The sequence below is a fragment of the Lepidochelys kempii genome, chromosome 1 (assembly GCF_965140285.1).
Source record: "Lepidochelys kempii isolate rLepKem1 chromosome 1, rLepKem1.hap1, whole genome shotgun sequence".
Lineage (NCBI taxonomy): Eukaryota > Metazoa > Chordata > Testudines > Cheloniidae > Lepidochelys > Lepidochelys kempii.
Genome location: NC_136380.1, coordinates 251,309,691 through 251,431,579, shown reverse-complemented (window position 1 = coordinate 251,431,579; position 121,889 = coordinate 251,309,691). Strand labels below are relative to the sequence as shown.

Genomic DNA, 121,889 nt, shown 5'->3' with positions numbered 1-121,889 from the left:
CAGGGTTCATTCTAGATTGCTCTCAGCATGGAAGCTCATTTTGCAATAATATTCTAGAATGGCTATTGCCATTTTGGGGTTCTCTGGAACATCTGTTGTCTGCTCTCTAACAGAGACATTGTTATGGTCATTCACATGTGTGCGTTTTAACTATTGTAATTTGTTCCAAATGGGGCTTCTCTAGAAACTGATTAATATGATACAACAGTTGCATAATGTGGCTGCCATTTTCTCCTTGGTATAGGAACAATGGAATCTGTGAATATCTGCCATCTACACTGGTTTCCAATAAGGAAACAGATCTAATTGAAGGTTTCGCTGACTTGTATGTAAAGCCTTTGATAATCTAGGTTTCAGGTGTTTGAGTGCTTGCCCCTCCTTCTATGCTTCTCGAAAGCATTTGGGATAGGCTGGATTTTTGCCCTATAGACTTCTTGCTGAATGAACTCTCAGTGAAACTCCATCCCTGAAGGTGTCTGCTGGAGTCATAGAATCACAGAAGATTAGGGTTGCAACGGACCTCAGGAGGTCATCTAGTCCAACCCCCTGCTCAAAGCAGGATCAACCCCAACTAAATCATCCCAGCCAGGGCTTTGTCAAGCCAGGCCTTAAAAACCTCTAAGGATGGAGATACCACCACCTCCGTAGGTAACCTATTCCAGTGCTTCACCACCCTCGTAGGGAAATAGTTTTTCCTAATATCCAACCTAGACCTCCCCCACTGCAACCTGAGACCATTGCTCCTTGTTCTGTCATCTGCCACCATTGAGAACAGCAGAGATCCATCCTCTTTGGAACGCCCCTTCAGGTAGTTGAAGGCTGCTATCAAATCCCCCCCTCAGTCTTCTGCACACTAAATAAGCCTAGTTTCCTCAACCTCTCCTCATAAGTCATGTGCCCCAACCCCCTAATCATTTTTCCACTGGACTCTCTCCAATTTGTCCATACCTTTCTATAGTAGGGGCCCCAAAACTGGATGCAATACTCCAGATGTGGCCTCACCAGTGCAGAATAGAGGGGAATAATCACTTCTGGGTAGGGATTTTCTTTGAAAATTTGCTTTCAGTATTGAATGCTCAAGCTGACTTGGTGTTCAGGCCTCCTCTGGATGCTCCACAAGTGAGATTTTCAAATCTTTATTGCTATGATCTTATGGTTTCCAGTCACAACTTTTGTTTGTTTCTAAATGCCACTGTCTTCTCCCTCTCATTTAGAGCCACAGAACACTTTTCAGCAATCCTCTGTGGCTTACTGTGTCCTCTCCAGCACCTGAATTGATACAAAAATCTCAAAAATAGGGAGAGGGAAGAATTGGTTACTGTTTATGTTATATTGAAGTAGCTTTTCTCATTCTGTGCTTAGATATTGGAGCACTGGGATATTAATCAGATAAGGTTAGTTTCTATGCACTATTACCAACATTTTCAAAACCATGAGAAGGCATAAATATCTATTAAATACCCATCTAGGGACTCAAGAGTTTTTAAAAGTTATTTAAATTTAAATTAGATTTAAAAGTTAGCGTTTGACAGCACCTAAGGGCCCAACAGGATTTTCAAAAGCACCCATGCAATTTTCCTCCATGCTCAGCTTGATTTGAAATTCCCCACTAGCTTCACATTAGCATATGTACATTAACAATTTATATTCACAGGAGACTGTAAATACCACTTGTGGATTTATAGGTACTTCATTACACCGAATATCTCTGCAGTCCAGTACCATCTAGCATAAAACTGCCATTATTTCTTTTTATTTAAGAGATAAGGTCAGTGGAATTGTTTTATCAAAAGCTAAGGTCTCAATAAATCATGAAGCAAAGATGAGTATGTATTTTCAAAGCAGGGAATGCTGGTCTTGTAACAGCGGCTTTAAATCTGCTCTATACCAAATAACTAATGTAGACTTAATTATTATATCTGATAGATTATGGTGCTATCAAATGACAAATCACTGTGTTACTACTGAATCTGACATGGTTTTGGGCCCAAGCGTACAAAGTGCTAGGTACTTCCTGTGAGAGGCTGAAGACTCCCACTGGTTTCTGAGAGCTATTAGCACCCTCCTCGCTCAGGAGACACCCAACACGTCATAGTATGAAACCCTTAGGAGCAAATCTTGAGGAGTTGACCCACTATTAATAGAACTGTTTTCATTTTTTCTTAAATGTTACTGAAAATAGGTTATTTGTATTTAATCATGACCCTGCACTGTCTACAGCTCAAATTTTGCCACATTGTGCTAATGCATGAGAACCAGAAAATGACACATTAAAAACAAAAATGAAAACTACTAATTTATTTTCAACTGAGTAAATTTAGGGTTCATCCTGCAAACCTTTATTCACATAAGTAGCTCTTACAGTAGACTCCTTATATAGCTGTATGAATAAGGATTTTCAGGATCTTAGTTTGTGAGGTATTAAACAGTCAAGGAAATGCATGATCTCATAGGATTGGAGCTATTATCAGTCCTGAAAAAAAATCAATGTAAAAACTAAATATCACTAATGATTAAGTTTAGCTTTTTGAATTTTCCATTTGAACAATCAAAGGTGCTGTTAGTAGCACAAATAATTTAAGTAGTTTAAAAGCTTAATTTCTATAATTAAAAAATGTAATATTTACCTAATTGCCTAAAACATTTGGGCCAGATCTGTAGGACTAGTCCTTCTGCCCTTTGCTCAGCTCAGGAGAGGGCATAGGTAGTTTTAAAGCCACTCTAAAACTTCCCCAGGCCTGTGGTACAAATTATAGCTGCCTTAGAACTGCTATAAATTGTGCCAGATGCTGATGGCTTCCAAGGGCCATTATGACAGCCAGCAATTAGCTGGATTTGATGGCTCCCTGGCCATGTGAGGAGAAAATGTTTTTAAAGAGTCTAATAATCAGTTTCTTCTAATCTGGGACCCTGACCATGCATTCATCCATTCATAATTGTATGGCTATTGCATGGTGTCAATACAGGGAAGAGTTAAGGCTATCTGGATGCCTTAATTGTGCACTTCTTACCTTAATATGTTTGGATTTCTTTTAAGTGCAACCTCCACTCTGGATTTATGGGATAATACTTGACCAGATACTTAGCACAATTAATATTAAACAATGGGGAAGAAACACAAGACAAAACAAGGAAAGAACAGGTTAAAGACTATTTAGATAAATTAGATGTGCAGTATTCAAGTCCATAGGGCCTGATGAAATTCCTCCTAGGGTATTTGGTTCAGCTACTTCCTTGATCTTGAAACTGTTAGCCATTTTCTTTGAGAATTTATAGAGGACAAATGAGGTCTTAGGGTGCTGGAGAAAGGTACTATGTTTTCCAATATTTTAAAAGGGGAATAAAGAGGAATTACAGGCTAGGAGAGGGCAACATGAGTTAAGGGGGGAGGAGGAGGGATAGTAAAGAGGGCACCACTTTCTCCCCATAACAATGAGTGATGAAATGTCACTACTATGGTTCTTTTAGTAGATGCACGGGTGAGATCTATGTTACATAATTTATCTCTCAGACACTGAAGTATATGAGGAAAGTGCTGTCATCACAATACTGCAGACACAGTGAGCTCAAGGTGTCTTTCCTGGCATTGTATTTTACTGTGCCCATAACCAGGCTGCTTGCCTCAGGATCTACTTTTTGTTTGACTACAGTGACACCCCCCCCCCGCCCCTGTCACAGGGGCTGGAACTAGGGGTGCTGTGGCCCCCCCCTCCCGGCTTGAAGTGGTTTCCATTATATCCAGGGTTTACAGTTAGGTTCAATGACTCTCAGCACCCCCACTATACAAATTGTTCCAGCGTCCCTGCTTCCTGTGGCAAAGGTGCTATCGGTATCACCGGGACTGACTCAATATTGACAACCCTCTGCCTTTGAAAATCACAAATCACCCCCCCCCAAAAAAAAAAACAAAACAAAACAAAAAACAACAACCATCCACCCAGGATAATTTTACAAATGACACGGGGGGTGTCCTTTTTATTGGCCTTGGAGCGGGGGGAGAGAAGAGGCGCGGGGGAGACAGGCAGGACACTCACAAGGCCGAAGAACGTCGCTGGAAGGGAAGCGGAGTCTCGTGACTCCCGGAGCTGGGGCTCGAGGAGACAACGGGCTGGGGGGGGGGGTGGGATTGCAGGACACGCGAGCGCTGTGTCTGTGGGGGCCCTGGCCCGTCGCCCGTGGGACCCCGCCTCAGTGGGAGAGGGCGGGGGTGGCCCCCGGGTGGCGGCGCCGTAGCCGGGGGCTGCCAAGCCCGGAGCCAGGCCCGGCCAGGCCGCGTGGCTGCGCGCCGGCTCCCCTAGGTGGCGCCGCCGAGTCTCGCATCGCCGCCGCGCCCTGCCCCCGCGCCCGGAAGCGGCGGCGGGGATGAGCCGGGCTGGAGGCGGAGGCAGTGGGCGGCGGCGGTGGCGGCGGCCAGTTGCTGGGACCCGGCCCCCCTCCCCGCCCCGGCGCATGGCAGCGCGGTGAGCGGGCGGCGCAGGGTGATGGTGGTCGGCGGGTCATGCTGCTGAAGCTCCTGCAGAGACAGACCTACACCTGCCTGTCCCACAGGTATGGGCCCTGCCTCTGCCTCGGGGGCCTGGTCCTCGTCCTCGTCTCCGCCCTGCAGTTCGGAGAGGTCAGTAACGGCCGGGCCGGGCCGCTCCCCCTCCCCCACTCCGCGCGCGCGCGCGCGCTTCCTGCTCGCCTCCCCGCGCAGCGCCCACCCGGCGCGCGCGCCCTGATCCCCCCCATCGCCCACTCTGCCCGCGTGCCATGGTCCCCCCCGCCCTGCTCCCCCCTCTCCCCGCAGCACCCAGTCCGCGCCCGCGGGCCCGTCTCCCCCGTCTCCCCGCAGCACCCAGTCCGCGAATGTGCCATGCTCCCCTGGTCCCCCCCCTCTGCTCCACAGCACCCCCCCACGCATCTTATCCCTTCCCGGCCCTCCCTCCTCCTGCAGCACCCACTCCACACGTGTGCCATGCTCCCCCTTCCCCCGCAGCACCCACTCCGTGTGCGTGCCATGTTCCCACTCCCCGCACAGCACCCACTCCGTGTGCCATGCTCCCCTGGCCCCTTCCCCTCCACAGCAACTCCCCCGCACATCTTAGCTGTTCACCCCGCCCCCTTGCTTCCCCTCCCCCGCCCCGTACGCATTTGCCCAGCCAGCCCCATCTGCGGTGCTCCTGCCTGATGCACCCACCTTGTGCATGTGGCTTGGAGCACAGCTCCCCTGAGTCCCTGCCTCCTTCCCCCTGCAGCACCATGTGCCCCTGTAGCAGCCCCCACTTCCCTTCTGAGCACCCTTGCAGCACCCACCCTGTGCATATGCCCTGAAGCACAACTGTGCCCCTCGCCTCCCCAACCTTCCCTCCTTCTTCTGCCTTTAAACACTTGCCTTAAGTATGTGAATTACTTCCCCCCACAGTACCCTCTTTCCCCCTTACTATCAAGCTCTGATGCTCCTGCAGAGCTCCCAACCCCCACCTTCTGACATTTACCATAACACAATGCCCTGTCTCCACTGTCATGCCCTGTGGTTCCTCAGCACCTACCCCAGTATGCTGGCTTCCCCATTCAGGACCCTGTGCCTACGCAGAAGCACCCACACATCCCCTCCTGTAACTTGTGTTTCCAAAATACCCATCTCCAGTGCTTCCCCTGCCCTCTGAGTACTACCACCCCATGCTCTTGCCTTTCCTCCCTATATTCCCCCATGCCCAGTGCACTGGCTACTCCACGGTATGCAGCACTTGCTCCAATGTCTCTGTGGCACCATCACAGAACCCTGTTCAGTATCCCCATGCAGTACCCATCTACAGCACTTGACCCACGGTGCTACTGCCTCCATACAACCTTGCCTTCTGCAGAAGTTTACAGCACACCAGTTCAGTGCCCCTAAGTGCCCTTGCTCCTAGGCCTTTCCTTAGCCCATCATCAACCACTACTTCTCCTGTGCCACTCCTATCCAGTGTCCCTGCTTCACACCTTGTAGCACTTCCACCCATGGATGCTCTGTTTTGATGTCTTGAATTTATCACTCTCCCAAGTGCTGTTCTTCCCTTAAGCAACTCCCACTCTCTTCTCGTGCAACATTCTTGCCTTCCTATTGCTCTCCACTGAGACAGCTGTATTTGCTGTGGGGAACTGAATGTGGAATTTTGATGTATTTGGTATATTCAGAATACAGGGATTTGTGTATAATACAAATTGGATCCTCTTCAGCTAATCACAATGCAGGGTTTTGTGGAATTGCCAATTAAACATTCAGTTCTGGGGCACTACTCAATATGGTCATATTTACCCTTATTTTTAATATCTTACTGAGCTCTTTATCAGGCCAAATTATGTTACATCTGTGCAACTTATTAAGATCACTTCACTGAAAGTGTAAGTTAAGGCCAAATTTCGTCATATATATAAAACCCCTCAAGTCAGTTAGCTGACTTCTGTTTTGGAAAGTGGATTTAGGCAACTTGATTTAAATTCTTTACTCAGCTACTAGTTTGTATGTAAGGCTATATGTTTTTAATATGCTAAGCAGAAAACTTATATCCAAGCATAACCACAGTAATTTTTGTTGTGTGTATATCAGTACTGCCTACTGGTAGCTGAGATCCTTGCACTGTTGTTGTACTAAGCACTCTACAAACACATACACCTTGTGTTCACTAGAGAGTTTTTTTTTAATGTTAGTTAACACGTGTGTAGGAGCCTAGTGTAAATAAGTCTCAGGTAAGGTTCACCTTGATCAGGTAATGTGTTAAAACTACAATATTCTAGTCTATACACAGATCTTAACGCATCTCAAAACAGCTAATATGTAAAAATACACCTCTTTTCCAGTATAGCCAGGGACATCCTTGCTCTAAGAGTTTATTTACAGTGTAAGTAGACAAGAAAGAGGAAGGGAGGGAAAGGTGACAGAGGTATAAAGGAATGAAGTATCTTGACCAAGGTGAAACAGCAGGTCAGTGAAAGGTTAGGGAATAGAACCCTGGTCTCAGAACCTTGTTAGACACTGCCTGTTTTGTAAGTAGTTTTACTTTGCTCTGAAATTACTGTTCTGATGCCAAGATAACACAAAGGAAAAGATGTATGATGATACTTTGATATTGCTGACAGTATGAAATGAATCCTCTATCTGGGTGGGGTGTGATTCTTGTTGACTCTTGAGCTTGTGAAAGGATCACAGTTTAAAAAACCCAACCCAACACATGCCAGGATTTAGATTTTCAATGTGATCAGCATTTGTTGACTCTAGCCCCAATTTGATTAGCACTCCTACATCATGAAAGCAGTTTGTATTGCAATTTAATATTTTAAGATAAAATACTCGAGATTTTTGAAAATTGAAGCAGTTTTACAATCAAGTAGCATGTACAATTTTGTTTTCAGGAGAACACAGGGAACTAATATACTATATGTCTTTACTGAAATATGCCATTCTTCTTTTGGTCCATTTCAGAAATATTGTATGAATTTTAAATGTCAAGAAAAGGGCCTTTCAATCTTGAATGGTCTCAGCAGGCCTGGGCAGTGAGAGACTGGGTACAATCTTCACTTTCTCAGAGGCCTTGGTTTCTTTGTTTGTATAACCTCCATCCCTCCCTCTTCAGATGATTTATCGTTATCACTTTTTTTTATCAGGGCAGGCTGATTGGAGTTCTCTTTAGAGCTATGTTAATGCCACTTGTGAATGGCCGGTTGTTACCACAGTAGGGGAACTGAGTTCTTCTTCTCCCCTGCAGCCTGGAGAGCTGAACTTGGTATTTCCAACCTCCTGCTGCTCAGCAATATCATCAGTATTTTGACTGGCCTGCTTTTATTGTTTTTAATATTTTTGTTCTGTAAATAATATGCAACTTAATTTTTTCCTAATAAATGGGCTGAACTGCCTGGAATGATTTGCATATGCACAGATACAGTAAACACTCTTAACTATATATCAGGTCAACACAATCAGAAAAGAAATAAACACAAGCTTTTGAAAATGACAACTGCAAATTTGGGGGATTGTCAAAATCAAATAGAATCAGAGGGAACACTGGCCTGCAAATGCAACATAAAAATACCCTTCAGATCTTAAAGATCCCAGTCCTCTAGCTGTTTCTCTATTTCTACCTAGATATCTATTGGGAGGATTTCTTAGGGAATTTATCCAGATTTTATCAAACAGAGAATGTTTGTGGAGGGTAAGTATGCCTTTTTGTAAAATGGATGCTAAGAGGCTGGAAGCCCATGTTTGGGGCACTGTTATTTCATTGTGCATTTAGAGCAGTATCTTACCACTAATTTTCCTGTGTTTTGAAACTGACTGGTGATTGTGCAATGTATATGTTACATTGTCCTTTGCAACTCCTGGTGATAAAATCATATCTAAAAATAAACTAAAACATATACTTGTTTGCATTGATGTGCAGATAGAAACCCCAAATCCAATGTGCACATCTGATAACGGATGAGAAATCTCCCACAAATGGTGGTCACATACCAGAGTTTTATAAGCTTGCATATGTCAATAATTATCAGTTTATAAGATGAACAGAATTAATTCTTCTGTTTAATGGAGGAATTCATCTTAGATAAAATTCCATTAGAATAAACTACATTTAGGAATGTTAAAGTTGAACAGCAATGAAAATCAGGAAATGCCAAAGACCTGGTTGGACAGGCAACTTTAACTCCACCCCCTTTGATTATGCTAAACACCGTGGGAATGAATTCACTGTGCAATGCATTTAGCCACCTATTTATGCATGACTAAGAATTTGTCTACACTGCCCCTGTGTTTGGACTATAGAGGTGTGGATAGTGGTGGGCACTGAAGTGTTGAGCTGTAATTCCCTTGCGTGGATACTGCAGGCATGAACTAAAAGGTTCCTAGTTTGCATTAATGTAATCCTGTTTGAAGAGGATTATGTTAATACGAACTAGGTACCTTTTAAATGTAGTCCTCTTCAAACAGGAGTACATCAATGTGAACTAGGAATCGCTTAGTTTGCGGCTGCAATATTCACACAGGGGAACACTTTGGTGTCCCCGCTGTTCAGATCCCCATAGTCCAGAAGGCGGGGCTCTGTAGAGAGGTCCTGAGTTTTCTTTCATTTAGAACTAGAGCCAGGGCCAGTGCAAGGATGTTTTGCGCCCTAGGCGAAACTTTCACCTTGTGCTCCCCCTTCCCTCCCCCCCGGACTCTCACACAGTTGACACAAAGTATTAGTGAAATGATGCAGCAGCAATTGCCAGAGTCTTAGATCTGAAACAACTTAAGAAAAATAGTTAGCTTCAGTCGACAACCTCCGAAAACTAGTAAACTTAGCATGATAAACAGTCTGTCAGAATGGGTAATGGCTGTGTGCGATATCATTGCCACTTTGTACCATAGTGAAGCAGTACGCTTGTCCCACCCACCCCCGACACTGTCCCTGGAACACAGCCCTCCCCAGCGCCCCTCGGCACACAACCCCTCTGCCTCCCCTCGGAGCCTGGCAAGGCATACAGTGTCGTCCCCCGGTCCCTCCCCAAACCCTGACCAGCGCACTCTGCCTCGCTCCACAGCCCCCTCCCTGGCCGGCTTGGCCCGCTGGTCCCCCACAAAGCCTAGCCCAGCACACAAAGAGTCCCCCCTTTACAGCGCCCAGCCAGACACACAGCCCCCTTCGACCTCCCTCCACCTTCTCCCCCAGCACATAGCACCTCCCCTCCGCCTTCTTCCCCCCCCAGGCCTGCTCGGCACACAGCACCCTCCCCCCGCTTTCTCTCCCTCCCCCCCCCGGCACACAGCATGCCCCCTCCCCCCCAGCCCTGCCCAGCACACGACTGAGTCCTGCTCCTGTCTCCAGAGTGTGGCACGCAGCCCCCTCCGGCCCAGCTTGCCCGTACCTCAGCCTGGCCGGCCCACGGAACCCTGCCCCCGGCTCCAGAGCTTGGCATACAGCCTCCTCCCACCCCCTCCTCCCCAGCCAGCCACGCCACGCCGTCCCTCCCCCCAGAACCTGGCACACAAGGTCCCCGGCACCAGCAAGCCCCTGCCTCCCCCCCACGGAGCAGAGCCCCCCGGGCAGCACATGGAGCCCCCTCCCCGGCAGCTCTAGCCTTCCCCCTCGCTCCGCCCCCACAGCCCGGGCGTCCAGTGCTCCCTCCCTGCCGCCTGCCTCACCTCCTGGGGTCCAGGGGAGCAGGGGTGGGGCACGGGGTTGGCACCTGCAGGGGGAAAGGCGGGGGGAGAACGATCAGTGCGGGGGGGGGCAACCCCAAGTCCGCCCCCCCTTCTGCCCGGCCGCCTCCCATCTGCGAGCCCATCGCCGCTCATACCGCCAGAGCCCTTTTTGGTGCCCCCAAATCTTGGTGCCTTAGGCGGCCACCTAGTTTGCCTAGTGGGTATACCAGCCCTGACTAGAGCTGATTGAAAAACAGAGACAAAGTGGGGGAAGTTTGAGTAAACTTTTTGCGTTTTTCATTGATATTTCGATTTGATGGCTATTGTTGGATTCTATTTAGAATACTGGTAAAACTGGCTAAATATTAGTGCAAAATATACTTCACCTGCCTGAAATGTACTTTTCACTCACTATTTGTTCAAGTCACAACAGATCTTCACAAAATCACTCAAAGGTACTGCTTATCAGTGAGGGCTGTCTCCTTGCACATTTCAGCTTGCTACCCTTCAGCCATTTAAGCACAAGAGCTGTTCAGAAACAGTCACATATATTTTAATGGTAAGAGTGTATTTTTGTCACTCTTCTCATGCTTAAAAATGACTGAATTGTGTTTGAATAAAGTTTCTAGAATAATTTGCCCATGGGCAGACACCAAGCATAAGAAGATGTTGAAAATTATGAGCTATCAGAACTGGGGTGATAGTGCTTTAGTTATAGTTATTGCTTGTGATCCAATTATAAAACAGAGAGAGACTGCTATCCTGTTGCAGAACTTAATACTGATGCCAGAGTGGCACTTGCAATTAAGCAAAATTGGGTTTGCCTGCTGTAAATCCACCGCAGTAGGCATTAGTGCTGCCAGTAAAATGGGTAGATAAGGCAAATCGTTCAAAACTGATAACATACTGGTAGCTCAATATGTGAAAGTTGGCTTGTTGGCATCAAGCCCCATCTATGAATTGAAGCTCAGTGCTATTTAAGTACAGTTCGAACTTTTTTGTATCCAGTAAGTGTTATAACCAGATTTAAATATTGCATCCCACAGTTAGGTTGGAACATGGTTGTTGAACTTCATTATGGCAGAGTTTGGTTATAGACAATTTTTGACTGAGCTTCTCTTGGTGGTTCAGCTTTGTTCAAAGCCCTGTGTAGATGGAACATGAGTGAAACGCATATTTGGATTACTAATACAATAGTTTCAGGGTAGAGACTTAGTACAGTGGGGCCCTAATCTTAGATTCCTTAGGCATTACTGTAATACAAATAACAGAATGTGGCTGCCTTCTTCATAGAAAAAGGGGTACGTCAGGAGTGACAAACATGACATTTATCTTAAAATGTGGTATTGCTGCAGTCGTTTAGTACTGTGACTAGTTCTTTAATTATAGAATATAATCCAGAATGCACAGGATGTGATTTAATGCATCTTAAATTACTGCATATATAGGCTTGGAGTGGTGATGCTCCTATTTAGCTGGTTGAATAATACATTTTGTCATTCTCTTTTATTGAGGCACGTATTATACTTATTCGTACCACCATTATGCAAGGAAACAGAAAAGAAAAAGTCCCCAAAACTTGTCCCAGTGCCTAGTCTTGCATCTTCATTGCTTTTAGCAGGTCAAAGCAGCTAGTGAAGTGGGATTCATAAATCTTTGTTTTTGTAAGGTGACACTTACGTAGGTCCTTATGGTTTAACTGATATACGTGACAAGGTATTTGCACAGTTAACCCTCTTCTTTCTCAAAAATTGTATTCATAATATGAATTGAGATTTTATTATCTCAGAATTCTAAAGTGTAGATTATGCTTGGATTCATCATTTTTAGTAATAACATCTACATTAAAAAGTACTGTTTGCCAGCTTAGTTCTGTGTTAAACTAGTTTCTGAGACTGTGAGGAGACCAGCATATCTGCTAGAGAGAGGGGGAAGAGACTTAGATGAAAAACAGATTTTTTGCATTGTATTATTTTGAGATAAGCATTTATTTACCTTCACATTGAAATAGCAATGAGCAAGTTATGCTTATTTTGTAAATTCTGTCTCCGTGTGTGAGAAGGACGAGAATTGACAGGCATGGTTTTGGTTTCAAAGAGCCTTTTTTTGGAGACTTGGAAGGAGGTTTATATGTGCTTGTGGTAGCTCCAAATAAGTTGACACTAGACCTGATCCTGTACCCATGTAAGTCAATGTAGGAGGCTTGTTGTTGACTTCGGTGATGAATGATTCAGCTCATTGTGGAGGTGGCTTTAGAAATGTTGTATTCTGTGAATGCTAGCTTGGAGAAATGACTTATCTTGTCGTTTGATGTTCTTTTTTAATGCAAGGAAGAAGCAACCATATAAATGGCACCCAGCCTGGTGAATAATTGGTATGAAGTATTAAGAATTATTTTTAAAAAGTAGTATCATGTTGAGGGGGAGAGGAAATAATTTCCTTTTGTGGTAATTATTTAGTAAACTCTGAGAACTGGTAGGTAAAGTCCCATAGGAAGAAAATCTAAGGGAAAAAAGAGCTCAGGAGAGCTTGCAGTTTCTCAGAGAAACTATATTAAAGGCTCAACAGCAAACTGGCCTGATACGAAGGAAAGATAGGAAGACTAGAAAGAGACCAATATGGTTCTATCAGGAACTCTTGAGTGTCCTGAAAATAAAAAAAGAAACCTACAAAAAGTGGAGACATGGACAGATTGCTAAGGAGAAATACAAAAGACTATCCCAAGCCATCAGGGACAATATCAGAAAAGTGAAGGCACAAAATGAATTATACCTAGCAAGGGACAGAAAAATCAGTTAGGAGCAAAAGAAAGACAAAGTCCTCTGCTTAGTGGGTAAGGAGAGTTAATAACTGATGATAACAATAAGGCCGCTGTATTTAATGCCCATTTTGCTTCAGTCTTCCCTAAAAAGGTAAGTTGTCGCCAGATACTCAACACAGTTAATATTAACAACAAAGACGGAAGGAACACAAGCCAGACTAGCGGAAAGAATACGTTAAGGAATATTTAGATAAGTTAGGTGTATTCAGGTCGGCAGGGCCTGATGAAATTCACACTGGAGTATTTAAGGAACTAGCTGAAGCAATCTCAAAACCGTTAGCGATTGTTTTCAAGAATTCATGAAGGATGTGTTGTACCAATAAAATAAAAAACAGCAGGATCTTATTAAAAGGGAAAAAGGCAAAATACCACATTTATTGTGAATACAGGAAGAATCATAGTAAGCAGTTAGTTATAGCTATAACATTCTATTCAATCTCATATTTATTCACACATTCAGTCACATACACACACATGAGGAGGGAGCAGGGTCTTGTCAGAGGCTCATCGATATGGTCCTGGAAGTTGGTCTGCAGAATCACACCCCAAAGGTCTCACTTTCTAGAGTCTATTTTTATAGGAATTTCTTCCTATGCCAGTCTATGGGAATTGCTTCATCATGCTGTTGCTGAATCAATCAGCAGATAGCACATTCCTGACGGCTCTGTGCTGCTAGATGTTATCTTGTTCTTTGGTTCTCCCATTCTTGAGGCTGTTGGGTGGATTCCAGCCTGCCCTCCACGGGTCCTCTGGTTATTTCCACTTGATGCCTTCTTCAGCCGATGGACACTGGATTCTTAGGCTGGCACCTCCCTGATCATTCAGTTATTATCCACACCAAGCATCCATCCACATACTTCCTCTATCTCTATTTTAATCACGATTGTTAATACAACAAAGGGGCAGGGAGTCTCTGGGTGCTGTTTCTGTTGTTACAGAGTATTGCTTTGAGTCTCTCTCTCTGTGAATTGCTTTGAGAACAGACTCTGTCTCAGAATGTACTAACGCAATTAGCAGCTTGCAAGTTTCGCACATAGAGGGAGAGAAACAGTACCAAAAACCAAGAGACCTCTTAATTAGTAATACCCTGGAATTTAAACTATGGGGAATCAAACTCATTTGTGATTTTAATACAGAACTTCTTTAATATGATCCAACAATGGGTGAAGTCCCAGAGGGCTGGAGAAGGCCAAACATAGTACCTGTCCCTCTAAAGGGGAACAAAGAGGACCTGGGGAATTATAAACTAGTCAGCCTAACTTGGATACTTCAGAATACTATTAAACAATAAATTTGTAAGCACCAAGAGCAGGGGTGGGCAAACTTTTTGGCCCGAGGGCCACATCTGGGTGTGGAAATTGTATGGCGGGCCATGAACACTCATGAAATTGGGGGTTGGGGTGCGGGAGGGGGTGAGGGCTCTGGCTGGGGGTGTGGACTCTGGGGTGGGGATGGGGATGAGGGGATGCAGAAGGGTGCTCCAGGCTGGGATGGAGTGGTTCGGAGGGTGGGAGGGGGTTCAGGGGTGGGGCAGGGGGTTGGGGCGCTGGAGGCAGTCCAGGGTGCAGGGTCCAGACGGTGCTTACCTCAAGCAGCTCCCAGAAGCCATGGCATGTCCCGCCTCCGTCTCCTACACGGAGGCGTGGCCATGCAGCTCTACGCATTGTTCCATCTGCAGGCACCGCCCCTGTAGCTCCCATTCGTCGCGGTTCCTGGCCAATGGGATTTGCGGGGACGGCACCCTGGGAGGGGGCAGTGTGCAGAGCCCCCTGGCTGCCCCTACGTGTAGGAGCCGGAAGGGGGACATGCCGCTGCTTCCAGGAGCCATGCAGAGCGGGGCAAGCTCTGGACCCCGCTTCCGGGTGGGAGCTCAAGGGCTGGATTAAAACATCTGGAGGGCTGGATGCGGCCCCTGGGCAGTAGTTTGCCCACCCCTGACCGAGAGGATAATAAGGTTGTAAGTAATAGCCAGTGTGGATTTGTCAAGAACAAATCATGCCAAATCAACCTAATTTCCTTCTTTGACAGGGTAGTAGGTTAGTGGATGGGGGAAGCTGTAGATGTGATATATCTTGATTTTAGTAAGGCTTTTGGCACAGTCTCGCAAGACGTTCTCATAAGCAAACTAGGAAAATGTGGTGTATATGAAATTACTATAAGGTGGGTGCACAACTGGTCAAAAGACTGTGCTCAGAGGAATTGTTGATGATTCACTGTCAAACTGGGAGCACATGTCTAGTGGAGTACTATTCTATATTGTCATTAATGACTTGGATAATGGAGTGGAGAGTATGCTTATAAAATTTGCAGATGACAAACTGGGAAGGATTGAAAACACTTTGGAGGATAGGATTAGAATTCAAAACTACCTTGATAAACTGGAGAATTGGCCTGAAATCAGCAAGATGAAATTCAATAAAAGACAAGTGCTGAGTACTATACTTAGTAAGCCAGAATCAAACGCACAATTACAAAATGGGGGATAACTGGTTAGGTGGTGGTAGTGCAGAAAAGGATCTGAGGGTTATACTGGATCACAAATTGAATACAAGTCAACAATGTGATGCAGTTGTGAAAAAGGCTCATACCATTCTGGAGTGTATCAACAGGAGTGTCATATGTAAGACATGGGAGGTAATCGTCCCACTCTAGTTGGCACTGGTGAGGCCTTGTCTGGAGTACTGTGTCCAGTTCTGGGTGCCACACTTCAGGAATGATGTGGGCAAACTGGAGAGTAACAAAAATAACACTCTCAGAGCTAGGATAATGGACTAGATGGACCATTGGTCTGATCTGTTATGGCAATCCTTATGTCTCCCAGCTGAACTACAGTCTATGGGCATTCTCTTTGTGTCATTACTTAGTGTGTCCTGGGTTTCAGGTTTGATCTGTGCTTGGAGATTAAATGTGACATTTTTTCTTTGGTTAATTTCCAGTTTGTGTGTACTAACGTGCACATCAGACCTGAATTTTATTTTTATATTTATATAAAAATAAAATAGTAAAGGTTTTGAAGAGAAAGAAGTAAATTATCATTAATTCTAATTTAAAAAGAATGTGACTCCAAGTTTTCTTTCTTTATAGGTTGTCCTGGAGTGGAGTCGAGACCAGTATCATGTTTTGTTTGATTCTTATAGAGACAACATTGCTGGCAAATCATTTCAGAATCGGTAAGCTCTGGTGTAACTCTTGGGGTTGTAGTGTTGCATATTTAGCTATTTGGTGTGTTTGCCAGATGTTTAAGATGCAGTAACATACTGTATAAGTGGATGTTTTTCCTCCTACAAATTTTAAGTCTGTACTAAAGTTGTATTTGATTTTACACTTTATGTATTAAATCAGAAAATGTAAATTGGAACCAATAGTGATATGAGAACTCAGATTTTAAACTTGTTTAATAGCAATTTTTACACTACATTAGCACTTCAGTCTGGACTGAACAAAATGGTTCTTTTTAGCACTGCAGAAGGGAAAAGTGACTAATTTCGCATATTAAAGTGTGTACATTATAAATACACAAGTAAAGTTCCAACTTGGTTTATTTTTACGTATCAGGAAGCGTTGTTTTCCATATGTTGTAAGTTTTCCTTCATCTTGTATGGAGGTTGTTATTAAGTGGAAAATGTCACAAGGCATGGAGAAAGAGGCCCTTTTAAACAGAATAATTTTAAATCAGAGAAACTGGTCACATCAGAGTGAAGCCTGAGTCATATGAATAGTTATTCTTCAGTTGTGACAACTCTTGGGAGGCTTCTTAGAATCTTTTAGTTCACGTTTTGAATAATCATGGGGTCTACTGTTCAGGAAGTCAGTATGCCTGTGGGCTATAATGTGGGAGAAGCTACTTAGGGTAAGTCGTTTGGTTTCTTTTAGCCTCAGTAAACTCAGCTGGAAACTTGTCTAAAAAAGAGAACCTCACTGAAAACCAGATGCTGAATCAGAGTTAAAATGTTTTGGGTCATAGGACCATATAAATTAATTGGGTGGGGGTAAGTGGTTAGATCATGTAGTCCATCCCCCTGCTAGTACAGGATTGCTCTCTACTGTACATTTTGTTGTTGTGCGTTAGACCTCCCACTGCTTCCGCTCACCTCCCCACCCCCAAAAAGATCAGTAGATAAAGGAAAGTGGGCACTTTTGGAGCTCTTTTAGATGATAATCATTAGTTTAGAGCTGAAATGTTTCTGCAGAACTATGCAGTGGAGCTTTTTGGTCTGTCTGTCCCTATCCATATCCTTTTCTAAAATGCCTGTCACTATGGTAAACTGGGTACAGGGATTTAGATAAAACAGTGGGGTTTGTCCAAAAAGGGCATGAAAATCTCAGCACTGTTATATGGATATAGTCAGTTTTCCGTTTTGCAATGTGCAGTCTAATTCTTTTCTGCTTTGGTTCTTCAGGGAATGCTTCCTTTTAGAGGAGACTTTTGCCACTCTTGAGCTGAAGGATCAGTGAATGAGTGTAACTGGTGACTGGGCAAGTCCTAAAGTTTTCACAGTAGGCACCAGAGCTGCTGAATATTTGGAGTTCATTAGCTTGTCTTTACACTTGCTCTGTCAGGTGTGATAGGAAGGGGTCCGCAGTATTGGGAGGTTTGTCAGGAGATTTGTATACAATTAGCTATTCCATATTGCAGTTTTCCTGGAATTGGCATACCAAAAATGACTTTGGTTTAGGGGTGTATTTTTCTTGCATCTGTCAGCTACAGTAGTACAAGTCTTCCTTGTTACCTAATCCTGGGAATATGATTAACTGGATATCCTTAGCACATGAGCTGAATCAGTGTGGGGCTGGTGGAATCTTTTGGTGAGGTTTTACAGACGTGATGTTACTTTTGCTTTTTGTATAACCTGTAGATAGAGGACTTCTGATTTTGATACTTTCTGTCCTGTCTGTGTTTATGCTCTGAAATGAAACTGAATGAAAAGGAGGGACCCACAACAAATTGGGCTTCAGAGAATTGTTCCCATGAAAGTAAACAAATATTTAAATGGACGGAAAGTAAAACACACCTCTTTCAGATATCAAGTGATCAAGCAGTTTACAGCAGAGAGCAGTACAGTTTTTGGGAAAATGCTAGTACAGTTTCTACTTTGTTTAGATCTCTGGTGTAGTGCCTTTTAAAAACAATAAAAGAACATCTCTGAGGGAGAGGAATTATTTACTCTCAGGACCAATGTGGACACAAGAACAAATAGATATAAACTGGTCATTGGGAAGTTTAGACTTGAAATTAAATGAAGGTTTCTAACCATCAGAGGAGTGAACTTTTGGAATAGCCTTCCAAGGGAAGCAGCGGGGGCAAAAGACCTGTCTGGCTTTAAGATTAAACTCGATAAGTTTATGGAGGAGATAGTATGATGGAATAACATGATTTTGGTAATTAATTGATCTTTAACTATTCATGGTAAATAGGCCCAATGGCCTGTGATGGGCTGTTAGATGGGGTGGGATCTGAGTTACTACAGAGACTTCTTTCCTGGGTATCTGGCTGGTGAATCTTGCCCATATGCTCAGGGTTTAGCTGATCGCCATATTTGGAGTCGGGAAGGAATTTTCCTCCAGGGCAGATTGGAAGAGGCCCTGGAGGTTTTTCGCCTTCCTCTGTAGCATGGGGCACGGGTCATTTGCTGGAGGATTCTCTGCTCTGTAAAGTCTTTAAACCACGATTTGAGGACTTCAATAGCTCAGACATAGGGGAGAGGTTTTTCGCAGGAGTGGGTGGGTGAGATTCAGTGGCCTGCATTGTGCAGGAGGTCAGACTAGATGATCATAATGGTCCCTTCTGACCTTAGTATCTATAAATTCCTCGACAAACTATTATACATTATGATGTGACTTTCTTCAATAACATCATAAAGTTAAAATTTGACTTATGTACATAGGAACACATACTTACGCTTAAAAAAAAGTACAAATTTTTATTTTGTGAGTGATTTAAAAAAACTGGTGATTTTATTATTAATAATTATAAGAAATTGTACTAAGTAGTTGTAAGGACAAGGAAAATTTCTTGTTCTTGCCTTTAAGGCTCAACATTGCAGCTTTTCTTTCATCTCCAGCCTGGTCTTTTTCAGCATTCCCATGAGACACATTAGCCTCAATACCTCCTCCTTGCCTTCTCTTTGTTTTCCTTTCATGCTGTCTGTGGTATGTATATTGCTTACCCCAAAACTGTTCACCAGATCACTTTCCTCCTCTTATTAATAATCTTAAAAACTTGCTGATTCAGTCTTGCATGTGAGAATCTACATGTTAACTGTATGATTGTATGATTTTCAGCTCTGTCCTTCCTCCCCCATCTATTAACAACCCTTGCTTGTTGTGGCGTGTTGAATTTATATGTATGCCGTTCTGGGACATGACCAAATAATATTTGAGTGTTCCAAAAAGCGCTAGATACCAAACAAAGCAAGTGACGAGATAGTCCCTGCCCAGTACCATAGAGCAAACAATTAAAATCGAATGTGACACAACAAGTGAAGGCCACAAATAGGTGGGAAGGAGGGGAAGAAGATGAGTGAGGCTGGGGAGGGAAAAAGATGCAGGGGATATGGAGCCAAGAAGGAACAGAGTGGGGCTCCAGGCATCGGGAATGGAGTAGCAGAGTTGTAATCTGGGCCAAGGGAGATGGGAAGAAATTGGAAAGCTGAGGTGGGGAGGGGAAAGAGCTAGGGCTTGTAGTAGGACTGTGCCAGCAGGTGAAGGTGGTTAAGAGAGTTCTTATCTACTCTGAGCCTTACCACACAAATATAGAACCAGCTGTAGGAGGTGAGCCTGGCAGGCTCTGGATCTCCAATGGTAGAAGCAACAAATTCCTATAGCTGCAACTAAATGCCCTCTTCAGAGCTATGCGCTCCCAATTCCTGGTCAAACAAGATCTGACACCCCCAACTTCCTTGGCTGGCAACTGGGAAGTGGGGCCTTGTGAGGGAGTAGAGGAAGTATGGTAAACGTAACACTTTTTAAAAATATAAGAGAATTGTTTTATTGACTGGAAACCTCCCAAATTTCAAAGTTTCATTTAATAGTAAATTCCACGTCAGATATGTAAAGGGATCCGCTTTATGCAGAACACCTCGTGTAGAGACTTTATACTGAGCAATTGAGGAGGAAGATGCTGAAGTAGCCTTTTTTATTCCCTTTTAAATTTAAAGCACAATAATACGATAACATGCCTTTTGAGATTTAAAAGTCTGTAAGGTTTCAGAGTAACAGCCGTGTTAGTCTGTATTCGCAAAAAGAAAAGGAGTACTTGTGGCACCTTAGAGACTAACCAATTTATTAGAGCATAAGCTTTCGTGAGCTACAGCTCACTTCCTCAGATGCATATCGTGGAAACTGCAGCAGGCTTTATATATACACAGAGTCTGTAAGTTATTTTTTGAAGAGGCAATGCAAAATTTACTAAAAACTTGAAAAAAGATTCACTAAAGAACTACAATTTTCTCCCTTAATGCTACTGAATAATCCTAGTGATAGTTAATCACTGTACTCTATTAGGTGTAACCTTTGTAAAATACTTATTTTTTATTAGTGTTTATTAGTAACCATTAATCCCACAACAATGTTAGGTTTATATGGAATCATTTTAAGAAAAAAAATATGTATAGATGAGAGTTTGGAAACAGTTTTAAAAGCAGCCTTCAGATTATGCACATACAAACAGTTAAGTGAAATTATGATGATATTTTTTCTAATCTTGTAGACACTGGTTGTTTTATATTCCCTGCTAATGGAGAACAGACTTGTCAAACCAGTATTATAACTGAGACATAATATTTTTATAACCAAATACATATAACCATAAAATGTTTCTTTCCTTAATTTTATTTACAAATTATGTGGCTGAATAGGGCAGTACTGTAATAGGCACATTTTAAATATAGTGGCTTATATTGTACTTCTAATTGATATGATATATCCATATTTAGTGTTAGTGACAGTTTAAAAATAATACATTTTAACAGTCAAAACTAGCACTAAAAATCTCCCATTATTTAAGAAAGAATTGGAATTGAGATTATTTTTCAATTCAGCTCCTCAAAATTAGAGTGAGTTAATAGGCCTTGCACTATACCCAGAAAGTCAACATACTTAGGCTTTGTTGGACTAAGGAGGGAAGCAAATTCCAGAGTCAATGCTCTTCCACTTAAAACTCGCAGGATCTAGACATACAAATCTAGAGATTGTCTGCCTGAATAATCCATCCAGTCACAACCCATAAAAAGAGCTCTTGTTACTCAGATTCTAAGCCATGATGGGTCTGATGGGTGAAAAACACCTTAAATTACACCTATTAATATATCAGAAGCCAGTGCAATCCCGTGAAGCAGAGGTGAAATAAACTCCATGTGACACACTGCAGAGTGACAGGTTTCAGAGTGGCAGCCGTGTTAATCTGTATCAGCAGAAAGAACGAGGAGGACTTGTGGCACTTTAGAGACTAACCAATGTATTTGAGCATAAGCTTTCGTGGGCTAAAGCCCACTTCATCAGTTGCATGTAGTGGAAAATACAGTAGGAAGATAGATATACAGAGAACATGAAAAAAATGGGGGTTGCCATACCAGCTCTAACGAGACCAATCGATTAAGGTGGGGTATTATCAGCAGGAGGAAAAAAAACTTTTGAAGTGATAATCAGAATGGCCCAGTTCAAACAGTTGACAAGAAGGTGTGAGTAGCAGTAGAGGGAAAATTAGCATGGGGAAATAGTTTTTAGTTAGTGTAATGACTCATCCACTCCCAGTCTTTATTCAAGCATAATTTAATGGTGTCCAGTTTGCAAATTAATTCCAGTTCTGCTGTTTCTTGTTGGAGTCTGTTTTTGAAGTTTTTTTTTGTTGAATAATTGTGACTTTTAGGTATGTAATTGAGTGTCCAGGGAGGCTGAAGTGTTCTCCAACTGGTTTTTGAATGTTCTAATTCTTGACATCTGATTTGTGTCCATTTTTTCTTTTGCGTAGAGACTGTCCGGTTTGGCCAGTGTACATGGCAGAGGGGCATTGCTGGCACATGATGGCATATATCACATTGGTAGATGTGCAGGTGAATGAGCCTCTGATAGTGTGGCTGATGTTATTAGGTCCTATGATGGTGTCCCTTGAATACATATGTGGACAGAGTTGGCAATGAGCTTTGTTGCAAGGATAGGTTCCTGGGTTAGTGTTTTTGTTGTGTGGTGTGGTTTGGTTGCTGGTGAGTGTTTGCTTCAGGTTGCAATTATTCAACAAAAAAACTTCAAAAACAGACTCCAACAAGAAACAGCAGAACTGGAATTAATCTGCAAAGGGGACACCATTAAATTAGGCTTGAATAAAGACTGGGAGTGGATGAGTTATTACAATAACTCAGAACTATTTCCCCATGCTAATTTTCCCCCTACTGTTACTCACACCTTCTTGTCAACTGTTTGAAATGGGCCATCCTGATTATCACTTCAAAAGTTTTTTTTCTCTTGCTGATAATAGCCTACCTTAATTGATTGGTCTCTTTAGAGCTGGTATGATAACCCTCATTATTTCATGTTCTCTGCGTATCTATCTACCTGTGTATCTATCTATCTCTTCCTACTGTATTTTCCACTGTATGCATCTGATGAAGTGGGCTTTAGCCACGAAAGCTTAAATTTGTTAGTCTCTAAGGTGCCTCCTTAGAACAAGTACTCCTCGTTCTTTCTACTGCAGAATGAATATCTGTAGTCCCCAGAAATAGAGCTTTCTGTGTGTTTCAGGAGTCGTCTCATGCAGAATGCATTATAGTAATCCATTCCAGAGGTGACAAAAGCACAGATAGCTGTGGTGGAATAGGAATAAAAAAGGAAACATTGCAACTTCCAAGCCAAGTGAAGATAGAAAACATTGTTGACCATCACTGCTATATTGAACACCCAGAAGTAGCTGATGATCCAAAAGGCACCTTTAGGTTGTGAACAATTGCAGAAACAGTTATTTTCTGTGATCGATTTTTTCCAGCATAACCTTTGTCTTATCTGAGTTTCAGCTAACTGAGTTTCACACCTGACCAGACGCTAGGAAAACCAATTAACTAAACTTTTATCTCCAGGTCTGGTAAAGCTGAGCTGTAGACCTGAGTTTTTCTCACATACTGCTGGGACTGCAATCCAGACAGTTTCTCAGTCTCTTCTAGCAACCTCACGTGCACGTTAAACAGGAATGACAGACTAAGGCTCTGCAGTACTGCTATGTGAGAGAGCTCTTGAGACAATGGAGCAATTATCTGCTACTGTCTGTCCTGTTGAGCAGTTCTGTTCTTTCCCCTTCAAATACCATCTATCCTTGCCAACACCACCTTGTGGTCAACAATATTAAAAGCAGTTGATAGATCAAGAGGAAATTGCGTTTGTTTTCTCAGGGCATGAGTGTCGTGTCATTCATGTGAGAACACAAATCTACCAATCTCACTAAGAAATTTATTCAAGCCTTACTGATTAAAAGTAATACAATGCTCTGAGATCATAAATAGCCTAACATTGAGTGTCAGCATTTCAAGACTTTGAATAGACATAATAAATTTGCTTAGCTAAAACTAAATTTTGTAGAGGCACTGAACCTAACACAAACTAGTCAAACCTGTTGAATCCAGATCAGTATTTGAAGTTCATTTTTATTTGGCTGGAACAAACCCTATATTTATTTAGCTAGTACTTTTTGGTGTTTGAATGTTTAACAAAAGTCTGTTATAAATTCAGACCTTGCTGACTTCTTTTTTGGCTGAAAGACTATTATGCAGGGGGGTGTTAATTTTTAAAAAAAGTTCAATCAAATTCTGAATTTTTGTACGTTCAAAAAACTCAAGTTTAGATGGAGATAGTGAAAGATAAGGACTAAATTCTGCTTCAGTGGAGTTGATTTCTGATTTCAGGGGGAATTCCATTGGGTTGTAAGTACAGGTTTTGGCTCAAGTGTATGCATATTATTAAATTATTTTATGCAGTTGACTTGGATAGAACAGGATGACTGAAAACCATTATTCTGAATCAGGTAGTTTTTTGATTAAGCCAAAGTTAAAAGCTATCATGGTGAAGACTATGGACAGTAGAAGTGTGGGGCATTTGTTTTCTCTCACAATGATGTGTGTTAGGAGAAAATTTGTGATGTTAATTGGTCATACAGTAACTCCTCACTTAATGTCCTCCTGCTTAACGTTGTTTCAAAGTTACATTGCTACTCAGTTAGGGAACATGCTCATTTAAAGTTGTGCAGTGCTCCCTTAGAATGTCGTCTGGCTGCCTGCTCTGTACACTGCATGTAAGATTTTGTGGAAGAGCAGCGACTTTACAAGGGAGCATTGCACAAGTTCCTCCTCCCGCTCCCTCCCAGCGCTTAGGACTTTCTGGGGGTGGGGAAAGAGCGGCAATGCGGGGTGCTCCGGAGAGGAGGTGGGAAAAGGTGGGCCTGGAGCGAAGCAGGGACGGGAAGAGGCGTGCCTGGAGCATCCCCCAGCAAAGTTGGCGCTTGTTCTTCTCCGGGTAAGCTGCCACTGCTGCTGCGAAGTTGCTTCCTAGCGTCCTTGCCTGCAGCGGGCTGTGCCTGTGTGGGGTAAGCCAGGGGCACTTCCCAACCACAGTACAGTACTGTACAGTATATAATGCCTTTTGTCTGCCCCCCAAAATTTCCTTGGAACCTAACCCCCCCCGCATTTACGTTAAATCTTATGGGAAAATTGGATTCGTTTAACATCGTTTCACTTAAAGTTGCATTTTTCAGGAACATAACTACAACGTTAAGTGAGGAGTTACTGTACTATAACAGGGCTGTCCAATCTTAGGGTTACAGTCTGTCACCCTGAATGTGTTTAGTAGCCTATCCATAGGACAACTACTCCACATGAGTAATGGTAACAGAATGTAGTCCTTAAAATGCAAAACCCCAAAAGGATAGTTTAAAATACTTGTTCTTCATACTAAAGTACACAGATCAACTACAGTGGGTACATCAGCCTGTTGGTAGCTTGGGGGCAGAATCAGCCCTGCCAGTCACTGACAGCAGGGGAAAGTCTTGCCTCCTGAAATTCCGTCCAGTTTGCTCTTCCCCCATGGTGACAGGCAGCTCTGCCATACCCTCATGCTGCATAGATTTTTGGAGTGAAATTCCAAAATTTATTTCAAATTTGTTGCTAAAATTCATCTTAAATAATTTTTCTGGCTAATTTCCAGCCATGTCCCAGAGCTGCATTTTTGGGAGATTTGTCCCCTCAGCTCCAACTCCTCGTCTGAGGTGTTTGCAGTGGCTGGCACCCTTGCAGATTTCAAGGGGAGAAAGCTCAGAAAACCAGAGGCTACAGTTAAGGGGTTGTCTCTCGCTCCCCCCTTTAATACTTGTCTCACTGGGGAGCTCTGCTGACTATGTGGGGATGCAGTTTCCCTCTCAGCAGGTTAGGCAGGGTTACCTCCCTGGGTGGGAAAGGAGTTCTGATGGACAAGATGCATCCCAGGCTGGATGTGGTCACCACAGCTCCCTCCCCTGGCAGGAAGGGAAGCATGCAAGACCAGAAAAGAACTGGTTCTGGGGCAGGCAGCCCCGCCTCTCCCATCTTAACTCAGAGGAGTGAAGCCAGAAGGGGGGCACGCCAGATGGAAGATCTTGCCTATGTCCCCATAATCTACACCAGCAACCTCATCTCTGATTGTGGACCTCAGACACCTTCTTCACCTCCACTTCCCTGCAGGCCATGGGTGGAGGGCATCACACACAGCACAGACACTGCCAACACCAGAGTGTACAGTAAAGGGTCTCTGGGTTCAGCTTCATCCCCCTCCTGCCATCCCTATAGCAGCCTGGTCAAGTCTTTATCGTATAATGTTCTCAGCGTGTTCAAAAAAAGGAAGTTTTGGACAAATCCCAACATTAAATGCTTACGGCATCAACCTTATTCCCACCCTGCATAGCCATAGAGCACAACCTTGGAATTATTCTGCTCCTTACAGCACTACCCAAATCGAACCCCTGTAAGAGGTGCCATTATATTTCCTAGCCAATAGAATAGGCCTTCTGATGGCTGTTATCTTTAATCAGGTGAGCTTTTATTTGAAGTTGGGAGTTTCTTTAATAAGACCCACTGTTGTACTTTTATATCAGAATGGTAGTCCTCACAACTGTAATTTGTTCCCTAAGTAAATTCAAGAAACATTCCTTCTTTGGTTAAGTATCAGAGTCCAGTCATTAGAAGCACTGATAATCTCAGGGCATGTCTTTTGTACTGAGATCTGCTAGATGGGCATTAGCAGGAATGCTGGACAATTGGTTCAATGGCTCTAAGCACCCCCACTATACAAAACTGTAAACCCTGGATATAATGGAAACTACTTCAAGCAGCACCCCTAGTTCTAGCACCTATGATATTAGTTCACTAAATTCTACATATTGGGCATCTAGTTTTAGCTAATACCATTTCTTTTCTTTTGGCAGAGGTCTTCTCCATGCCTTAGTACCCAGGGGAAGATGGAGGTCTTATATATATATATATATATAGTCTACCTCATTTTGGATGTCCATATTTAAAGCATGACCCTGCTTCCCACCCTAAAGGCACACTGCTATAAAAATCCCAGTGTAAAAGATCTGTGGACTTTGGCATGAAGAAAAATAGGGAAGTTTATCTGTGCTCATCTGAAAAATTCCTTTCTTCAAGTAATAAGCTTCACAGACCCAGTCAACCCTGGAAACAAATGGATCATCCAGAATAGAAATGAAAATTGACATCCAAGAGTTTGGATTTGTTATTAGGTTGAATTTATTATGCTCTGCAGCAGCAAAAATAATTGTAATTTTCCTGAAAGTATGTTTAGCGCAAGATGTAATTTAAGAAAGTAGATTTGAATTATCCTGGCTGTGGAAGTTATATCAATTGGAGGGCACTTCAATAGGTGGGGCATTTCCCTGTTGCCAGTATCTGTCAGTTCTGGTTCTTCCCCCAAGCTACAAGTAGGCTGAAGTACCCATTGTAACAGGTCTGAGGACCTTATTACTTGAAGAAAGGAAATTTTCAGGTAAATTTTCTTACTAATTTATTCTAAACTGCTATTGCTGCTTCTGAACCAAGTTTGCTAGAAGACCTGTAATCTCTCCAGATGCCTTATGGGAGTGCAACTCAAGATACTTGAGTTGGATCAGGGATGAATTTGTCCGCTGTTGTCTAGAGTCTATATTATAGACCCTGCTTTAGCTGTTGGTTAATTAAACTCAATGCTATTACCCAAGAGAGACTCCTGGAGTGAAATTCTGGTCTCGTTTAAGTCAATGGGACCAGAATTTCATCCCTTGTCTTGTCTTTTTTCTCTTGTTCTGTATAATTTACCAACAATAAAGGTGTGATTCAAAATAGTCTCTGTACTTCAGACTGTTTTGTCCTCATCTGAGTAGTCCATGTACTAAGAGTGTGCCTGGATCTTTACGTGGAGGATTTGAAAGACGATTATTTTAATAGGAGGTTATTCAAAGTCATTGGATAAAAAATTGGAGTGAAAGAGGAACGTGTTAAAGCATTCTCTCATTGAGTATAACTAACATTTTGACCACTAGTTAAGTTTGATGCAGATGATCACTTTGTCTATCACCTTCTCTTAGTTTTACTTCTGCAGAGTTGTGTTAAAAGCTTTTGTATAATTGGGAGGATAATACACAGACAGAGAGCAGTGTTTTACTTTGTTCAGTTTTTAACACAGAGTCCATGAGTTTCAACTGTCTTTTGTATTACAATGTAATCCATGCTACTGTCATACACTTGTAAATAGGTTATACTGCTCTTTCTTGTGGTTTATGTAGACTCTGTTTGCCCATGCCAATTGATGTGGTGTACACCTGGGTGAATGGCACAGATGTTGAGCTGATCAAAGAATTGCAACAGGTTAGAGAACAGATGGAGGAAGAACAGAAAACAATGAGGTAAGAATCTGTTCAATGGAGACATAATACAGTTGTTTCTAGCTGGCTGCAGTAATGCTTAAGGGATACTCTCCATTTTCTTTTTGCCATGTTACTCTGCATGTACAGCCAAACTAAGACTTGTCAGTTTTATTTCCTTGTTCTTATACACTTGGCCTTCATCAAAATGAACTTCTTTCAAAACTCCTTCCAGCAAGGAAGAGCTGACTATTCGGGCAACCTTTCAAATACAAAGAAAATATTAATTTATTGTGACCTTGTCATTATCTCAGCATGGATTCACCAAGGGAAGGTCATCCCTGACTAATCTAATCGCCTTCTATGATGAGATTACTGGTTCTGTGGATGAAGGGAAAGCAGTGGATGTATTGTTTCTTGACTTTAGCAAAGCTTTTGACATGGTCTCCCACAGTATTCTTGTCAGCAAGTTAAAGAAGTATGGGCTGGATGAATGCACTATAAGTGAGTAGAAAGTTGGCTAGATTGTTGGGCTCAACGGGTAGTGATCAGTGGCTCCTTGTCTAGTTGGCAGCCGGTGTCAAGTGGAGTGCTCCAGGGGTCGGTCCTGGGGCCGGTTTTGTTCAATATCTTCATAAATGATCTGGAGGATGGTGTGGCTTGCACTCTCAGCAAATTTGTGGATGATACTAAACTGGGAGGAGTGGTAGATACGCTGGAGGGCAGGGATAGGATACAGAGGGACCTAGACAAATTGGAGGATTGGGCCAAAAGAAATCTGATGAGGTTCAATAAGGATAAGTGCAGGGTCCTGCACTTAGGACGGAAGAACCCAATGCACAGCTACAGACTAGGGACCGAATGGCTAGGCAGCAGTTCTGCGGAAAAGGACCTAGGGGTGACAGTGGACGAGAAGCTGGATATGAGTCAGCAGTGTGCCCTTGTTGCCAAGAAGGCCAATGGCCTTTTGGGATGTATAAGTAGGGGCATAGCGAGCAGATCGAGGGACGTGATCGTTCCCCTCTATTCGATGTTGGTGAGGCCTCATCTGGAGTACTATGTCCAGTTTTGGGCCCCATACTACAAGAAGGATGTGGATAAATTGGAGAAAGTCCAGCGAAGGGCAACAAAAATGATTAGGGGTCTGGAACACATGACTTATGAGGAGAGGCTGAGGGAACTGGGATTGTTTAGTCTGCAGAAGAGAAGAATGAGGGGGGATTTGATAGCTGCTTTCAACTACCTGAGAGGTGGTTCCAAAGAGGATGGTTCTAGACTATTCTCAGTGGTAGAAGAGGACAGGGCAAGGAGTAATGGTCTCAAGTTGCAGTGGGGGAAGTTTAGGTTGGATATTAGGAAAACCTTCTTCACTAGGAGGGTGGTGAAACACTGAAATGCATTATCTAGGGAGGTGGTAGAATCTCCTTCCTTAGAAGTTTTTAAGGTCTGGCTTGACAAAGCCCTGGCTGGGATGATTTAATTGGGGATTGGTCCTGCTTTGAGCAGGGGGTTGGACTAGATGACCTCCTGAGGTCCCTTCCAACCCTGATATTCTATGATTCTTGTTTTTTAAGTGCCGTGCACAAAAGTGGCTCTTTGCAAATAATAACTAAATTTGGTTTGGTTTCAGAACTCTGCAAGAGAGAGTTTTTTTTTAAATAGGAGAAAAACCTTATTTATGCCAACTTTTTGAAAGCACAATGAAACATTTCTTTGTATTTGGGCTTTGTTAAAAACTTCTATTAAAACCTGTGCTCGAGTGCTCCTTTTAAAGTTCAATTTTGAGTATCATAAAAACTAAGACTGTGCAGAGAAGGATATACATCATTTGAAGATATAAAACAGATTAGTTAGCTCTACAGGGCAAGGGAACTGCGAAAATCATGCATTGCAACATTCAAGGCTTCAGTTTTTTAGGTATTAACTTGTTCTGGACACACCTATTTAAACTTGGTTGTATTATAAAATTATCCACCAAAAACTTCAAACCCTAGGCAGCCCACTATTCAGAAAACAAATGCTGCTGCTGCTGCTGCTGCTGCTGCAGGTTATGTTGTCCAGGAACACTTGATTCAGTTCTTGGTCAGCAACTCTTCAGGCTTTTTACCTAATCTATTCACCACCTAGAAAATCATCTCATTCTGTTACTCAAGCTGTTATAGTGTTCAGTTGTAATTAAAAACAACAACAACAAAAGTAAATAAAAGGTAATACATTCATCCATTTTTCATATGTTACGGTCTGTAGCTAGGTTGTTAACATTAATTGTCTAACTGAAAAGTGAAATTCAGTGTTCATGTGGCATTTTATTAATATTTTATTATTATTGTTTACATAGCAATACCTGTCAGAATGTGCTAGCTGCTTTCCAATATGGGCATAATCCTGGCTCTGATAACCTTACAATTTTTGCATCTCTAATCTAATCTAATCTAATCTAATCTAATCTAATCTAATCTTTCCTCGTGTTTTACAAATATTAATAAATTTAGCCTCATAATACCAATGTGAGGTAAGGAAATATTATCATCTCCATTTTATAGATGGAGAAACTGAGACACATAAATTGAATGCCTTACCAAAGCTCTCACAGGAAGGCTGGAGCAGAGTCAGATAGGTCACCTGAGTCCCTGTCGTATGCCTTATTCACAAGATCATGTGTTTCCTTCCTCTGCAAATACATTTTCCTTCATGTCCTCTGGAGTAATTATAGAAGAGTGTTCTGTTATGGAAATCATTCAGTTTCACAAGACATTCTATGCCCAGGTGTCTGAATATTCAGCCCAAATTCTTTATAATTGACTCTGTGTAATTTAATGTAACTTCATTTTTTGTTTAGGGAAATGCTTGGGAAAAATACAACAGAACCACCTAAGAAAAGGTAAACTTTTTTAGCCCTAAATAATGAAGTCAAAGAAAGCAAGAGATGGCTTACGTTTTTGTTTGAAATTAATTTCAGTTTATATGGTATGTTTGCTCTCTGGTGACCAGTGCATTCTTATCTTTTGTATCATTTCAAACAATTTAAAATCACAAATATTTGCACTGAACAAAGATAATGGGTAAATTGTGAAAATGGGTGTGCTTCTCCACAAGTGAAAGTTTGTAATGTTTAGAAATTGTGGACTTGTTGTCTCTGTTCTCACATAATTTACACTTTAAAGGTTGGCCCAATGTATATTAAACAGAGTCCTGTATAACCCAAAAGCATTAAAGATTCTCTCCTTTATACTGTGTTCACCTTTCCTTCCACCTGCATAGTGTTACAAGTAACTGCATATAATATAGAGGTGCCATGTCAGTATGTATTGCATTCTAGATATTACATTACAGCTTTTCTGTTCTAGTTGATCATAGGTCTCAGGAGCTATGTAAAGATTTCCACAATATTTCCCTGAAATGGACAAAGGGAATAAAATCTGAAATTTAATTGTACGAGCTGTTTAGAGCTTTATTCCAAATGCTTCATAATATGCTTGTGTGAAGATTTTTAGTCACTGTCTGGGCTTTCCCCAACAAGAATGGCCTTTCTGATATGAACTTGACTCAATGTTTTAAAAATATATTTAAAAATATGGGGATGGAAAGTTGTGGTACACTCTGAACAAATGATGCTTACGAAGGTCACCACTCTGGCACTCCTTCTTTCAGGATGGCAAATCTGGTTATTATAGTCCATACTGTGGGCCAGATTTCTCATAGGCTGTTTGGAAAACTGCCTTTTTACGGTTAGCTGGTGGATGAAGGGCTATTAATGGCGCAGGGATAGTATAGATCCCCACCCCCCATTCTGCACGGCACTTTGCTTGGTTTGCTGTAGTTTGAAGATCATTTGGGTTAAACCACAGTTTTTACAAATGTTAACACAGTAAACAGGAACTTTTAAAAAATTGTTTCTGGTTTTCTTTGGAGTGGTGAGGAGATAAAGTCAGCGATAATGTGGATGAGTTAAGGTTATAGCAATAGGATTTTTTTTTTAGCAAAACAACCCTCTTTCCTTCTTCCAGAATAGTAAGCCACTTACAAATATAACAGGGGTCAGATTTTACAGAACAATGGTCAGAAGTATTCAAAGAAATGCTGCTAGCAGACTTCTGTATATTGTGTCTCCCAAATGTTAACGATATGTTAATTTTCTGTTGGCATTAAATATACTTTTGATATTTTGTTCTAGTGAGAAGCACCTGGAGTGTTTACTGACACACTGCATTAAAGTGCCAATGCTTGTCCTAGACCCTGCCGTGCCTGCCAACATCACTCTGAAGGACCTGCAATCTGTTCATCCTTCTTTACAAGCTGCTAACAATATATTCTTTATAGCAAAACCAAAAAATCCTTCTACCAATGTGACAGTAGTTGTTTTTGACAGTCCTAAGGAAGGTAAGAACTGGTTTGTTGTGTTTTCAATCATCAGAGGGAAAACCAATATTTTTCTTGGTACTAGCGTTGCAAGGTGAACTTGGCCTTTATCCAAACAACTTCCTACCCCAGACCAGTCTCTAGCTTTTTTCACAGGGCCTTTCCTACACAGCCATGCCTGGGGTCCTTGTCCAGCTCTTTTGGTGAATACCCCGACGCCTGATTTTGCTTCATTACCTGCTCTTTTTAGACTGACCAAGAAGCTTGCATGGTTTGGCAGTATTCCTTCCTATCCCAGCCGCCATTCTTAGCTGAAATCAACAGCAGGCTGTGCTTGGGTCTTTGGCCTTCTTTAAAGGGTCAGCCCTTTGTTTCGTAGCATCATCTGTCTGTCCTGGTGGACTGTTCCTTTTTGTCTCTCTGGAAACCACTTACCATGTAGCGGGTGCTACAGTAAACAAATAATAGACTGCATTTAATAAAGCTAAAGAAAAAAAGGCCATGCTGACAAAGCTGACGTAACTGTATGTTTGTTGTTAACTGAGTATTTTCCTGTTGAAGTGCACATGGAATTCTTAAAAACATGCACTTTAAGGCTACTGTGACAGAAGGAGTGTACTCTCATCAATCTGTACTTCAAGGTGCTGATTTTTTTGAGTCCTGTAAGCTTTTAAGTGGAATCTTGAAGTTTTGCCCACCTGTATGTTGTGAACGTCCATTATGCTTCCTTTGTAGGTACTCCAGTTTTCCATACCTCTTCAGACATTTATACAAATAGTTGGTTATTAAGTACACCAGTGGTTCTCAACCAGGGGTACGCATAACCCTGGGGATATGCAGAGGTCTTCCAAGGGGTACATCAATTCATATACATATTTGCTTAATTTTACAACAGGCTACATAAAAAGGACTAACAAAGTCACTACAAACTAAAATTTCATACGGACAATGACTTGTTTATACTGTTCTTTGTACTATACACTGAAATGTAAGTACAATATATATATTCCAGTTGATTTATTGTGTATGGTAAAAATGAGAAAGTAAACAATTTTTCAGTAATAGTGTGTTATGACACTTTTTTTCTATTTTTAATGTCTGATTTTGTAAGCAACTGGTTTTTAAGTGAAGTGAAACTTGGGGGTACGCAAGACCAATCAGACTCCTAAAAGGGGTACAGTATTCTGGAAAGGTAGAGAGCCACTGGTGTACACCACGCTGACCCTTACTCTGAGAAAATAAACTGTCTCCTGTAAAATATAGTCCTCTTCCTACTCCAGACGCTTGTGGATGCTTAGGAGCAGGGAAAGTTGGACCACTACATTAGAAGCATCTCCTTTATTGGCCTGCCTACCGAATACAAGGCACTAACATGGTAGAACATTATGTTAAACCTTAAATTCAAATTTATTTTTTTTAAAATAATTGTCAGACTCCAACCATTTGTTCAGGTGATGTTGTCTTGTACAGTACTGTGAATGCAGTCTCCTGTGCTCTATTTCTGTCTCTGCCATTGAATTGCTGCTTGACCTTGGCAAATCATTTTAACTCCTTTTCCTCAGTCTATCTGTCTGTAAAATGGTATTACCTCCCAGAGTTAGTTATAAAGCTTTTTGGGATTTTTTGCTGAAAAGGATTATATCACTGCTAAGATTAGTTATTATATGAATTTGACATCACAGGTAAATTGCTGTATTCGATAACATTTTCAGTATTGTACTGATAATCTTAGAAAGTTGATCTTTTAGACAGAGGAGAATAAACCCTAGAAAACCTTTTTGAATGTATTGTACTAAATACTAGATCTAATACTGTACAACAGGAAATTATATACTTGCCAAAAATTAATATTCTTTACCTTAGAACAAACAGCAGTGTCTAGGTATTTAGCATTTGTATAAAAGATTCTCAAAGCAGGTACAACTTCTTCATTTATCTTAATGTATAGCGTCAAGCAAGTTGTCACCACCTAACCAATAATTCATAAGTAATGCAAACAACTTGTGGCTCTGTAACCCATTCACATTCTTTTTTGTAAAATTTTAAGCTTTAATTTGCAAGAGATGAATTTAATTAATAGAATGTACTAAAATGGTGACCTCTGGAACCATTTATTTATTTCAGCTGAAGATGCCCATTCTGGAATGTTAAAAGAAAGCAGCAGACAGACAGTATGGAGAGGTTATTTGGTATGTTTATTTAAGAGTTAAGTTAATTACTTAAATTTTTTAACTAAACTGTCAGATGTTGTATAAATTTAATTTTCTTTTCCTACATTTTTAAAAAGTATTTCTTTCACTGTTTGCCTAAACCTGTGTGTAATAGTGTGAGAGTGTTTTTAAAATAAAATAAAATATTCTAGTTTTGAGGTTTGGGTTAGGTGTCAAAATTAGCGCTCTTATCTGGAGAAAGGTTTGAGAGATGTGAGAGTGAATCACTGTGGGTTTTAAAAAAACAAAACAAGAACTAACTAGAAATTCTATTTTTCTTGTAGACCACAGACAAAGAAGTACCGGGTTTAGTGTTAATGCAAGATTTGGCTTTCCTTCATGGATTTTCAGCTACATTCAAAGAGACAAATCAGCTAAGAGCAAAACTACCAGAGAACTTGGCCTCTAAAATAAAACTGGTAAGAACTTGCAGGGGAGAGTAGTTTGATTACATTGTTTTGGAATTCTTTTTACAGAGAGATCCTGGCCAGTCAGATGCCAAAACTTCAGTGCATGACCTTCAAGCTTATACTATGGCTTTTGCTGATAGTCATCATCTTTCTCTCCCGTGCCCTTAAGTTTATTTTCGTCCATCTATGTTCTTGCGTCATGAAGTACATCAGGATAGTGCCTCAAGTAATTGCTTTCAAAATTGCTTCCACAATTGTGTATCTAATGGCTGTCCAAGCTGTGGAGGTTAGGTTGCTACCTTTCAGTTGTTCAAAAACTGAAGTACTGGCTGTGTCAATTTTTCCAAGACACATTCACAGCAGTCTCATCTCTGGCAGAACAGTCCCTTGGTACCTGCCTATTTAAATTTGATTGGAAGACTTGTATTGTTCATGTAAGGTCCTGGCTAGACTTCTTTTCTCTTTGCATTTGGAAGAGTTTGTACTGGTTAGAACACTAAAGTAGGAGTCAGGACTATGGTTCTGTTACTGACTCTGCCACTTACTCTTTATATGACCATCGGCAAGTTGCACAGTCTGTGCCTCAGTTTATCCATCTGTAAAATAGGGCCATGTTTTTTGGACATAGCAAAAATGAGAGGAATCATGGCAAGAGATGGCACAGACTGCCGGGGGACTACTGGTCATGAGGACCCTTTCTTCTTCCCTTCCCAGGAGTCCTGCCCCCACATTTTGAACTGTGACTAAAATGCAGTCTTCTGATTAGCTCTACCCCCCCCCCCTTTTTTTTTTTTGCCTTTCTCACACTCAATCCTAAAAATCCTAAATCTCTGGTGTGGGGTGGACAGCATGGAAGGAGGAATTACAGTATGGAGTAGGGAGTAGCAAGGGGTGGGAGTGGACAGGTTGGGCCTCCAGGGCTCCTGATAAGAGGAACAGGGACAAGGGGGATGGTTGACATATAATGGAGCTAACAGGATACATACCTAATGTCACACAGTTTTCTTATATATCTAACCACCTCCTATCACCGCTCCCCTGGAGAGCTGGGTGGCTGGATCCCAATCCCAGCTGGGAGCTAGGGCGAGGAGCCCCGGGTGGCTTGAGGCCCAATGCCAGCTGGGAGCTGGGGCAAAAAGCCTGGGGCAGCTTTGGATCCTGATCCCATTTGGGAGCTGGGGCAAGAAGTCTGGGCAGCTTTGGACCTTGATCCCAGCTTGGGAGCCGACACGAGAAGGCTGGGTGGCTTTGGACCCTGATCTCTGGTGGGAGCCGGGGCAAAAAGCCAAGGAGCCCCCTGCCTGCTCCCTGCCAGGAGTGGGGCAGTCTTGTCAATTTCACAGCTCAGTGAGCCATGAAATTGACAAGCCTGCCCAGCTTCCCCCTTCACCCTGCAAATGGGGGGCCAAGAAGCCCCAGGTGACTTCCCCCCACGCCTGGTGGCGAAATGGGGGAGGAGGAGAAGCCCTGCGTGGCTTCCTCTTTCTCTTGGTAGTGAATGGGTTCAGGAGAAGCTCAGAGAGGCTTCTTCCACACCTTGCGGGGCAGGGAAGGGGGTGGGGGGGAAGCCTGCCAGGAACTCAGGAGCCTCCTGGCAGGAGCCCAGTCTTCCCCTCTTAGGTCGGTGGAAGCGCTCCTGGTGAGGACACACACCACTCACCCAAGGAGGGTAGTGTAGACATGCGGTGGCTGTAAGTCGACCTAATATAGGCCGGCTTAGTTTTGTAGTGTAGACACACCCTTCTTTGTATTGTGGAAGTGCCTAGTCAAGAGCTGGGCCTCATTGCACTAGGCACTGCGCGCGCACACACACACACACACACACACTCTAATATATAAAAACAAAAGGATGGTCTCTGACTCAAAGACCTTATGAGAGATGAGAGATGACAGGTTCATACTACAGACAGTGAAGGAGGACCTTTTACAGTGTGTATTTAAATTTGAAACAATTCTGCTATATTAACTTTTATTTTTTTATTTATATCATTTGTAAAATGCTTGGAGATATTCTGATGGAAGAAGTTAAAAGTATGTTAATAGTCACAGAATTATCGTTCCCTGGCCCTTCTGACTCTCATGCAGTTTCCCAGTCACACCCTTGCGGTGGTTATTTTACAGTGCAGTGCTGCAAGTAAGGGACTGTAAACAAATTTTGAAATCACTTCCATTAGCAAAGGTGGCTATGTATGAGGGGGGAAGGAAAGAGGGGAAGGGCATTAGAAACCAAAAAGTGAAGCTGGTGATACATTTACATACAGTGCTAATGACTCTAGTCTAATAGAATCTGTTCTTTTCTTGAGTCAACACATTTCTGCATCCGGAGACCTATAAAAATAGTTCTACCATCTGGACTGTAAAAGTCTTTTCTTGAGAGCTGTCACAAGTTTTCTGTATAGCTCGTAATAGGTGAGCTCAAACTGGAGTTGAGAAAAAGTGATGTTTACAAAGCAGTGATTGAGTAAGGGACATCTTGAAATTAAAAAGTAAATAAATAAAAAACACTGCAGAAATATGTTTGATCATTCTGTCTATAATCAGATCAGCTTGAGGGACAATGTAGGCTAGAGGACTGAGCATGATTAGGAGCCAGGAGCTTCATGAGTTCTGACCTCGCTCTGCTATCGACGCACTGTGTGGCATCAGGCAGCTTGCTTAAATTCCTTGTCGGCTTCCCTCTCTGTAAAATGGGGATAATGGTCATTTACATATCTCACAGCAACATTGTGAGGATTAATGTTCATAAAATGCTGTGAAGTTTTAAAGAGTGTTAATACAAGATGTGAATTTGCAGGGTGAAAGCACATAGATAATTACCTATGAATTTATGTATTAGTAATGTAATGAGCTTGAAGTTTATTGGTCCGCTGTTAGCTGTTAATGTGCTTACTAATCATATTTGTTTTGTGGGCTGAACACGTTCGGGTAGGTGTGCTTTAATATTTAGTCCACTGTTTGAACTCTTATTTCCACTTACAATTGAAACTGCCGTATTTAACACGAGATGGCGCTCCTGCTCTTTATCATTCAGTCTGCAGCTTTTACTCAATAACAGGGTTTCTTAATGGTGACTTGCAAAGGAAATATATTGGGCTTGGTGTTGTCTAGCCTAGAACAGACTATGGTGACGTAGGAACTAATCAAATGGACAGGAGAGTAGAGAGACTGAATTGAGTGATGGCGAGTGGGAGGGATTTTTGGTCAGACTTTAAAACTCTGGGGGGTGTTTTGCTTTGTTAGAAAACCTATCTCTGCTACCTTGTTTGCAAGAGATTGTTTTGCCATATATACTATGTAGGTATATAAATACACACTACTGTTTTTCAGCAGTGTTTTGTCTTTTCTTCAAAAGCTTTTCAGAATCTCTACATTTAAGAGAAAAATCTTAAGCTAACCTAGGTGGGCACGTACCCAAACTGAACTGCTGCCTTATCATATAGCTGTATTCCTCATCCCTTCCAACCCTGTTTGTCATCCTCATTTGGATTGTCACATGTGGAGCAGCTAGAGCGCACAAAATAATAGTGATGAAGAAAGGAAAACTATTGGTAGCAAATCCAGTCAGGAAGCCATTCCTAATACCTGACCCTGTTTTGTCGAGGTGGTAAGGTCAAGTCAAATAGAAATTAAATATTTTTAAAAACCGTTTTGGGGTGGGTGGAATGGGAATCTCAGCCGTTCATGTCATATGCAAGATATCTGATTCTCCGGGGCTGCATGACGTTGTTGTATTCCTAAAAAAAGCGCATGTCTACTAATGGCAGCTTTGCAATCTGTAGCATTTCCATATCAGTATTTTTGGAGATTGCTTGCTGAGCAGACCGTAACTATTCCTCAGCCATACAACTACAGAAGCCATCCTTTCATCAGTATGTTCAAATGATTCCCTGGAAGGTCTGCAATTTATTAGATTTTTCTAATGGCAAACCTCATAAGTCAGATTGAAAGTGATCAAATAGCATATGAGTCAAACCATTGACAGCTTTAAAATGTCACAGGCATGACAGCTGTGCTTGTTTGATTGCTAAGGGATGGGGTGCTAACACTGTGACAAGTGCTGTCTTTAAAGGGGCGGAAAAGGTCAGATTTAATCGAAAATAAAAATTAGTCCTAGGGAGTTAATAGTTACATAAAAATCTGGTGGGATGGTTCAATTGTTTTTTAACTTGATACAGTATTACTGTAAAGTACTAAATTAGTTTTACAAATCTCAGCCAACTAAAAATATATGCATTAATCGACAACTGTTTTTATTAGCGCTAACATTTTTTTTGCATAGCACCAAGGAACTGATGACATATTTGCCACTGTTAAATTTTCAGTCCAGCTTTTAAATATATACACTGTGCTTCTAGAGAACTGGAACACAATTGTGCATTTTAAACTTGTTTGAATCTTGCACACTACAATGTACAAATAAATCCTTATAACATTTAACTTGGGTGGTTTTACTTTTAGCAAAACATACCAGTCTCCTGCCCTTTGCAAGCCACATTTGCTGTCAGATATAGCATCCAGTGTAAGCCCCTTCTCATCCTGCACATTATGAAATCTGATAGCCAGAATAACTAGTGGCAAGAGATAAAAACAGCTAACAGATCAAACAGTTCCCCAGTAACGAATGACCTTAGCAGCAGATTGGCAATCATGTTTGAGGACTCCGAGAACCACCAATGGATTAGTTCTGAAGCCTTTTGTGTATCAAATTTCGAGATCATAAGTTGATCCTTCAGCCGTTCTAAAAATTTGATGTTACAGGCATAACTGAATTGCCTTTCTGTCCCCAGAAAGGTGTTACTTTAGAAAAAGGTATAGTTCCTTTAATGAAAAACTAAACTGAGGTTTCAGAAAAATATGAATTTCATTGTGGGGAGACTAAAATGCATGATTTAATGTAATAATGAAGCATTTCTAACACAAGCACAGATTTATGGCTGCTGGATTGCAGTGTAATAAGAGAAACTTGGTTGGAAACAGTAATATCAGGCACACAATGAAGTTTTATGAGTATTGTTCTATTAAAAAAAAAGAGAAAATTTCAGTTTCCCAGCATTAGGTTCTTCTTCCTGAAACATGCCATGCATTTGAGGATGTCAGTTTTCATTTACCATGTTGGTGCTCTTCATTGTTAGGTTGCTTTACAATATAGTTGATATTTTATAAGTTTTCATCATTCAGTCTTTTCTTAGTACGATCACGAGAGAAATACAACAAAAAAATGAATGAGCTTGCAAGGGAAAGATCTCTCTTGTGTGGATACATGCCAGAAATGAAAGATTGTTTCTCTGCTTGTATAGTTACAGCTTTATTCAGAAGCCAGCGTTGCCCTCTTGCAACTGAATAACCCCAAGGGTTTCCAAGAACTGAGCAAGCAAGCTAAGAAGAACATGACTATAGATGGAAAAGAATTGACACTTAATCCTGCTTATTTACTGTGGGATCTCAGTGCCATCAGTCAGGTAGGTAAATTTCACCAAGGAATGTATAGTGTCATAAGTTTCAAGGAGTATGATTAAATAAATACAGTTAAGGAACAAGTATTTCTTCCAAAATTATAGGATTGTTAGGAATCGGCTATTCCTGCCATATAAAAATAACTCTCTGATCTTGAAACCTGGAAAGAAGAGTTTGGAGGGAGAGGAGCTTAATCAAATGGTCTTTTAGGACCACTGAGTCAAAAATATTTGGCCTTCCATACACACTTTGGTAAAATTGTCTGCAAACTTGTCAGATTATTTTAATTTGACAAAAGTGTCATGTCTCAGTAGATACTTAATTTCACATATGCATTTTATTTTTCATGATGGGAAAAAGACTTAGTTAAAATAGCACATTTTGTTTGCTCCTGATGGCATTTCTTTTCCTCCCACCCCCTTTTTTTATAATAATATACATACTGTTAGTAGTGCCAAAATATTAATGGTGTCTCATCTAAAAGCTTTCAAAACAACTTTTTTGGCTCTTTTTATTTAACTAGAAGACTTCAGTAAAAGAGAACTGTCTTCTTCTGTGGAACAAATGACAAAGCCCATTTTTATCAAAAATATATTAAATGAAGTGAGGAACTTCTATTTTCAAAGAGAGATTTTTTTTTAAAAAAAAATCTTGTCAATTGCTTTCTTTCAAGGCCTTTTTATATTCTAGTAAATCACATATGTATAGACAGACAAAGCAAATGCATATATTTTATTATAAAGTCTTGTCATATGCTGTAACCAATCAACAACTTAATCCTATAATTAAAATTGAATACTTCTGTGAACTTTTGCTTGGCTTATGGGAACTGTTCATATTTTCTCACTATAATGCAGAACCTTAACTCAGACTTCACTTCCTCACGGAAAAATAATGCATTATTCCATTCGCTGATGTGCGGATGTCTCAGAGGCATGTATATCTGTGTTCCTGAGGTGGGAGTTAAGATTTTGAGCTATAGTATGATTAAGGAGTATGAGGTATATATTGTGTTATTGGAGATGTATAGGACTTATTTATGTGGTTAGAGTCTGCCTTGAAAGTGGTACTCATTCAAATTAAGATCCATTAAAGAGGGGTACCTTAACTGGACATTCCTTATAAGGGTGACGTAGATGCGGATTTCCCTTAGGGAGTGTTATCTGTCTTCTAACAAAGGATTTTTTGTTTGTTTTTTAGGGGGATTAAATGTGTTGCGATAGTGACTTCACAATGTGACTTACCTAACAAATTTTAAAATGAAGTTTCAGTCTGAGAATAGTCTTTTTAACAAGAAAATACTGAAATATTTGAGTTTATTTGATAGTTGATGAGACCTGTGTGCCTCTTCTGTTCAATAAACTATTTTTGTTGGGAGTTTTTAACATAGAAGAACCCAGGATTTTTAAAGAGTAGGTTTTTATAAAATGTGTATTGCACAAGGCAATTCCAGCAAATCATTAGGATGACAAATATTTATAAATAGTATATAATACAACAGAACCAAGAGGCACAACTATTAAAAATGCCTTTTATACATTAATGTCGTGAAACATAAAATAATTGAAATATAATGTGGCTTTGAGTCAGTCCACCACATGAGGGAGTGTGAGATCAGGAAAATTATATCTAATCATAAGCCAGGAAGATAGGGTAATATCTCTCTGGGACCTTGAAGAAAGAGGAGCCAGATTACTCAAATAACTGCCTGCCCCCATTATGATCCATGGACATACTGGTGATACGTAGTAGTCAACAGTGTAAAGACAGCTGATGTCAATGTATTTTAGTGAAACCAGACAGTTTGTAAAGGAATAATGGTATTTTTTCATTATACTTACCCTTTAAGAGCCACAGCCCTCGTCCTGCATAACACTGACGTATGCATGTGCTTACTGTAAGTTATCCCATTGACTTCACTGAGACTACGTGCACTGCCTCATTTAAGCATGTATATAAACCTTTGTAGGAATGGGACCGTAACTCTCTAATTAAGTGTAAATATAGGTCTAATTCTTTTCATAGTCTAAACAGGATGAAGATATTTCAGCCAGCCGTTTTGAAGATAATGAAGAGCTGAGATATTCCCTCCGATCAATAGAGAGGCACGCCCCTTGGGTTCGACACATTTTCATCATCACTAATGGGCAGATTCCATCCTGGCTTAATCTGGATAACCCTCGGATAACTATAGTAACACATCAGGTAAAACTCTCTAAAGGATTCTATAGTGATTTTAAGATGCACCTTTTTTTCTCAGTAAACCTTGAATTTTATTGCAAAGGTAGAAGGAACCATGTTAATTTCACCTCGTTTTATTAAAACATATTGCATTTTATATTTCACTTTGTTGCTTCACAAGACAACTGAAGGTATATCAAACTTTCAACTTACTCTTTGTTTTCAAAGAGCCAGAGGCTTCAGCTAAATTGTCTGTCTCTAATACCCTTATGAAGTCTGTTTATAAAAAAAAAAGTGAGGGAAAGTAAATGCTGTTTGAATCTCAATCCGTAAAGAATTTCTTAGGGCCAGTGGAAAGCCAATAAACTTGTATTAAGACAGGATAGACTAGCATTATTGTTACTGGAAATAAGAAATACCTGAAAAGCTATATTAGTTGTCTTTTAAAACTGGCTTTAAAAAATTCCTTCAAATCTACTAAACAAATAAACAGCAACAGAAAAAATCACTGGCTTTTGGTTAAATAATTCTGGAGTTTTGGGTATCTTGGCATGCTCAAACTCTGAGCAGCATGGGAGTCTTTCCATGGGCATCAGTTGGCTTTGGATCAGGTACAAATAATGCTGGTCTGCCAGTTATGACAGAGCGAAAAGAAAACAGTTTAAGCTTGAAATTTGTATTTTTGTTAGCTATATGGAGAGACGATGGTAAAACTTACTTCTTCTCTACCATCTCCCTATTTATTTTCTCTATCCTTGTGTCTCTTTCTCCATCTCTTTGCTATTCTTGTCTAAATTCATTTTTACATTGAATAGATAAAAAGCATTGTCTGATGTACCTGATAGTTTACACGTGTGTTGAAAAAACACCTACATGATTTGTTTTTGTTTTTGTTTTTGTTTTTTTGGATAGGACATATTTCAGAATTTGAGTCACTTGCCTACCTTTAGTTCCCCAGCCATTGAAAGTCACATTCATCGTATTGCTGGCCTTTCCCAGAAGTTCATTTACCTGAATGATGATGTTATGTTTGGGAAGGATGTATGGCCTGATGATTTTTACAGTCACTCTAAGGGTCAGAAGGTAAGTCACCATGAAACAAGATTAATCAGAAATAGTGCAGAAACTTTTTCTGCACTAATGTGATATAAATTGAAGACATTCTAATATGAAAGAAAAGGCGGACTAAAAATATTTATTCTTAAAAATTAAACATTTGGTAGCAGAGATATGAAAAAAAGTGTTTTCCATACCTTAGAATGCTTGTATAATGTAGATGTCATGCTAACAGTGCTAGCGGCACCCCTGTCCCCTTTTGGGTCTCTGAGTGCACTCCCTCAGCTATCGGATGTCATATCTTTACCTCTCCTGGGCTGGAATTCTGTAAACTCCCACTCTTAGACAGGGACCTGGGTAAAGTACCCTGTATATCAGTCGTGCTTACCCAGCAGGTCTGTCTGGGAGTCTGATACTAGTGGCATTCAGTGACATAACAGCTTCCCTAAAACCAAAGTAGTGTTTTAACAGTAGGAACAAAACATTTACAGAAAAAGGATTAAAACATCCAATGACTGCCATCCTCTGCTGATAATCAAGGCAGGACTAACTTCTTCAGACACCTCCAGCAGGTGCTTCTATCACAATCTTGTTTCCCCCAGACAACTCTCCCTCTTACTCCCCTCTAAGAGAATTCCTTTTAAAAAGCCCTGGTGTACCCTTAGAACGTCTGTGTTTAGGGGTTATCATCAAAGCTAATAATTCTGGTATTTTCCTTTAATAATTCTGCAGTGTTTGCTGAAGGTTGGCTTATCCAGAGCCATTTTTTCCCTTTCTGCTTGTCTTTCTTTTCAGCCCTCTATTAAACTAAACCAATATATTCATGCAGTAAGCATCCCAATAACCAGGTCAACATATAGTATTAAAATGCTGCAGAGCAGCTCCATTTCCATCACAGTAGGTACTTCTAGTATGGATTGTGAGAGGGTATCATGAATGAATTGATTCACTTCGTTAGTCCTGCTTATCCAAATAGCTGCAACCTATTTTATTTCTCTGGAATAACATGTGAGGTTGTAAAGACACCCGTCTCCCTTGTGGAAATAACGGATCACAAACAAAAGCTTTGTAACAAAGCTGATGTCAGCTACATAGGTTATTAAAGCTCAAAACTTGGAGAGGAATCTTCTGCAGTAATCATGTCACTGGGTGAAGGTGCACTGTGTGTACCTCAAGTATGGCAGTAAGGGATAATTTTTTTTCTATTGCCACTGCCATTTAACTTGCTTCCATGTTGTTTTGCCCTCTTTCACAGAAGTAAACTTTGAAAGGGGTTTTGCGGCTAACATTTTTTGCTTATTAATTCCTTATGTTTCCTGGGGAACAGTCTATTTAAGAGACAGTAGATTTAGTGGTCCCCCGATAACACTGACGCAGATGACTCCTGAATCTCCATGTTTAGGTTTGCTGCTAACCAGTTCCTCTCCAAACACCCATAACACTCTCAGTGCCTCTATGTCCAGTTACTACCCACATCATATACTACTGCTCATGAATTTATCATATTTATAGCCTGACGACATCTTAGCAACATCCATGTTTAAACATAATAGTAGCTAGAATGATTTCATCCATGGGGTACGCCTACAGTAAACTTCTTGTGGGGGGAAAACTTAGTGACATTTGTTATTTATGTTTTATAGTGTTACAGTAGCATCTCGAGACCCCAACTGTGATTGGGGGTCCCATAGTGCTAGATGCTGTACAAAAACATTACAAGAGACAGCCCTGCATTGAGGACTTTGCAGTCCAAATAAGACAAAGGGTGAGCGGGGAACAGAGAAAGGTGAAATGTCTTGCCTTCACTGACACAGTAATTTAGTGGCAAAACATGATTAGAACTTGGGTCTTCTGACTTCCATCCCAGTGCTCTAGCGGTTAGACTATGATATTGCTTAGGGCTTGTCCACATGGAGGCATAGTGCATGGCAAGCCAGGGGGTGACTGTACAGCTCACTAGCTTGCTGCGCACTAACTGTCTGTCTGGATCCTGCTACCATGCACTAAAAGTTCCGTGGTGCACTTTGATCTACTGCTTGAAACAGCAATAGGTCAGAGTGCTCTATGGAACTTTTAGTGCGTGGTTACAGGCAGTGGTGAGCTGGAGCCGGTTTGCTAGAACCGGTTGTTAAATTTAGAAGCCCTTTTAGAACTGGTTCTAAAAGGGCTTCTGAATTTAACAGGCCAAAAGTGGCGCCTTAGGTGCCAACTCCATGGGTGCTCCAGCCCTGGAGCACCCAAGGGGAAAATTCGGTGGGTGCAGAGCACCCACCGGCAGCTCCCCTCCCCGCCCCACCCCTGGCCCCAGCTCACGTCCACTCTGCCTCTGCCTCCTCCCCTGAATGCGCTGTCCGGACCTGCTTCTCCGCCCCCCCCCAGGCTTCTCGCGAATCAGCTGTTTGCGCGGGAAGCTGGGGCAGGCTGAGAAGCAGGCCGCGGCTTCCCGCTCAGGCCCAGGGAGGCGGAGGTGAGCTGGGGCGGGGGGTGTGAGGAGGGCCATCCACACCGCAGCAGGCAACCCGGGGAGGGGCCGCAGGGGAACTGCTCCCCGCCCCAGCTCACCTCCGCCACCCTCAGTCTGAGCAGGAAGCCCCCGTGTGCTTCTCAGTCCTCCCAGGCTTCCTGCCTAACAGCTAATTCGCGGGAAGCTGGGACAGGGGGCGGAGAAGCAGAGCGGGGCAGCGCGTTCAGCAGAGGAGGCGGAGCGGAGGTGAGGTGATCTGGGGCCGGGCGCGGGGTGGGGAGCTGCCGGTGGGTGCTCTGCACCCATCAAATTTTCCTCGTGGGTGCTCCAGCCCCAGAGCACCCAGGGAGTCGGTGCCTAAGGCGCCATCTTCGATGTGATCGGGGGGGAGCAGTCGCTCCCCCTGCTCCCCCCCAGCTATGCTCCCCCGCCCCTAGGAGCGAGCGGGACCTTCCGGATGCTTCCTGGGAGCTGCCCCAGGTAAGCACCTCCGGGACTCCCCACCTCACCCCCCAGCAGGTGCCTCTGGCTCTTAGGGTTGGGCACCCACTATGGTAGCCCATGAGACCCTCCTGCCCAGTTCTGGGGGCAGTCAGCGGACAGGGGAGGAGGGTAGATGGGGCAGGGGTTCTGGGGGGGGTCATCAAGGAACGCGGGGGGGTTGGATGGGGCAGGAGTCCCCGGGGGGCAGGGGTGGGCAATGACCCCCTCGTGGGGTGAGGAGGGAACCCGTTAAGATTTTGGCAGCTCATCACTGGTTGCAGGGTATCTGTGGTAGGCTAGTGAGCTGTATATTCACACCATGGCTTGTCGTGCACTAAGTGTCCGTGTGGTCAAGCCCTTACACTATCATTGATGCAGCTGATAGCAATAGTAGAAGTGTTACTGTAAAGAGGGCACATGAGATATTTTTCCATTGTATATCTAATCCTGGTCAGAGCAGGTCTTTGTGAGATTGTGGTTAAAAAACACTGATGACTATTTAAATCCTGCCTTTGCTAGTGTTCCCACCATTGTACCACTGGTAGTGCTGCACCAGTAGGAGTGCTTTCTCAAAGTCTAGTGTGGATGGGCCTTACACCACCATAAAATCATAAACCTGGGCATATTTTGTGGTTAGTAAACTGGCATCAAGATATAGTGGGAATTACAGGAATTTGGGGTGATTAAAAACTGTTGCTGTTGACTAGCAGAAAATTTCAACTGCTTCAGTAGGCTTTAATAAAGGTAAATAGTCACATATTCAGCTAAGTCCTCTAATGAGAGCTGTCATCCAATTCTTCATTTTATTACTGTTTTGTCAGGTCTCATGATAACCTGGAGTCAAGTGAAGTTTTCTATCATGAAATCTGATCAGTAGTTACAACTGGGTTTAAATAGGGGGTGGGAAGGTCTGAAGAAAAAGTGCTTCATTTTTAATGCTTGTAAACTAAGCATATTTTGTTCTACATTGTGTTATGTCAGAAATTCTTGGAAACACTTAACTCATAGATTATCAGATGCTTAATGATTAGTATGTTAGTTCTACATCTGTTTGTCACATGCATGACTAATAGGCAGCCCCAGGAAACTTTTGGGTCAGCTGACAAATGAACTGAAGTCAGTTATTTTAGACTTTTTTTAATCTTTTAAACACTGTTTAACCTTTATATAAATATTGTCTGTGGGCATGAATCCAGGGCCGAGAGTCAGGCGGTCCTGTGTTCTTCTCTTGGCTCTTTAATCGATTTACTGTGTGGACCTCTGAGCCTTAATTTTGCAGACCTGTAAAAGGGGATAATACTTACCAACCTCACAGGTGTTAAGAATTAATTATTGTTCATAAAGGTCTTTGAACATGTAAAGCACTATGCATAGATAACTGCTAAGTCTGCTTATTTGACTGAAAAACTGAGATTGTAATATTATTCCTTCTAGGTTTACTTGACTTGGCCTGTGCCAAACTGTGCTGAAGGATGTCCTGGCTCATGGATTAAAGATGGTTACTGTGATAAGGCCTGTAATAATTCAGCATGTGATTGGGATGGAGGGGATTGCATTGGTAAGAGAATTCAGAAACTAATTAATTAATCTACTTTCTTACAAAAATTCTGTAACTGGTAAATTATCCTGTATATATGAACAATTCCCCTTTTAATAGAAAAAAATAAATTGGTCTTTCTTACAGATATAAAGATACATTTCATTATGTGGGAAATAACATGCTTCAAATTACAGTATTTGAGCAGTACACAGGGAAATCTTGCTCTGTGTATCGGATCTAACTAGATGAGATGGAGGGTTCTTTGAGCCTTAATGTCTATTAGCTCTGCAGCTCTGATGGTAGTAAAATGTTGGTTTTACTCATGAACAAAGCACACATCACTCAGAAGATATATAGGGAGAAGAAGTATAGCAGTAATAAGATATCAATTTCAGAATCATTCTTCTGACCAGAATCCCTCTTTAAGGGGAGATTGAGGATTAATAATGGCATTTTACATACTTTTGACAGCTGTGTATATCAGCTGTGACAGCTCTCTCATATCACGGATTCAGTATTATATAGTTTTAAATTAAAATTGGACTTTAGGTATGAATGTTTTGCCAGAGTATTTAATACAAAGTTTACTTTGTGAGATTAGTAAATTTTTAAATTTTACATGCTCTGTCATTCATTCCTTTTGCTAAGGAGATTATCCACACTCATTTCTCTGTCAGATTTTTCCTGATGTTTTAAAAACCTGTTACAGAGCATGCTCTGGCTAGAGTCTAGACCACCTCCTCAAGCCTGGTCCTTATGAATATTTGTGTTCAACACACATCCATATTTTGGGTACTTACTGTCCAGTGTGAAGCTAGCAGATGGTCATGTCTTTGACATGGTGCACCTGAGGGTCTAACTAGAACATGCTCTGTCTTGACATCCATTTCTCCACCTTTAAACACCCTAACTTTCTCCAGATGTGAACACACTGAAGAACATTATTTCCCCTTCCATTTCTCTTCCTGTCAGATACTTAGTTTTATGAGGGTGACTTTTTGTTTTTCATAGATTTATATAAGGCTAGAAAGGACCACTGTGCTCATCTAGTCTGACTTCCTGAATAAAATATAGGGTACAGAATATCACTTGTAAGTCTTGCTATGGAGGGAATTGTTCTTCTCTGCTATATAAGTGAGTACTATTAAGCACAAGAGCTTTTGGTGCATTTTCTTAAAAGGGAAATCTTGTTTTTAAGCTTTGGGATGTAAATGTATGCACAGGATTAGAATGCAGATGAATGTTTTCCCCTCTGTATTTTGAAATAATTCTAGATGCTCTTGTTGCAGAGTTTCTCAAAAGTCCTGTCAGTGTTTTTGTCTTTTAAAGTTAAATATTATTCTAAAAAATTATTCTATAAAATGGCATCTTTTCATTCTACTGACTATTTCCTGTGAATGTTCAGAGTTCTTCTTTGAGTGCTGGTCCCTATGTATATTTCCCATGTGGGTATGTGCGAGCGCCATGCTCCTGAGTCTGAAGATTCTTAATAAGCATTGTCTGTTGACTCACACATGCACAATAGCCTTCCTTGTGCTCCAGAGTGAGGATGTAAAAGGCAGTGCAGGCCCATGCCTTTCTTGATCCTTCTTACCACTACATGGCCTGAGTCGGAACCCTCTGTGTGCAGATTTCTCCAGCTTCTTTCTTATAAGCCTGTAAATAGATATTGTAGATAGTTTTTATGTTTAATAGAGTTAGAGTTTTATATAGTATAGTTAGAATAGCTTTAGGGGAATCCCTTCCCTCAGTCTGGAACTATGCCCAGAGTACCAGTGTTTAAAAATTGTCTCTCTTGCTCTCGCTCCTTCTCTGTGAGCAACAACCACCAACACTGCCTCTGCTTTTTGGGTGAGATGCATCTCTGCAAAGTGCAGCATTTGCCGCTTGTTTCCCCTGTGAACTTGTGAAGCTCATGAGCTTATGGAGAAGGTCATGAGACCTCATGCTGATCTGGGCTAGGGAGACTGACTCTCTCTCTCCTCCCCCAGAACATTGGCCCCGACTGACAAGCAGCCCAGTGAGTGTGAACTTGGGAGTGGAGCCTGGAGCTGCCAAGCGCAAGGAAACATCAGTCAGGGCTTTGCATGAGAGTAAAGGGCACTCATGGATACAAGGACAGATCCCCATGCATGTCTCTGTCTGGGTCGTGTGAGCCTCTGCACACAGATTCTAACGCTCAGGATCACTTAAGATTCCCAGGCAGGAGGGTATAGCACAGAAGAAAAAGGATTAGTCAGTCCCATTGTTGGCTCCAACTCCTAAACATAAAGACTGGCATTCTCCAGCTCCATCTCAGAATGTTGAACCTGACCCTTTGGCAGTACCTGCCCACCGTCGGGAGGACAATCCACCCTCAACATTTCGGGACATATCGGAACTGTTGTTCCCGACTGCAGGAGTGCCCTGAACATTGGGATGTGGGGACCCTTAAGTCTTTCTAGAGGATATCTTCTTCTCTTATCCTTAGCCCCCTCTCCTCTCAGGCCTGATTCTGTGAGAGACATTGCCACAGCAGAGGATGAAACTACTTTAGTAACACAGGAACCCTCTCTGCTCCAACCCTCAGGCAAGCGTGTTCATCCTCCGGTACCGACAGCCCTACCAGTAGAACAAGAACAGGTCTCTGACTTGGATGAGTCAGATGCTCTGGCCTGTTCTTCATCTCCTTGCAAAGAGATGAGTGCTGAGAGGGAGTGGAGAACATCCAAATGCCCTACTCCCAGATATGACTTTCCCAGGGACTACTGGTACCTGATGCTGTGGGGTCCTCTCAAACTGTTGATCCCTCATATTGGCCCTACTGGGGCCTGCATGGTAAATGTCCCAGGAACTGTCCATGGGCCCTACAGCACCTCTCCCACATGGCATCTGCCGGATCTGTTAGAGTAGTAGTATAGGAAACTGAGCCAGATTTACGCTACCAACAGGGATCTCATTCTCGTCTCTGGACTAAGTGATCACTCCATTTTCACTGGACAACCCTAAGGAATACCAGGAGCTACTGCAGAGGATAGCAGATGACTTTTAGATCCCACTGGAGGAGGTCCAAGTTTCCAACACTGTCTCCTTGACGTTCTGTAACCAACAGGTCCAAGCAAAGTGGCGCTCCTGGTAAATGAGGTTATCATGGAGCCAGCCACCGTGGTCTGGGATACCCTAGTCTCCTGCGCCTCCACACATAAAAGAGCTGAGAGGCACTATTTTTTCCCAGCCAAAGGAGCTGAATTTCTTTTCATGCAACCGGTGCCCAACTTGCTGGTGGTTCAGGCAGCCATGTAAAGAGCAAAGTTGCAACACCCTTTGGCTGACAAGGGCTCAAAGAGGTTGGACCTTTTGGGAAGTAAGGTATTCTCTTCTATGAGCCAGCAATTCCATATCGCTAACTATCAGTCTTTGTTAACAAAATACGATTTTAACAACTGATCTAGGCTGGTAGACTTTAAGGACAGAATTCCCCTCAAGGACAGAGCCCAGTTTCAATCCTTCATCAGAGAAGTCAAGCTAGTAGCAAAAACATCCTTATAAGCTGCAGTGGATGTGGTGGATGCAGCATTTACAGGGCTTGCTACTGGTATAGTTATGAGGTGTGAGTCTTGGCTTCACTTTTCGGGGTTCTCCAGAGAGGATTTACTGTTTGCGTCAAACTTGTTCAGCAAGAAAACTGATGAGTCTCTGCACTCACTGAAAGACTCTAGATTGACCTTCCACTTCCTGAGAATTTATACCCTGGTGCCAAAAAGAAAAAACTACAGCCAGGTGTATAGGCAGAGACCATCCTCTCAATAAACATTCTACCACAGGTGCCCAGCTGAGCCTCTCTGCAAGCAACAGGGTTCAGAGACCTCAATTTTCAGGACCCTCTACTACCACGACCTCCACCCAGTCCCACTCACCTGCTAAAGGAGGTACTTTTGATGCCTCGGTCAATAATTGCCTACTTTTATTGACGCCAACCACTTCTATTTCCCCTCCTCCCCACAAATCTTTGGGGGAAGTCTTTCACTTTTTGCCCACAATTGGGGCTCTGTCTTGACAGATAGGTGGGTTCTAGAAATTACTAACATGGTTACTCCATCGAATTTCTCTCTCTCACATGCTGTCCCCACCACCACCACAAACACCTTCCCAATCCCTCATGAAGAGATTCTTCGCCAGGACGCAGACACTTTTCCATCGCAGGGCAATAGAACGAGAACCACCTCAGTGTCAAGCGAGAGAGTTCTATTCCCCATACTTCATAGTTTACAAAAGATGTTACTAGTGATGTGTGAGAAGGAAAGAGTCTAGCTTGACTCTCAGTTCCCAGGCTGTTTGTGCAGTACTGATACTTACAAGAATTAAAAAAGTGATTACTTGTGAATTGAAGAAACTGTATCTGGAAATCCGTAATACAAAAAACATGGAACACCATAATAGCAAGCCACTTTGCAGCACAGAACTGTACTTTACTTTAAGAATATTTAGTAAATAAATTTGCTCCTGTAGAATGTACAGTGAAAACTGATCTCAAGCAACCAGCAAGGGAGTAGCAAAAATCAGTTGCCTACCACAAATTTGTCTTTAATTAAAATTTGGACAAATATATATTGGTAACCTTAGCAATATTTAAATTGGTCTTCTTAAGACCAGGGGTTTCCTATTCAAGATAGGGTTAACATAGGGTAGATTTCACAGTAGTTTATAGGGGAAGAGTTAGCAATCCGCTAATGTTAAGATTTGATGTTAGTATGTAAGAGTCTTCTTTTTTTTTTTTTTTCAAACTAATTTTAACAAATGAGGTTTAAAATAGTAGCGGAGAGTAACCGTGTCAGAAGGAAGGGTTTTAATGGATGTTTCCCCCCCACATCTCTACCCTCCTTTAGGGAACAGTGGAGGTAGTCGTTACATTGCTGGTGGTGCTGGAGGTGGTGGAGCAGGGAATGGCCCACCCTGGCAGTTTGCTGCTGGAATCAGTGGAGTTTCTTATTGTAACCAGGGCTGTGCCAATTCCTGGCTGGCAGATAAATTCTGTGACCAGGCATGCAATGTCCTCTCTTGTGGATTTGATGCTGGTGACTGTGGGCAAGGTATGTAAAATACATAATTGACAGTCTTCATGTGAGAATTCTTCAGAACTGTATGCTACTGTTTTGTAGTTATTGCTTGTGGAGTCCTGCGTTAGGACACATTGCAGAGTTGAGGGAAAAGAGCTGTGAGTGTATTGCCAGCTTGGGAAAATGCGTATGGGTGGTTGTTTCATGAACAAATTCACTCAAAAGAGTGTTTGGTGCTGATTTCATTTTTTCTTGAGCAGTTATTTATTAAGTATGGACAGTGAGTTTGGTGCTGTACAGAACACAGAGAGAGTATCAAGGTCCTTGCCTCAAGAAACTTAAGTTTTAAATTAGAAAATTCAACACAGACACACAAGCACCTAATCTCAGTGACACATTTATAGATACTTACCTCTGAACTAGTATTGAAAGGCTTCACATGATATTTCAAGGAATCATTTGAAGGAAGAGAAAATGTCAGGGATGCTAGGAGAGGGAGGGAGTTACAAATATAAGGGATGGCATGGAAAAGAATATGAAGATGAGAATGGGAGCAAGATACAAAAAGGCTTGGGAGGAGTGCAGGCAGTATAAAGAAATGAGAGCACAGAGATGTCGGTAGTGTGAAGTTACGCAGAGTCTTAAACGTTCATGTAAGAAATTAGAATTTGATATTGAAGACCAGAGGAAGTTAATGGACCAGTTCAAAGAGGCGAGTGACGTGGTCATAGTAGTTAAGTGGAAGATGTTAGCAGCTTTTTATGTAGGTGGGAGGGGCTGAGCTGAGATGCAAGAAGGCCAAAAAGGTTTTTGTTGTAGGAATAGAGTGGAAAGGACAAAAGCATGAGAGGTTGATGAGAGCTTGAATGTGGGGCGTGGAGAAAGTGAGAGGAGTACAGTAAGACGCCAACATAGCGTCCTAGGAGGATGACGAACTTGTCAGCAGTGGTGGAGATGATTAGGGCGGAAGGAAAAAGTTCATTTTGGCCATGTTGATTTTTGAGGTCTCTAGCCAAGATATGCTGATGTAGTATAGTTCATCTAAAGAAACATAAAAGTATCTATTAGAATGTGGTGAAAGCAAAATTTGGGGGTTTCAGTTATGATCTGTAGTTTAAAATAAATGAGGGACAGTGGTAACATGCCATAAAAATGCTGAAGCTGGAAATTGAAAGTCTGATGATCACAGCTTTAGAATCACCACTGGAATGAATGGCAAGTTTATAAATCTTAATATGTTATAAAATGGTGATCCATTATTTGGATAAATGAATGAGAAAAATTGGCAGTTACTGTAGTTACCATTTTTGAGCTCACACTCTGTTGATATTTTGATTACTGCTTAAAACGGGATTGAAGAAAAGTGACAGGGTGATAAATTATTAATTCTTTGTTTTTCCAGATCACTTTGATGAGTTGTACAAGGTGACTCTCCAGCAGAATCAAACCCAGTACATTATTCCAAAAGGTGAATATCTGCCCTATTTCAGCTTTGCTGAAATAGCCAAGAAAGGAATTGAGGGTGCCTATAGCGATAATCCAATTATACGTCATGCTTCTGTTGCCAACAAGTGGAAGACTATCCACCTGGTAATGCACAGTGGAATGAACGCAACTGTGATCTATTTTAATCTTACATTTCAAGATAAAAATGATGAGGAGTTTAAAATGCAGATAGCTGTTGAGGTTGATACCAGAGAGGAACCAAAATTGAACACATCTTCCACCCAGAAATCGGACACTTTCATTAAAATTACACCTTCAGTATCAGAAGCTGAAATGATTTTTGAGGATATTCCTGAAGAAGAACGTTTTCCAAGAGTCAGGAAACGTCCAAATAACACAAAGGAGAGTTTTCTTGAAGATGTGGTAATGCCAGCAGTAAATGTGTCTTTCCTCCCTGAAGATGTTCGGTTGGCTCTGTGGAACCTGGATTTAAAGCTAGAAAATGGTGATATCACTCATAAAGGTTATAATCTATCAAAGGCTGCTCTTCTGAGATCTTTCCAAATGTTACCTACAATGACAAAAACAAAGGAGATGCCAGGCATGGAAAGGAAAGGTATCTATGATGATGTAAAAGAACAAAAGAACCTTACCAGTTGGCACAAGCCTGATAAAGATTTAATCAGTGGCAAAAGAGAAGCTGTAACAAAAAAACATGAAGCAGTTCCTTCAAAGTCAGTAGCTACAAAGAATACTGTTGTGACAATGAAGGTAAACAGGCAGTTTCCTCTAAAATCAATTTCTGAATCCATGCCTGTAATCCAGAACATGGGAAATAAAAATGGATCTCGAGAGAAAATACTGAATGCACTCATACCAAAAGAAACCCATAAGTCGAAAGATATTGGAAATGTGGAGACTGTGGAAGAGAAAAAAAAGGAAATGGAAATAAACAAGCCGCATGCCAACGTAGATACAGCAGGCAGCAAAGTGTTGCCAGGAAGGAAACTTCAATATTACACTGGAAGTGATCAAGGCTTTTTGCCATGGGAAAAAAATAAGTATTTCCAAGATCTTCTTGATGTGAGTATCCTAATGCATAACACAAAATATATCACTTCAGAAAATTTGTCATCTTTGCTTTATGCATAATTTAGTGGAATACAGTTAAGGTGAAAATCACAGTGAAACATTCTTTGCTTATGTGGCAAATTCTGAAATTCTGAAAACCCCAGAGATATTTTTAAAATCTGTTTTACTTTTAGTTATTTTCACTGTTCATTTACTTTCTGCGCTTCTCCATGGGTGATGAAAGAACTGTCCAAGTTCACTTTTTCTCTCTAGTTGGGTTTTAGTCAATTTTGCAGTCTAGTTTTCATGCACTGGCACAATGCAGTTGTTAAGGTTTACAGCACTGCAAAGGAAGGTTTAAATTAGTTCTCATGTAGATTTGTATATACATACAAAATTTTATTTTTTTGTATAAATCCAGTCTTTAGAAAATTCCATCTATATTTTTGGGTCTAAAAGGTAAGTTAAGTGTCTGTTTTATTATGCCAACAAAAACTTATAGGAACCGATCAAGTGAATACAGGAGGAAATCCTTCCCAGATGTCTAGCCCAAAAAATTTGTTCTGGGAATCTCTAGAATGGAAGAAGGTAGAACACACAGAGTCATTTGACAGAGGTTGCTCCTAATTGCTTTCAACTACTAGAGGTGCTCCATTTAAAATGTAAGATATTTTAACTCCTTTAAATTTAATCTTTGATTGAAGGTTCCTTCTACATAGAATCCATACTCCAGAGACATGATTTTGTTAATTGTAGGTGCGTAGCCATCAAAGGGAATGCAATATTACATACATGTCCTGCAACAAATAGTGGCTTTTCTATTAAAATTTAATAAATTAAATGAGGTTCCATATGTCATTTCCTGTCGGTGCATGAGAGTTTTAAGGAAGGTCACATTTCAGGCCTAAACTGTCACTGTAAAAAAAAAAGAGAACTCAACTGTTTGAGCAAAAACATTTGACACGTCTTACAGTTTTACAAATATAGAAAAGCGCTTAGTACTTCATTGGAATTATCAACATACGTGTGCGTTAGGATCTCTAATAATGTAACCCTGGGTTATGCCTATCATTTTATTAGGAAGAAGAGGCATTAATTAAGGAAATGTCTTACTTTACTGATGGTAAACGAATTGGCAGGCAGTTGAAAGATACATTTGCTGATTCCCTCCGATATGTAAATAAACTTCTAAACAGCAAATTTGGATTTACATCTCGGAAAGTCCCTGCTCACATGCCTCATATGATTGACCGCATTGTTATGCAAGAACTACAAGATATGTGAGTATGCCTTTGTTTGAAATAAGGTGAAACTCCAGAGCTGTTGTAATTCTATCTTCTGTGTCTGCTCCCTTGAATTTATAGCTTTGTGTTGATGATTGACTGTCTATGGGTTAAAAGAAAAGGAGTACTTGTGGCACCTTAGAGACTAACAAATTTATTTGAGCATAAGCTTTCGTGAACTGTAATAATGCTCAAATAAATTGGTTAGTCTCTAAGGTGCCACAAGTACTCCTTTTCTTTTTGCGAATACAGACTAACACGGCTGCTACTCTGAAACCTGTCTGTGGGTTGAGCCTGACTGCTCCTTAAACTTGTATTTTGGGGGGGGGAGAGAGAATTATTCCCTCATTAGGACAACAGTGTTAAAATAAGTAGTCTTTGGAGAACTTTTTGAACTTCAGATGAGGTACTTTTCTTCAGTAAGGAATGTTTCACTTTAAGGTGGCAAAGTAGTGAATTGATTTGTATTGTATCTGGGCAGGTTTCCTGAGGAATTTGACAAGACCTCATTTCACAAAGTGAGACACTCGGAAGATATGCAGTTTGCTTTTTCATATTTCTATTACCTCATGAGTGCAGTTCAGCCACTGAATATTTCCCAGGTTTTTGATGAAGTTGATACAGATCAGTCAGGCATTTTGTCTGACAGAGAGATTCGCACATTGGCTACAAGAATTCATGAACTGCCCTTAAGTTTGCAGGTACATTTTCTTCAGAAACCATTTTTGTTGTTACTTCAGCTGTAAAATTCAATATGATCATTATCGCAAGAGAAAACAAACACACACAGCAACATAAGGCAATTCTTAAATCTTAAACATACAATGGAAGTTTTAATATGTGCTACTTTTTTTTTTTTTAAATAACATTCAGGCAAACTATCACTAATGTTTTAGCTGTAGTAGAAGAGCAATCTGTTTTCTTCTGAGTTCAGTAAGGCATTTGGTTTGAACATAATATAAAATAAAATGTTAAATGACTTAGTATTTGTTTATATTATGGTAGTGCCTAAAGGTCCTAACCAGGATTGTGGCCCCATTGTCCTAGGCTCAGTGCATATGCATAGTAGGAGCGAGTCCCTGCCCTGAAGAACTTACAACTAAATAGACAAGGCAGGTGGAGTGGTGAGAGAAAGGAAGTAGTGTAATAGTATATATTTATAAGAAGATAGCACCCTAAGACCCCATTGTGCTGGCCACTGTACAAACAAAAAAAGACAGTCTCTGCCCTGAAGGGCTTGCATTCTAAAGACACAAACAGACAAGGTGTATTATCTCCACTGTACAGATAGGGAGCTGAGGCTCAACGCAGATAAGTGACTTGCCCCAAAGATCATGCAGGAAGTCAGTGACAGAGCTAGAGCTAGAGCCAGATCTCCTGTGTTCCAGGCCAGTGCTTTAATGAGAAGACCTTTTTCCCCTCTCTCCAATTCTTTCCTCCTCTCCTCCCCATTGTTAAATAACTTAATAAGTTATTTCAAATTTTGAAATTTACATGAAATCATCAATAGTGCAATTTTATTGATGTTCAAATGGAAAGGGCAATTCCTTTGCTTTGGTTGTGCCTCTGTGGCCCTGATTCAGCCAAGTATTTAAGTATATGCCTGACCTTACATAGGTGAGCAGCTCCATTGACTTTAATGAGACTCGTACTTAATACCTTGCTGAATAATAGCCTATATGGGGTATATATTTGGGGTATAGCCTGTATTTGATTTTGTGCAAAAATAGTCCAATACATTTTGTAGCTAATATTTTAAAGGTACTTTTAGACATTCTGATTACAGAAGGAATATAGTATAATTATAGAACCATGTTAGTGAGAAAATATGTAATGGATTTATTTCTTTCCTCCTTCTGGCAGGATTTGACAAGTCTGGAGCAAATGCTGATAAATTGCTCTAAAGCACTTCCTTCCAACATCACTCAGATTAATGTCATTCCTCCAACTCAGGAATCTTATTATGATCCCAATCTGGTAAGAAAATATTTAGCCTAAAAGATGTACATTTTGTCTCATTTCCTGAGCTTGTATCTACTGAATTCATTGTTTTCCCTGCGCAATTTTAAGAATAATTCACAAAAAATATAGCATGTATGCAGATTTCTTATGTTAGGTATAAAACTGTTATAAACCACACTTCTAGTTGTTAAGGTCAAGAAATATTCTCCACAAAAGTAAAGAATGCAAATTTTCACATACGTGACATTTATAAGGTTGTCCTTTTTTCAAAACGTGAAATGTAGTTCAGCATGTTGAACCAGAGAGGCAATATGCACTGTCCTCATTTATCTGAGGGTTTTGATGGCACTAGGCAAGTGTTGATCTGGAATTTCTCCAATTTGGTGAAGAGATTAGCTCTGTGTGTACCTAGTCTTGAGATGCTTTCCTCATAATTCTGATACTTTTGAGTAACTCCAATTGACTTTTAATGTGGTTTAGGCTTCCAGTGCCTAAATCACTTTTGAAAATGGGACTTGGGCCATGTCTACTTGCTTTGCTGGTTAGGTGTACTAGTGTACTATAATGGCAAAGTGCTTCTAGTGTGAATTCATCTTTTGCTGGTGTTTATTCCATACCCCTTTGTTAAATGACGTATGCCAATAAAATTGTAGTTTGCCCATATAAGCTGATCTATACTAGAGGCTTTTTTTGGCACAGCTATGTAGGACAGTGATCACACCTCTTCACACCCTTGACTGACATAATGATGCTGGCAGAAGTTTTGTAGTGTAGATATGCCATTAGGTTATGAAGTCATTAGGTTGCTTTTGAAAAATGTACTCTAGTGCTTTGCTAAATTGGGCTTTATAGGTTCAAACCAATACTTTGTGGTACATTGTACTCAGAAATGAACTTGTTAGGCAGAGAAAATCATGGAGCACAGAATAATTACTTCCAATGACAGTCCTTTAAAATACATGAATTTATGTACCAAGGGGACCAGGCTGTCCTAAAGGAGCTGGTTCTTGGCAGTTGTTTCTTCAGCAAGAATCGGAATACTGATCAACCGCATCAACCTGGTCTGATGAAATGTAAATGTGTATTTGGGAAAACTCCAGATATTCAACACGTTGCAGTCCAGATTACCTCATTGTCTTTTGTGGTATTCACACCTTTGTGATCATCTGAGTGAAGTTTGCAAAACTATGCAATGGTTCAGTCTAGGTTTGTCAGTAAAGTGAAACTTTGAGGAGAGGCAATAAACTTTACTTGGGATAGAGTTAAAAGTAAGTCTGAATAGTTAGGAACAATTTTAAATTATTTTAATCTCTTTGGAGTGCTAATAAACTGTCACTAATCTAAGCACTAATCATGAGTACTAACATTATCATTTCTAAGTCCACTTCAAATAGTGACATAACAGTGTTTGTTTTTAGCACAGAGGCAGAATTTATTTTTACTTTTCTGGGTTGCAAGGGCTAAATTTGTAGGAATCAATGTAGCACTGTAGAAAACTTCCCTTGGGAATAGAGATTTGGTTCCCAGAATTGTTGTTTCCACATAGTTCAGACTAGGAATAATAAGCTTAATACCCATCAGCTGTTCTTTAGCGCTTGCCTGACCAATTTTACTAGTTGGCATTGACTGGCTTGCATCAGGAATGCCAAAATCAGCTGTCCAACCTGCTTCAACTAGTGAATATTGTATTAGAGATGGAATGCAGAAGCTAAATAGAAAGTTTTCAGAGTAGCAGCCGTGTTAGTCTGTATTCGCAAAAAGAAAAGGAGTACTTGTGGCACCTTAGAGACTAACCAATTTATTTGAGCATAAGCTTTCGTGAGCTACAGCTCACTTCATCGGATGCAACCGATGAAGCGAGCTGTAGCTCATGAAACCTTATGCTCAGATAAATTGGTTAGTCTCTAAGGTGCCACAAGTACTCCTTTTCTTTTTGTAAAAAGAAAGTATAACAAATACTAATATTAGAATGCACCAATGTCCCTTCTTTTTCTAACCAAACTGATTGTTTCTCATTTTCATCCTAGGAGCAAAGTTTTGTATAGTTCTCTGGAGATTGTAGAACTCTGTTCTTTTTATAATGCATTTCTTTCCAGGAGACTTTTAATAATATAGTTTATAGAGCAGTTATGCAAGGATGTTGTTTACCCCAGTTGTATTTTCTTACAGCCTCCAGTGACTAAAAATCTGGTAACTAACTGTAAACCTGTGACTGACAGAATTCGTAAGGCATACAAGGACAAAAACAAATATAGGTATGTTATATTATTTTTATTTTTTATAATTGTTTGTATAATATTTGTAAACACATAGTAATAAGATGAGAGGTGAAAATGCATAATTGATCATAGACTGCACTGTACATGTTAAAATAAATTTAATCCAAAGCTTCCTATTAGTGGTACTTGAACAGAAATAAAAACAGAATTAATAACTACTTATTTTTTTTCTGTTAGCTTTTTATTAAATTTTATTTCTTTATTTTTATACATACACAAATGAAACATAACAAATTATACATAAACTTCTAATAATGTGTTAACCATTTGCTACCTAACCTTTACCATACTGGAGACATTTAATTATATGTAAAAGGAATGTTTAAAATAACTAATTTATATTTGTATTACACAGTTTACAAACAGACAAAAATTGTTTATACAAATCCAAATAGTTTTAAATCTTATTTGGCCTTATCCTTATTTTATGTACAGAGAAATTGAAGAAGAAAATTTATTAGAATAAGATAAAGAACTGAAGCAAACTTCAGAGGAGGGGGAAAGAAAAGAAGAGGGAAGGAAGTGGGCAGAGGGGGAGATGACTGGAGGGGGAGTCCGATGCATTTAATAGTATCATTTAGATACTTCCAGGAAAGCATCTGAGAATCTCTGAGAATTTTTCTTGGGTATTTCTGTTACAGCATTCAACTCTTTTCCTGGTGGCCAAGGCTCCAATCTTCAAATGTTGGTTGCTTTTTAGATTTCAGTTTTTGTGGCACTAGGCTTTTAGGAATTATTAATGCGATGCTGAGATAACTACTTATGTTTTATGTTTCACCACCAAAAAGGATATGTTATTTTTTAATTTCAGTGATAATATACTTTTGGTAGCCTAAACGTTTTTCATATTGCATGTATTTCAGAGAATGATCACTATTATTTCGCCTCAATTCCTTTCCTTGGGCCAAATCCTGACCCTAGTTTATGTAACTGTAAGGAGTACAATAGCTCCAGATGGCTATGTAAATTAACTGCATGCAGCACAGACTGATACTAAGGACTGCTGGCATAAAAAGGTGCAGAAGGAATCTTCCTCTGCTTTGCCTGTGGTATATGTTAATCTGCTTGAGAGGGGATCCCAGTCTCATATTTCCTCATTCTGCTGGGGAAAGGAAAGCTACTGTAGCCCTAGCTGCCTTGTGCATTTCTTGCAAGGAAATAGGTGTGTTGAGAATGGGATTCTTCTGTTGGTTTAGGGAGGGGTCATTGTTGTCCTGCCCTGTGTGTGCTGGGAATCTGTCTAAGCTCTTGAGCTCAGAGCTCTGTCAGATCTAATAGCCAGGGAAAATGACTAGCCGCACAGCCTGTTTAGTTTCTTTGGTGGCCCTTCAGCCGAGATGGAACTCATGATCTCATTTCCACAATGCCACATATGCCAGATGGGCTCGACAATCAGACTCCTCTTCCAAGGTGGGAGAGCTGTTTGGGAGGCCACTGAAACTTGTCTCCCATTGCCTAAGTGGCTACAGAATCTAGCAGTACTGTAGAATCTAAAAGTTATGAACTGACCAGTCAACCACACACCTCATTTGGAATTGGAGGTATGCAATCAGGCAGCAGCTGAGCCACACAAAAAACAAATACAATACAGTACTGTGTTAAATTTAAACTACTAAAAAATAAAGGGAAAGTTTAAAAAGAAAATTTGACAAGGTAAGGAAACTGTTTCTGTGCTTGTTTCATTTAAATTAAGATGCTTAAAAGCAGCATTTTTCTTAGCATAGTACAGCTGTATTAAGTCAATTTTCAGTTGTAAACTTTTGAAAGAACAACCATAACGTTTTGTTCAGAGGTGTGAACATTTCAGAGTTAAGAACAACCTCCGTTCCCGAGGTGTTCATAATGCTGAGGTTCTACTGTATTATAGAACTGCTGAAGGCTTTGGGTCACAGATGCTGCTTGATCCAGGACTTGGCCATTTATTTATTTAATGACATCTCAAAGTGCCCTAAATGCTTGGCAGAGATCATAAACAGGCCACTGCCCCAAAGAGCTTACAGTCTGATTTTAGACACGGCACAACAGATGAGGTGACAAACACAATAGGGAGGGAATGAGGCAAGGAAAGATGAGGCACAATATAATTAATTATAGGTTTCAGAGTAGCAGCCGTGTTAGTCTGTATTCGCAAAAAGAAAAGGAGTACTTGTGGCACCTTAGAGACTAACAAATTTATTTGAGCATAAGCTTTTGTGAGCTACAGCTCACTTCATCGGATGCATTCAGGGGATAATACAGTGGAGAGATTTCACTTAAATTATGTTACTCAGTTTAAGGCTCATCTTGGTGGTTTTATTAATTTTTAATATAAGATACAGTGATTGTAATTGGCTTACTTGGTGTTGTGGACATTGTTAAAAGGAGGGATTTAAATGAGGAGGTGGTAGTGGCCAGGCCTGACAAAATAAGAAAAATGTTCCATACATATGGGGCAGCTTGAAAAAAGGAATGGCAACTTTTGTGGGACAGTTAAACATGGCATCAAAGGTACTTTTAGCCTATAGATTTCTTTCCGAGACTTTACACTTCATACATCTACTGCTTTGTCAATATTTGTAATTTATTGCATTTAATTGTAAGGCCCACATCTCGCAAAGACTTATGCACCTTTGTCAAGTTAAACAGATGTGTGAATCTTTTCAGGAATTGGTCGTAAGATTAGAGTTTTATCCTAATCCTAATTATAGTCCTCTCTAATTAAAATACTTCTTTTTTTTCCTCTTCAGACTTTCAGAGTGGGGAGTGAAGGGGCAGGGGAGGGACTGAGAGAGATTGGTTTTAAGAATATGTGATACAAACATAATGAAGCATACTTTGTAAATAGTAGAGGCTTACATAGTTTACAGGAAGTCTCATTAACATTCTTCCTTTGAGATCACTAGTTAACCAATGTGAGTATGAGAATTCAGGTCTTAATTTTCCAACAGGTTAATAACAATTTTTTTTTAAAATGTACAGAAAAGAGATTTTGTGTAAGAGCACCAGTTGTAGTGAGTTAGCTTCGTTGAGTAAATATATTGAGAGATGAACCAAATTTTAAACAACTCTGGGCGGGGGGAAAGGATAATCAGATGTAGAGCAGTGCAGTGATAAGACATTTAATTTGTAGAATGTCATGTTCATAATGCCTGACTCATGCTGTTATGCTAATCTAAAAATTGTTTTAATAATACTAAGGTTTGAAATCATGGGAGAAGAAGAAATTGCTTTCAAAATGATCCGCACCAACGTTTCTCATGTAGTTGGCCAGCTAGATGATATAAGAAAAAATCCCAGGTACACATTAATTGTTTTCTATGTTTTGAGATTGCTTTATTTTCCCTTGAGACAGCTTCAAACATCTCATTTTATAGGGTGCTTTTACTAATATTTATTAGGTGTAAGGCAATTGTGAGTAAAAATTACTTTTTAAACATCAGGTTGCAGTCTTAATCATAAATAAACACTATTCTGTCACTAGCACTGCAACTTATTTTCACTCCCTACTTTTTCTGCCACATAATTTTCATATTTGTAATGAACTAGAAGTGTTGAATATTCTAAAAAACATGATGAAAATTGTGAAGAACTTTCATGCGGTCATGCAGAATAACTTGTGTATCTGACTTTTTCATTAACCACTGCTAAATTTTTATATTTATAAAACCAATGGAAATTTGCAGAAAACTTCAGCAGCTGCTGCTGAGAGTTTAATCTTGAATAGGATTCTACAGATCACAAACATCATATCACAGGCTTTAAAGAATTGGCCACTTTGTGATCTGTTTTGTACATATAATATTTAAATGATATATGAAACATTTGAACATTGAACATTACAGTATGTAGGCATTTGTCTAAACATTTTTGAAAGATCCTTTGTTACCAAATCAGCGTGCTGATTTACTTTGTATACAGTGTCAAATGTTCTGCCCCACCTACCTACCGTCTCAGGATATTTCTACACAGCCTGTGGCAGCGAGTCTCTGAGCCCTGGTTGACAGACTCAGGCTTGCACTATGGCGATACAAATAGCTATGTAGATGCTCCAGCTCTGGCTGGAGCTTGGACTCTGAAGCCTAGAGAGGAAGATGGGCTTCAAAGCCCAAACTCCAGCCGGAGCCGCAACGTCTACTCAGCTATTTGTAGCACCATAGCATGAGTCTTGTGAGCCAGCGCTCTGAGAGTCCCTGTTACGGGTTGCTGCTCGCTGTGTAGACGTACCTTCAATTATAGTTAACTCTGCAAGGAGTGGAAAGAAAATAGAAATGCTGAATCTTAACCTAGAGTTCCCCCTTTGCTCTTACAGTTCTGGAGTATCTTGCAGACGGCATTCTATATTAGAGTAGGATATGCAGAGTCAAAAGAATTGAGTTGTAGTCGCAGCTTGTCCACTGATTCAGTGTGGGAGCTTGGGCAACTCACTTAACTTCTCCTTGTCCTTCTTTCCTCAGGTGTAAAATGTGATAATGCTTTCCCAACTTTGTAAAGCCTTATCCAGTGCTTTTCATCTGATGACTTCAGAGTATTATTTTTTGCTTATTTACTGATCCATGTAAAAGGTTTTTACTAAGTGCTCCAAGCAAGGGAGAGCTTTGTGGTCTTGGCATCAGTTTTGGAATACCCAGAACTATTGGACCTGCCCTTTCAAATCCTGAAAGAATTGAACTAGTCTTTCCATCTTGTGAAGAAAATGAATAAAATTCCATTGTTTCCTGTCCGACAGTCTGTTGGACAAAACCTTGAAAACTGAGGTGCTTTCTGTTCTTTTTGGATATTAAAAATCCATTTGATTTACTTAATTCTACTAAGACAAAATATCTCTTCTGCACACTGTTGTGTAGAGCAATGTGTGCCAGTTGTCCTGGTTGCCACACAGATTCTAAGGTAATGGGCAGAATATAAAGATCTAGGTAGACTGTGTCCGTCACCCCAGAGAGAGTAGCATGGTGACAGTTAAGCTTTACATAGGTAGCTGGTGAACCATTTTTAGATCTTTTGGAAGGCCAGGTGCTAAATACATGCAAAATATTATTTTCTCCGCTATTTGAAAGGACACATTATACTGTACAGCAGCTGACTGAGCCCATTTCTTCACAAAGGTTAGCAGTTACCAGGCATATGTTACCAGATATGATTTCTTTCTCTGGGGAAAAAGTAAGGCTCTCTTGTCTTGCAATATAAATAGGGCACAAAACCTTGCCCATATGTAGGAAAGGACATTTTGCTGCCAAACACCACCTCAGAGTGGCCAAGGATACACAGCTGTCAGGCAGACTATATGCTGCTTCAGTTACAACAAATAGCACTACCTAGATCTCAATGTCTTTCTATTTGGACTCTATACAAGAGGCATTGTGGGGATCCTGGTTTATTGGTGATTTTCATATACATTCTAGAGACAAGGTGTGTGAGGTAATATCTTTTACTGGACCAACTTCTGTTGGTGAGAGAGATGAGATTTTGAGCTACACAGTTTACCAGTAAAAGTGTGGGAGTTTTTTCTGACTACCAAACCTTTAAGCTCAGCCTGGGGTCTGTAAGTCAAGTTATGTTCTGTCTGGCTTATGTGTCGTCATTACCAGTAAAGGTTATTCGGGCCAAATTTTGCCCTCAGTAAAACTATTACCTTCCATTGCTTCACATGAGAGCCTCTGAAAAATGCAATATAAATGGTTTAACTATTAGTATTGTGCTGCAGCACCTAATACAATGCAAATCAATCTATCATTTATAATATTGAGAAAATAACATGAATTATAAGTGACCCATGAAACTATCTTGCTAGTGTTGTAATTTGGGGCTTCTGTTCTCTGTGATCTTTATAATCAACAGAGGGCTGTGAGATGACTCACTCTTAAACATCTGCTATTAATTCCATTAGAGGGCAGTGGTGCACACAGACACATGGTACAGGACAGATGCAAATGTAATATGTGTTAGGTACAACAGATATTGGGACTTCTTGCCACCCTACGTGCTCAGTGGATGAGGAAGGCCTTGACTCCTAACACCTGGAAAATTAATCAGATAAATGCAAAGATAAGGAGTGCTGTTACCTGTATTCGAGTATATCTATGTCCACCAAAAATACAGTTTGCAAATAGCTTTGTTATCATACTAAAAGAAATATCCTAATATTGACTCTTCGTTTTTCTAGAAAATTTGTTTGCCTAAATGACAACATTGATCACAATCATAAGGATGCTCAGACAGTGAAGGCAGTGCTTCGGGATTTTTATGAATCAATGTTTCCCATACCGTCTCAGTTTGAGCTGCCAAGAGAATATCGGAACCGCTTCCTTCATATGCATGAGCTTCAGGAATGGTAAATTTTACAGATTCTCTTCCACATTCTGTGTGAGCTATTGTGTTGTATCAGCATCTAACTCAATGTATAGAGCAGCTGCTGAGGGGTGAGTGCTGGACAGGCTCTGCAGCTGCCTCCCCAGGGCCTTCCACATTGCTTCTCTCTCCCGAATTTCCCCCTCCGCAGGCCTCACATGTGACCCTTTAGCACATTCTGAGAACCCAGTGTTGAAAAACACTTGGTTTAGAGCATGATGAAATGCTGTTAGAAATCCAGTTTTAGCTACAATTGAGTTTAAACCATGTTTAAACACAGTGGCCTTACATTTGAAACTATATACTGTGGAGTGGGCCCAAGAGCTGTTCCAGCATGCTACTAAAACAGTTCACTGGAACTGAAAAGATTTGTTATGATAAATATGTGCAGACCTTATGATGTACCTTACAAATAACCATTTTGCTTTTTAAACCAAGTTATATAGGGGTAAATTGTTACACAATAGTGCATATTTTTTTCTCTTTATCTGGATATTTTTACTCAATGGAATGTTAGGAACTTTATGATATGTCAGTGCAAAGGTACAAACATTAATATATAAAACTCTGTTTCCATTTTTGTACAGGAGAGCATACAGAGACAAGCTAAAATTTTGGACTCATTGTGTGTTAGTGACATTGATTGTGTTTACAGTCATCTCATTTTTTGCTGAACAGGTAAAAGTTACAATTTCATCCAAATACACAACTTTAGTAGTATACAGTGTCGTCTCTATAAAATGAATTAATTTTTTTAGGGGTTTTGAGCAATAGCTGAAGTACTGTTTCGTGGCATATAAAACACATGTAGTAAAGAAGTTTTGGAACAATAAAGGAAGGAAGACACCTTGACCAAAATTTTCAGAAGTGATTCGTGATTATGGGGTGTCTCATTTTTCAGGTGACTTACTTGCGAGTCCTTAAAGGATCCTGACTTTCAAAGGGTGGGTGCTGAGCACCTTTTGAAAATCAGGTCCATTTAGGGTGTGTCAGTTTGGGTCCTCAAAATCACCAGTCACTTTTGAAAATCCTAGCCTGTAAATATTTCTATCAATCAAAAGCAAAGTAAGATAACACTAGGAAAAATTGATTAAATACTGATCAGCTGGTTCAGACAGTATCCAACTTAGGGCAGAAAGCATCTGATCCAAAGCCCACTGAAGAAGTCATTAGAAAGACTCCTGTTGACTTCAATGGACTTTGGACTAGGTCCCAAAAGAAAATGTCTCCAGTTCGCCAAACCCTTAGGCATGAGAATTATTTTATGCACATGGGTAGTCCCTTTGAACTCAAACATAGTCAGTGGAACTAATCACATATTTTTGTTTGCAGGATCAGGGCCTTAGATAACAAACTTATCACTGAAAATTATGTTTGCCTGTTATGTTTCCTGTTGATAAACCTTATTTCTATTGTAGTGTTTGTATTTGATGGAAAAAAATAAATGAACCATGCTGTTGTCCAATTTCTTTTCCTGTGTATCTGTTCTATGCTGCTATGTTAATCTTGTTCACTCTTTCCATGATCTGATGAGGAAAGTGTGATTTTTGAAAACTTGCCCATTATATTTTTATTTAGTCCTATTAAAAAAAAGTCACCTACAGCTCTTGTGTGTGCTGCCCCTCCCCAACTCTCCCAGTTTGCAGCTTTTTTAGCTACTGGAAACTCCTGCTGTATAAAAACTTGGCTTCGAAGGTATAATTAATTTAGTGAAAGGACTAAAGCTCTAAATTTTATATTTAAGTACAGACAGATTTGTGGTAATCCTCTTGTAATTAATTGTGCCCAGTTATTTTATTAAGCTAGTTAAAATATGCACTTTCAGATTTAGTATATTAGAAGTCTTGGAAATAATCACTCACTATTGTTCGAGTGTTCTTGACCCAGACATTGACAAATCTAATAGAGACACCTAAGCCTAATAGAAGAGAGTTTGAGTAATTGCTCCCTTCCTCTTGTGTAGTGAAAAAATTGAGGGTATAGTCTTTTATACTTGATTGCTATGAAATGGTCAAGGTTTTATGGGGTTTGTGGGAAGAAAATTTGATGACCTGTTCCCCTTTGATGTTTGGGAAAACTAAATATTAATTATTTTTTTAACCTTTCAGCTAATTGCACTTAAACGAAAGCTTTTTCCGAGGAGGAGGGTCCAAAAGGAAGTCGGTCATGAGCGAATCAAGGTGTAGAAGAGCTTTGCTTCGAAATCAGTCTACCTCAAGCTGTAATAAGCATTTAAAATTGTTACTGGAGAAGTGTCTTTATGATGTAACATTTAGCTAGTTTGACATGAAGAAAAAAAGTCAAATATCCATAATTTACAGCCTTCATGGCGCTGCATGTAACACCCAAGCTCCTGAAGTTATGAGATGGGGGGAAGTTAGAAGGAGTGGGCATTGGCAGTTCTCAACTGGTTTTACTCTATAAGCATTAGCTCACGGATATGTTATCCTTTTTATAAAAAGGGTTACTGAAACAAACCTAACTGCATTTAAAGCAGTGGACTTTGCCAACTAAGTAAAATGTTGGAAAGTTTAACTGTTCAGGATTAACTAGAAAGATATCCTTGACCTTGCATTCCAAAGCATTTTGCAAATTGCTGAATTAATCAATACATTGTGTTGATGCTGCTTTTCCAGTTTTAGAAGTAAAACAGAGGATAATTGCTTAATTTCCCAATTAGATATAGTCTACATTAGATGACATTTACATTGTTTAAATATAGCAACAATGCAACCTCAAATTGGTGGTCTCTAATGAGGAATTGGATGATACATATCCTAATGATATCATCAAGAATCAAACTACTATTATTTTAAAGATTTTATTTATCACCTAATTCATCAAACTGCCAGGAATACTGTGGTATTGTTTGTAGGCCTAATTACAAAGAGAGAGCTACAGTCAAGTAAAAGTGACTAGGATGTTATTATTTTACAAGCGTTGTAAATATACGAGCAAAAGTGCCTCACCATATGAATGAGTAATATATTGTTTTAATGTTGCATTGTATTAGAGCAATGTTTCATTTCTGAATTTGGTAATTATATTCTCATATGAAGCATTAATGTTTTAAAATTTGGACAAGCACGGGCAATCCTGTCATACTTTCAGACCAGTGTCAGGATAGCAAGATTTTTAAGGGGGAGACAATACTGAGACACTTTTTTCAAGCAGATATTTTTGACAGAGTACTTGCAATCATAGTTATTAACAGTAGTCTTCTAAAATCACTTCACTAATTATTTTATAATTGGAGCATGAAGTATACAATACATTGTGTGCTGTAAGATATTCAGTTTGTTTTAAAAGTAACTAAAGTCTTGTGATAAACAATGAAGTTATTTTGGTTTATTCTGTTTTTGCTCTAGAGGAAAAGAAAATACATCCAATTTAGTAAATTACTCGCACCTATTATTCCGGTAGACTTTGCTTGTCATTAGAAATATTCAAAGGTAACTCTAATTTGTTTTCATATTATCCAGGGCATATGCCGATTGTTAAACCAAATAGAATCTAATTTTTAAACATTTTAAAATATGAGCATTTATATTTTTCTTTTTAGAATTTCATACTAGAAGATCTCAGATGTATTTAATATGCTGTGACATACTAAAGTAAACACACAGCATATAAAATGAGCAGTTTGTATCTGCCCTACTTTCAGTTGTCAAAGTCTTCTATTTTGGCAGAAGTGTCAAGGATGGTAGAATACTTCCACAAATGAAATTACAGGAAAGCCAGGATGAAATAAAGTTTTATATTTTTAAAACTTTTTATTTCAAAAAGACACTCACTAAAAAGTAGATTAAGTCCAAAATTTGATCTACCTTAAAATTGTTTTAGTATTCTGCACTGTATTTTTTTTTTAAAGTACTTGAGTACAAGAAATGATTAAAGAAAAATAACTACAGGGCCAGTTTTTCAAAACTTTTGGCTAAGTTACATGTGCAAATCATGAATTTCCATATACAGATGGCATGTCAGTGCACGGATGTCCATTCATTTCTGCAGTTTAAGCAAACACTTTTGAAAACTAGGTTCATATTATTTTGTTTTATTGCTCCAATAGCCAGCCAGCAGACAGAGCATAAATTAACTGACAAAATTTATTTCCAGATCTGTGTCAATGTCTGTGACAGTGATATCAAAAAGAAGGAAAGGAAGCAGAGCTGAAAAAAACTGGGTGTAGGAGGAAAATATTACCCCAATATTTCATAAATTGGAAAGGACAAAACTAGTGAAGTCAAATATTTCTAATCTTCTATGAGGTTAAAGAGCAGAGAGTAGAAATCAAATGATAAATAAGTTCTTGACAATATATTTTATCTTTTTGCTCACTTTTCAGAATTTTTACGTAACTGTAATATACTTAGATAAAATAATTGGGAGAGGGGAAAACTTCATTGAGATCATATTCAGATGATGAAGCATATAGATTCATTACATGATTTGAGAGAAATAAAATCTTAAATTACTTTCTGGAATTTTCTGTTCAATATGGTTGTTACAAGCAATACGATTGTTCTGAGCCATATGATGATCGCCACTTCATAAATTAGGATATCAGAAATATGCTACCACTATAATATCTGCCAGCAGCTGATAGCTTACTCATATCATTTTTGCCCCAAAGGTCATATCTTGTCATCTTATTTAAAAAACATTTACTTTTGAAGTGACCTGTTTCAAATACAATAGATCTTAAAATCAAAGGAAAATTTTATGCTGAAATTAGCATGTGAAACAATATTAAAGTCCAGAGAGAAAGGACTTTCAAAACTTTGCTACATTTAAAGCTTTCGATCCTCTTAATTGCATCACTTTCTTCAGCAGTAAAATTAGTGAATATCACCTGTTGAGGATTACTTTTACTGTAACAAAAAAGATGGTCTCTAGCATTTGGTCCATAAGTAGTAAAATGCATGTCATAACCTTCTAGCTGAGGGGTTTTTTGGCTGTCGTCCATAACTTTGTCAGCAAGGAGTCACTTGAGGCAAAAAATAAATCTTCAGATATGAGACGTCAAACAATTTGACCATGAATATTAATGTAACATTTGCTAGTATAAAGCTAAAAAATGACTGTATAATAGGCTATTAAGGCCTCAGTCCAGCAAGGAGCTCTGTGTGGGTGAACCCTTGCATCTGTACAAATGTCCTCACAGACCTAGGATAGATACTATTTCAATATACTGAGATAGACCGTCTTTGTGAGTGCCTTTGGAACAGAGCAAGTAAATTATTAGTAAAATTGAAAAATTATCTATAAATAAATCACATTTTAAAAATATTGTTTACATTTAAAATATTTTGATGTCAGCTTTTTTCCTTATTCACCCTTAGCAAAGTATTAATACATTTAACGTTTTATTACCTAGTGTCTCAAGGGGCCCTTTTTTAGGGCCTGTTTCAAAGCCCAGTAAGTTACTGGAAGTCTTTGAATTGTCTTGTGAGCTTTGGATCAGGCTCTAAGGCCCTGATTCAGCAAGACATTTGAGCACAGGAATAATCATATTGAAGTCAAAGCGAGGGCTCATATGGTAGGCAGGTGTTTAAGTACCTTCCTAAATTGGGTCCTGTGTGTTTCCTTTAGAAACCACATTTAAGGAAGTGAGATGTTAAATAAAGTATTAAATAAGGAAGAAATATTAAATAGGTTCAGGTAGATTTTCAAATACCTTTGTAAAATCATTGTTAAATTGATTATTCTGGTTTTGAATCAGTTTGAAAACTATAGAAATACCGCTTTACAGATATCTTTTTTCCTAAGTGTTAATCCAAAAATGTGTTTTTTGCAAAGAATGCTGCTGACACTTGAGCTCTAGAAACAAGATAATCTCATTTTCTTCTTTCTTTCATGGGTTTTTAGATATTTAACATAGTCATTGTTTTAGAACCGTTAACTTGAAGATCCTGTCAGGCTTTCTAAAATATAACGTCCTTATTAGCTGTAACACCTAGTAGGACCCTAAAAGGAACTAAATTTGTGCAAGAGTACTCTCTTATTTGATGTCACCAGTAAAAAGAGTGACACTGGAACCAGGAAAATTCTTATTATTTAGTACAGGGGGTGGCCAACCTGAGCCGGAGAAGGAGCCAGAATTTACCAATGTACATTGCCAGAGAGCCACAGTAATACGTCAGCAGCCTCCCATCATCCCCCGCCCCCAGCTCCCAGTGCCTCCTGCCCACCGGCAGGCCCCCTGATCAGCGCCTCCCCACACCTCCTGATCAGCTGTTTTGTGGCATGCAGGAGGCTGGGGTGAGTGGGTGAGGGCATGGCAGGCTCAGGGGAGGGGGTGGGAAGGGGTGGAGTGGGGGCAGGGCCTGTGGCAGAGCCAGGGGTTGAGCAGTGAGCACCCCCCAGCACATTGGAAAGTTGGTGCTTGTAGCTCTAGCCCTGGAGTTGGTGCCTATACAAGGAGCCGCATGTGGTTTTGGAGCCACAGGTTGGCCACCCGATTTAGTAAATTGCAGAGCGTGTTAGAGGATGTGAACCTGTCTTGAAGAATGCATGGACTGCTGAAAGGACTGAATCTTCAGGATTTTATACACTGTGAACTTGATGGGCATAGCTATTGCACAGAATACTCTGCAGTAGCTATTCCAAAATAACTCCCAGTGTAGACAAGGTCTTAATCTTCCAAAGAATATGCATCTGTAAAAGAAAAAAATGTGAGCAGCGTTTTTGGACTTAGAGAAACTTGTGCCATGCAGCGTCCTCCACAAATGTCTGTTTTTGACAGTTCCCTTTGTAAAAATTACATCATCCTTCTTCCTGTTATTTTTACTGTGATTTCCGACTTCTCAGTTGTCTGAATAACTAAAATCCCATTTTTGCACTTGGTTGATCTTCAACTACTTACATCACATACTTATTTTTATTCATTTCTAATTCAAGCTATTACAAAATCAATTATGCATGGTTGCATTGTACAATAAAACATTTCTGGATGTTGATTAGTGTCTACTAGTGTATCGTCTTGTTCTGTATTTGCTTGGTGTGTCTTTTCTAGACCTTCAAGGAAAGGAGTCTATCTTTTCTATTAATTTACATTTACCGTTTACATTATATTTACCACTTCTGAAATTCAGGCACCTCTTAGATTGATGGTGGCAAACATCTATTGCCCAGCACAATGTACAGCAGTGGCAGAAGGCAAGTATTGGTCAGAACTTTGTTGAACACAGAAAGCAGAAACACGCCATGGAGGATAATGAAGGTGGGTTTGGTCCCCGTGTGTGAAATGTATGTGGATACATGAGAGGGTGGGTGAATACGTATGAGAGGAGAAGTGGATGAATAGGTGCCTGGAGATGAGAGCTTGTGGTGAGTGAAAGGGTCTGTGGTGTTGGGGTGGGTGGATGTAGATACCCCTGGGGAGACACACGTATTGACCAGGAGCTGGTGTACATGAATCAGACAGGATTTGGGGGCTATTCAGTCCCTTTACCCAGGTTCTTTGAGTGAGTCAATGTGCTGGAGCACACAGGGCACAGGTGGGGGGAAAAGGCCTTTTGGGGGAAGAGGGAGGAGTGACTGGCTACGGGAGACAAAACTATATTGTGCCCAGTGGGGGCTGAGGGAGACCAGGTTTCTGTGCTAGGGCAGGGAAGGCACTTACTGTTGTTTTTGTCCTGCTCCAACTGGTTTAGAGCTGAGGACTGTAGAGATGTGTGGTAAAAGAGGGAGGGGTTCAGTACTGCTTATCTGGGTGGTGGTGGGGGGAGAGGAGAAGCTGGGTTTTGAGGGGACCTGGGTGTGTGGTGGGGATTGAGAAACTGGACTGTGGGGGGATGGACAGGCTGGGCTCTGAAGGGGTCGGTGGATGGGGATGGAGAGGTTGGGCTCTGAGGGGATTAAGGTGGATGTGGGGGCGATGGAGAGACTGGGCTGTGGGGATCATGGGGGCTGGACAGGCTGGGCTCTTGAGTGGATCAGGGTGGATGTGGAGGGAGGGTGGAGAGGCTGGGCTGTGGGGGATCTGAGCGTGGGGCAGATGATGAGACTGGGCTGTGATGGGATCGGGGTGGATGTGGGTGGAGGAATCGGGGGGTTGAACAGTGTGGATGTGGAGAGGCTGGGCTGTGGGAGGAGCAGGGTGGATGTGGGTGGAGAGGCTGGGCTGTGAAGGGCTCTGGCGGGGGGCTTTTCTCGCAGGGGCTCCTCCCCCTGGCGGCGGCGGCGGCGGGGGGCGGGGCTCGCTCGGGCGCAGCCGCGCGGGGCCTCGGGCTGGCTCTGTGCAGCCCGGGCGCGTTGGGGCGGGAGGCGGCGACGGCGGCGGCTGCTTTGGGTCCGTGCGGTGAAGGGCGCCGGGGAGACGCGGTCTCCGAGGCGGAGACCCCCGGGCGAAGCCGCTGAGCGGGCTGGCGAGGAGCAGGTGCCCCCACCGGAACCATTTCTGTCTTCCGGCTTCCTCCTTTGCCCCTCAGGAGCCGCCCCCCCCCCCACCCGCCGACCGCCCCTGGCTGGGGCTGCTGCGGGCGGGGCCCCGCCAGGCGCTGGGTGCGGCGCTGAGGTGGAAGTGGGCGACTCCCTCGGGGGGTGGGGATCCCACACGCGGGCTTGCAAGTCTGATCTGGGCGGGGAGAGAAATATTCGCAAGAAATAAAGACCCAACTTCCCCCCCACACACACACCTTTTGGGGGGAACGTGAGACACAGGTGCCTGGATCAGTGACTGTGTGACAGGGGAGGCGGGAGGGCTGTATAAGGGGAGCGGGGTCGCTTTAGCTCAGGGATAGTCGATTATTTTTTGTCAAGGTCCAGATTTCTCATCAAGGCAAAGTCAAGATCCGCACGCCTGAGAAAATAAAATAATAATGATAATAAGTAGACAAAAAGATTTTGAGGTCTGTTCAAAAGCATATGGTGGTCCGTATTCGGCCTGCTGTCTGGCTGTGAACTACCACTGCTTTAGCTGGAGGGAGTGAGACGTTCCTGCCCCACAGAGGGGCCTTGAGCACAAAGCATTACATATCAGGGGTATGAAGCAGTTAAAAAAAATGTATGGTGATTAATGGCATGGTTAAAAGAATTAATCGCACTGTTAAACAATAATAGAATACCATTTAATTAAATATTTTGGATGTTTTCTACATTTTCAAATATATTAGTTTCAAATACAACAGGGAATACAAAGTGTACAGTGCTCACTTTATATTTATTTTTGATTACAAAATATTTGCACTGTAAAAAACAAAAGAAACAGTATATTTCAATTCACTTATAGAAAGTACTGTAGTGCAATCCATTTATAATGACAGTTGAACGTACAAATGTAGAATTATGTACAAAATGTAACTGCATTCAAAAATAAAACCATGTAAAACTTTAGAACCTACAAGTCCATTCAGTCCTACTTCAGCCAATCATTCAGACAAACAAGTTTGGTTACAATTTGCAGGAGATAATGTTGCCCGCTTCTTGTTTACAGTGTCAACTGAAAGTGAGAACAGGCATTCGCAGGGTACTGTTGTGGCCAGCATTGCAAGATATTTGTACCAGATGTGCTAAAGATTCATATGTCCCTTCATGCTTCAACTACCATTCCAGAGGACATGCGTCCATGCTGATGACGGGTTCTGCTCGATAACAGTCCAAAGCAGAGTGGACTGACGCATGTTCATTTTCATCATCTGAGCTGGTTCCACCAGCAGAAGGTTGATTTTCTTTTTTGGTGATTTGGGTTCTGTAGTTTCCGCATCGGAGTGTTGATCTTTTAAGACACTTGAAAGTATTCTTCACACCTTGTCCCTCTCAGATTTTGGAAGGCACTTCAGATTTTTAAACCTTGGGTCAAGTGCTGTATCTATCCTTAGAAATCTCACATTAGTACCTTTTTTGTGTTTTGTCAAATCTGCTGTGAAAGTGTTCTTAAAACGAACATGTGCTGGGTCATCATCTGAGACTGCTATAACATGAAATATATAGCAGAATGTGGATAAAACAGAACAGGAGACAGACAGTTCTCCCCCAAGGAGTTCAGTCATATAAATTTAATTAATGCATTATTTTTTTTAATGAATGTCATCAGCATGGAAGCATGTCCTCTGGAATGGTGGCCGATGCATGAAGGGACGTATGAATGTTTAGCATATTTGGCACCTAAATACCTTGTAATGCCGGTATCATAAATATAAAGAGAAGGGTAAACACCTTTAAAATCTCTCCTGGCCAGAGGAAAAACCCTTTCAACTGTAAAAGGTTAAGAAGCTAGGATAACCTCGCTGGCACCTGACCAAAAGGACCAATGAGGAGACAAGATACTTTCAAAAGCTGGAGGGGGGGGGGGGACAAAGGCTCTCTCTGTGAGATGCTTTTGTTGGGGACAGAACAGGAATGGAGTCTTAGAACATAGTAAGTAATCTAGCTAGATATGTGTTAGATTATGATTCCTTTAAATGGCTGAGAAAATAAGCTGTGCTGAATGGGATGTAGATTCCTGTTTTTGTGTCTTTTTGTAACTTAAGGTTTTGCCTAGAGGGATTCTCTATGTTGTGAATCTGATTACCCTGTAAGGTATTTACCATCCTGATTTTACAGAGGTGATTGTTTTTACTTTTTCTTCTGTTAAAATTCTTCTTTTAAGAATCTGAATGCTTTTTCATTGTTCTTAAGCTCCAAAGGTTTGGGTCCATGTTCACCTATGCAAATTGGTGACGATTTTTATCAAACCTTCCCCAGGAAAGGGGGTGTAAGGTTTGGGAGGATTTTGGGGGGAAAGATGTTTCCAAACGGGTCTTTCCCAATTATGTACCTGTTAGACATTTAGTAGTGGTAGCGATAAAGTCCAAGGGCAAAAGGTAAAATAGTTTGTACCTTGGGGAAGTTTAAACCTAAGCTGGTAAAAGTAAGCTTAGGAGGTTTTCATGCAGGTCCCCACATCTGTACCCTAGAGTTCAGAGTGGGGAAGGAATCTTGACAGCCGGCTACAAAAGTGCCACACGAATGCCTGATCTCACTTACAGGTAACTTTGTAAATAAGAAGTAGTCAGCAGTATCTCCTGTAAATGTAACCAAACTTGTTTGTCTTAGCAATTGGCTGAACAAGAAGTAGACTGAGTGGACTTGTAGACTCTAAAGTTTTACATTGTTTTGTTTTTGAGTGCAGTTATGTAACAAAACAAAAATCTGCATTTGTGAGTTACACTTTCACAAGAGATTGCACTACAGTACTTGTATGAGGTGAATTGAAAAATACTATTTATCATTTTTACAGTGCAAATATTTGTAATAAAAATAATAATGTAAAGTGAGCACTGTACACTTAGTATTCTGTGTTGTAATAGAAATCAATATATTTGAAAATGTAGAAAAACATCCAAAATATTTAATAAATTTCAATTGGTATTCTATCATTTAACAGTGTAATTAAGATTAATTTTTTTAATCGCAGTTAATTTTTTGAGTTAATTGCATGAGTTAACTGCAATTAATCGACAGCCCTAGTAAATATAAATCCTGATTTAGGAACCCCCACAACATCCACTGTTGCAGTCTATAAGCTGACCAGGTTTTTGGCACCAGACCCACACATCGAGAAGCCTCATTACTTGATCTGTCTGATTTTTCTTACCCGTGTCAACTTGGGCACCTGAAAGCCAAAAGACAAGTTGAGAATTTCAGATTTGTCCCAAAGTTTTCTCTCGTGTTTTAAGATGATTTCTTGGGGTCTCTTATCATGGGATAGGGCTGCCAACCCACCAGGATTGTCCTGGAATCTCCAGGCATTAAAGATTATGTCACATTCAACCAAAACGCAACCCTATCATGGGAAGTTTTAAAAAAAAATTCATACACAATATACTTTTTAAAAAAACCCATAAAACATTTTACAATATAGAAATTGAGTCATAGCACAGAAAGTTTGATCTTCAAACTTTTAAGATTCCTATAGCAGTATAATTTGGCCATGTTGCACATAGTGTCTATTTGTTTTATTGTAAAACATATTTTCAACAGGAAGTATAACAGAAGATATAAAATTAACAGCCAAAACAGAAGTAGGAAGTTCTACATGTGTGAGATATTGCTGTGGCAACCTTAACTTTTGAATCCTCAACCTTAATGTGCATGAACATATGTTTTTGAATTTAATTTCCCTTTATTTAAAAAAAGGTAATTTTCAAGGGATTTAATATATGCATTTTATTAGTATTACACTTCTGTTTCTTGCAGAACCTGTAAGTGTTGATCTTATGGGATATGCACTTGAAGCTCAAACAAACCTCTTTTGAAATCAGTGGGCGTTTGAAGTCAGCTTGATTTTTTTTTGAAGGAATTTTTAAAAGTATAGATCACCGTAACACATTTATGTATAGAAGAACCCCAAATGGTGGCTTGAAAATAATTTCTTGTGGGCTAAAATACCTCCACAGCCAGATGCTGCTCATGTAATTTAGTACAGCCATGCACTCTAACACATTTTACTATATGTGTATGTTATTTTCTTGAACAGAAAGCATTAAAAAAGATTTTTAGTGTCATTTTAGCATACACATACTTTTAACGATATTTAATAACTTTTCTTCAAAATAAGTAATTTTAAACATTCATTTTAACTATTGTACAAAGGCGCACATAAGAACTCTAATGCTTTGAGTAACTAAATGCATGTCATATATTTACAGGGGCACTATCAATATTTTAAATATATAATTGTATTACTTTATGCAAACTACACTATAAACCAAGTCTACAAAGTGTAGCTAAAAATTAAAGTAATTCAGATTATGAATATGTATGGGCTTGAGAGGTTTTTGGGTTTTTTTGTTTTTTTTTCATATTTCCAGTAGGAATCACTGGAATTTTACTCTTTAAAAAAATCATGGGAAGAGGTGGTTAACAAATATAGTATATTTGTTACAGTAGAGAGAAAGCCTCTGATTATGGCACCATCTGGAAGAAAGCATGCAGGGAAAGCTGGTAAACCAATACAGGAAGATCAAGCCTTATGTGCCTATGACTTTCAGGAAGAGGAAAAGAAAAACTTGAGTGGATCAGAGGAAGATATTAGGGAAGGTGCAGTATGTTCCCTGAAATCATTTTCATCAAGTTTTATGAAGTGTGTGCATGTATATCTATAGATATATTGAGATATATATTTAAAATTACTGAAAGGTTAGTGATACAGTATAATGCTGTTTCTTGTTGACATTTATGATGGTGAATAAAAACAAGGTAGTTTCTATGTCAGAGTGATTACCTATTTAATAAGGTTTCATAATTTTGCTACTGATAGCTTGTCTTCTGAGTTAAAGATTGACTGACCATCACCTGGAGAGAACTTTTTAAAACAATGGAACAACTCCATGTAGTATGCAATTATATGTCTGAGGTTTATTGGTGCCTGTAATAGAGTAAGATTTTTTTAAACTCTCTCTTGTCCTTCAGTCTCCAAGATGGTGCTCTTGTTTTGTGGTTCACAATAGGCCATTGATGACATGGAAGCACTGCTCAGGCAAGAGCAGCATGCTCTTGTCCTCTGGTTAAGCATGACATTGTTCTCCATCTGCTCTGTCTGAGCCACATGGACAAAGAGGTGTAAGGAATGATGCACAGATCAGCTACCTGTTTACCAGGTGCCGATTGATGTACCTAGCTGTGCAAGGAAAGTGTTCTGATGTCAAAGGGTGGGATTTGGATTGTGGTGCTGGCAGTGGGAAGAAGGGAGGGACAGAGAGTGAAAAACAGTAAGAAAAATGGGCAGAAGTCTTGAGGAAGAAGGGTGAGAGGGCAAGAGGGGAGCCTGAAGAGAAGATAGATAACAAGGGAGGAAAGGGGAAAGAGAAGGAAGGAGAGATCAGCCAGCCAGTAAAGGAGTTCTTGCTTCTGTCTTGGGAAAGTGTAGTTTGTCATGAGGGACATACTTTGTTAGAAAAATACAGTGGTGGGACTTAATTTAGAATTGACCAACCAAATGATGGCAGCCCTTCAGAGTGAAATGAAAGGCTTTTGCACAGAATTAGTTTGCACAAACAGCAGATGATGTAGTTCTCTAGTCACTGGGTGGCATGCCACAAATGCTGCAATCCTCTCATGGTTTATATGCATAATTACCATTTAGCTATGGTCCCTCGCACATTTATATATCAAAACAATTATTTTGTGTAAATATATTTTTACAGAATTTTCATCAGATGCCAACAAAACTGATTTCAAAAGAGAAGTTTTGTACAGATACTGGAAATGCTCCTCTTACACAGTTGTGGTTCTACTTCTGTGTAATGTCATGTCAGAAAATGAATTGATGATAACTATATTGTAAGAAGTACTTACTCTCCTTCAGCTAGCTTTGTTAGCAGGTTAGTTGATGTCCAAAAGAGCTAACAGCAGAGTAATCTTTAAAGGTATCACACCAGGATTCCCATACTTTGATCTCAGCTTCCTACTGTGGGAGAGCTTGAAGCTCCATCGTTCAGTGATTTTCAACCTTTTTTAATTTGCAAACCCGTAAAATATTTGGAATGGAGTTGTGGACCCCTTTGGAAATTCAACCTGTGGTCCACGGACCCCTATCATAGAAGTCTTAGACTGACAGCTGACTTAAAGAATTCAACTGTAAATGTTGTGCGTGCTTGGCATAGCATTTGACACAGTAGGAGGAAGGGTGCTAAACAGTGGGCTTCTATGGTAATGACAGTGCTTCCAGATTTTCACCTGAGGTGGGAGTATTCACATACTTTTGATTTATCAGAAAAACAGAATGCCTTTTCTGGGATCAGAAACTTAATTTTCGTAATCACCTTTCGTGGACCCCTTAGACATAGTATAGGGTCCCCCAAGGAATCTGTGAACCACAGGTTGAAAACCATTGCCCAAGATTTTTTTATTTTATTTTTATTTTATTTGCCCTGAGCGTCACTGGCACTTAGGCATGAGTCCCTCCCCAATGTTTCATCCCCTCACCATGGCTCAGTTCCCTCCAGTATCATTCAGTTACTTTCTGAATACGGTCAACAAAGATTTTTTCTCCAGGAACTCTAAGCTGATTTTGTCACCTATTTTGGATGCAGTCTTTCAACAGGCACATTCTGTCCTTTATTGGTTTTTCCCTCTTCCATTGTGTCAATTAAATCTTTTAAAGTATTTGCCTGAGATAGTAAAATCTGAGGCTGCTGTCTCATACTCAGGATGGTGGGTTGCCTATGAAGGCTTTGTTTGGCTGATAACTCGGAAGACTTTCTCACATCACTCCATGGTGGACTAAACCTAAAGAAGGCATGATCACATCTGGTTTATTTTGAATACAGCACAGATCATGCTTTTAAAGAAGTGACCCTTTGTTGTTACACTTCTCAAACAATCAGAGTTCTTCTGCATATATGTACTTGAGGTGCTGCAGCTAGTGCTTGGTTTTGGCATCAAGAGAAGAGTCTCCTTTTTGTGTTTTGTGAGTCTGTTAGCAATATTTCTGAGAGGGATGCTCAAGCTCTCCCACTCCCTAGAGTTTGTTGTTCTTTGGAATGTGTAGTGACGCTTTGGACTTTGGCTCATGTTGTTTTTTAAGAAATGTGAAAACATTCATAAATACATTTTTGGCAATATATATTTCTGGTTCCAGTGTGAGATAGCCCTCAGGTTTCTTGCTATCCAGTAGTGGAAGTCCTGTGTGTTTGGAATCTTTTTAAAGAAGGGATAGTTACTGTGAAATTTGATAGTTGAAGTATTACCATTCACTCACCTCTTTTCCCCTCCAAATTTAGGTTTCCAATTTAAGGTGATTTGTTATTTTTAAGGTTTAGATTATTTCCATTTTTGAGATGATTGTCATGAGTTTTGGAAAATGTTCAGCTTTGTGAGCCATTGTTGCCTGAGCATTCAGGAACTGACTGAGGAGGTTATGGGGGAGCTAAGGCAGTGCCAGTTCAACACTGGGGTAGGATTTGTGTCCAAGATTCCAGTGCATAAGATAGCCAAAGTTCTAAGAGCTAGAGGAGTTCCAACTTGTTTCATGCTAGAGAGCTAAGACCCAAGACTGGAAATCCTATATGATGAGATCTTGTAAGAAAGTAGGATTATGCATAAGTAATTATCCCTTTAAATAAAATAATTTTCAGCAAAATATTTTGTAAGTGGTGTCTGTTTTTGTTGTTTTTAATATATAAAGGTGACACTCCAGTAATTGATAAACATGGAAAAAAAAGACCTTCAGTGACTCCTCATGCTGTAGTTGAAGAAGATGTGGGGTAATTTGCTTAAAAAACTTATTTTTATTAAGAAAAAATTTCCACATAGGTATTAATTACTGAAATTTAATATGCCTATTTTTCTCCTAGTAGATTCTAGTCAGATTTTTTTAAAGACAGTAAAATCTATTAGTAATATTTTAGTAAAGTAGACTACAGTTATGTTTAAAAAAGGGAAAACTTCTATGTTTTATATAGCAATGCCAACTTTTGAATAGCTGTAACTATCAGCTAAAAAAATTATTAATATTTGTTTTCTGGCTTCTCAAAATTCTTGCTTTCTCCCAAAGGTAGTTTGAGTTCCACCCTAGACAGTTTTATCATTTTGCTGAACCTCTTCCCCAATTCTTACTTTTCTTGAGAATGACAGTAATGCTTCAAAAATTAAATGTGTCCATTATTACCTGAAAAGATCCAATTATTTTTATAAGTAAAGTCAGCTTTTTGAGGCTTATGTTTGAAAATATACAGAGTTGGAATAAGTGTTAGTGACAGTAGATTCCAGTCTGTGAAGACTGGGGTGATTGAGATAGAGACCAGTTCTTATATGGTACAAAGAAAATTGTACCCTACAAAAAAAAAAATGCATGTAAACGAGAGATCTTCCTTTCCTGTTGCCCAGAATGTCTTGCCCTTATTTAATCTCTCTGCAATTTCCCCACTGCCACACATATCCGGTTAATCTTCTTGGTTTTTCCTTAAAAGTGCTGTGCAAATCTATCCCAGTCTACATCTTGCACCTTGTCTTGTATCATCATCCTCTGCTCTTCCAGTGATGCCAACCATGATGGCACATTTATCTCTTCTCATGTCCCTCATCATCCTTATATATAGAATTCTCCTCCCAATTTTGGTTTACCAGTTCACTCTCTTTTCCTCAAACAGATTCCCCTTACAGACTGAATTCTCCCTTGTTGTCCCCAGGAAGTTAGTTAATAGAAAACTATAACTGAAAAATCATGCAAGTCTCTCTCTGGACTTCCTGCTCCATCCTATCGTGTGCATATTTCTCTTAGCTTGTAAATTCCTCAGGACATGTACTGCTGTCATTTTCTGTCTTGTACAACAGTGACAATTTTATCAGCAGTTACAAATAATAATATAATAGATAGATGTTAAAACTAGACAGTTAAACTTTGAGGTATATACAATGGTTCTAATTCTATTGTCATTTATACAAAAATAGTCATATCAAGTTTTTGAAACACAATATTTTGTAGGGGTGAAGTACAGACTATGTTGGAACGATTTGGAGGTACGTATATTTTAAGATATTATTCATATAGTATTGAATTAAGAAATATTAATGTTTCAGTAAGAACACTGGAAGTATATAGTCTAACTCTTTTTTATAATAACAACTTTAATTAAAGTATCAAAGGTTTAATGTGAGACGCAGAGTAAAATGATCACTCTTTATAGCATTGGATACAGCCATTTTCCAGCAGAAAGTGTCAATGGACATGCATAAATGGAACAATATAAGATAAGTGCTAAAATGCAAACATAGTGAAGATGCAAGTATTCTTATAGGCTAATTATCAAAGAAGAGAGAATGGAAGGATACATGAGTAGAATTTAATACCAATCACAGTCTAAAGCAGAAAGGAAAATTTTAAAGATGAAGTATGACAAGAACTTATGTAGTTATTTGGGTGAGAGTCTTCCAGAGTGGCAGGGCAGTATGAGTGAAAAAAGCTATCCCTCTCACCTTCCCCTTTTTGTCACAGTGAAGGAGCAAACTGAAGATCAGGAATGTAGGAGGGGTGTGAGAAAACAGGGACATAAATGTATTCTATAAATTAACATATTATGTAACAAAGGGGCAAAAAGAAGTGGGAAGGAAGAGGACAGGAAAGACAGGTCATGACAATAAGATGACTCATCTACTCAACAATTGGTTGAGTAATAATTTTATTTTTATCTCATATATAAACAGATGTCTTATAGAATAAATATATTTTGTATGTGGGCCTCAAAGTAGGAGTGGATCTTATGGACCTCCCTTGTGCATTAATTAACAATTTAAAAATGCCAAAGATTTCTTGCTTTGGAGGTAAATATAAGAATGTTCTGCTAGTCAGAGCAATCTGACAGGAAGATTACTTCAGTTTTTGAATAATTAAATAATCGGAAGTTAATGCAGCCTAATGTAGGCCAAAGATAGGTAAAAGGATGAGATATGGAGTAATCAGAAAATGTGTTGAGAGAAAGAGATAATGCCATCTGCACAGAAATAATAGTTAAGAATGGAGCTAGCAATGAGACATCAGCTGAGACAAAATAGAGGGACAATAAGAGATCAGTTGATATAGTCTTGAAGTAATATATAACAGAAGGATCAAAGTGGTTGTTACAGGCATGAAATTGGGTATACCTGTAATTTGCTTAATACCCTTCCAAACAAATTTATATATGTAATAATAAAACAGCGATGTTTACTCAAACCATCCTTTTTTAGAGCTATTTAATGTGCTTGAAGAATGAGAAATTATTTACCACTTATATTCATTTAAAAGATTTTGACAGCGTTGGTGGGCCCACAGTTTTGCTACTTAAATCCAAGTAACTTTAATAAATATTTTTCCAAAACAATTTTAGTCAGTGCTTTTTGAATAAATAACATTTTAAGTGTCAGCAGCCCAAGTCATATGAGTAATTTTTCAATGATAAAACTTTGTGTGTGCTTCACTAACGCACAAGTTATATAAAAATGGTAATAGTAAAATATTTTGAAATTCCGAATAAAATGCATAGTAGGTCTGTTGTAATACATAATACAATTCCTGATTATTATTTGTCTAAATACAGCTGACATTAACAAGGCTCTCTTGGCTAAGAGGAAAAGATTAGAAATGTATACTAAGGCTTCTCTTAAAACCAGTAACCAGAAAATTGAACATGTTTGGAAAACACAGCAAGAACAGAGGTAAGAGTTACAGTTATTGCTGGAAAAAATGTGTTCAAATTTGTTTTTCTGGACGACAGAATCTGTTGTCATAGCATCAGGAATTGTGTCATATCTACTCAGGCCACAAGGGACATTCTGCCCAAACATCTGGTTATGTGCATCTGCTTTGTTTAAATAAGCGTAATAGAGTAACACATCTCATTCATTTTATGAAAGAGAAATTTGACATGAAAGTTTCTGAGCAAACACAAAATTTTTATTTTTGGTCAAAATGTTGTTCCACTTTAAAACTGAAAAATTTTCAGTAGAAGTTTTCAGTAAGATTTTATGGTTTGGTTTATAAAAAAGTCAAATGCTTTTTAAAAACTAAAAAGTATTACTCATAAGTTTTATTATGTACTGAAAACTAATCTTAGGTAACTTTTGCATTTTTTAAACTATTAATTCATTATTTTTCTTTCTCTCTGAGGCATGTTTAATTACTCAGAGAGACAGGCATTAAAGGCAAAGGGAGGTGAAAAACGGTGCTAGTAAAATATTTAAAATTCAGACACCTATAAAATATGTACCATATTCAAAATATTTAACAATATGATACGAAGGTTTTATTGGTACTCATTTGGAAGGACTAGTATAACTCACTCCTGGGGCTGGTCTACACTACTATTTAAGTCAATGTAACTTACGTCGCTCAGGGGTGTGAAAAAGATGTAAGTTACATCGACTTAAGTGCTGTACACACCGCGCGCGATGTTGGCAGGAGACACTCTCCCCCCCTGACATAGCTTCCACCTCTTTTTGAAGTGGAGAAATTATGCCGATAGGAAAGCACTCTCCTGTCAGCATAGCACATCTTCACCAGATGTGCCACAGAGGTACAGCTGCATCGATGCAGTTGCGCCGAAGTAACGTGGTAGTGTAGACTTGGCCCTGGTTTATCATCCCTGAGTAATGTAAGCATTTTAAACCTGCATTGATAAAATATTTTACATGCGCACACAATGTATTAATTTCTAATTTATTTAAATTCCTGTGAATCAGTATAAACCTACCTTCTTGTTTTTATGCCAAAGATTCCACTGTGGGAGTGGCCAATGTAATTAAGACCCTATGTGGAATAGCAGGGCAGCTTTCCTAGTGTCCATCCTCCCCTTCTCCATGTGTGGGGGTGGTTCCTGCGGACCCAGTACTCCTACCCCCTTAACAATAGACAGGACGGGAAGGAGAGGTCCCGGTTTTTGTGGGGAGATGGAGAGAGAGGTCCCAGTTTCTGTGAGGGCGGGGAGGGAGACAGAAGGATCTCGGTAATTGTAACATGCACAGAAGTACATCTAAAATGCATGGCAAGTATTCAAGGCTCTACGCCAGCCCCCTTACCTGTATTTGGCTTTGCACCTCTGGTACTTGTCGCTGGTCCAAATAACCTCCCTAATTTTTTTCATAAACATCCCTAAAAAACTCAGAACAAGTTGGATATTTCTGATAGTGTTTGCTCTGATTTGGATATTGGCCTGGTAGTTGTATTTAAATGCTCTCTGCCCAATATATAATTTTAAATGACATTAGTTTACCCATAAACATATGTCTATGTTCTCAATTTTTCAAATTGATGCATAGAATCCTTTTAGGGTTATATTTCACCATTTTAATGAGAAAAAGTAGCTTAGGTCTTTATTTTGTGCCATTCCCTACATATTGGTAGAAAAATTCTGCAAGCCCCAGGTCTTCAACTTCAAGAAAATAGAACTTCCTCTTCCCACTTCCAAACCCTCCACCCAGAGAAACTGACATTTGGTCAATTTGTCTTTTAATCCTATGTAAACACTATTATTTATAAACAGAATGTTTTAAAGTATTTCTTCTGGCATTAGTGGCTCTACAATTATAATGGCCATGCCAACTGAGACATGTTTTGCCACCTGTAAAATGGGGATGATAATATATAGCACTTTTCGTAAGTGATCAGTTAACGCTAGAAGTTATTGTGATGTATTTATAGGCAGAAGCTCAACCAGGAGTATTCCCAGCAGTTCTTGACTTTATTTCAACAATGGGATATGGACATGCAGAAAGCAGAGGAACAGGAGGAAAAACTAGCGGTTTGTTTCTAGTCTGGCAACTGTTTGATACATTTGTTTTATAATACATTCACAAGTGCTAATTATTCTTGTTAGACACCAACCTCCCACAGGCATAAACACACTTTTTAGGTGAATTTCAGACAAAACGTGGTGTGCGGGACTGACAGTGTCTTAAAAGTTTTCTTTCGTTTTTTAGGACTTCCCAAGTGTAAAATGTTTATAAATTATCAGCTGTATTGCAAACTGAAGAGGTGATAAAGAATATCTGATGTTGTAGTGTCTCTCCCTTGGCTTATCAATATAGAGGTAAATGCTCCTCATGTGCAGGAGCCATATGCTGACCCACTGCAGAGATGCAAGGTTCCCATGGAAGATCAGAGCAGATCCTAAAAGTCCTGCTATATATGGGCAAGTTTCCACCCAAATCACTAGAGACTGTGGGGTAGGGTAAGAGAGACTGGGACATTATACTTGGGATGGAAGTAGAGAAGCGATGCCAAATCTGTGTAGGGTAGGATGACATTGGGGAATTATAGCATTTACACATGATCCTGTTCGCTGGGAACAGAGAGCAAGAGCAGTTACCCTAATAATGGGGGAAGGAAGCTATATAATGGCAGAGGGGTACAATTACTCTGGGAGCACATTGCACCAGTTTAGATTACTTGGAAGAAATTGTGTTCCTCTTCAGTTTGCAAGTTGTGCTGTCCCCTGACAGCAACATAGGTCTAGAGAATGGATTTGGACAGCATTTCCCCTTTCCTTGCCATCCCCACTATCTATCAAAGATCCATGTTGTAGATTCTAGAACGTGGATTACCAGTGAAGGGGGAACTTATACTTTTGAATTTTGACAGCATCGACTTGTCTAACTACTGCTTGTCAATTAACATGATTCTTCTTTGTGTTTTAGAATATGTTTCGCCAGCAACAGAAGGTTTTTCAACAAGCAAGAATAGTTCAGAGTCAGAGACTGAAAACAATTAAACAGCTGTATGAGCAGTTCTTAAAGGTTCAGTATATATACCTTTTTTAAAGCTAGACCATGATTCTGTTAGAGGGATTCTTAATGACTCCATAGGTAAGGCTGCATTGAAATTTACAGTTAAAATAGGATTAAAATTCCCTATATTTTACAATAATTATTGAATTAAAATCCATTTAAGGATGATACTGGTAAGAGAGCCTTACACATGGTTCCTTTAATTAACCAAGAATGTTTGTGTAGTGGTATTTTGGAGCCTGCAAGGACAGTTCCATTTTCCATGAAGGTCTTGTCTAAACACCCAAGTTGTACTCCCATAACTAAAATCTGTTTTAAAAAGTGATGTAATTAAGCCAGTCAAACTCCTGTGGGGGCACACACACATCTGATTAAAACTGTTTATATCTGTTTACCTTGCATTTGTACATTTACCAGGGTAAACTAATCAGACTGAAATCAAATTAAGAGTAACCAGAACTTTAGTTCACAATGTGTCTGTGTGAAGATTAGGCCTTAGATTAATGTTATGAAAACTACTTCTTTGAAATAAAATAGTGAAATATTTCACACTATTTGAAAATAAAGCATAAGCCAAAATTTAGCATTTGTTATGCTTGTGTTATATGTAGCAGTCTCACTAAAAGTGAATGGCTACCATAGAATAGTGACCCATTGTCAGTAATCTTTTTACAAATAGCTATTTGTAGAAAGATAAAGGCGCATATTAAGTAAATTAAAATATAATTTAAATAGTTTTTATGACAAGAAGTTATGCTTCATTGGGCGAGTTTTCCAAACACAGGACAATAGGTATTACGTTTAATAAACCAATATTAAAACTGAATATGCACTCTGATGCCAGCAACAAAAGTCAGTCCAAAATAGGGGTCTTCTGTGAAAGTGGGCTCAACTGGGGCAGTTAATATTCACTTCAGTTTAACTGACTTTCTGGGGTTTTGTTGGTTCACTATGTATTTTGGTATTATATTGAAAGTGAGGTACACATTTTATAAACATACCCTTAACATAAATGGTTAATAAATGATTAACAGAAGTTAAATACATTACAGACATAAGTAATATGTATAATAGATTATGGACTCTTAACAATAGTTTATCTAAGTTATTAAAACATCACTTGTTAACCCTTCATATACAATTTATAGATGTACTCTTACTGTAAAGTGGTCACTACTTATTTTAAAATAAGATAGATCTGCTAACTTTTGAATGAAGAAGAGTCTATTTTGTATCTTTACCTTCTCCCCCATCTCAGAAGCTACATGAATATAGGTGAGATGAATAATATAAATAGTATCTCTCTAGTTTAAACCAAGTATGTGGTTTTTTAATCAAAGCTGGTTTAAGACCCCAAAATAGGTCCATCTATTTCCAAGATACTACTGTTCTACATTTCCCTGAGCTCTGGTACAGAAAACAGTTTAACTGCTACCATAGACAGAATTAAAAAAACAGTTTTCAGCAGTACTTGAGTCTTTGTTCTTGCATTTTCTGTGGTCAGCAATAGGTTAGTTTCATAGTTAGCTGGACCTGAAGAATCTGGTTATGTTAAAAAGTTACTATATAATGTATTAGTTTGAAATTAGTGTAAAAGTTAATAACCATTCTGAAAAAATTGGACATAGCTACCAAAAAAGAGAGAGAAAAAATGAAATTTAATTTGGAGTAGACCTACTCAAAGAAATAAACCAAGTTTAATTAAACTTTTTAAATTTGAAAGGTGTGGTTTTTTTGTGGGGGGTTTGTTTCATTTTTTGTTTGTTTGTAGAAAAACAAATTTCATAATGTTTTCCCCCTCTGAGTGCAGTAAAATGAATGATGTCCAGAATTCTCACCCCCCATCCCCTTTGACTTAAGTGTTAGAGTAGAAAAGGGAGTCAGGGAAAAATCCAGAAATGTTTTTTTAAAAACTAAACTGAAGTGGAAATTTGTTTTGTTAAATGACATTTTTCCCACAAAACCTCATTTTTTGGCAGGAAAACTTTTCTGTCAGTTTCAACCAAGTCTAGTTTAGAGTAGGTTTCAAATCTCAGTTAGTATGAAAACAAAACAGGTGCTCTCATACCCTATTGCTAAAACAAAAACCAAAACTAAAACCTAGTTATCTATCATCTTAATATTAGACAAACACATCTGAAATAAGAAAAGAAGTACTTGTGGCACCTTAGAGACTAACCAATTTATTTAAGCATGAGCTTTCGTGAGCTATGCTCAAATAAATTGGTTAGTCTCTAAGGTGCCACAAGTCCTCCTTTTCTTTTTGCGAATACAGACTAACACGGCTGTTACTCTGACATCTGAAATAAGCCTATTTAACCATATCTTAGTACTTTCAAACTTTCAGTTAATGTGTCATATAAAAGCAATATTAAAATTAGAAAGACAAATTACAGCTACTACTTAAGATGCAAAGTGAATGGAATAAAAGATGACTTTAGTGCTTGAACTTCCAAATAAAATCAAAACTCAAATCCTGCACACATTTACACACAAGCTTAACTTCATGCTTTTGAGTGGCCCCACTTATCTTGATGGGACAAGTGATATTTAAAGTTATGGACAATCTTAAGCATTTGCAGAATTACAGGTCCCAAATCGTATGTGAAAGGGGTGCAGTGCAGGGCATTTAAATTATGAATACAGGAGGGGGAAAAGAGGAATATACTCAGGCCTGATTATCAGAGGCACTTTACACCTGTAGCTCTCATTGGCTTCTGTTAGAATTGTTAGTGTTCAGCATGTAGTTGTTTTCTTAAAACACTACTGCTACAAGATACCCTTTTCAGCTGTTACTCAGTTTTATGCTCTACTCTCAGCAAGTCAACTTTATGCAATACCCTTGTAACCCACTACCAGACAGGTAAGATACTTTGCATGGTGTTGGCAGTCTAATCAATATTCAGTATATTGTTGTAAACTGGAAAAGTATTTCCAGTATTGCTGCATGTTTTCCAGTTGTGGGATAACTCTGGAACATGAAATTAAGATCCCTTTTCTAACTTGCTAATTATGATACAGTAGAACCTCAGAGTTACAAACACGTCAGGAATGGAGATTGTAACTCTGAAATGTTCGTAAAAACAAAACGTTATGGCTGTTCTTTCAAAAGTTTATAACTGAACATTGACTTAATACAGCTTTTTGAAAGTTTACTATGTAGAAGAAAATACTGCTTTTAACCATCTTAATTTAAGTGAAACAAGCACAGAAGCAGTTTCCTTACCTTGTCAAAAATATTTTAAACTTTCCCTTTATTTTTTTAGTAGTTTACATTTAACACAGTACGGTACTGTATTTGCCTTTTTGTGTGTGTCTGCTGCCTGATTGCATACTTTGGGCTCTAAATGAGGTGTGTGGCTGATGGGTCAGTTTGGAACTCTGTAATGACTGTGGTGTATGGTGCTCAGCGAGTTTTGTTTACTTCTGGTTTGTGAACAGGATTTGTTTGGAAATCTAGGTGGTGGTGGGGCTTAGTATAAAACTGCTAATATTTGTCAGTTTTAGTATAATTTCTATCATTTAGAGTATGGAAGAACTAGAGAAAAATCATGAAAACCTTCTAGCAGGTGCACAAAATGAACTTCGCAAAGAAATGGCTATGTTGCAAAAGAAAATCATGATGGACACTGTAAGTATTAGCATTGATTTATGGGGAAAAACAGTTAAAAATGTAAAGACAGAACTTTAAGTAGAAAAACCATTTAACATGCACTTTTAATTCTTTCAATATATCAGACTGATGTGGTATTTTTTTCCTAAATGTTGCATTTGTTCAGTGTTATCTCCTTTCTTGTAACAGCAACAGCAAGAGATGGCAACTGTTCGCAAATCTCTTCAGTCCATGTTATTCTGATGGCTCAGTGAAGAAACAACTTGCACCTAAGTAACATGATACAATTATAGCCATTAGCCATGGAAAAATAAGTCTGTTCCTTTAAAATTCCAATTTAAGAGTTCCTATTAATCAAACTGTTACATGTATTATTTCAATAATGTTACTAGTGAAATTGATAGTCATATTTTTTCATGTTCTTAATGGAAGAGATTGCAAACTGGATTCTTTCCTCAGAAACTACTACTATGTCTTTAAAATGTCTGCTCGAATCCTCCTTAATCTCTTTGCAGTGAGAGTTGCTTTTCTAACTCTAAGGCAGTGTTATAAAATGCAAGACTATAGCAGTATGGAGGTTAATAGAGGTTTACCTCTTGAAACAGGTGAATATGAATCTGTGTACGATAGGCAGCAGTAATGCAAAATGGATCACAAAATTCCACCAATAATGAACATCACAGGATTAAAAGGACACATTAAAAACTTGATGCTGTTATGCAAAAATGTACCTTTGCAACTTTATAATTGTGAACTAAAGAAACCACCAAAATAATCCTAGGTTGTGTGTGTACATCTTGCATATTTAGCAAGATAACATTCTGGAAAGTTTAGGAATTAAAAGTATGGTACACACGAATTACATTTCTTTGGTACTTTAGGTTATTAGACTACATCTTGTTGTTTACTCTTTTTCTGTTCTAGGCACTGTAATGGTTGAGGGTTTTTTTAAAGTATCATTAGTAGCCTTATTATAAGCTGTACATTGTACTTTACTGCACTAACAAGAACATATGTTTGCCAAGACTTGTTAGTCATGTTAAACCAGATATTTTGGCTTTACAGCATAGCGTGCCTAATTGGTTTAAATGAGTCACATTAAACAACAATTTACAACACAGTCTGCAGTGATTATTGATAACACTACACATCTATATACTATCAGTTCCTGTGGACCATTTTGGAAGAGATACTAAAGTAGATGCCCATCTCCAGAGCTGTAGTTAGAAGGGTAGTTCTTGCTGCTTTTTGAAAGAATTAGCAGTTTAGTGAAGATTAAGTTTTTAAAGTAAATTGTTTATATTTTGTATATCACAGTACAGTGAATTCTGATTTACTTTACAGCCAGGTTGGAGTTTTCATGCATTTGTTTTACAGAAAACCACTGTATACACATTCATTTCTTACAACTTAGGAAAGCCCTGAACTATTTTCAACATTTGGATTTAATACCAAACAAAAAAAAAAAATTTGGTCATTAGCTGCTTGACATCACTAACAAATATAACTTGGAGGAACTTACACTCAATTGTAATGACAGTTTTAGCTTTTATTCTATAAAAGAATGTATAATAAAATGCCCATAAGAAGAGGAGAGAGATTTTTCCCAGTCTTTTCTAGAATTGCCCTAAAAATGTAGTTTTCCAAAGGGTTCCAAAACCAGACTGTAGAGATTCTGTATAAAATACTTGTCCATTACTTAATATTTACATTTTGGAATTGGGTCCCCCCAGTTTTCTGACTGCTTCCCAAATACTGGAGCCTGTGTCATTTTTTAGGGAGTTATTGTTGCACTATTTTCTGGACAGGGAAGTCTGGGCCAGCTGTTCATGGTGCCAGGGCAGTTTTTCAGTCCCTGTTTAAAACTGGGATAGAGGAGGGGGAACAGTGTCCTAGAGGGGGAATTTGTGATGGCCTACTTCTCTGAGATTGAAATGTTGCATTAGTAACCACCATGCAGCTATGCTCTTCCACAACAGTTATTAGGACTCAGAGCAGATAAACACTCATTCAGTGCTAATTAGCACATGTTGGGAAGACATGTTAATGTGTGTGAATCTTTGGTGGCTACCAAGTCATGGAACTCCACTTATATTAGCTCTAAGTTGTCATTTAAATATAATCAGATAATGGTGTAAGATCTTTTCTGGTGTGATATAGTCAAACAAATGTTTTTCAGTCCAATAGAAAGTATTACCTACAACATTAATACCCACAGGCACAACTCTACCCTACATTGCAACTTGTTTTGAGAGTACAACACAAGCGTCTTAGGCCTACTGGTTACTGAAAATAAGGCTGAGCTTGTGGATGAGAAACTACCGAGTCACTGAAAATTCTTTCATTAAGCAGTTCTCGTTTACAGTATTTTTGAGCAACTGATGCATCTCACTGAGAACTGTTAAAGTTGTCATTGCTACTTTTCACTCTGTATCTTATGAACAACATACATGAAAATGAATGTTAAAAGTTCATTTGTGCATGATGCTTTTCTCCCAGTTTATTGAACAGGGTGAGGAGGATGAACTCTTAAGCCTTATCTAGATGGTCGGGGGAGTCATGTGATTCACATAAGTGCAGCACCACTGATGGCAAGCAGTAATATAATCTCAGTGATCAATGATCCTCTAATAATAAATAAGAGGTAGAGAACCTCATGCCCAGAAAGTATAACCTTTATTCAGAATGCTTGGTAAACAATGTTTTTCAAGTTTATTAGAAGCAGTAAGAAACACCACCACAGGAGTCCAGATATATCACAGGTGCATGAAGGTGAGAGCTTTCACCCACTTGAAATCTAACAGGATATTATTGCAGTAATAATGTTGGTGGGTTTCTTCACAAAAGTGAAAGTCTTTAGTATATTCCAAGCTTTGGGAATGTTGTGAACTGCATTCTTCATTGCTTAAACTGCAAGCCAGAAATTGATAAGGGGTACTTTCACATTGAAGGGCTTTTGTAACTAGTCTATTGAAACAGCTTGGAGGGGTGAAAAGTTAGGGTTGACATCTATGTTATGTTTGCTACCTAAAAATTCAATTTGGTGGAAATGTCACTAGCCCTTAGCTAAAGTAAGTCAGATCTCTTCTGCTGATTCTCATTTATTTAAACACTGGGTTTTAGATTACCGTTATTTTTGGCCAGTATTTTCAAATAGACAAATGTATCAACCCATGTATTCACATGGGATATTGCTTTATAATAATCCATGATGAAATACAGTGAAGTGTCTGATACACTGTTTTGTACTTAATCTTTTGAGATCTTTTTCTAGACAGATTTTCATACTTAATTCCTTAGAGTCTGTGTTTAAAAAAAAAGTCTTACATACAGCTTGTTATTACCATAACAAAGTAAAACTACACAGAACACATTTTGATGGCAGTTAGTCTGATGGGTTGCACAGTTGTGTTCAAAGGATCCTTGCTGATCAGATCTCTAAATATATAGGCCAAATATTTAGTCCTGCAGATTTGCACTTTCAGTTTTACTGGTGCAAATAACTAGGGCTAAAATGTATGCCATTTAGATCCATCTGATGTTGCTTGTAAATTAGATACTTGATGGAAATTCAGTATTACTTACAAATTATAATGGGTGCAAAACTAGAAGCCAGGCCTTAGAAGGAAACTCAAGCAATATATATTTTCAGTAACTGCTGAAATGGAGGCTTCACCCCTGAACCTGTTCTCAGAGATAATTGAAATTGGTAGGCAGAGTTTGGTATAAAAGATGAAGCAGGAAGAGAAAATCCAGTAGTTTTGTTTTTTTTAAACAAAAAAGCTTGGATTTGTCAGGCACTGAGCTCCATTGACTTCTCTTCACAGTGTCAAACACCATGTATTATAGTAACAGCAGTGAGTTGCTGGATGGTTAATTTTTAATCAGTCTTGATTTGAAATTTATTTTAGGCGCAGACTGGAAACCTGATTAATTTCATAGCAATTCTCAGCAGTTTGAGATTTTAGAAAAGTTTTTGTGTGAAACGAAACAGCTCTAGAATTCTAGTATTGAGTACTTTAGATTTGTAGTCAGTCTATGTACCAGAATAAAAAGTTATCTTTTCTCAGTCAAGGAGAATCTAGTGCATGGCAGAAAATCAGTTTCAGACTGATGAATCCATGATCAAAAGTAATGATTGCAATGTCTAGAATACAATGGAGGAATTTTATGCTTCATGATACAAGCATAAATCACAATAGACTCTGCACAACTTCATATTTAAGTAATCGTATTGGTTATCTGAGCAAATTACTGAGCTTTTCACTGTCTTTTCTTGAAAAGCTTTGTCTGTATTCCTGAAAAGGGGATCTACTTCATTCATTATTCCCCTAACTGCTTCTCCTCTTCTGCTTGAACTACTAGTCAGTCAGTATGGTTTTGAACCTGTTCAGGAGCTTGAAGTGATGAAATTCTGAAGACATGTATGCGAAGGTGAGCAGCAATCTGCATGCATACACCAGTGGAGTATCTCAGCAAATCAAACAAGGATATAACCTAAAAATAAACAAACAAATTAATGTTACCAAAAAAAAGCTTTGAAACCAAAAGGTCTACCCTATAGCTCAGCCCTCATGTTCATTTATTTTAAGAATATCTTTGTTAATCCCATCTATTGTTGGGTCAGTAGTTTTAAAAAGGTATTTAAGTGATTAATTTATACTCCACCATGTTAATTTATAAGTTTTTAACTTCAATTTGACTTTTTAAAACCATTATTGCAAATTAACCATGTATTTGTATTTCCACTGCTAACAAAGCTTTCAATCTGAATGAATGATTAACTTACTCTGCTAAATTAAGATTAACATCAGAGCAAAAGCCTGAATTCATGGCATGAGTGTCTAGGATTTTCTTTTGTCCTAAACTTCAGCCCCAAACCATGAATTGTAGAGAATAGCTACCACTGTATTGGGTGCCAAGAAAGGAGAAACAACTAGTTTAACTGATGGCATGGGATAAGAGGGACTGAGTTTTCAACCTGCCCCTTATATACACCTCCGTATGAACATAAGTGTTTAACACTGTTTCAGTGGATTTGTAAATTAAAGTTTAAAATAAATGCTTACCAATGCTATCCATAGAACAATATATTCGTCGATAAAACTGTTGAAGTACTGGTCCAAAAATAGAAGACCTGGCCCAATAAATGCAGTATCTTGAAGATAGATCTCGCTTTTTGTCATGTGGGCCACCTACATAAAACAAGATTTGATAAAGCTACAAAGCTTGACATTTGGCATCAATGAAAAATTTACTTTCATAACAAAGAAAGTGACATCACCATGAAGCTCATGTGACTACTAGACAACAAAACAGTGACACTGGTCAAATGTGTTAGTGCTGTCAACATGTTAGCTATAACGAAGACTTCCATTAAGTAAAACAAGCTACCTTTGGATCCAAAAGGTATGTAACAACTGCACATAGAGCTCTGTAACAACTGCACAAAGAGCTCTTCCTTCCCAAAGGCCTTCTCTCCTTCTGACTGGTAACTAGCTGTGTTTACAAGTTCTTGTACGCCTTCAAACAGTCTTACTGAGCCTTCTGGATCGAGTCCTTCCTTGTTACTCTGCTCTGTATGCACTTGTGAAGTCTAAGCAGCGAGTCTGTGCCATTCTTGCTGTAAGCCAAGTAGTTGCTTCTCAACTCAAACCTAATACTTTTCTATTTAGCTTTACAGTGAAGGTTTGTTAGACACTTGGAATAGTCAAAGCATGTACCCATACAAAACAAAGAGTCACAAGAAAAAGGTCCTCCAATATTTATATCCAGAATAATGCTAACGAGCTTGTTGATTTTGTGGTTTCCTGTCTGGGTAAGGCAGATCTCAGTCTGGTGAGTCCTGCCCTCTTACGAATGAAAAAGAAAAATAATGTAGATAAACATAACATTGTACTTTCAGTTGTCTAGAAGAACTCTGTGTATGCCTTAGTCTAAAGATTAAGAAGTTAAGGCAGGAATGCCGTAACCACTTGGCTATAGGGTATTCTTGGATGGATCTTGATGTCTCCTGTTGAAGCTGTTCCACTTTGTACAAAATATTTGACTATTGGCCTTGAATTTGAGTCTCCTGCATAACAGGTTAGTGCCCTAACCAGTGGGTTATGAAGTTGCACTCCCCCTCTTTGGCCCAATGAATAATTATTTTATAAAAGTGAAAGTTTCAACAGGCAAGACAGACACCCCCATAGCCCAGTAATTAAGGCACTCATCTGGGACACGGGAGAACCAAGTTTTGAATCAGGCAGAGTCATCATGACCTGCTCCTCAGGCTGTTTTGTGCAGACCCCAATCCAGCTGCTATGCTCTAAGGAGGGCTCTGAGCACATCTATTGGATTGGATCCCACAGCAGAGATAGTGGGTAAATATCTAGTTTGTGAACCGCACTGAAGCACGGGTGAAAGTTAGTTGCTAAGCTGCATGCTGCTGGTAGTCTCCATTTCCCCCCAGTAGAAGATCAGGAGCCTAGGGAGTTTAGGCACCTAGGATTTTGAGGATTAAATTTTGACAGTGGCCACCTCAAGTGGCAGTTAGGTCCCCTTGGTGAATTCCAGCCAGTCTCTGACAGGCCCAGGTTAGTTGTTGTAATAATAGAGGTTCTGCAATAGCCAACAGGGTATATTAGCAGAGTTGAGTAGGAGAGCTTACACAATGCCCACCTACAGCACTACTCTCAAAAGTACCAAATACACACATCCAATAAATAAAAACAAACAAGATTCCTTACCACCAATTTTTGTGTGATCTTAGCACTCACAAATCCAAATGTTAAGACATAGAGGCAAGGATGCTTTTCAAACAGCTGAGTTGTAGATTTTTTATAGATCATTATTGCCAAAGTGATAATTAGCCCTATATGGAGGCCTGGTGAAAGAACACTAGTGCCCTGAAACACACAAAGCAGAAAACATTTCTCATCATAACTTGAATCATACCATAAATTTTTGGACCCAATTTTCAGGACTGCTGACCAACCACAACTTCCACTAAAAGCCAAATGAAGTCACATGTACTCAACATGTCTGGAAGAAAAAAAAAATCAGGTCCTGAGTTGCTGTGCAGCAGGGGCACTCGCATTGACTTTTCTTTCCCATTCTATTTTATAAACTCAAACCTCATGGCAGTTTCTCTGACAATACAAGACCCCTAATCAAGGGTATACAGAAAATGTGACTTGGATTACCACTGCAGTTGAGTTATTAGCTGTCTCATTCATATATATTTAATGGCTTTACAGACAGCATTAAGGTATATCAAACAGTAGAATCAATGTATTAGATTGCTTAAATAGTCAGTAAGATGATCAGAAGTACTAAGTTTTTTGTAATGTAAGAATTTAACATACAAGCCAAACACAGTAAACCGCTTCTTCCCCACCCCAGTATTAGAATACAGTTTAAATTCTAAAACAGCTTACTGCGATTGTAGATCCATTTTTGCCAACTCCACCACCAAAGATGACATGGAAATAGTTGGAACAGGAAAATAATGCTCCACCCACTATTCCAAGAACAGGAAAAGTCTTCAATTTTAGGTCTATCAAAGGGATCTTGCAAGAAAAATGTTTTTTAAAAAAATTAAAGGACATCATTCCTTGGAAAAAGTTAAACTGCTGCTGAAATCTCCAAAAACAATTTGTATTGCTTTATTTTAACTATCCCTTTTCCTTGAAACTTATACTCAAATCAACAATTTCAGAGTACAGTCCTGTCCTTAAGATGATAGGATACCTTTTTCTGGTGGGTGGGAGGCAGGGGGGGGGGTAGGGGAGTGGGAGAAATGTTTAAATCCTGGAGAAGTAGGTGGTTAAATTCTGCCCTTGAAATTCAGCTGTATTTTATGGTGCTTTAGAATTTGCAACACCCTTAAGCTCTTTTTATACTTTGCTAAGTATTTCAAATTCGATTGAACAGAAATCTGTGTCAGAGGAAAAAGGATAGTTCTTTCTAAATTCATTGGTCAGCACAATGGAGCACCACAGGAAATGCAAACTCCATCTGCCTGCTTTGTGATCACATTACATAGTATGCTATATGATGTATCTTTGCATTATGTATATTATCCAGATATAGATTTAACAAAATATTTACCTTTTAGAGTCAAATGCAGTTTCAAGAAAACTTCCAAGGCAGCAAAGGGTTAAAAAAGAGGAGCAATAAATTTTCTGAAACCACGGACTACATATTTTTGGAGACAGACTTGTTTTTTCTTTAACATTAAAATGTAAGGCAGAGATCTCTGCATCTCAAAACAATCCACCAATTAACACAAAAAGAATATATAGTCAATTAGCCAAGTTTGTGAAGTCTGAAGATCCCACTTATGGTTTGCATTTCAATCTTAATAGTTTCAGAAACAGAACAAAAACGATTTGGGGAGAAGAAAACCGAACTGTTTAAGAGAACATTTTCCTCTAAAAATAATTTGCCATTTCATAATTGCCAGATTGATGAATGAGTCAGATACAATAAAACATTACCAAAATAATTTAGACTGCAAAATTAACTTGATGGTATTGATATCTATTCCAATCAACTAGTACGGTGTATTATACAGATGAAACCAACACCAGGAACAGGAACTACAGTCCAATATACAGCAGGCTTCAAATTGTTTTCAATTTTTAAAAATATTTGCATTTAATCCTATATGGTCCTATTCTACATGAAACATATGAGCTGTTCCCCCTTCCCTCAAATAGGCTGGAAATATTTTTTAATATACTGATGCCAGAAGACTGCTGGGTAGACATTTTAAAGTTACAGGGCCAGATCAGCTCTTACGCCAGTGTAAATCCAGTGCAGCTCCATTAACTTTAACAGTTACTCCATATTTACATCAGCATAAAGCAAAATTTAGCCCATTGGATTTGTAGATTTTAATGGACAGTTTGTTTTACAATTGAGACAGTCTACTTTAAAAATTATAATTTTGAGCAGAAATTTATGGTACAGGAATAATTAAATATAAAAATTGGATGTAACAGAAACTTACATCTGAAAAATAGACTGTGGGTAAGATTCCTTTGAACTATAATCAAAATGTATTTTCCAGGCCTAAAGTTTATATATGGCAGATGGGGTCTTTTTCCTCTGTGTAGCTCTAAATTCATGCATAGGAAACCACACAATCACATCCATGAGATACAGTACTGAACTACATGGAAACAGGCACCCTATAGTAAATATATAAAGCAACATTTATATGTATTAAAATTAAATAAAAAAATAAGATTTAACAAATATAACATAAGCTGAATACAGAAGATTTGAAAAGCAATTACTAAACATCAATACACCTGCACATGACAGCTTCAGATACAACTGTGAAAGTCTGAATGCTTGATACACTTACCTTATAGTCCCACATAGTAGTTCCACCAAATGCAGACATCAAGAAGAGGATTATTATGGCTATCTGAACTTCAGTTACATCAACCCTAGAAAGAAAAGAGGCAGCAGGCTTAGTTCATACATCTGTTTGTTGGGGGGAGGGAATGGGAATAAATGATTAGGTAATTAAAATGTATACATTCAGGACATGCCATGTATATAAAATACCTGATTTCTGTGACCACAGAATTCTACATACCAACTAAAGCAAAAACATACTTTGCTAAATACCTGTATCATTTATAGTTATGCTCAGAAAACTTGGGAGGTTTTTTTTTTTTTTTTTAATACTGTATAGCTATTTTGGAAATTTTAACAAGCTTACAAATCACTGTTATATAAATATTAAGCAAAACGATAATTACAACAGTGAGCTTTTAACAAAAAACAAACAGTAGTATCATCATCAGATCTATCTATTTAACAAGGTTCTATTTGTTTTGTAGAGTGAGTCTTTTTATACCATCCAGGGCCTGTTTTATTAAATTGAGTGAAACTGACCATTTATCAAACAATGTGATTATCAAACATCAATATTCACTAAAATTAGACAGGTGTGGTCGGTATTTTTGCAGGCAAATGTACTTTGAGTGTTGAATAAATGGCAGCCAAATATCGAACATTTGTTTGTCACGCGCATTTTGCTAGATAGGAAATTGATGCATTGATTTTTCCATAACCTCCCTTTTTTTAAAAAACAAAACCATTCCTCTAGTTTTGAACTATTTTTCCTTTTTCTAGTGAGAGGTTAAAAAGAACATTTATAGGAGGTAATGCTGCCCACTTCTTAATTATAATGTCACCTGAAAGTTAGAACAGGCATTCCCATGCCACTGTTGTAGCCAGCGTAACAAGATATTTATGTGCCAGATGCGCTAAAGATTCGTATGCTTCTTCATGCTTCAACCACCATTCCAGGGGACATGCATCCATGGTGATGATGCTTGTTAAAAAAAATAACGTGTTAATTAAATTTGTAACTAAACTCCTTGGGGGAGAATTGTATGTCTCCTGCTCTTTTACCTGCATTCTGTCATATTTTTCATATTATAGTAGTCTCAGATGATAACCCAGCACATGTTGTTCGTTTTAAGAATACTTTCACCACAAATTTGACAAAAAGCAAAAAAGATACCAATATGGAATTTCTAAAGATAGCTACAGCACTCGACCCAAGGTTTAAGAATCTGAAGTGCCTTCCAAAATCCGAGAGGGACGAGGTGTGGAGCATCCTTTCAGAAATCTGAAAAGAGCAACAATGCAATGCGGAAACTACAGAATCCAAACCACCAAAAAAGAAAATCAACCTTCTGCTGGTGGGATCTGACTCAGATGATGAAAATGACACATGGATGCATGTCCCCTGGAATGGTGGTTGAAGCATGAAGGGACATATGGATCTTTAGTGTATCTTGCATGTAAATACCTTGGGACACTAGCTACAACAATGCCATGCAAACATCTGTTCTCACTTTCAAGTGACATTGGAAACAAGAAGCAGGCAGCATTATCATCTGCAAACCTAAACAAACTTCTTTGTCTGAGCTGAACAAGGAGGAGGACTGAGTGGACATAGCGTGGTCCTTGTACTCTCGACTGTAAGGAATATACAAGGTTAACATCACTTCCAGGACTAGCCTCCCCAAAGTAGAAGAGCACAGGCCACGTACCCCTGGATAGGCTCAACGAAGCATAAATGCTGCACCCTCCTCAAACAGTGGAGAAGTGAGGTGAAGTGTCCACTGTGCTCTTGGAGCTCTGGGAAGTACTGTGCACCCCCATGACTAACAGTGACTTTACGAAGCCATTACTGTAAATAGAGTTTAATGTATTGCAAATCAATAGCAATTTTACAGAGGTCTCAGGGACATCTGTAAAAAGGAATGTCAGTTTTGATATGAATTTCAGGTCCCGGACCAGATATGAATTTCAGATAAAACAAGAGATTGAGGTTTTTGGGTTTTTTTGGCTGGGGGGAGAGGGAAGGATGGGTGGAAGGTAAAATGAGGTGTCAAAATTTGATGGGTCAAATGCAAAGATCAAATATGTACAATTCTGAAAAGAGTTCTACTTACTTTCCAAATTTTAACATGCCTGATACATATGTCTGCCAGTGAGCACAATAAAACATGAACATTCCCACAAAAGAACAGAAAAACAGCCAGTCAGGGTTCGTTCCCAGTCGAACAGCTATGCAGGCTCCAATGGAAACAAAAACTGAAAGGCAGAGATAAGCATGGTTAGTCATAAATAATTATACTACCTGCAATTTTAAAGACAAACACTAGACAAAGTTTGATTGCAATAGCATCAACAGTATAGTGACTTGTTGGACAGCATTTCCCAAACTTGAAGCTGAGCCCCCTTCAGGAAAGTGAAACATATGGTGCCCTTTACAGCCCCATAATGTGTTGTTAGAGGCTCAGCCATCTTAATTTATACCTTTTCAGCCCTCCCACCCCACAACCAGGGAGACATACCCACATGTTGTGTAACACGGTTATAGGGTAGTGATAGTGAGTTACAGATTACTGTAAAAAGAGGTTTTACATTTTAGAATAAACTTTTTTTTCTGAAATCTGTTTAAAAACAAAAACACATCACACCATCATCAAGTGCAGATCAAATATAGGGAATCTCATCACAAAAATCTTTAGAGAATTGGAATATTGTGAAAACGGCAAGAAAATGAACTCTTGGGTAACCTTAACTACATCACGCACAGCTAAGCACTCACTGTAGTGTTCCTTGTTTCATTAGGTTTAGGTCAGGGTTTCTCAACCTGTGGGTTGTGACCTAAAACTGGGTAACTGGAATGTTTCAAAGGATCACATGACAGTTCCAGTCCCACGAGACTGTTGTGGCCTGGTGCATGGGGTCACAGTGCCACTCAGGTTTGGCTCAGCTACTCCTCCGTCACGATGATGCGAAGGTAGCCAGCTCAAATATGAGTGAGCGGCACTGTGATGCCTGTGTGCTAGGTCATGCCACTCACACAAATCTGGCCCAGCTGGTTCCCCCCAGAGTGGGAGGAGCCAAACCTGAGTGGTGGTGTGATCCTGGAGGTGACAATGCCCAGAGTAGGGAGCTGAGCTGAGCCAGCCCCATGTAACCAGAGCTGCAGGAGCTGTCACTGCAGGGGAGGTTCTGCAAAGCCCCATCCCCTCAACACCCTATCCCCTCAGGAACAGGACCCAGTCCCTAGACTTGGGGCCATCACACATACCAAAGCCTATTTACTGGGTTAATCAAACATCTGTCATAACTTACTCGACAGAAAAACTGAAGGCTGGCCTCACTACTTATGTGGCTCGAACACAGTGATGAGGGCTGTATAAGTATCTAAGATGCTAGATACAGTATAAATACCTGCAGTTCAATTTTAATTTGATGCTAAATTGCCAAGATAAATTAAGGTTTATAGTACAAACAACAACAAAAGTGGGCTATTAATTTCAGATATTAAGCAGTAGCCAATTAAAAATTGTGACTTGGACAGCAATTCAGAAAAGCATCACTTCATGAGAGAGCAATACAAGAACTTGCATGTTTTAGTTTGTTTTGTTTTTTTGAAGCAATCTAGCCCATCATTTTGATTTCTTCCTTAAAAGGAAATGAAACCTTTTCTAATTAGAAAGATTGAGTCACGTCAACATAATCAGGAACTATGAAAGTGAAATGAGGAAAAGTGAACACACTTAAAAATTGTTAGAACTACAGTACCAGGTCAGGAGAGATTTAATTCCTTATTGTTACTTGTATTAGTCATCTTGGATCTAGCGGAAATATATACTGTAGACGCTAATGTTAAAAAAAGTCTGCAGGATGGTGTGCCTACTGCCTGGCGATACTGCACTTCTCTCCAAGGAAATCTTTGAATGTACTGCATTGCTTAGAAAAATTGGTAAGATTCAATAGAGGGAACACACTCACTTCATACTCTCAATGTACGCCTGCAAGAACTAGGTAACATGCATTATACATGTCTCAGGGCCACTTCTAAAATATTTTCCCACTCCCTAGGTTAGTAAGTAATAACCAGCTAGCTGTCATACAGAGCTTTTCATCACCAGTTCTCAAAGAGCTTTACAAATGAGGTCAGTAGACTTATTCCCATTTTACAGATGGAAAACAGAGGCACCAACAGGCAAAGTGACTTGTTCATAGTCACCCAGCAGGCCAGGAAGAGAATCCAGGACTCCAGAGTCCCAATCTAGTTTTATCCATTAGGCCAGACTGTACCTTACTCGGATTTAGTTTCTTCCAGTTACCGTGCCCCCCGCCCCCAGTTTTAAAAATGAAGAAATAGTTACCTGTGGAAATACTGTCACAGCCATGGTCAAAAAGTTCCCCTAAGGGGGAACTACTATTTGTTCTTCTGGCTTGTTTCCCATCAATAGCATCCAGGGACTGGTAAACAAAGAGTCCTAATGCACACAAGAGGAATACCCAAAACGGTGCCTGAAACAGATGCATAAATATCAATACTGTCAGTTCCAGATTACTTACTATTAGCCAAAATCTATTATACTACAGATTTTCTCTGCATGAAAATCTTTCAGAGCAGTAACGTGCTAAGAGACTACCATGGACAGGCCAAAGTCTTCTTTCAGTTTTAGCAGTGTAAATTGCAGTAAATCTGAAATGAATTACTCAGTTTACATCACTGAAACAGAATCTATGCAGCCTCACACTTGTGCTTTCATTTACAAAACTAAAAGTTTAGGTAGATACAGCTATCTAAAGTGGCATCAAGATTAATAAACTTCAGTTTTCTCACCTGAAAATTGAGACAGGTGCACATAATTAGTAGGAGTGGTTCTATCCAGGTTTATGGACACAGAACCCAACCCAAAAAGAGCTTCTTAAAAAAAAAAAAAAAAAAAGTTCAGCATTTCATTCAAATTCTCTGAAGTCAATTAGATGATTAACTTTGAATTTTATTTTCTTCCTTGGTATTTAGAGAACTGGTTATATTTGTATATCAAATTTCAGTTAATATGCAATTAAAAGTAGAAAATGCATTACGTAATTTTGTTAACAGAAGTTTTAGTTTTTAAATAGACAAAGTTGGAGATTTTCAAGGCTCAAAGGGCAGACACCTAACTTCCATTTGTGCCTTGCAGAATCTTTCCCAAGTAAATAAATGGTTCTCTCTTAAGAATGAAGAGCAACTGTCTATTGAATGTAGACTTTGATCATTTATTTAGTTCTTGTTTTAAATTGATTGTGGGTTGTTTTTGATCATTCATTACTGGGTTTTAGTTTAGCAGGACTTGCCATGGTAGTGGTCCCATCTCGGAGGGGAGATTTAGCTTTCAGAAATCAGTACGATTTTGAAACTAATTAGTACTTACTGATTACTTTTTCTCATATACCCCCAAATCTAGTTTCAGTCCAGGTCACATTTTTGCCCCCTAGTTGTTACCAATCACACTTTACACAAAAAATTATTCGGGAAGAAACAAAGTCAAAGGTTACATGCAAGATGTTTATATCAAATAGATAAAAAACCATCGGAAATCATGACAATTAATTCTCTTCTACCCCTACATAGGAACTCTGTTACATCCTGCCCTCAGTTACTCTTCTACAATCCCTCCTCACTGGGAGCTCACTGGTGTAACAGGGCAGAATTTGGCTGTACCACATACATCGTAATCAAGATAGATAATATTTCTTTTCAAAGTCTGTTTATTAAAGGTGAGTGAGTGTATCTGGATAACAAATTATACATTGTATGGATATACTGAATATTAATGAGTAGATGTGGGGCTGAAAGCCAGGAAATAACCCACTTTAAATAAATCCTCACACAACAGGTACGCATCTACATAAACCAGCCAGCGGTCTCAGTCAAACCAGAAAAGAGAAGAACTTTGACAACTGAAAATAATAAACCTTTTTTTAACTAAGTTAGGACAGGAGGTTTTCATGGAAGGGAATGTAGAAGGGGGAAAAAATGAAACCCTCTTCATTATATCCCATCATAGCACTTGTGAACCAGTTTGTTTAGAACAAATCACGCATCAGATTTAGACCCATCCCAGGAACCCACAAGACAAGACCTTCCAACGAAGACCATATTTAAGGAAGATTCCATTTTGAGCTTAAAAGCCTTGCTCATAAAGCCAGAAAAGAACAATACTTAAAGCCATGAATTTTTAAACTTAAAAAACAAAACTTAGATAACTTTCAGAAAGAAAAGATTGTCAGTCTCTCTCTACTTGGGACCCTTCCTAATCCACTTAACCCTGATACAAACTTCTAAAGAGAATCTAGTATACTTCTGACTTGGAGGCAATAGTAGCATCATCCTAGTTAAGAGCAGGCTGAGTAATCCTTATCTGGACCATTGCTAAATCTATTTTAAAATTTGTCTAGCATCATGACGGAAGAAATATAAAGTAATGAAAACTTGAGGGAAAATAAAGGATCTGAATGTCATGAGTACAGAATCAGATTAATTTCCAGAGTATGTCACACAAAGGAATCAAATAAGAAGTAAAAACAGGACCTAAAATAAACCTTAAGGAACCCTGAGAATTCATTATATTCTAGCTAAGTTTGTAAACGGATCTCAACCTGACCCCTAAATTGCACTTGCAATGCTGCAAGTATAGGAGTTTAGTTAGATACTCATCTGATTGTAGGACTAGTGTTGGTAGTTACTGTAGGTGTCTAATTTCTACTTGTACCTGCAAACAGTTGGCACAATTTTAGAAGCTTTCTTAGAAAATACGGGCTTTCAAGATTTTTAAACACGTCCACTGTCTTTGGGTTTAAACTTCTCCAATGTGGGAGTACCTACTTATGTAGTCATAATATAAAATCTGTTATGCTCTTTAATGTTGGTATTACTTCAATTTAAAATAAGACTACCATTCTAATTCTAGTCAAATGTTTTTTTCCTATTGGTAAGTGCTCTCCTATTCCAGCTGGGTTATCTTAACTCTTCTCACTCCTTAGACAAGATTACACTTGCAATCTCTGCGATATATTTAAATATACGTTCATGATTGTTGCTACTGATTATTTGTAACAATTCGGTCAAATATATATATTCCCTTATTCAAAGAGTAGTCTCTCTCTTGGACCAGGTATGAAACCAGTGACTTTTGGACTTTCACTGTAGTTTACACAGTATTAGGGACTCTGAATACCCACCAATCTTTAGGTCAAAAATCTAGACTCACATTTTTACAAAGGCCTAAACCTAATGATTTATGAAGCAAGAGGCTCCAACAGTTCCTCCCCTCCTCCCAAATAGCATTAAGTGAGGAGAAAATTAAAAGTCTAGCATCTTAAGACTTTCAGCATTATCTTTAAATTAGATATGAAAAAGATTTAAATTCCAACTGACATGAGCATTTTGGTGGCAGGCAGAAAACAAAATAGCATTATGGTAACCCAATGGAAGATTATAAACTAGTTTCCATCCTGCTCCAATACAGGTTTAACATTAAATTTTTAAATAATTAAGTTATGTTTTTTTCTCCCATTAATCTAGTTATTAAATAGGAGGCAAAATGGTTTTATCATCTTTATAGGCAAAACACGTAAAGGGACAAAGACTTTCAAAACATGTGTAAGCTAGGAACCGGGGAAAATCCAAGCTCATCATCCATCAGGAAGACAGGCAAGTGACCATGTAGAAAGAACAGGGCCTTTTGACAAGTAGCCTCAGAATCCAGGAGTGCCCTCAACTCTGGATTAACCCTAGCACTTTTAAATCCCCTAAATTAATCTAAATTCCCATTTAAACAAAATCTCTGTTCTAGCCCTTATCCTTGCAAAGATAAAATGTAAAATAATCATTAGGATTATGTGTCAATAGTTTTTCATAAAGATCAAGTATTAGTCAATGTTCTCCCCACAGCCCTCCCCACACACATACCCTCCCTCAGATGCCCAAGACTAGCCTTTGAGGTCTATGAAATCCACGACCCTAGGCCCCTCAATTTTGGGAAGGACTTAGGACAGATTCTTGGCTGTGTTGCCCAGCCCTCTGCTACTTGAGTTGCAATAAATTCCCCTTTTCAGGCATTTGCCTACAGTGTAAAATATAGTTTTATAGTCCAGATTACCCAAAAAAGCAATTATGCATATCATACACAGAATTAAAACGGTAGGCTGTGCTAATTCTGTTAATAAGATCCTCTCAACCACTCTATTTTCCCACACTCCTCCCTTCTTCTAAAGCCACTGGATATATACAACTGCTAAACAGATTACTATTGTTAAACATCTCACTCGCAGTTGGCATTTTATTTGTTTCTGAATACATAATCTCCATATTCAATGGTCAATCATGAAGAAAACGCTATCATGTCACATTCTTCAACAGTCGCAATGCTATTTAATTCTAGTTCATTCTATGTGGTATGTTTGCTATTTATCTTGTTTAATCTTTTAAATAATTATTTCATAAAATACGATGAAGAAAGCCAGAACAATGGCTTGATACAGTAAGTAAAGACAACTGTACTTTGTCACGAAAGACAATGCTGTGACTTTCTCCCTGTACATAGACATTTTTAGTATTTCCAAATTTGGGATAATCAATCAGTCAAGCCTTTCCCGCCCCCCACTCTTTTTTTAAGGTTGCCTTTTTTCAAAGCATTGCTGGATTTGCAACCTGTATCAAGGATCTTACTTTAGAGCTTCTTTATATGAAAAGGTAACAAGCTTCAAATCACAATTCCTCAATTTGTACAGATTAAAAAAAGCTTGCACATTGTTACTGTATTCATTGTTAGCTAATGACAGCTTCAACAACCCCACCGTTATTCAGTAGAATAAACATGACAATGAAACAGTCTGATTTCGTAAATCAAACTTTGAAACAAGGATTCTTGAATTAAAGAGAACATGCTAATGTTTGCAGTCATAACTTGAGATCATATTGTCAGAAGAGAGTTTATTTAATGGAAAACAGTTCTGCTACACTCAACTTCAAACCGATGTTTGATAAAATAAATATCTTTCTCCCCCGATTAGAACGTGTACACACATGCTAGAATTCAAGTTAAAAATTTCCCCCGCCTTCTCAGTATGGGCTTTCCATTTCCTTATAAATTCCTACCATGACAGGATCCATGGAGAGTAAGGAACAAAGGGTTTTCATTCTCATCTTCCCCATAACTAGCTCCTCCATATCAGTTAACGCTACAGAACACCTGCTGAGAGGGGAAGCAGATTGCACTGAAAATGTAGCAACAGGTGTCGGCATGAATGGCTTGGGGGAATTGGAAACGGGATATGGAGCCTTTCACCTCAAGGTCACCACTTCAAAGCTAACCCAGGATGGTAGTGACCTGCATGTTGTTGGGCAGCTGACATGAAATGAGTTGCTGATCTCAATTTAACTGGTAGTAAACCGGTGTCCAAATCACAAAACCCCCCACCATACTTAGGCCTAGTTGACAGTCTCAAGTCTGCTAAAGCTATATCTATTTCATAGACATTAAGGTCAGAAGGGACCATTATGATCATCTAGTCTGACCTCCTGCACAATGCAGGCCACAGAAACTCATCCACCCACTCCTGCAATAAACCTCTCACCTATGTCTGAGGTGCTGAAGTCCTCAAATCATGGTTTAAAGACTTCAAGGTGCAGAGAATCCTCCTGCCAGCAACCCGTGCCCCATGCTACAGAGGAAGGCGAAAACCCCCAGGGCCTCTGCCAACCTGCCCTGGAGAAAAATTCCTTCCCAACCTCAAATATGGCGATCAGCTGAACCCTGAGCATGTAGGCAAGATTCACCAGCCAGATACCCAGGAAAGAATTCTCTGTAGTAACTCAGATCCCACCCCATCTAACATCCCATCACAGGCTGTTGGGCCTATTTACCATGAATTATTAAAGATCAATAAATTGCCAAAATCATGTTATCCCATCATACCATCTCCTCCATAAACTTATCGAGTTTAATCTTGAAGCCAGATAGGTTTTTTGCCCACACTGCTTCCCTTGGAAGGCTATTCCAGAACGTCATGCCTCTGATGGTTAGAAACCTTCGTCTAATTTCAAGTCTAAACTTCCCAATGGCTAGTTTATATCCATTTGTTCTTGTGTCCACATTGGTATTGAGCTTAAATAATTCCTCTCCCTCTCCAGTATTTCTCTCTCTGATATATTTATAGAGAGCAAACCATATCTCCCCTCAACCTTCTTTTGGTTAGGTTAACAAGCCAAGTTCCTTGAGTCTCTTTTCATAAGACAGGTTTTCCATTCCTCGGATCATCCTAGTAGTCCGTCTCTGTACCTGTTCAAGTTTGAATTCTTCCTTCTTAAACATGGGAGACCAGAATTGCACACAGTATTCCAGATGAGGTCTCACCAGTGCCTTGTATAATGGTACTAACACCTCCTTATCTCTACTGGAAATACCTCGCCTGATGCATCCCAAGACCGCATTAGCTTTTTTCACGGCCATATCACATTGGCGGCTCATAGTCATCCTGTGGTCAACCAATACTCCAAGGTCCTCCTCTTCCTCCGTTACTTCTAACTGATGCGTCCTCAGCTTATAACTAAGATTCTTGTTATTAATCCCTAAATGCATGACCTTATACTTCTCACTATTAAATTTCATCCTATTACTATTACTCCAGTTTACAAGGTCATCCAGATCCGGTATGATATCCCGGTCCTTCTCTAAATTGGTAATACCTTCCAGCTTTTTATTATCCGCAAACTTTATTATCACACTCCCACTTTTTGTGCCGAGGTCAGTAATAAAAAGATTAAATAAGATTGGTCCGAAAACCGATCCCTCAGGAACTCCACTGGTAACCTCCCTCCAGTCTGACAGTTCACCTTTCAGTATGACCCGCTGTAATCTCCCTTTTAACCAATTCCTTATCCACTTTTCAATTTTCATATTGATCCCCATCTTTTCCAATTTAATAATTCCCCATGTGGCACCGTATCAAATGCCATACTGAATTCTAGGTAAATTAGATCCACTGTGTTTCCTTTGTCTAAAAAAATCTGTTACTTTCTCAAAGAAGGAGTTCAGGTTGGTTTGGCACGATCTACCTTTTGTAAAACCATGTTGTATTGTGTCCCATTTACCATTGACCTCAATGTCCTTAACTACTTTCTCCTTCAAAATTTTTTTCAAGACCTTGCATACTACAGATGTCAAACTAACAGGCCTGTAGCTACCCGGATCACCTTTTTCCCCCCTTTCTTAAAAATAGGAACTATGTTAGGAATTCTCCAGTCATAGGGTACAACCTCTGAGTTTACAGATTCATTAAAAATTCTTGCTAATGGGATTGCAATTTCATGTGCCATTTCCTTTAATATTCTTGGATGAAGATTATCTGGGCCCCCCGATTTAGTCCCATTAAGCTGTTCAAGTTTCGCTTCTACCTCAGATATGGTAATATCTACCTCCATATCCTCATTCCCATTTGTCATGCTACCATTATCCCCAAGATCCTCATTAGCCTTATTAAAGACTGAGGCAAAGTATTTGTTTAGATACTGGGCCATGCCTAGATTATCCTTGACCTCCACTCCATCCTCAGTGTTTAGCGGTCCCACTTCTTTCTTTGTTTTCTTCTTATTTATATGGCTATCAAACCTTTTACTATTGGTTTTAATTCCCTTTGCAAGGTCCAACTCTATGTGACTTTTAGCCTCTCTCACTTTATCCCTACATATTCTGGCCTCAATAAGGTAGCTTTCCTTGCTGATCCCTCCCATCTCCCACTCCCTGTATGCTTTCTGCTTTTTCTTAATCACCTCTCTGAGATGCTTGCTCATCCAGCTTGGTCTACAACTCCTGCCTGTGAATTTTTTACCTTTTCTTGGGATGCAGGCTTCTGGAAGCCAAAATAGCTCAGGAGACCAGATTCTTGACCCACTCTGAAGACAAATAATTCTGCTATTTGCATCAATCCAACATTCAAATTCTGAAAATAAAGCTATGTAATGTCATGAACACAGAGGTTCCAGTGGCCTGGAAAATTAACCTAAAATAATTAAAAATTTTAAAATTAAAATTTAATGTTACTGTCTTTCTGTCCCATTGAGCAGCTTTAAATTGGCAAGCCTGAAGTAGCTTTGTTTTTTAATGAAACCTTAAGGAGTTATTTATAAACACCAGTAAAATGTTTACAAACTGAGGGATATTTTGGAAGTTCAGAGAGAGTAAATAAAGGACTCTGTTAAAATTACTGCATGCTAAATGGTAAAAAGGATCAAGATATGGTGAAAGAAAGAGATAGTGACAGAATAGCGAAAGAGTAGAAGTGTTGGACCCAGTAATTAAGTTCGCAATTATTCTTAATAATTAGATTATTCAGGAGAGTGCAGCTAAATCACATCAACTTTCTCATCGATTCACAGACGATCGCCATCTCTCATTTTGCCATCTCCCTGTAACATGAACACGTCCCATTCCCCCACTCTTAAAAAGACCCTTTTATAGATGTACATTTAAGTCCTATATTACTTTTCTTTATAGGCTGAACACATAAAGCTCTGAGATTTTTTTCCTCACAGGATAGAGCCAATTCCTTGATAAACCTTATAGGCTTCCCAAGCACTCTTTCAAGAGTTTGACGATATACTTGTTAACTCTGTGCCAAATATTTGGCACAATATTTTTTAAGGTGGTTTAAGAGCTCTCTTGACGTACAACTAAGTGACACTTGTTAGCCTTTTTGTGGCCACTGCACAACATATTCTTACCTTCAAGTCATCCTGTACTATCACATTTCCTTCCCCACATGCCCAGTTACAAAAAAAGGGCCTATTTTGAGTTGATTTTTGGAGATACACCTACAAACAAAATTTCATTATCTGCTTTTCTTCCCATTTCCTCCCATACTGCTTATACCCTCTGGAGTCTGACAATAGTCTCCTGAATATCAAAAACTATGTTTATACTTATGATAGATTTCATCACTGTGTCCCCATGACCTAGGAATCTCGTGATGCCAGGCAGAGGGCACAGGAGGTACACAGGTTTTTCAGAGCTCCCCTGTGTCAGACATATGCATTATAATTCACTAGACCGTGGCATGAGAGATTTCTACCGAGACCTGGTAGCCCACTGGTCATTGTAATCACTATGAAAAGTATGGATGGATAATATTCACAGAGTTGTGTCTCTCTACTGGAAATTATGTTCTTAAGGCAGGTAACCAGGAGCTAAGAGACTCACACTAAGGCCAGAAGGGACCATCATGATCATCTAGTCTGAATTCCTGCACGTTGCAGGCTACAGAACCTCACCCACCCACTCCTGTAATAGAGTCATAACCTCTGTCTGAGTTACTGAAGTCCTGAAATCATGATTTAAGGCTTCAAGTTATAGAGAATCCACCATTTGCTCTAGTTTAAACCTGCAGGTGACCTGTGCCCCATGCTGCAGAAGAAGGTGAAAAACCCTAAGAGTCTCTGCCAATCTGACCTGGGGTGAAATTTCTATCAAACTGTCAAAATCAATTAAAAGGCAAACATCAGTCAATGTGTTACAACAGATGACTGTTGTAGCAGCTGTTCTGAAGATGTTTATCAAGATACTGAGGTTGCATCACTGTCATGTCCTACCCATCAGAAGGAACCAGGGGTTGCATCACTTCCTTTAGTGTATGCATAGTGTTCACACATTTACTATCTCACAGTGTCTTTGTAAAGCTCCAGGATTAGGCAGGCGTATTTCCTCCACACCATCCCCATTTGGCAGTGAACAATTAACTTTGTTCTGCTGGGAAGAAAACACCTCAAAATGCTACAGTACTCTTGGTGAGAGATTGGGAGTAAGAATGGAGAGTTGTGACCTGTCACGGAGTCACAGTCTTGGTGCATCTTTCCCCTGTGCCTTTAAAACTCATATCAAGGCTTGAGGGCTCTCAATCCAGGACTTTCACAGGCACTAAATTACCGACACTTTTAAAATATATTATGAAATGTGTACTTACACTTACCTACGCTTTTTAAAAAAAGTGTTAAAATTCAGTTTCAGTAATTTAAGGTACTACTAGCAGGGGACTTTAATTATATAGAATCTTTTGTCTCTTTAATAGTCACAATTTTATAGAGGGAAATGCAGTGTTGTACTACTCCTCACAATTAAATAGTCAAGACTCTCACTCTATTATAATGGGAAAGGTTGCTTCTTGTGGCCAATTATGTAGAGTTGAGAAGTTGAAGTATACTACTGTGCTGTCAGGTTGGCCAATGATTTAATAATTCATGAAGTGTTTCATTACCACATCCACCTTGTCTCTCTAGTATCTTGGGACTGACACGGTACCACTACACTGCATAAACACAATTTGGGTATTAAGAATTAAAAAACAAATTTGCATGCTTCTCCCAGTTTGCCCAACTAAAACTTTTTTTTTTTTAATTAAAGAAACATAAGTTTGCAGGCCTTTAATCTACAGCTAGAATGCAAAAGTTTAGGGTAATTAAAAAAACAACAACACGTAGACAAGCCAAGATGCTCAAGTGTTACAATATCAAAAGATCTGTAATACACTAATCCTAACAGCTATGTTCCAATTTGTTGTGGCTAGCACAGTTTCAACCTTGGTATGGGTAAAGTTATGAACAAGCCAGATCTCTGAACAACTGCACTCCCATAAACCCTGAGGAATTTTTGTCTGTTACCACATACCAAGCTGCAACTAACTACAAGTTTGTAATTCCATCTCACTACATTATTACAATCCCAATAATGTAAATTCTTTTCTGTATGATCCACATGTATTTTTCCTGAAGTGAAAATATCTGAGGGTGATATTTAAAACAGCAGGTTAACCCATTAGTCTTTAACCTGTGAAGGCAAGAGTTCTCCTACATTTTGGGTCACAAGTGAAAACAAGTTTGGAGGTTTAATTTTAGCTCCTAACACAGGTTTCTCCACATCCCAAAAGCACAGCAGAAGTCAGATCCAGATCATGCAAGTGGATCTGCGCAGATGGGCCTTTGCAAAGCCCCATTTACATCAATGAGGTGCTGCAAGAGTCTGACTGTGTGAGTGCACTTGCAGGGCTAAGGCCATCGTTTCCACCTTGTGATAGAAAAGTCTAGGCCCTCTTCACCCCTGCCACACGTGCGGTAGTTCAGAACTGCAAGAGGGCTCCCACACTGCTCATGCTCTCTTTCTTGGAATGAAAAGATGACAGAATTTGTTTGGACAAACAGGAGTTGGATAACAGGGTGAGTTTGTGTTGTAAGGAGATGCATACATTGGTGAGAGAGAATGTTGTGATGGGAGGCATAAAACGACCCCCTAAATTAAAACAAGAACAAGAACACAGAATAAAAGGAGGCTCCTGCTTCATATTACATGTTTACAATGGATGTTGTGATGGTTGAAAGAGATTTTTAATTTAGACTGCCAGGTAAAATCTGACCCAGCATTTAGGTTTTACAAAACTCATCTTTTATAAAATTAACACCACAGAAAAAAGTGGGAAAATATCTCATTGGGCTAGTGCACTATAGTGCTATACACTAAAAACAGAAGTGCAGTCATGGCAGCATGAGGGCCTAGTCACCCCAACTATGATCCTATTCAAGGCCCCAACTATGTACTTGGAGCGGTTACCCCCTTCCTGCGCTTGCACTACCATGACTACAATTTTATTTTTAGCATGCTAGCTGAGTCAGAGCTAGTACAGGTATGTCTACCCAAGCTGGAAATTACAGCCCCAGCTCCAGTACAGACGCTATATAGCCTAAGTCTGTGGTTATCAAACTTTTTTTTTTGCAGACCACTTGAAAATTGCTGAGGGTCTCAGACTACTTAATGATTTTTCCAAACCTTGTTTGTACAGTTAGCTAACTATTGTAAAGTGCTTTAGATAAAAGCGCTATAGAAAAAAAATTATTAACTTTTTTTTGTTCTATAAATAAAAGCACAACTCATTTTAGTAACAGTAGTCTTACCTTTCTAATGTGTTGGACATGCCCTCTCTCCCCCGCTGGGGCTGGGAAGGGTTGTGTGTGGGGGGTCTCTCCCCCACCCACAGCAGCCACAGAACTGAGGCTGGGAAGGAGGGCCATCTCTCCCTGGCAGCCGCAGCCCTGGAGCTGGGAAAAGTAGCCTCTTTCTCTGGCTACTGCAAACCTACACATCCCAAATTCCCCCCACTCCCCCCTCTCACCTACCTCTATTCCCCCAAGGCTACCACCTCACCGTACATGTGCATCTTCTCCAGGGTCCAAGCACTTAATTAGTGGAACCATGCCAGCGTGGCTCCACTAATTAGGTGGGTGGCCCTTCATTTTCTTGTGTGCGGCCATCCAGGCGCGCACCTTAGAGGGAACTATCTGCGGACCACCTGAATGGAGCTTGCGGACCACTGGTGGTCCATGGATCACAGTTTGAGAACCTCTGGCTTAAGTTAACAGAGTAGCATTAGGCACTTTAAATGCCAGCAACTTCAGTCTACACTAGTGCTCCCATCTTTGGAGCCGAACTGTAGATGGGATTGGTTGGATATTGTGAGGAAAAAGAACCATTTAGTATTGCAGAAAGCCAAGATTTTCATGTAATGTCATGACTCCAGGAGCTTGGACTTAAGGACACCAATATTGTGTCTCTCATGATAAAATCATGAGTGCTGGCAATACACAAGACAAATCTTCTCTCTAGAAATGTCAAAAACAGGCTTGAAATTCATCCCCCCAAAGGCAGTTTCCTTTCCCATCCAACGATGGAGGTTTGGAGTAAGTCAAAGTATTAGAAACTATTTAGCATCAGAAGCAACCTCCCCACAGATCAGGCCGCACCAACTCAAAGTGGCACCAGACCATTCCAGAACAACCAATGCAAAACCTGCAGACACATCTCTACTGCGTCAATGATCAACACCCGCCCCCCACAACACACCTTTCAAGATCCATGGGTTCTACACATTCCTATCACAACATGTGAGCTCTCTCATCCAGTGCACTAGATGCCCCAATAAAAACTATGTGGGTGAAACCAATCACTACGATATTGAATGAACTCACACAGAAAAATGATAAAAGACAAAAACACCCTATCACTTGCGGGTGAACACTTCACAAAGCCATCACTCTGTATCTAACCTATCAGTCCTCAACCTCAAAGGAAACCTCCACAGCACTTTCAAAATATGAGCCCAGGGGGCTCAAATTCATTACTCTGTAGATATTAAAGTCATGACTGGACAGAAACACTGGATTTATGGTTTACTACAACAGCATATAACCCACTAACCCCTCTTTTTGTCCTACGACTGCAGAAGCATTATCGGGCCACTCTACCTTGCATGACCCCTTACAATATGTGCTCATTATTTATGCTAAACAATCTGTTCCACCTTGTTATGATGCTGGGAGTACTTTTCCCAGACCTGAAGAAGAGCTCTGGCGGCTTGAAAGCTTGTCTGTCTTGCCAACAGAAGTTGGTCCAATAAAAGATATTACCTCACTCACCTGGTCTCTAATATCCTGGGACCTATACCGCTAGAACTAAGCTGCATAGTGCAGACCCTGTTGGTTGGCATTATAACAGTTTGGTCTTTCCTTCGTAGACATGGTTTAGTCCCTTCTAGAAAGAGAAGGCCAAACATAGTTATAACACAGGTGGGGCACTATTGATGCAACACAGTAGGATTTACTATGTGCATAGGCTCGAAACACTATCTGAAGATATAGTGCTACAGTTGTGTGTTTTTTACAGCATCCTGGGGTTTACAGTAGGAAGGGATTAAAATGGGAGCAGGTTCTCAGTTTGTGTAGGAATTTGTTTTGCAGTGAGTGCTGTGTGTTAACACCTGGAGATTACTGTGTTTGTGTGGCTGTTATTTACACTAGAGAGAAGGTTATAAGCCCTCACACAATGAGTATATACAATGTGCACAAAAGGTGTTACAGGGAAAAATGAGGGCTGAATGCTAGAGTTGCTGGGGGAAGTTTCAGTCAGAGCAGGGACCGTGGGGGCAGAAGGTCAGTTACAACATAGGTGGATTTAGTGATTACAATGCAGGAGAGAGAGAAGTTGTTTACAGTGGAGCATATATGCAGGGAGGAGGAGAAGATGTTTGAGTGGGGGACAGGGACACGATGCAGGGGGTGAGAGCTGGCTAGAGAGGGTTATAACTGGGATTACTATGGAGCGTGCTGGGCATGGGAGGGTGGTTACTGTGGGGGAAAGGGTGGGGTAGTTTGGGGGGATGACAGTGGGTGGTTGGGGTAGAGTAGGGTGACCAATTTTGTAGGGACAGTCCCAATATTTGGGACTTTATCTTATATAGGTGCCTATTACCCCCTACTCCCATCCCAATTTTTCACACTCGCTGTCTGGTCGCTCTCGGGTAGAGGGAAGATTAGCTTGGGGGTGGGGCAGTATGGGGCAAGGGGGGGTGATTTGAGAGGGGTGGCTGGGGAAAGAGGCAGAGGTTGGGGGTTACTGCAGGCGAAGGGGACAGGCTACTGCGGGGTGAGGGGAGCAGCGACACGGCCTGGGTTAGTCTGGGCCGGGAGACTGGGGGAAGCAGAAGCTACTTGGGTCTCTGGGAGGCTGAGGGGGCCGCTGAGCGGGGCGGCAGAGGGACCCTCTGGCCGGCGGTACCTGCTCGGTGGCGCTGGGGCAGTAGGCGATGAGCAGCAGCGTGGTGAGCAGGTTGAGCAGGAGGCCGCTCAGGGTGATGGTGTTGGGGGCCAGCCAGGCCGGGATCTGCTCCACCAGCCAGGCCCAGTAGAGCTGCAGCGGCGGCTCCAGCAGCGAGCGCCCGGACGCGCTGTAGCGATGCTGCTCCAGCCGCCTCAGCTGCGCCGCGCTCAGGGGCTCGGGCGGCGCCCACAGCCCGGCCATGGCAGCTCCTCGCGGGGGGGGGGCGGGCTCGCTCGGCGCCGGCGCCTGGGCCCGGGCCTGGGCCTGGCTGCTCCCGGGGCTCGGCGGGGGCGGGCGCGGCGCAAGGAGGGAGGGACGGAGGCCAGAGCGCAGCTGCCGCCCGGAGCCGATAGTTAACCCGCCGCCCCCGGGCCCTGAAGTGCGCCCGCCCCCAGCACTCCCCGCTGGGCTACGGGGAGCCAGGCAGCCCCAATCCCCGCCAGTCCCCTCGGGGGCCGGGCAGCTCCTCCCCCCACCTCCCTGTGCTCACTCCCCCCTGCCCCCCAGGGAGCCAAGCAGCTCCTCCTCCCTCCCCCATAGGGGATCTGGCAGTGGCAACCCCCCATCCCACCCTACCACACCTTTGCCCCACAGGCTGAGCCCAGCAAGCCCACACACGCCCCATGGACCCTTCTGTACTCTGTATGTAATGACTGCGAGCTAGTGGTCTCTTAGGCACTGTGATGCCTCTA

General features: G+C 39.9%; 3 protein-coding genes across 11 annotated transcripts; 2 read left to right on the top strand and 1 right to left on the bottom strand.

The window, feature by feature from the left end:
- Positions 1-4,346: 4,346 nt before the first annotated feature.
- GNPTAB (N-acetylglucosamine-1-phosphate transferase subunits alpha and beta) lies at positions 4,347-71,858 on the top strand. 5 transcript variants are annotated; one of them, XM_073323071.2, is made up of 22 exons: positions 4,347-4,615; positions 8,105-8,171; positions 16,044-16,129; positions 27,748-27,867; positions 30,665-30,706; positions 32,000-32,205; positions 34,309-34,373; positions 34,679-34,813; positions 40,102-40,263; positions 42,284-42,463; positions 43,352-43,522; positions 47,877-48,000; positions 52,848-53,051; positions 54,421-55,547; positions 56,616-56,815; positions 57,300-57,519; positions 58,682-58,795; positions 60,950-61,035; positions 64,237-64,335; positions 67,199-67,366; positions 67,971-68,061; positions 69,492-71,858. In XM_073323071.2, the coding sequence occupies exons 1-22, from the start codon at positions 4,551-4,553 to the stop codon at positions 69,567-69,569; spliced, it is 3,810 nt and encodes a 1,269-aa protein (XP_073179172.2). In that variant the 5' UTR covers positions 4,347-4,550; the 3' UTR covers positions 69,570-71,858. The 5 variants fall into 5 exon arrangements, with proteins under 5 accessions (XP_073179172.2, XP_073179208.2, XP_073179181.2 ...); XM_073323107.2 differs by lacking the exon at positions 8,105-8,171 and having other exon boundaries at positions 4,347-4,548; XM_073323080.2 differs by lacking the exon at positions 8,105-8,171.
- Positions 71,859-74,381: 2,523 nt separating this feature from the next.
- SYCP3 (synaptonemal complex protein 3) lies at positions 74,382-94,850 on the top strand. 4 transcript variants are annotated; one of them, XM_073323145.2, is made up of 9 exons: positions 74,382-74,605; positions 80,254-80,406; positions 83,495-83,573; positions 84,794-84,828; positions 86,385-86,502; positions 88,484-88,583; positions 89,479-89,577; positions 93,095-93,199; positions 93,371-94,849. In XM_073323145.2, the coding sequence occupies exons 1-9, from the start codon at positions 74,590-74,592 to the stop codon at positions 93,422-93,424; spliced, it is 759 nt and encodes a 252-aa protein (XP_073179246.2). In that variant the 5' UTR covers positions 74,382-74,589; the 3' UTR covers positions 93,425-94,849. The 4 variants fall into 4 exon arrangements, with proteins under 4 accessions (XP_073179246.2, XP_073179275.2, XP_073179257.1 ...); XM_073323156.2 differs by lacking the exon at positions 74,382-74,605 and adding an exon at positions 75,598-75,763 and having other exon boundaries at positions 93,371-94,848; XM_073323164.2 differs by lacking the exon at positions 74,382-74,605 and adding an exon at positions 75,853-75,901.
- On the bottom strand, positions 90,356-121,476 carry CHPT1 (choline phosphotransferase 1). Of its 2 annotated transcripts, XM_073323121.2 has the most exons (9): positions 121,156-121,474; positions 106,891-107,038; positions 104,653-104,794; positions 102,540-102,624; positions 100,603-100,734; positions 99,913-100,071; positions 98,251-98,376; positions 97,568-97,678; positions 90,356-93,450 (listed from the first exon to the last, which is right to left on the bottom strand). In XM_073323121.2, the coding sequence occupies exons 1-9, from the start codon at positions 121,396-121,398 to the stop codon at positions 93,406-93,408; spliced, it is 1,191 nt and encodes a 396-aa protein (XP_073179222.2). In that variant the 5' UTR covers positions 121,399-121,474; the 3' UTR covers positions 90,356-93,405. The 2 variants fall into 2 exon arrangements, with proteins under 2 accessions (XP_073179222.2, XP_073179229.2); XM_073323128.2 differs by lacking the exon at positions 100,603-100,734 and having other exon boundaries at positions 121,156-121,476.
- Between the last annotated feature and the right edge of the window lie 413 nt (positions 121,477-121,889).

Excerpts from the sequence above, each read along its gene's own strand:
- GNPTAB (XM_073323071.2), top strand. The coding sequence starts at position 4,551 with ATGGGCCCTGCCTCTGCCTCGGGGGCCTGGTCCTCGTCCTCGTCTCCG. Across the intron at positions 43,523-47,876 it reads GTCACTCTAAGGGTCAGAAG|GTTTACTTGACTTGGCCTGT; the intron begins GTAAGTCACCAT and ends TATTCCTTCTAG. Across the intron at positions 58,796-60,949 it reads CTTATTATGATCCCAATCTG|CCTCCAGTGACTAAAAATCT; the intron begins GTAAGAAAATAT and ends ATTTTCTTACAG.
- CHPT1 (XM_073323121.2), bottom strand. The coding sequence starts at position 121,398 with ATGGCCGGGCTGTGGGCGCCGCCCGAGCCCCTGAGCGCGGCGCAGCTG. Across the intron at positions 104,795-106,890 it reads CTGTGACAGTATTTCCACAG|TTTTTGTTTCCATTGGAGCC; the intron begins GTAACTATTTCT and ends TCTGCCTTTCAG. Across the intron at positions 93,451-97,567 it reads CACTTCAAGCTCCTGAACAG|GTGCAAGTTGTTTCTTCACT; the intron begins GTTCAAAACCAT and ends CATGTTACTTAG.
- SYCP3 (XM_073323145.2), top strand. Across the intron at positions 80,407-83,494 it reads AGAGGAAGATATTAGGGAAG|GTGACACTCCAGTAATTGAT; the intron begins GTGCAGTATGTT and ends TAATATATAAAG. Across the intron at positions 93,200-93,370 it reads AGAAAATCATGATGGACACT|CAACAGCAAGAGATGGCAAC; the intron begins GTAAGTATTAGC and ends TTCTTGTAACAG.